This window comes from Panicum hallii, chromosome 9 (assembly GCF_002211085.1).
Source record: "Panicum hallii strain FIL2 chromosome 9, PHallii_v3.1, whole genome shotgun sequence".
In the NCBI taxonomy this organism is placed as follows: Eukaryota; Viridiplantae; Streptophyta; class Magnoliopsida; order Poales; family Poaceae; genus Panicum; species Panicum hallii.
The window spans coordinates 60536302-60653654 of NC_038050.1; the positions used below are offsets into that span (position 1 = coordinate 60536302).

General features: G+C 47.8%; 12 protein-coding genes across 13 annotated transcripts; 7 read left to right on the plus strand and 5 right to left on the minus strand.

Annotated features, from left to right (window-relative positions):
* Nucleotides 1-35459: 35459 nt before the first annotated feature.
* On the minus strand, nucleotides 35460-37108 carry LOC112873271 (patatin-like protein 1). The gene is made up of 4 exons (XM_025936265.1): nucleotides 36750-37108; nucleotides 36399-36579; nucleotides 36166-36327; nucleotides 35460-36044 (listed from the first exon to the last, which is right to left on the minus strand). The coding sequence occupies exons 1-4, from the start codon at nucleotides 37106-37108 to the stop codon at nucleotides 35460-35462; spliced, it is 1287 nt and encodes a 428-aa protein (XP_025792050.1).
* A 3903-nt stretch (nucleotides 37109-41011) lies between these two features.
* LOC112876178 (serine carboxypeptidase-like 51) lies at nucleotides 41012-44804 on the plus strand. Its single transcript, XM_025940230.1, has 12 exons — nucleotides 41012-41181; nucleotides 41262-41356; nucleotides 41468-41575; nucleotides 41686-41970; nucleotides 42046-42113; nucleotides 42194-42299; nucleotides 42727-42926; nucleotides 42994-43063; nucleotides 43166-43216; nucleotides 43985-44037; nucleotides 44135-44267; nucleotides 44360-44804. Exons 1-12 carry the CDS (start codon nucleotides 41040-41042, stop codon nucleotides 44426-44428), a joined length of 1380 nt encoding a protein of 459 aa, XP_025796015.1. The 5' UTR covers nucleotides 41012-41039; the 3' UTR covers nucleotides 44429-44804.
* Nucleotides 44805-47409: 2605 nt separating this feature from the next.
* LOC112873272 (serine carboxypeptidase-like 51) lies at nucleotides 47410-51641 on the plus strand. The gene is made up of 16 exons (XM_025936267.1): nucleotides 47410-47422; nucleotides 47720-47765; nucleotides 47829-47854; nucleotides 47905-48135; nucleotides 48228-48322; nucleotides 48452-48559; nucleotides 48665-48905; nucleotides 49001-49044; nucleotides 49124-49191; nucleotides 49285-49390; nucleotides 49647-49849; nucleotides 49947-50016; nucleotides 50112-50162; nucleotides 50927-50979; nucleotides 51080-51212; nucleotides 51331-51641. The coding sequence occupies exons 1-16, from the start codon at nucleotides 47410-47412 to the stop codon at nucleotides 51397-51399; spliced, it is 1557 nt and encodes a 518-aa protein (XP_025792052.1). The 3' UTR covers nucleotides 51400-51641.
* Nucleotides 51642-53492: 1851 nt separating this feature from the next.
* Nucleotides 53493-56668, plus strand: LOC112877589 (serine carboxypeptidase-like 51). The gene is made up of 12 exons (XM_025941931.1): nucleotides 53493-53640; nucleotides 53737-53831; nucleotides 53929-54036; nucleotides 54119-54403; nucleotides 54494-54561; nucleotides 54655-54760; nucleotides 54932-55128; nucleotides 55204-55273; nucleotides 55376-55426; nucleotides 56224-56276; nucleotides 56380-56512; nucleotides 56600-56668. The coding sequence occupies exons 1-12, from the start codon at nucleotides 53493-53495 to the stop codon at nucleotides 56666-56668; spliced, it is 1383 nt and encodes a 460-aa protein (XP_025797716.1).
* A 973-nt stretch (nucleotides 56669-57641) lies between these two features.
* Nucleotides 57642-59332, minus strand: LOC112878116 (organic cation/carnitine transporter 3-like). Its single transcript, XM_025942520.1, has one exon. The coding sequence runs from the start codon at nucleotides 59318-59320 to the stop codon at nucleotides 57695-57697; it is 1626 nt and encodes a 541-aa protein (XP_025798305.1). The 5' UTR covers nucleotides 59321-59332; the 3' UTR covers nucleotides 57642-57694.
* Nucleotides 59333-62645: 3313 nt separating this feature from the next.
* LOC112873273 (organic cation/carnitine transporter 2-like) lies at nucleotides 62646-64247 on the minus strand. The gene has a single exon (XM_025936268.1). The coding sequence runs from the start codon at nucleotides 64245-64247 to the stop codon at nucleotides 62646-62648; it is 1602 nt and encodes a 533-aa protein (XP_025792053.1).
* Nucleotides 64248-68679: 4432 nt separating this feature from the next.
* On the minus strand, nucleotides 68680-73333 carry LOC112878086 (RRP15-like protein). 2 transcript variants are annotated; one of them, XM_025942488.1, is made up of 9 exons: nucleotides 72769-73333; nucleotides 72507-72608; nucleotides 72326-72407; nucleotides 72186-72205; nucleotides 71606-71666; nucleotides 70613-70707; nucleotides 70467-70547; nucleotides 68992-69084; nucleotides 68680-68866 (listed from the first exon to the last, which is right to left on the minus strand). In XM_025942488.1, exons 1-9 carry the CDS (start codon nucleotides 73219-73221, stop codon nucleotides 68807-68809), a joined length of 1047 nt encoding a protein of 348 aa, XP_025798273.1. In that variant the 5' UTR covers nucleotides 73222-73333; the 3' UTR covers nucleotides 68680-68806. The 2 variants fall into 2 exon arrangements, with proteins under 2 accessions (XP_025798273.1, XP_025798274.1); XM_025942489.1 differs by lacking the exon at nucleotides 70467-70547.
* Nucleotides 73334-75797: 2464 nt separating this feature from the next.
* Nucleotides 75798-77516, plus strand: LOC112878290 (organic cation/carnitine transporter 2-like). The gene has a single exon (XM_025942738.1). The coding sequence runs from the start codon at nucleotides 75798-75800 to the stop codon at nucleotides 77388-77390; it is 1593 nt and encodes a 530-aa protein (XP_025798523.1). The 3' UTR covers nucleotides 77391-77516.
* A 1036-nt stretch (nucleotides 77517-78552) lies between these two features.
* On the plus strand, nucleotides 78553-81516 carry LOC112875295 (zinc finger X-linked protein ZXDB-like). The gene is made up of 2 exons (XM_025939094.1): nucleotides 78553-80230; nucleotides 81248-81516. The coding sequence occupies exon 1, from the start codon at nucleotides 78615-78617 to the stop codon at nucleotides 79845-79847; it is 1233 nt and encodes a 410-aa protein (XP_025794879.1). The 5' UTR covers nucleotides 78553-78614; the 3' UTR covers nucleotides 79848-80230; nucleotides 81248-81516.
* A 437-nt stretch (nucleotides 81517-81953) lies between these two features.
* Nucleotides 81954-85444, minus strand: LOC112875296 (ADP-ribosylation factor-related protein 1-like). Its single transcript, XM_025939095.1, has 7 exons — nucleotides 85235-85444; nucleotides 84697-84861; nucleotides 84282-84422; nucleotides 83873-83981; nucleotides 83692-83753; nucleotides 82916-83019; nucleotides 81954-82488 (listed from the first exon to the last, which is right to left on the minus strand). Exons 2-7 carry the CDS (start codon nucleotides 84787-84789, stop codon nucleotides 82386-82388), a joined length of 612 nt encoding a protein of 203 aa, XP_025794880.1. The 5' UTR covers nucleotides 84790-84861; nucleotides 85235-85444; the 3' UTR covers nucleotides 81954-82385.
* A 3497-nt stretch (nucleotides 85445-88941) lies between these two features.
* On the plus strand, nucleotides 88942-93136 carry LOC112877938 (dolichyl-diphosphooligosaccharide--protein glycosyltransferase subunit 4C-like). Its single transcript, XM_025942316.1, has 2 exons — nucleotides 88942-89115; nucleotides 92626-93136. Exon 2 carries the CDS (start codon nucleotides 92626-92628, stop codon nucleotides 92737-92739), a length of 114 nt encoding a protein of 37 aa, XP_025798101.1. The 5' UTR covers nucleotides 88942-89115; the 3' UTR covers nucleotides 92740-93136.
* Nucleotides 93137-94961: 1825 nt separating this feature from the next.
* LOC112873274 (cyclin-D2-2-like) lies at nucleotides 94962-96707 on the plus strand. The gene is made up of 6 exons (XM_025936269.1): nucleotides 94962-95249; nucleotides 95542-95628; nucleotides 95770-95868; nucleotides 95961-96162; nucleotides 96271-96395; nucleotides 96504-96707. Exons 1-6 carry the CDS (start codon nucleotides 94962-94964, stop codon nucleotides 96705-96707), a joined length of 1005 nt encoding a protein of 334 aa, XP_025792054.1.
* Nucleotides 96708-117353: the final 20646 nt, after the last annotated feature.

Below are 117353 nucleotides of genomic sequence, written 5' to 3' on the forward strand. Positions count from 1 at the left end.
CCTAATTGATTGATGAAAGCATCGATTACTTTAGCAGAGGGGTGTTTCCTAAAGCAGCTGTGTCTTAACTGATCTGTGTGAGTATCGGCGTACCTAGCCGATCGCGTGCGTCTCGGCATAGCCGATCTATGCTTTAACAAAACTAGTTGATTGTGTGAACATCGGCTGAGCTGATTGGTGTACGTGTTCTGGTCGATCTGTGAATCGGCATGTTAGTCGATTAGTGCGAGTAACAAGCCGATGGTGTATTGGTAGACTAGTCAACTATGCATCCGTATGGCCTGTGTCTTGGCGTATTCAGCCGATTGGTGGGTCGGCTGTGTAGCTGGTTTTCATTCTTAATGTTTTCCTAAATCTACTGGGGCATATCAGCCGTGTAGCTTATTGTCCTACTCTGTACTGACTGTGCCTAACTGAGATGTGCTTAAGTGTTATCCTAGGTAATTAGGTGTGGTTGCATCGGCTTGATTATGTCAGTACAACAATTGAATGACGTACAGCCAATGGGGTTATCTAAGCCGGACCTGCTACAAGAACTAGGTGGAACAGAACACTAATATCGGATTAGGCTGATGAGACCATAAGTGCGGAACTAGACTGAAGAGGATGTGGCTGATGGGCTTGTGCTGATGAGGATATGTTTTACAGATGTGCAGCCGATTGGAGTGTGGTTGAGGGTATGTGACCGATAGGTATATAGTTGATTTCCTAGCCGATAAATCGGCTGATAGAAGTGTGCGGATAAGGATGGGAAAACTAAGGATTGATCGGCCATATTTGACCGATATGGAAAACAACTAGAATCGGCTTGGATCGGCTGATAGCAAGAACCCTAAGATCGTGTGTGCATCTTCGATACATCGACTATGTGCAGCCGATGTAGGACAGAACAAAAGAATTATATCGGCAGTAGCCGATATTAGAAATATAACAACCGTATCAGCTAACCAGCCGATGGTAGAAGCATATGAATTGCATCGGTTGACAGCCGTTACAATGAAACATCATAGATTCAATTGAAACGGATGCTTAGCGGCTGAGCTAGTAGCCGATGCTGAAGCATAGCTACAGAGATGTATTAGCTAAGCAGCAGATACACAAAATAACCTATTTAACTATGTAAAATAACCAGGGTTAGTTTTATTGTATCTTCCTAATTAGGGTTTATAACTAATAACCGCTAATCTATAGCCAAAGTTGGGTATTAAAAGTTATTATGCTATACCATCTTAAATTAGTTTCCCAAAAATATTTTCACCCTTTTACATGAATAGAATCTAGCACAAATTAATTAACCTTAGAATTAAGTCATAAATTCATAATTTAAGTTAGTAAGTATTACTGACTCTGAAGATTTTTATCTTGGATTATATGCCACTAGCAAAAATTACTGTAAAAGATTTAACCATAGATTCTAACAGGATCATTCTAGAATAAATATTAGAGATTCAAGCAACGTATCACAAAAGTATTTAAAATCCTTAGCTAGGCATCAGCACTAGATCTACAATCTTTACACAAATATCTACTTGAGACACACCTCCTATGATTTAAATTTCAACTACAACACATGCATATAATATAAGGTACAAATAAAACACTCATTTCCTAATATTTAACCTAGACCACAATTCAAAGACTTTCAGCCCAAGATCACAATATAAAACTTGTAGATTTTGACCTAAGGATTCAAACAAAATTGATTTTGTATTTTTATGAATTTCTTACGCATTTCTATGGAATTTAGAAGTTCACTGATTTGAAATAAAGAAGGCTCTGGAAATTTTACAGAGAACACCCTAGAACCTTCTAAATCGAAGCAATTAAGTCCCTGGTCGGGGAAAACAGAGGATAGGAAGAAGACAACGGCGTTCCGGCGAAGGGGGTAGCCGGCACTAGGAAGATTCAGTGGGTCATGGCGAACCTTGGGGTAGCCTTGGTTGGAGAGGAGAACGGGCGGAGAGTGACTTCCCGTGGCGAGCAGGATCGGCGGCGAGAAGAGCTCGACGGTGGCGAGGTTTCGGTGCGGGAAGGGCGGCGAGGTGGGACTGGAGAGGTCCAGCGGGTGACGAAGAAGCTTGCCGGGGGGGTTGTAGTGGGTGGAGGATGGCCGGAGGGGTATTCCCCACGGTGACCCATGGCGGCGGCGGTCGGCTTGGCCATGACGGCGATGTTCCGGCATGCAGGGGGTCGAAGAGGCTCGATGAGGGGGTCTAGGAGCTTCCTCGAGGTGTTGGGGTCTTGCTTGAGCAATCGGCGAGGGCTAGAAGCTGCTGGACGTCGTGGACCCATGGGAGGAGACGATGGAGCCGGATTGGTTCGCTATGCCGACTCCTCCGCGAACCTCAGGGTCCTCCTGCTCACAGGCTGAGTCTCCTCTGCTCACGCACGTGTGCTGCTAAAGCACGGCCGGCATGCCTGCGCAGCCACCCGCAAGGCCGCCGCGCCTGGCTGCAGCCCTCGCGCGCTGCTCCCGCTCTGCTCCCGCACCACTGGCCCCTAGCCTGCTCGCGCGTGGCCTGCTGACCCGCACATGCGCGCCTGCGGAATCGAGCCGAGCCGCCCGCCGGACCTGCCGCCGCTCGGATCCACACCGGCCTCAAGCCGCGCAGAGGGAGGGAGGCAGGGAGGAAGCCCCCACGTAAAAGGCACCGCCGGTGGAACAAGAGGGACGCCGGAGAGAGGGAAAACAGAGAGGAAGTAGAAATACGATTTTCCCAAGGACTTGTGCATAAATTTAGAAAATACAGGGACCTCTCGGTAAAGTAAAATTTCTCATTAATCTAAAACCCTAATGAGGAAATGCCCAAAATGAAAGTTGGAGAGTTTTTCAAACTCTACAATATTGCTTTAGGGCTCAAGTTCAAAAACCCAAAGCTTATATCTTTACATGTTAAATTTTGAACAAAGGTTGGATTTGAATTACTTTTGTCCTTACTAAAGTATATTTCTTATAGTTTTGAACATGTTTTCAAGTTTTCATGGAAGGTCATGATGACTTGCATTCTTACATTTTGACCCTAAGTAAACTTTAGAAGTTACTTTTGTACTTCAATTATTTTGCATGAAAGAACCTATATCTTAATTTTGATCACATTTAGGTCCCTCTTTTTACATAAGGACCCATTTTTCCTATAATTTAACCTATATTTTGCAATATCTTTCCTATGGTGATACAAATTTAACACCTAGTGTCGCATTCTTCCTAGGTTTTGATGCTACCTCCCAACCTTACCCAATTAACTCTAAAGGACCTATATTTTTTAGAATTTACATAAATGCCATTTTCCCCTTTTGCATTTAACATTTAAACGTATATACACCAAAAACAAAGCATGCACATTTTACTCTAAAATTTTGCGTATTATAATCCTAATACCTGAATTTCACATCAGCATTGCCCAAGATATCAAGACGAGAGTCATCACGCTGGCCCATCAAGAAGCCACAATCGCAATCGTGGTAACTACAGTGACGCACAAGATATCATCAATGCCAAGCGTTATGGACGGCCAGCAGACGAAACCGATCATTTTCTAGCCTTTAGTCAGAACATAAATTTCGCTGAGTACCCGATCGGCTTCAACCCAGTCGACATGTATAATTTAAAGAAATATGACGCAAATAAGATCCTCGTCAGTGGCTATGCATCTACTCGACTGCTATCAAAGTGGCAGGAGGGACGAATTCCACTAAAATCATATACTTCCCGATGGCTTTGGAATCCGCTCCCCTCACATGGCTCGAGAGTTTGAGGCATGACTCGATCCACTCATGGGAAGACTTGAAAAACTCTTTATCGACAACTTTCAAGGCTCTATTCATCGTCCAGCTACTCGTCATGACCTGCGCCTGTGTAAACAGGAACGCGGCGAGGCCTTGAGATCATACATTAAGAGGTTCTTCGACACGCGTGCTACTATCACCAACATTGCAGACGACGATGTTATCGATTACTTTCACAACGGCCTCGCTACCCAGCAATTATATCGCGACTTCAGAAGAAATTGACCTCGCTCAGTCGTCGCACTTTGGGACATGATGTTGGGATGGGCCGACCAACAAGAACAGGAGCGCGATCGCTTTCTCCGTCACGACGACAACAACCAGAAGCACAACGAAGATCCACGCTCTGACAAGAATCCGCGTAACTTCGACAAGAAACGCAAGCCGGAAGACACGGTAGCAACAATGGATCGAGGCTAGCGAGGCAAAAAGGGGAATCAGCAAGATGATTTCCAAAAACTACTCGCTAGGCCTTGCCCTCTCCACCCAAAGGGAAGGCACACGATCCTCGAGTGCATAAACCTACGCAAGTCTCTCCAAGACCGCCAAACGGAAGAAGACAAGAAGAAAAAGGACAAGCAAGATGACAAAGATAATTATAAAGATGGAACCATGGGATTCCAACAACCTGCCAATATGGTCAACATGATCTACTGAGGAAACTCTTCTTTCAACAAAAGAAGTCAGAAACTAGTCTGGCGGGAAATACTAAAGATGGAACCAGCCGCTTAGAAGCCACTCAGGCACAGTGAGGTTCCGATTACCTTCTTCAGAGAAGATCAGTGGACCAGCTTCTCTGAGCTAGGAAAATTCCCACTCGTTCTGGACCCAGTGGTGGCAGGTTCCATACTTACTCGAGTGCTTATTGATCGAGGCAGTGGCCTGAATCTCATCTTCATGAATACAATCACGAAGATGGGACTCGATATTTCCAACAAATTGAAACCAAGCAAAGCTCCGTTCTACGGCATTGTGCCAGGAAATGCCTCCACCCCAATCGGCACTATGGTACTACCCGTCACTTTCGGTACTCCAGATAATTACCGAACAGAGCTCATCAAATTTGAAGTAGCAGACTGTGACACCCTAGGTGTCTGCATAATTAAACTACATTTATTTCCTGTGCTTCATGTGTGAAATTGTTTGAGCAAGGGCCTTTTTTAATTTTAAGGACCTTTGTGTAATTATGAATTGTTCTAAGGTCAACTTTATAGTTTTATTTCAATAGGAAGTGTGATTATAGCTTTTGCGGAGGGTTTATTTGCAAAATGTAGTGTAATCATTAATTGGCAGGGAATCTTTTATTTCAGCCTAGATTTAAAGTGATTTTGCATTGAAAAAGACAAAAGTCCTTTGAATTCCAATCCTTCTTATGTTTTCAAAAATAACTCTTTAACCTTTGATCAAATCAATTTTTGCACAACATCAAAGTTGTATATCTTGAAAAATTGAACGACTTTCATGTTGGGCACTTTTTCATTTGAGCCATAGATTAAAAGTTATTGCTGGTTTACAGTAACGTCCCTGAAATTTTTGAAATTGCAAATCAGTCCGTTTTCTCCTTCCTCCTGCCTACCTCCCTGCTTCTCTCTGTCGCCGCCGCTATTCAGCACTGCCGCCGCTGTGGAATGGCCGGGAGGCCACCTCCTGCCTGCTAGCTTCTCCACGCGTCGCGCCTGAGCTCCCACCGCCCTCTACTCCTCGCGCTGGAGCCTCCATCCCAGTGCCATGCACCCAGAAAACCACCGCCGGCCGCCACCTCGCCGCCGCTGTGGATGGCTCGCTGCAGCACCCTAGAGCCCTATCCTTCGCGTGCACTAGCACTACAAGAACCCCCGCAAACCGTTCCCCTAGTTCTTTTGCCGTTTCCCCAAACCCAGACCCCAGAACGCCGCTGCCGCTCCGCTCGAATGCCGGCGAGCTCGACGCCGCCATGAACCCGCCTCTCCGCAGCCTCTCTGCCCACGCTGACCCTACCATCAGCTGCGCCTCAACCTCGCGCAACTCACCCACCCCTCCTCCTCGCCCAGAACTCACCGGAGTGCCGCCTCCGCCGTTCTCCTCCACCGCCGACCCGCCTGTTCTCGTCGCGCCGCCGCTACAGGCCACCCCGATCTCAATTCCGGGCATCTACAGGTGCGCACGGACTTGGTGAAGCTCCCACGCCCCTCCACCCTCGCCGCCGGCGATCATTGTCGCCAGATTTGGCCGGTCAAACCCGCGCCCTTCCTCTGACCACAGCCAGGGATCCCGGGTTGAAAGAAACAAAAACCCAGGGGGCTGTCTGCGAAGCCCGTGACTCAAGTGAATAGTGTCTTCAGGGACTTCTTTGTTATTTTTGTTGCAAACTTTGAAATTCCATAAAAATTCAGAGAAAAATCATAAAAATGCAAATCTTCATGTTTTGGAATCCTCTTGAAGAGATCTTTGCAGTAGAATCATAATATGTTGGGTGTTAGTTGAAAGTTTTTCCTGTAAAAATAGATTTGTGTTACTAGTGTTTAAATGCTAGTTGTTATTATCTTTTCCTTAACTGATGATTGAAACCATGTCTTGCTGTGAAATTTTTATAGTGATATGTTCATGTGACCCTAGTATTGCTATAAAAATTTCGTGGTCATTCCTTTTGTTTAGCTATTTCTTTGATTTAATACTTGTTAAGTGAGCTTTAATCATGTTAAATAGTTTCCATGCTTAGGAAATCCTGGTAATTTATTTAGAGCCTTGTTTTAGTCACATTTTATTGTCTGTAGAATTTGAGCACAAGTTCATTACTATAACAGAATCTAAAAATGAATCTTATTAGTTTGATGTCAATTTTGTTTATTTTCTCAGAATCAATTCTGTGTAGAATAAATCTTGAAAAATTTACAGTAGTTAAGTTAGCTCTGTTTCAACCTCTTGTTAAATTTATAGCTTCTAGCTTGCTCTGGTCTAACCTGTATAATTCAATCTTGTTCTAGGAGTTGTCTGAATAAATGATTTGTTCTGATTAAATGGCTGAATGTTTTGGTATGAAATCTGCAGGTTAGATCACTCTATTTACCTTCTGTTTGATGTAATTTTTTATGATTTTACTACTTAATGTGTGCTGAGTTAGGTATTTATTAGCAAACCATGACTTGCATGCTATAGGAACCACTACGACTTGTTCATGAAGTTAGTAAGCTTCTTTTGTGCTGTTGATCATGATGCCTTGTGTAGTTAGAAAAGTTAGTTATCTACTCTATAAACGATTGCCCATATACATAAGTTGTGTTGCTATGTGTAGACTACAACTTTACCGTGAAATGAGCGTGTTTGTAATTTCATCTATTGCATTACATATAGATACGACTGCTCTATCGGACGGGACGTACGAGCTGATCCCGGATTCCGAAGGAGGTGATCCCGAAGCCCAAGTGCACGCTGCCGTACTAACTGAAGCCCCGAACCAAAGTTCGGAAGTGCCCAAAGCTGAAATAGTTAGCGACTACCGAGAAGGCAAGCCCCGGACATAACCTATATTTCAAATTATTACCATTTATTGTTATTACTTACTTGTGCATTTACAGTTCTTAGGATTTGAATTGAAACCCTAGATGCATGATCCTAGAAACCTATATACTGAACACTAGACCTGAGTTCAAATAATTGCTAAGCTTATAGGACCGGTAAAAGTCGAGTGATTGCCTGTCACTTGCGAGCTCTATAGGAATTGCTTGTTTACTTTCTGCTATCAATATAAGGACGACGGACGGGGTTGTGTTCAATATCATGACCTTGTGTGAGACCCCATCTGTGTTGTTGAACTTGCTAAGGTCGCGGTGTGTGGTAGTGCTGGTTAAGTTTTTGAACGTACTAGCCACATGCCGTAAATATGGTACGCGGTAAGCCTAGTAGCCGATTGAACCGGGGAGTGGATATACCTTTCACTCTCTCTTAGAGATAGGTTTTATTTTTTTATGTTGCGCAACACCACGGCTACAAGGGACGAGGTTGGTGCCCTGTAGTCGGGGAGAGTGACCCTATCCACAAGCCGGAAAGAAAGGTAAACAGTTGTTTGGGAACGACCCGACGGTGTTCCAAACGTGTGTGTTAGGTCTGCCTGGCCAGGTTAACAAATTCGATTCAAATCGTCCGCTTCTCACGGTTTGGGACTACTTGATCTCTTTGCAACACAGAGTAATAAGAGCAACATTATTATGATCAATCTTGATGTTTGCTTAAAGATCTACCATGGTTGAATAGTAGTTTCTTACATAGAATGGTTAATCAACTAGAATCTTGAAAGCTAAAATTTGCAAGTAAGGACCTACTCTTTATTGCTTTTCAGCAAAAGGAAAACTAGAGCCTCATAGAACCCTGCATAGTCTAGTTAGGTGGGCTATGTATACCCGTTGACGGTTAAGTCTTGCTGAGTATTAGAATACTCAGCCTTGTTGTTGAAACCCTTTTCAGGTATGAGTTTTGAGGATCAGGTCGCTAGTTTATCTTGGCCATGCTCTTTGCCTCCTGGCTGGTCCGTAGAGTGGGATTCGTCTTCAGCCGGCAATGACCCTGACGAGTGATACCTTGCTTGGGCTAGCTTGGTATACTTTTGCGACGTGTTGTAGCCGTCGTGTTCTATTTCCGCTACTTTTCAAACTCTAAACTTACAGTTATGGTTTGTACAACTGTTTTACTAAGTTTGGTTTGTAATAATGTTTTGAACTGGTTGTAATCACTACTGAGCTTGTGTTGTAAAACATGTGGTTGTAATATCTCTGGACTCGCCTTCGTGCGGGGTATGCTTGTTCGATCCGAGAACCGGTGGTTGTATCGGGACGTTACCCGACAGACCAAGAATTGTTCCGTTTGAAGTGCGTTTGAGCCGGTGTTGCGTTTGTGGTGATGGCCTACGCACTTGAGCCGGGATAATTCAGGTGGTTCTGCCACACAGAGTTCGAGTCCTCATATCATGCCATACTCAGACTACCGGCCTTAGCCAAATTCATGGCAGTTCTTCATTATGCCTACCTGCTACTCAAGATGCCAGGAAAGACAGGAGTCCTCACTCTCCGTGGAGATCTTCAGAAGTTGTTTGAATGTGAAAAAGAAGCTAGCACCTACGCTTCCACAAATTGACTACTAGACACAGCAGGAGAAGTACTCGCAACTGCCCAACAGTACTCTGCATCAGGGATGGAAATCCCTACGAAGAAGACAAATCGTTCTACACCAAAGCCACCCGACAATGTGGGAGTGAAAACGATCCAACTGCAAGAAGGTGACCCATCAAAAACAACGTTGATTGGAACAGAACTCATTGACAAATAGGAAAGCACGCTCGTCAACTTCCTTAGAGCCAACCTTGATGTATTTGCTTGGAAACCAGCCAATATGGCCGGTGTCCCTAAGGAGTTGATCGAGCACTCCTTAAATGTCAACCCGAACGCCACTCCTAATAAGCAACGTCTATGGAGATTCTCAGCAGAGAAGAGAGAAGCCATCAAGAAAGAACTTGCCAAACTACTCACGGTTGGATTCATCAAAGAAGTTTATCACCCCGAGTGGCTAGCAAATCCTGTACTTGTTCTCAAGAAAAACAACAACAAGTGGAGGATGTGTGTAGACTACACAGACCTCAACAAACACTGTCCGAAAGATCCTTTTGGGCTTCCTCGCATCGACCAAGTCATCGACTCGACGGCCGGCTGCGTTCTACAATCCTTCCTTGATTGCTACTCGGACTATCATCAAATAACCCTCAAAGAAGAAGATCAAATCAAGATAGCATTCATCACTCCGTTCCAGGCATACGCATACAAGACCATGTCCTTCGGATTAAAGAATGCTGGAGCAACATATCAATGTGCTATACAGCTATGTTTCATCAATCAGCTTCATCGCAACGTAGAAGCTTACGTCGATGATGTGGTCGTGAAGACAAAGGAATATGACTCCTTTATTGCTGATCTAGAAGAAACTTTCAACAGTCTACGAAGCTTCAGGTAGAAGCTGAGCCCAACCAAGTGTGTTTTCAGCGTGCCATCCGGTAAACTACTCGGCTTCATCGTCAGTCACAGAGGGATGAAGCAAATCCCGAAAAGATAAATGCAATCATGAACATGGAAGCTCCAGCCTCCATCAAAGATATCCAGAAGCTCATAGGGTGCATGGCCACCCTAAACAGATTCTTTTCGAGGCTTGGAGAAAGAGGGCTTCCCTTTTTCAAACTACTCAAGAAGCAAGATAAGTTTCGATGGTCTCAAGAAGCAGCCGATGCACTCAAAGAACTCAGGCAACACCTCCAGTCACCTCCAATCCTCACGGCCCCAATGCTCGGAGTGGAGCTACTCCTTTATATCGCGGCTACCACACACTTCGTGAGCACGACAATTGTGGTAGAACGCAAAAAAGAAGGGCACGCCTACGGCGTCCAGCACCCTGTCTACTTCATCAGCGAAGTACTCTCTGAATCGAAGGTGCGATATCCTCCGATTCAGAAACTCCTCTACGCAATACTCATCACCTCAAGGAAGCTACGGCATTACTTCAACAAATACAATATCTTAGTAATCACCGACTTCCCACTGGGTGATATCCTCCACAACCGAGATGCAACTGGATGCATCTCCAAGTGGGCAGTGGAACTAGGATCACTCGATCTGCACTTCAAGCCAAGAACAGCAATCAAGTCTCAAGCACTAGTCGATTTTCTGGCTGAATGGAGAGAGAATCAAGTCCCAACTCCAGCGTCTATCCCAGAACATTGGACCATGTACTTCGACGGTTCACTCAAGCTAGGCGGAGGAGGAGCAGGCGTACTCTTCATCTCCCCAAGAGGTGAACAACTCAAGTACGTTTTCCAAATCCTCTTCAAAGTTTCCAACAATGAAGCAGAATATGAAGCCCTTTTGCATGGCCTTCGACTGGCCATATCCCTTGGCATCAAATGATTACTTGTCTATGGAGATTCCCTACTTGTGGTCCAGCAAGTAAACAAAGAGTGGGATATCAACAAAAAAAACCATGGATGCCTACGTCGCGGAAATTAGGAAGCTCGAAAATAAGTTTTCAGGACTAGAGATCCATCACGTCATCCGTGACAACAACGTTGCAGCGATGTCCTATCAAAACTTGGTTCCAACAGAGCAGAGGTCCCTCCAGGGGTCTTCGTCCATGAGCGGTATCACCCTTCAATCAACACTTCTGTCGGTGTTTAACCGGCTGCCCACCGAGGGATATACCTAAGGTGGTAAGTTTTGGGTGAGGGGACGCCGAGATCAGGAACTCGAAGGTGCAAGGAACACAAAGCTTAGACAGGTTCGGGCCGCAAGATGCGTAACACCCTACGTCCTGTATGGTGGTTTGTATTGCCTTTGGTGTAGAATGACCTAGAGATCGTCTAATTTGAGAGGGGTCCCCGACCTCCCTTATATATCCGAGAGGCCAGGGTTACAAAGATACTAACCAATACCAGCTGAGGAATCGTACCAGAACATATCTCGAGTAGATTCCCTCTGTATCGGTTAGCTCTATCTCCTATTTAAACGGGATAAATAAGAGATAAACGAGATGAATAAGAGATAAGACGAACTTAATCTCTTAGACCTCTCTAAACTACGTTACATACCCAGCCCCGTGGCCCCGGGTCTGACAAGCCCCTGAGCTCTTTGTAGCTGAGTACTGCAGGCTTATCGAGTACTTTCGAAGTAGTCTTTGACTTCTTCTGAAGCTTCGCCTTGAAGTCCTTCTTCGAGTACTTGCTCGGCTGCATCGAAGCTATGAGGTGCTCATGCCCCGAATTTTTGTTGTGGTGTGCGATTTAAAAATCGCACTCCATATGGAGTAGCCCCTGAGCCTTAGGTTGAATCGGAGAATCAGGCTGAGGGTCCCGTTAATCTGTAATCCTTCTTATCCTTCAAAGAAATTTAAAAAATAAGTAGTCGATGCCACATATCCCGCAGCCCCCGAGCCTTGAATCCAAATCCCACAATTTTGAAGATAAGGATCCGAAAACCGTGGCATGCAGGTTAAAAAATGACAACTTGAGAAATTACCAAAATGATGATACAAATGATGGACATTAGATCATGAATCCAGAAAACCCCTTTTTTCCGGGCGAATTAGCCCTGAAAAAATGATTAATCGAATATTTAATCCAAACAGTCCACCAAATGACTCGGAATATTCCCAAAAAACATCCGTTGAACTTCAGAACAATAACTTTACCCCACTCCGCTGGTTATTTAACCCCGCGACAACAGTGGGAAAAAACTATGCTTTCAATCTGCCTTTTGCCAAGAACCGCCAAAAACCCTAATCAGAGCCAAACGCCGCCGCCATCTCCCCAAAGAAATCCTCCCGCTCCGACCTTCCGGCCCCTCTACCCGCAGCCCCCGAGCATCTCGTGGCCAGCGAATCGGAGATGGCGCCCAAGAAGACAGAGATCGAGGGGAAGAAGAAAGAGGTGCAGCCTTCGACCGCGGAATGAACACACAGTAAGTGCTCCCTCAACCATCAGAACAACCTAGTTTCCGAGGGGTTGCTGCAAGAAAAGAACCTTGTCAACTGGCGCCTCTCTTACCGTGAACCTTTCCCCATGGAAAATGTTGATGAAATCGTCACATTTCTCCATTTTGCCGAATGGGGATTGGCCCTCCCCTCTTGTTCCTTCTTCCGAGGCCTTCTGTATTACTACGGGCTTGAGCTTCATCATCTCAACCCAAATTCAATATGCCACATTTCAATTTTCATCTATTTCTGTGAGGCTTTCCTCGGAATCGAACCCCACTGGGATCTTTTCCGCTTCCTCTTCCGCATCAAACCACAGCCCACATCCAAGAATCTTTCCGTTGTGGGGGGCACCGGCATCCAACTGCGTCAGCATGCCGGCGACAAATATCTTACCTACAAATTCCCCTCCAACCTTCCTGGATGGAAGATCCATTGGTTTTATATCGAGAACCATGCTCCCCACCTCCCAACGAAGTCAAACAGACCACCTGTAGTGAGGGGAGAGTGGAATCTCGAACCCTCCGGCAGGGAGATGGATCAGGTCAAAGAGCTGCTGGACATCATAGAGGCACCGAAGAAGAAAGGGGTGACCGGTGCCTCCGTCATGTTCGCATTTTACAAACGCCGCGTCCAACCAATCCAGCAGCGCCATCGCTTGGGATTCGAGTACACCGGCCCCGCTGATCCCTCTCGCATGTGCGCAGAGGAATTGTTCGATGAAGCCGCGCTCCAGCGAGTTCAGCGGGTGCTGCTGGACGTGGATGCCGTGCCATACGTGCCAACATTATTCTCCGCACGAAATCCGCCCAAACCAGTGAGTATTCGACATCTTTTTTGTTGAAAATATCCTCGTTCACTCCATTACTTAGCCGAAGAACCTTCTGTAGGGACATACAGAGCTGTATCGCAGCTATCCACCACGCCCCGACATCCCCCGGCCAGAGCACCTCCTCCCATGGCCGCTGTAGAAGCAAAGAGGGCCCGCGTTGCTGCAGCTCAACGCCGCAGTGGGTCCACCGAGGACGTGAGCTCTCAGGTGGGGGAAGGAGCTGAAGGAGAAACACGCCGGGACAACTCCTCCGAGCAAAGCGTGGAGTTGACCGGCGCTTTGCCGCTGGTGCCACAAGGTCATTGGCTGGTGCGCAAACGAAAGGCGCAGGAACTCGAATCCACCGGGTAAGAGCCTACTGGTTTGTTGTAATGCAGTACCTTAATGTTGAGTCGTACTTATAACATCCTCTTGTAGTCCTTCCGCGTCCTCCTCCCGGGCCGAGCCCAAAGAAGAAAGGAGGAGCCCGGTGGCCACTGCAGCCGTCACCATCGCCGTGGCGGGGACCACGCCGCAAGCTGGTGAAACCCCACCGCCAGCAACGGGGACGCCGCGTCAGGCAGTGCGGATGAAGAGAGCCATTAAGAAGAAATCTGTACTGTAAGTCTGCCTCTGGTTGCGCAGCAAATATTTTGATCTTTCGACTTATGTGTTGACTAACTTCGACTTCATTAGTGCTGCAAGTGCCGCGGACCTCCAGCTGGAGCCAGCTTCGACTCCCCAGCCCCCGAGTCTTCGACCCGAGAGGAATCCTCAAACACTGGGCCAGTCGCAGCTTCATCGGCCCCCGAGCCATCGGCCCAGAGGGGTCAGCACCCGCGGAGCCAGCCCCCGGGGCCGACACCACGCTGCCCGACCTGCCGCCTCCTGAGCTCCAACAAGTCGAGGCCGGGGCCACTGGTGAGAAACAGGTCGAGGCCCCTAGCGCCACTCCAACGGATGGCGCAGGTGAGCATCTGACCGCCCCGGCTAGCTGCCGGGATCTGCATGCTGCATGCTGAGATCATTTGTGATTGCAGGTGCGCAGCACCTGACTACTGAAGCAGTCGTGGGAACCTCCGGGAGACCCGATGAGCTGCTGCTAGCCGGGTCAGGTTGTCAGGATGCCGTCGCCGCCGACCTGGCGGGTGACCAGCTGCTGACCGATGGCAATATAGAGAACCTCGAGAAGGCGCATGACTTTACCATGGTAAGACCTGAACAATTTTCTGCCAGCAACTATATTGAGTTGCCAATCTGGACATCCCCTTTTTATGCAGAGTGTGATCGCCCACTCCCGGAAGTAGGCAGAAGAATTGAAGACCCTTGCCCACGACCGCAAGGAACTCGCTGCCCTGAGGAGGCGCCTCGACGATGTGAAGACGGAGAATGTGCATCTTGAGAAGGTCAACGCCGAGCTCCAGCGACAACTCGAGGAATAGAAGAAGGAGCTCGAGGCACGTGAGCAGGAGCACCAGGAGCAGCTCAAGGAGCAAAAGAAAGCGCACCAAGGTAAACCATTGCTTCCCTCGGGTACTTGCACTGTATGACTCAACCTGGATTCTGAAAAGCTTTCCACCACAGAGCTTAGGAGAATCTTAATGGGTAAAGAAGAGCTACTTACTGACGTGAAGAACCTGCTCTATCGCCGTACAGATGACATCGAGAGGCTATAGAAGGTGATCAGCGAATCAAGACGCTGGGCGAAGAACTCGAAGACCTCAGGGGAGCCGCCCGGGAGCTGGTGGACATGGTGGATCCACCAGAAGAAAGCGAAGCAAACCCCCAACCCCTGCTAGAGCGTCTCCGCGAGGCCCCGAAGAAAGTAATGAGATTCCTGTCCGAGGCACCTGCACGTGCGTCAACAACGCCCTCGCTGTTGTGAAGTCCTTCCTGCCAAACGCGCAGCTGGAAATATTTGCTCAAGGCATGGCGGCGGACTGCACCGAGGAGCAATTTGACAGATACCTCCTGGAAGCCCAACCTGTATCAGAACGCATAGTTCAAAGCGTAATGCAGGATTAGGGTACTAAAAACAAGTATTCACTTCCTTGTATATATGGTTTCTTTTGATGTCTCTACTTGTATATATGGTTTCTTTTGATGTCTCTACTTGGGAGTGTGCCCAAGCTGAATTGGAATCCAGGCTTACAAGGCTGAAGTAGTAGACACTACCCTGGGTACAACAACCCTAAAGGTAGCCATAGCTCCATGTAGGAACTTATCTAACAAGTTGTCCACAACCCGAACTCGCGGGTCTAGAACCGTTAGATAAGAACGCGAGCAACGTCGCGCAAATGCCGGGCTTAGGGCAAAACTACCCCGAGTGCATCGACTCGGGACGTAGCCAGGGTCGCTCCTTGTATGAGCGCGCTCCGCAAGTTAGATAGGACCCGGACGGATGGATCGGACTTGCTCGGAGCGAATGCGGGCGTCGCCGCTGGTATGCCGTACTCTTGGCAGGGACGAGACTACTCTGGTGCAACCACGCAGGATGTAGTCGGGGCAGCTCTTTATACGAGCTCATCCAACAAACTGGGAATAAACCAGTTGAATGGATCGATTATGTTGGGAAAATGCAACTGCTGTCGCGTGCGACCATCCAAGGTCGCGGCGGAGATCGATATGTAGAGGTTTTGGACTTGTTCCAATCCAGTGTGCCGTAACATTCACGACAAGAAGTCTTTTTTATATAAGTGTTTGCACGTGACCGCAGCCATCGTGCGCTTATGAATGAATGTACAACCCGAATCTTGTGGCACATGGCCTCCAAATTGATTCGAGGGATAGGAATCTTCTAAGCCCCTAGGGATTCGACTATCACCGGGCATCTTCTTATGGGTAGAACTTGCGTAGGTTCTGAATGTTCCAGGAGTTCGGAACATCCTGACCCTCGGAATATTGTAGCCGATATGACCCGGGCCGTGTAACCTGCTTGACGACGAACGGGTCCTCCCACCTTGAGTTGAGCTTGTGTAGGCCGGATTCGTCCTGAATGTGACACAACATCAAATCACCAGCACTAAATGACCGCTCCCTAACGTTGCGATCATGATATCGCCAGATCCCCTGCAGGTATCGGGCTGACTGGACAAGAGCAGTGCAGCGAGCTTCTTCCACAGAACCGAGCTCTAACTGCCTCGCCTCATCCACCTCGCCCTCGTTGTACATTTCGACCCTTGGGGACTTCCACATGATATCGGCTGGTAAAATAGCTTCAGATCCGTATACGAGGAAGAAAGGCGTTTGTCCTGTGGCTTGGGACGGTTGAGTCCGAAGCCCCCAGACGACATGTGGCAGCTCATGCACCCATTTGCCTCCCTTCTTGCTGTTTTCAGCATAAAGTCTCTTCTCGAGGCTGTCAATTATCAAGCCGTTCGCCCTTTCGACTTGTCCGTTGGCCCTTGGGTGTGCGACCGAGACATATTTAACTTCGATGCAAGCATTCTCGCAGAACTCCCAGAACTGGTTGGCCGTGAAATTTGATCCCAAGTCCGTAATGATGGTGTTGGGGAAGCCGAAACGGTGCAAGATATCCGAGATGAAGTCGACAACCCGATCTGGTCTGAGCTTGGCTATCAGCTTGTATTCAATCCACTTGATAAACTTGTCGATAGCCACCAGAACATGGGTGAAACCGCCCGGCGTTGTTGTGAAGGGCCCAATCATGTCGAGGCTCCAACAAGCAAAAGGCCAAGATGGCAGTATAGTGATGAGGCTATGGGCTGGAACATGAGTCTGTTTGCCGAAGAATTGACAATTTTGGCATCTGCGCACGAGATCCTCCGCATCGGTCACTGCAGTGGGCCACCAGAATCCGGCCCTGTATGCTTTTTCCACCAGCGTTCTTGAAGTTGCATGGTTTCCGCAGACGCCCTCGTGGATCTCCCGCAGTATGTCGTAACCATCTTCCCTTGTGACGCACTTCATGAGAACTCCTGACCGAGCGCCGTGCCGGTAGAGCTTGCCGTCGACCAAGACAGAACCCTTGCTTCTACGCAGGACGCGCGCCGCCTCTGCGCTCCTGGCGTTGATTCCCGCTGGTAGCCTTTGATCTCGAATGAAGTCAATAAAAGCCTCTCGCCAGTCCTCCCCTAGCACCATAACCTCTCGATCGGGTTGTTGGGGACCCGCGTCGATGGTTACCTACGGAGAGGACTTGATGGATGGCTGTTTGAGCTCCTGGACGAAAACTCCCGGCGGGGCCTGGGCACGTGTGGACCCCAATTTGGACAGGAGATCCGTGCCAACATTGTGCTCCCGCAATACATGGTGAACCTCCAAGCCGGAGAATTTGCTCTCCAACATGCGCACTTCTTGTACATAAGCATCCATCGTCTCCTTGTTGCAGTCCCATTCTTTGTTGACCTGTTGAACGACAAGAAGAGAATCGCCATACACAAGTAGTCACTTGATCCCTAGAGATATCGCCAAACGAAGCCCGTGAAGCAAGGCTTCATACTCGGCTTCATTGTTGGATACCGCCCACAGGATTTGAAGAACATATTTCAATTGTTCACCTCATGGAGAAATAAGCAGAACACCAGCGCCGCCGCCGTCGAGCTTGAGGGACCCATCAAAGTACATGGTCCAGTGCTCTGGCTTGTCTGCTGGAGTGGGAACTTGATTCTCCCTCCATTCAGCCATGAAGTCAACTAGAGCCTGTGACTTGATTGCAGTACGTGGCTTGAAGTCGATTGACAAAGCCCCCAGTTCCACTGCCCACTTGGATATGCGCCCCGTGGCATCTTGGATTCGGAGAGGACCTCGCTGACAAAGTAGACGGGCCTCTGCACTCCGAACGCATGGCCTTTCTTGCCTCGCTCAACTATAATAGCACTGCTGACAACATGAGTTGTTGCCGCGATGTAAAGTAGTAGATCCTCCCCTGGCAACGGTGCTGTAAGGATCGGAGGTGAGTGAAGATGATGTTTCAGATCCTGCAGGGCCCGCTCGGCCTCCTCCGTCCATTGGAACTTATCTTGACGTTTCAAGAGCTTGAAAAAGGGTAGTCCTCTCTCCCCGAGTCGGGAGATGAACCTGTTTAGAGCCGCCATACAACCTGTTAACTTCTGCACATCCTTGATTGTGGCCGGAGCCTCCATATCAGTGATGGCCGTGATCTTTGTAGGGTTGGCTTCGATGCCCCGGTTGCTGATGATGAACCCGAGCAATTTCCCTGAAGGTACTCCAAAAACGCACTTGGTGGGATTGAGTTTCCACCAAAATCTACGCAGACTGCTAAATATTTCCTCCAAATCTGCAATCAAGTCGCTGGACTCCCTGGTCTTGATGACCACGTCATCCACATAAGCTTTAACATTCTGGTGCAGCTGATCCGCGAAGCACATCTGGATCGCACGCTGATAGGTCGCTCGTGCATTCTTCAACCCGAAGGACATGATTTTGTAGGCATATGTCCCATATGGGGTGATGAATGCGGTCTTGATTTGGTCCTCCTCCTTGAGCGCGATCTGACGATACCCTGAGTAACAATCAAGAAAACAAAGAAGGACACAACCAGCCGTCGAATCGACAACTTGGTCAATGCGCGGCAGCCCAAAATGGTCCTTTGGGCAGTGCTTGTTGAGATCAGTGTAGTCGACACACATCCTCCATTCATTGTTCTTTTTCTTTACAAGAATGGGATTCGCTACCCACTCTGGATGGATTACTTCTTTAATGAATCCAGCCGTGAGAAGTTTAGCAATCTCCCGCTTAATGGCCTCACGCTTATCGTGGGCAAACCTTCGCAAGCGTTGCTTTTTAGGCGTAGCCTTCGGGTGTACATTCAAGGCATGCTCGATCAACTCCCTGGGCACCCCTAGCATATCCGCTGGTTTCCACGCGAATATGTCTCGGTTAGCCTGAAGGAAGCTGACGAGCGCGAGTTCCTATTTGTCACCTAAGCCCGCGCCGATGACAGCGGTCTTAGATGAATCTCCCTCCTGAAGCTGGATCGTCTTGAGGGCCACGTCATCAGTCGACTAGATGCTTGACTTGCTGGCCTTCTTGGAGGGAATCTCCAGCCCAAACTGGGAGAGCTGCTGCGCGGCCGCGAGTACTTCTCCCGAAGCATCTGGCACGCGAGTAGTCGATGCATACTGGATCGCCTCCTGATTGCAGTCGTACGACTTTTTCAAGTCGCCACGGAGAGTGAGTACTCCACTGAGTCCTGGCATCTTAAGAAGCAGATAGACGTAATGCGGCACTGCCATGAACTTGGCGAGTGCCGGACGACCCAATATTGCATGGTAGGAAGATTCGAAGTTGGCCACTTCGAACTTGATAAACTCAGTACGATAATTCTCCCGCGTGCCGAAGGTGACTGGCAGGACTACCGTACCAAGCGGGTGTGCCGCGTTACCTGGGACGATGCCGTAAAAGGGGGACTTGCTGGGAACCAGCATGTCCTTGAAATCCAAGCCCATTTTCTTCAGAGTGCTGACGAAGATGAGATTGATCCTGCTTCCGCCATCGATGAGGACCTTGGTGAGCTTGACCTCCGCCACCACAAGATCCAGAACCAATGGGAACTTACCGGGCTCCAAAAAGCTCGTCCACTGATCGTCGTGAGAGAACGAGATGGGGACCTCCGACCAACGGAGTGGTCGTGGTACCGCCGGCTCGATGGACAAAATCTCCCGGAGAAGCAGCTTCTGGTCCCGCCAGGAACAAAAATCCTCAGCTCCCCCGAAGATGACGTTGACAACCTTCGAAGCGTCTTGAAACATCGGGTTGCGCCCGTGGTCCTCTTGATCATCGTCCTTGGGTTCTTTGTCCGTAGGCTTCTTGTTCTTCTTTCCACCACCGGAGTTGCTGAACGTCCTCCGAAGGTGGTAGCAGTCAATGGCGGCGTGGTTGGCGCCCGGATGCCATGGGCACTTTTTCTGCAGGAGTTTCTCGAACTCCTCCTGCGTCGTCGACTTCTTGCCCCGCGAAGGACAATCGATAGCCATGATGATATCATCTGGCTTTCGTTTCCGGGGTGGACCCGAAAAGTTCCGCTGGCCTTTGTCGTTGCGGTTGTCATTTGGGCGCCGCAGATTGCTATCTTGACGCCGCGGGAACCGCTCCCGCATCTTCTCCTCCTGTTCGGACCAATCGTGCATCATATCACGAAGGCCCGCAACAGTCTTCGGCCTGTTCCGCCCAAAATCCCTGTAGATGCCCGGGTCGGTGATGCCGTTGTAGAAACAATCGATGATGTCGTCCTCTGAGATGTTCGCGATGGTGGCGCGCACATCGAAGAAGTGACGCGTGTAGGACCGCAGAAGCTCGTTACGCTCTTGCTTACACTGAGCAAGATCATGACGAGTACCTGCACGAGCAATTGCTCCCTGGAAGTTGTCGATGAAGACCTTCTTGAGGCGCTCCCAGGAGTCGATTGAGTTGTTGCTGAGACTTTCCAACCAAGTAAGCGGCGCAGGGTCCAAAGCCATCAGGAAGTAGACGACTTTGGTGATATTCGAACCCCCTTGCAACCTCAATGGCCGTGGAGTAGCAACAGAGCCACTGCTGAGGGGCTTGCTTGCCGTCGTACTTGGTGATGCCGATCGGTTTGAAGCCCTCCGGGTACTTGTAGCTGCTGAAACGTGCAGAAAAAGCAGGGAATCGGTCGCTACAGTCATTACCTTCAGTTTCGACTTCTTCGCGGACCTTGCGCCTGGAGGAGATCATGGTCCGCGCGTCGCGACCTTCATTGATTTGCTGGCGCAGGTCCTCTGGAGGAAGTCAATGATTGGCCTGCCGCGGATGACCCCCTTGTGGTGGCTGCTGCCTCCCACCAGGGGCCTGGCTCCCGCGAGCGTTATCGTTGCTGAGCTGATGCCGAGGACGACCGCCAGCCGTTCGGCTATGAGCCTGGCTCCGACTCTCACCCACGCGCTCCTCCCTGATGGTGGACGCCGGGTTGTGCTGGTCCAACTGGATCCAAGCCCTCTGCGCGTAAAGGAGTGCTTGAAGCACTTCCGGATCATGGCTGCGCTCGAGGATGGCCGTTACCCTGGCGATGTTGGCCACCGGAGTTCTGAAACCCCGTTCGCTTACGGCGGCGAACTCATGATCAAGCTCGCGATGCATAGATCGCCTACGCTCGTTGGCCCTCCTCCGCCGGATTGTGCGGGCCCTGTTCCTGGCCCTCCGCGCCTCACGATCGGCGTCGTTCTTGTCGCCGGCGTTGGCTGTGATCTCATCTTCGAAGATCGCTTCAAAGTTGACGAGGGGATGATCCCCATCGTCCTCGCCTTCCTCGGCCATTAGCACCTGGCGGGAGGAAAGCTCGTGAGAGCTCTCGTCGACTAGTTCAGTCGACCCCTCCGCCGCGGTAGCCAATGGCCTGCCCTCTTGAAAGGGCAAGGGCTCGAGGTGAGCCACAAGTCGACCCTCTGCCTCGAGTAGATCGGAGAGCACCATGCCCTTCCAATGCACGATGCGCCCCTCCGGCAAAGAGATGATCACCAGATCACCGGTACCAGAACAACCCGAAGCCCCCCGACACGCGGTGGCTTCAGGCTTTTCGTCCTGGAGCAGAAAGTCCAGGTCCTTCTCCAACATGAAGAGGGACCCAGAGACGTTGGCCTCCTGAAGATCAGCGGCCGGCTTGCACGAGCCGCATTGGGACCGGCTATGCAGATCCCTAGATTGAAACAAGTCCAACCCAGGGGAAGTTGCCGCAACACTAGAAGAAGTCGAGTCTGGAGCAGACTCCATCTCGATCTGTGTTGCGGAAGCATGGAGCGGCAAGTTGTCGAGCCCGTCGACGAATTTGTCGAGGTCGCTGCGAGGATCCGCAGCGAAGGTCTTTGGCCTCATGTCGACGAGGAATCGCCGAAAATTGCCCACACCATCTGCGATGCAGACCCACGAGCCAAAAACGAATGTCGTACCCTGGGAGGGAACTGACCTGATGAATTTGAAAGATGCCATCGAGCTCGCCGGTGAATCTTCGACGTGATCCCCTACCTGGCGCGCCAGCTGTCGGTGTTTAACCGACTGCCCACCGAGGGATATACCCAAGGTGGTAAGTTTGGGGTGAGGGGACGCCGAGATCAGGAACTCGAAGGTGCAAGGAACACAAAGCTTAGATAGGTTCGGGCCGCAAGATGCGTAACACCCTACGTCCTGTATGGTGGTTTGTATTGCCTTTGGTGTAGAATGACCTAGAGATCGTCTGTTTTGAGAGGGGTCCCCGACCTCCCTTATATATCCGAGAGGCCAGGGTTACAAAGATACTAACCAATACCAGCTGAGGAATCGTACCAGAACATATCTCGAGTAGATTCCCTCTGTATCGGTTAGCTCTATCTCCTATTTAAACGGGATAAATAAGAGATAAACGAGATGAATAAGAGATAAGACGGACTTAATCTCTTAGACCTCTCTAAACTACGTTACATACCCAGTCCCGTGGCCCCGGGTCTGACAACTTCCACCCCAATGGAAGTCGACTCAGCTCCTCAAGAAACTAGTCAAGAGGTCATGATGATCGAAGTCAACTGGCGTGCTACATTCATCGACTACATCAAGAATCAAGTACTTCCTCCGGGAATTAAAAAGGACGACGCAGAAGCAATACGCATCATGCGTCATAGCAAGAACTACGTCCTCATCGACGAGAAGCTCTACAAACGAGGCGCAGGATCCGGTGTCCTCATGAAATATGTCACAGCAGAAGAAGGAAAAGAGATTCTACAAGAAGCTCATGAAGGCACATGTGGAAACCACGCAACTTCACGTACTTTGGTTGGCAAAGTCTTCAGATCTGGATTTTACTGGCCAACAGCATTATCAGATGCAGAAGCACTATCCAGACGGTGTCAAGGATGCCAGTACTTCGCCAAACAGAATCACTTGCCTGCTCACAACTTGATCACCATACCTCCGTCTTGGCAGTTCGCCTGCTGGAGCCTAGACATGATCGGACCACTACCCACAACACCAAGAGGTTTTACACACATATTGGTGGCAGTCGACAAGTTTTCTAAATGGATTGAAGTCAAGCCAATCACGAAAATTTTGTCAGATCGGGCAGTAGAGTTCATTAGTGAAATACTCCACAGATTTGGATTTCCCAATACCATTATAACCGATCTAGGATCAAATTTCACTTCGCAAGAGTTCTGGGATTATTGCGAGGACTCCTCAAATATGTATCAGTCGCGCATCCAAGAGCCAATGGTCAAGTAGAACGCATCAACAGACCGATAATTGATGGACTAAAGAACAGGATCTTCGATTCCACAAGCAAAAGGAGAGGCAAATGGCTTGCAGAACTACCAATGGTAATCCAGGGGCTGCGCACTCAACCTAGCAAGGCTACTGGACAAACTCCTTTCTTCCTAGTATATGGCTCTGAAGCAATACTGCCAGCCGACATCATGTGGAAGTCACCTCGACTAGAGATGTACGACACAATAGAAGGAGATGACAACCATCAAATAGAGCTGGACTCACTCGACGAGATGAGTTCAATGCTTTACTACGATCTACTCGATATCTCCAGAACATGCAACGATATCTCGACCACAACATCCAAACAAGGTCTTTCAACACAGGAGATATGGTCCTTCACAGAATCCAAGATGAAACAGGCCTGCACAAACTCAACTCGCGATGGGAAGGACCTTTCATCATCTCCAAGGTCACAGGACTAGGCTCCTATCGACTGATCTAACCGGACGGACTCGAAGTCCCTAACTCATGGAACATCGAGCATCTGCCAAAGTTCTATCCATAAGCTGTTAGCAAGCACTTCTCTAGATTTGAAATTTTGATAAAGAGACACAGTTTTGGAATTCAGATCAAGGACATCCATCAGCTCCGGCTCTATTAGCTACTTCGACTACCAACCTTTCTTTGTTAAGTCAAAGTCAAAGGCACAGCCTATCGAGTAGTCGGGCTAAGAGACATGCACTCCGCGGCCCTAGACAAATGTTCTCTACCCTCTCCAGGAGTCATCACTCCATCGGCTACTTCAACTACCAACCTTTCTTTGTTAAGTCAAAGTCAAAGGCACGGCCTATCGTGTAGTTGGGCTAAGAGACATGCTCTCCGTGGCCCTAGAGACAAGTTCTCTACCCTCTCCAGGAGTCATCACTCCATCGGCTACTTCGACTACCAACCTTTCTTTGTTAAGTCAAAGTCAAAGGCACGGCCTATCGAGTAGTCGGGCTAAGAGACATGCTCTCCGCGGCCCTAGAGACAAGTTCTCTACCTTCTTCAGGAGTCATTACTCCATCGGCTACTTCGACTACCAACCTTTCTTTGTTAAGTCAAAGTCAAAGTCAAAGGCACAGCCTATCGAGTAGTCGGGCTAAGAGATTATGTAGTCGGGCTAAGAAACATGCTCTCTGTGGCCCTAGAGACAAGTTCTCTACCTTCTTCAGGAGTCGTTACTCCATCAGCTATCTCGACTATGAACCTTTCTTTGATCAGTCAAAGTCAAAGGCACGGCCTATCGAGTAGTCAGGCTAAGAGACACGATCTCTGCAGCCCTAGAGACAAGTTATCTAACGTCTACACGAGGGATATACAGAACATCCACTTCCCAATTCCTTATTGCTCAGGCAAGGTTTCTCGAAAGAATTAGGATAACTCGTATAGTGACATGTCATATTTACATGGCAATCAGAAGATACAGTACATCCTACTATTCTATCATCTTTACAATCTGATCAGCCATTGACTCAGCTTCCTCAATATATTTGACGAACTGGCCATGGTCACATCTGGCACACATGCCATCCCCAAGAAGGGAGATCTTCGCCGAAGGCCAATAACACTTAACAAATCCTAGAGCCTGTGCTACACAGTTCCTAGAACTCTTGGCCAAGTAGTCAACGATCTTCTAAGGAATCTTCTGCAGCCGCTCAACCAAGCTATTGCTGGAGTCGTCGACTACATCAAACGACTCGACTACTGCTTGAGCAGCCATCTTGAGCTCCTGCAGCTCCTTCTTGTGGTTCTCGGTCCCATCTGTCGATTACAACACAGCAAAAAATCAACATCTAGGCGACCAAACAAGAGAAAGCCACAACAAGACAAAAAGGAGATTGATCCTTTGACGATCCACGGTCGTCTCCTTCAGCTTTTGTGACTTCAGATATGAGCGATTGGCCATTTGCTGCATAACAAATCCCAATTAGCCCCAAAATCAGAAGCATGTATAGAAGGAAAAGTACTCAAATACAGGACTTACCACAGAAAACCTGGTGAATTCACGAACACTAGCCTGGAATTTCTTCAAATTCCCAAGCATCAGCTGTGGATCATCTTCAAGATCTTCACCATGATAATATTCAAATGGAGGAGGGGATGTTGTGATCTCTTCCACAAAGTCACCACTCGACTCTCCCTCTCCTTCAAGATCAGTCGAAGCACCTATTGGTTTTTCTTCGTGAAGCAGTCGAGAAACCGGAAGAATTCTCAAACCATTATAAGGTGGTATGATTGGCTCACCAGTTGGGATCTCTTCCGAGGGTTGCGCTGCCGCTTCACCAGTTGGTTAACGATCCCCGCACATCAGAAAGAATGGCAGTACCAGCAACAGGACCATCCTCAGCTAATCGCCTTCGCTTAGGCAAGAATCTAGAGCTACAACATATACAAAGATATCAGGCACCAAGCTCAACCGCATCAGACAAACTGGACCAAATTACTCGATTGGTAACCTGATATGACCGCTAGCCCTCCTCTTGTGCACAGTTGTCCTCAGCTTTTTGGGACAAGTAGTGCCGGCTTCGGGCTCAGGACTCCTATCTCGGTCCAAGGACCCGACATCCCCAGCTTTACCCATCACACCTTCTGCAAGGGTAGCATCATCATCATCAGAATCAATATCTGACAATGCGGCTAGATCAGCTGGATCCGGATGAGAATCAATAGCCGGCTGCTGAGAACTCGGCATTTGATGAAGCAGACGAAAAATCTGGGGTAGCGGGGCATCACTCCGAAACACAAGCAATTCATTCAGCAAGACAAACAATATTCAGCCCACAGGCACCAAACAAGGGAAAAACCACCCGAAGATTCAGAAAATTACCAGATTTGGCGGATTCTTATGACGATACCGTTTAGGGATTTCTGGCTCAGCATCCACTCCCTCAAATATGCTATACAGAAGCGCCATAGCTTCATCCGGATGAATTTTCTCTGAAGAAAACCTAGAAGGATCTTCTAAACCAGAGTACTCGAACCCAGCATTGCAACGCTTCTGCAGGGGTTGAATCTGTCTCCCGAGCCAGGAAAAAACAACCGTCGCACCGGTTACTCCCTTATTCTTCAGAACAACAATCTTCTCAAGCAGTTCCTCTTCTTGAACCGGAATAACCCCATGGTTGAACCATTCTTGACATCGTTTGGGTGGCCTGAGAACTCTGTTAGGAAGCGCCGGCGCATGATTGTCGATGTAAAACCACTCGGCCTTCCAGCCACCAATCTGACAGCGAGGAGTCTATGTACCTCCCCACCATTTGAGGTTGAAGCTCAAGATTGTCACCCCCAACGGTGGCAACATTTCTAAAGTTTGGGTACAGATTCAGAAAGAATAGACTCTTAAAGATATCGAAGTAGGGATAAATCCCAAGGAAAGCCTCACACAAGTGAACAAAAATAGCAATGTGGAGAATTGAATTGGGGGTTAGATGGTGAAGTTGGATTCCCCAGTAAAAAAGAAGACCCCGAAAGAAATCATAGACCAGAATCGCCAATCCGCGCTCAACGAACGCCTTAAACACAACAGTCTCGGCAACCCTCTCAAAAGGCCTGGCATGCCCCTCAGCTGAATGCCACTGAACAAAAGCCCTAGGACGAAGGAGCTGACGACTGACAAGAGACGAGATCTCGGAATCCGACAACTTACTTTTCTTCCAACCATCAGCAATCGTCGCCTCCTTCTCGGATCCTTGGCGCTTGGACTTCGTCGGCACCATCCAGAAAGTAACGAGCCTCTTCTCACGCATATGCTCGAGGGATGACGATTTGAGATTAGCAGACGCAAGAGCAAGTGAAAAGACCTAGATCGGTTTGGCACAGTTACCAAGCTAGTGGCATTTCTAAAAATATCAGGAAGTTCAAAGGTTACACTCCAAAAGAACGCCTCAATTTTGGAACCTTAACCCTAAATCAAGGGATTTCAAGTCAAGACTCGGGGACTGCGGGATGCGTATCATAGATAGCAACTTTTTTCGAAAGATGATTTGAATTTCAAATGAAGATTCGAAAGACCCAGAAGACAGAGATGACCCTCAGCCTGATCCTTCAGTTCAACCTAAGGCTCGGGAGCTACTCCATATGGAGTGCGAGTACATCACGCACCACATATGAAGGAAAGGATCCGGGGCTTGAACACCTCATAGCCTCGATGCAGCCAAGGAAGTACTCGAAAGACTACTCGAAGCACTCGATGGGCTCCAAACCTGGGCAGCTGCCAGGGTGGTGGATCCCAGAAGCGCTCGATGCGCTCGATGAAATGGAGGAGACTTGGAAGTTGTTAGATGCTATGAGATTGGGAGAGCTTCGGAGCTTACGGAGTCATCTGCCAGAGGAGAGTCAGCTAGAGATTCTTGAGGACTTCCAGCTGATCCCTACGGAGCTACACTTGCACCGCTGCCCGTACGAGAGCTTGCCGCCACTAGTTGAGACCCCGAAGATTTTGGAGAGCCTGGAGACCCTCAGGGAGATGTTCCCAGCCGACTACCCAGAGAAGTTGACGTGCTCGGATAGCAGCCAACTACCAGGAGATGGAGTTCTCGCACCGATTTAGGGATGGGTTGTATCTTAGCGGAAAATAGATATGACCGGGAGTCCGTCAAGGAGTTATGGATGACTTATATATTGCTTGCTGCTTGCATAGGAAGACCTAGCCTTTCCTTTGTCCATATTTTATCCCTTATGCATCCACCTATACGCTGCATGCGGATGGTGACGTGAACCTATCCCATTCTTAGGGATAGCTTGATAAGATGCAGGATCCGACCCGGAGTTCGACAACAACGACGATGGATGGTACGATTGAAGGCGTGCTATGCTCAAGGATATGCCTGTGGTAGAGAAGACCCAAGATGAAGATTGGCCGGAGGCCTAGCTACCGTTACACTTTCTGTTTGCTTCGCAATTAGCCCAGTGGGCTTGTAATGGGAGATTCGTACTACATATCCACCGGATGATGTAATAACTAAATCCATGTATGCACCTTTTATGATGGTATGACAATGATTACTGTCTGAGATGAATTCTGTATGTGATAGCGACTGATCCAGAGACTATCACGCCGATACAAGGAGTCGGGTTATCCTTATGGAAACCCGGTTCGTTTCATACAGCGTATGAAATCATGATATCATGAAAAATCTTAAGATTTTCAGACTTCATTTGCTTTTTATAGAATTTTAAAACGATTCGGGCACACATTCGTGGTCGTGTTTTCTGGACAAGATGTTCGAAATTTCTTTTCATTTGATAGGTAAGGCCTCAAACTAGGTTACATAACATGAATATCATTTTTTCACTCATTTTGTTATGTTATATGAATCACTTGCAGTTCTAATTTATTTGACTTGATTCAAAAAAATGCTTGAAATGCAATTAATTAGTTAAATATAGCAAATAGATACAAAAATGCACTAAATTTTAATATGGAGTACCACATGTTGTATGTAAAGAGTAGAAAAAATTTCGAGATGAGAAGAGAAAAAAGATTTATTACTTTGCCGTGTGAAAACACACGAAAATTTATTACTTTGCCGTGTGCCAAAAAAAACACACAACAAAGAATGGCCATGTGTGCACATGACAAAAAGGTTGACGTGTGCCCGATAGAAAGCACACAGCAAAGAGCCGGATTCCGGTAGTGTCAAGTTATATTTCTAGTTTCCACAATTTATACTTGATATACATAGAAATATATTTGGCATATTTGTTTTTTTATCCAACCTGATTTTTTTTCCGTGATGATTTATCTTTGACATAGATTTTGTTATGTTTTCACGTTTTCATTGTATATATTTGTGTCTGCTTAGGTTATGATATAATAATGTCGTTGTTTGTTTCTTATATATTATATAAGATTTGGGTTTACCGGTCGGTGATACGTAATATTGGACCAAATAAAAATTTGTGGTGGAATTGTTACATGCTTTAGAAATAATAGGTAGGGATTAATGGAATAGAAAAGGTGAAATATAAATCAAACAAACGAGAAAAATCAACGGTGTCATGCATTTAAGAATGCGGATAGCAATAAATAAATCACGGACTAATATTAAGAAGTACTTATGTCTAATAACTAATAATCCTACGAGATACTGGCATCAGTACACAGTGGTGGCACCTGAAGCCGACCAAACTCGTCACACCCTTGTGCACCAATGCCAGTGAACGCATCAACAAGCATCGGGACAAGCTTGACGAGCGCTAGCCTGAACCCCATCGAGCATGACCGTTGCCTGCTCACCTCGGTGGCACGGGCGTCGCCGTCAAGCGTGCCGACGGGGCAAGCTTCCTGCAGGTACGACTCGCAGGCGCGGAGGGCGTGCCGCCCCCGGCGGCGGAAGTGTTCCACAACGAACGCCTCAAAGCCTGCCGGCGGCCGGCGGACGAGGTGCAGCATGGTGCGGAGGTTGACAAGGTAGGTGCTCTCGCTGTAGGGGAGCTCGTTGCGGCGGCCCTCCGGCGTGCCGACCTGCGCCGCGTAGCCTGCTTCGTTGTAGTAGGGCTGGGCTGTGAGCACGAGGCCCTGGATGGAGACGACGACCTGGAGGACGCTTGAGGATGCCGGTGACCACAGCTCGGGGCCCTCGCCGCCAAAGGTGTCGAGGAGGCTCAGGCACACGGTCCCGGACTGGTAGAGGTTGGGGTTCGCGCGGAGGCCGAATGAGTGGTACTTGACCTGCGCCGGCGCGGCCGGGTACGATGGCGGGAGCTGCAGGTCGAAGAAGAAGAGCCCGTCGTGGTCCGCTCGCGCCCACCATCACTGTCACACCCCAAAATTTCAATTTTGGATTGTGAATATCTTTTTAAATAAAACTATCCATCTTCTGCTTATTTCGAGAATTTTTCAGAATTTTCTGGCAATTATTCTCATTTTCTCTAGGGCTAAATTCATTTAATGGAAAGTTCTAGAACCTTTTTCACGAGATTCAAGTATTTTATTTGGACTCCTTCTGTCCCAAAATACCTCCAGGATTTTTCTTGGAATTTGTAGGATATATTTTTTATGGATTAAAAGATTTATCTAGACTTTTCTAGATTTGTTTTAAGCCTAAAAATATATTCCGAGCTGTCGTCCTTTTTCTTTTCTTTCCTGGCTAGATTCAGCCTGTTTTGCTCTCATCGAGTTTCCGATTCCCTAATCTCTCATGTTGGTCAAATCATGCTCGAAACGGAATCTTGTTTGGATTTCAGCATTTTCCGTTGATACTGTGTTGTCATCACCATCAGCTCAGGTGATTGGCACTATCTCTCCATATCCCTAATCCTAGTCGGATCAACCCGACCCGTGAGAAGCCGTAGATCAACTCGTCTTGGCCATTGCCCTTTTTCTAGTCCAAACAAACGTTCATCTTCCTCAGTCCGTTTCCGCTAAGTCGGCGTGCCGTCGTTTTCTTGGATCCATTTGACCACCTCTCGGTCTCTCTCTTTCTCGGCACTAGTATCAGCCTAATGCTCCTCTCCATTGTCATTTCTCTCAGTAACTTGTGTCACCCGCAGCAGTCAAAAACTCATCTCTCATTATCGACATGTCAAACACCCTTCTGTCATCTCCTTCTACCAACCAACTCAGCTGCAACGAAAGAGGGCTAGGTAGCATGCAGGCTCATCAGAGGTACTGTCGTCCTTGGCCATGAGCAGCAGCGTCCAAGAGTCTTGCACGTAAACTACTTGCACAAATCTATCTTCTTCAATCCATCTATGCCTTATCTCTTGCAAGTTCAACAGTATGGCACATGCAGTAATTAATCTTGATTTCCTACGTACTCTTCCTGTGCAAACCGTGCAGTTCTTTGCTATTTATTTTGAACATGCATATCCCGATCAACTAATCTGTACTCTCACCATCCCAACACGTACAAGGTTCTGGTTAAAGGGCTGAGCCCGTGGCACTCGTTTTGGACCTGACCCAACCGGCCGCGGGGCAACACCACGTCGCAGCCTCTTTTTGAGCGTCCTAGGGCCACACATCGTGCGCCCTCTAGTGCCGCTGCCTCGGCACCCCTTCGCTGCGCCGCGCCGCCGCCTCGTCTGTGCCGCACGCCATCGCCATCGCTCTCCGGACCGAGCGCATGCACCGGCGAGCTGATGCGGCCTCCCCGGTCGGCAGCTGAAGCCGACGTGCCCACGAGCTCCATTGCACCCAGGCGAAGCCCCTGCACCACGCGCATCTGACCTACACGGCCCGTGCTCCTCGGATCAACCCACCGCCTCCCGTCGCGCACGAACAGAGGCCTGCTACTACTCCACCGAGACAAGCAGCGTCGCCAAGCAACGTCGCGTTCGACGGCCGTCGGTCCAATTGCCACCATGACGATCCCTTCAATGAGACGCATCTCCTCGCACCCTCCTCGATGTCACCCAGCCACCGGACCCCGCCACCCTCGGACAGCAGTACCTGACGCCGCACGCCGGCCTCGATTCCGGCCAACCCCGAGCACCTCCTATGCCGGTGAGCTTTGAAAACGAGTTCCCCTCCTCTTCCTCTCTCTTTTCCCCATCTCACCATGATCTGAAATCGTGCTCTTGAACGCCAGCAAAGGAAAGCGCCAGCAGCCTCCAGGAGCACTGTCCGCCATGCATGGCCATGAGCCATCTCTGTTATTTGCAGTACTAATTAGTGCCCAACCCTGCTGCCCCCGCTCAACAACGGTGACCCGAGTTCGGAGGACAGAACCTGGACGCCCAATTTTGGCCCAAACAAACACTGCCCTTAGCCCACGAGGCGCAACGGGCCATTCAAGTCCGCTGCTGTGCGCTGTGATGCGATCAACCTCCTCAAAATATGCTAATTTGATTATTATTAGGAAAAATATTAGGAAATTAAATGAGTGATTTTATGCTTCACTAATTGAATGATAAATGACTAGAAGTGAAGGAGATAGACGGTTTAAACAAAAAAGATCCAAAATTTCAAACAAGTGTCTAGAATAATAGGAAAACTACAAATAAAAATAGTGAAAATTAGCTCGTTAGGAGCCCATCCAAAATTGTTGTAGACCCAACGAATTAGTAGTTTATTTAGCGCGCTTCCCTAATGCATTTATCTTTGAGAAGTTGGGTGGTATGGGAATATGGGATTGTCTCACATATCCTGCAACTTTGGGTCTTTGGTAGATTTAGGCGTGCAATGAAGCTAAGTTAATCGCCAATCTGCTAAAATACAAACTCCTGTTATGTTTGAATCGAAGGCCGTCAGACTCGCCGAAGGTTGTATTGTACCACTAGCCACCTCGCCAAACCGAGAACGTCTTTTATTAACCTATCTTAAAACTGTGTTACCAAGCAAACATGGTAGCATCTAAATCGGTACATGTAAACTTATTAAAAAAATATGAATAAAAAGATGAAGCTATCATCTATATGCATGTAAAATTTAAGGTTAAAAAATATTGGTGCTATGAGAAATAAAAAGAGAAATGAGCGCATGAATCCTTGAGGGTGCGACTATTCATATCTGATCCACAACTCGCAAATATTTGTATGTCGATTTCTCTTTTTCGTTTCTCCTTGCATAAATTTTGTTTAAGCTTAAATTTTAGATGCAAGTAGATGAATGTGTTCTCTGTCAATCCATATTTTTGTTACAATTTTACATACACCGTATTTAGTAACACGGTGACACCTAGCCACTAGTATTTGGTCTCTATCAAGACCGCGGCCTTCATGGATCCAGAGGCGTGTTTGGATTCTACCCTCGTCGGACCCTTCCAAAGCCTTGGTAGTGGCCAAAATTCGGCGAAGGATTCGGGCACCCCGATTGGGCCGGGCAGACCACGCAAAAATGAGCTACGACCATTGGGGCCTGCCAAACTCTCGACAGCATCCAAACACCGCCCATCTAACACAGGCCACAAATTACAAACCACCAAAACCATGCGTGTAGCGAAGCCCATCAGGATTCTGGATTCAGGCGCGTCCAATCAAAAAGAAAATAAACAGGAGGATTTGGAGCCGTCTCCCCAACCAGATCTCGAGACACAGGATGGGCAGCCACATGCCCACATCCTATCTTGAATCCCGTCAAGCAGCAGAAAATCCGAAACATCTCTGTCGTGCCTCGAGCCCTCGACACGGTAACATGGCCCCCGCCTCATGGGAGGGAGTCAGGGAGCACCGAGCATTAATCATCTTTTGTTTGCAGACGACTCTTTGCTACTCCTGAAAACAGATGATCGGAGTGCAAACCGTGTGCAACATATTCTTTCGTTGTATGAAGATTGCTCGGGGCAGATTATAAACAAAGACAAGTCCTCAATTATGTTCAGCAAAAATGCCAGAAATGTGGAGAAACAACAACTGATGACAGTCTTGGGAATTAATGTGGAGGCACGCACTGAAAAATACCTGGGGTTGCCAGTATACATGGGAAGATCAAAGGAGAAAACTTTTACATATCTGAAGGACAGGGTGTGGAAGAGACTTCAAGGATGGAAGGAGAAGTTACTATCAAAAGCTGGGAAAGAGGTCCTGATTAAAGCTGTGGTGCAAGCTTCTCTTAACACTTCGGCACAAAAATTTTGGGGTGCCTTTTCCATCCCTTTCCGAACAGCGGGTATGTGGGAGATAAAATAGGCGGGGGATTACTTTCAAGTGACAAAAATATTTGCACCTAGAATTCAAAGCTATTGAATTAAGCATTAAAAACTTCTTACATCTCTAACTTTTAAGTCATATATATCAAAACATTTTATTCCTGAATTGAAGAACTTTCAAAACATACATCAAAAACTTTATACAACTCTAACTTTCAAGTCATATATTAAATCCTTATACATGGAATTAAAAAAAATTATCAAACCATACATCCAAAAGGCATCCTACATGATTACATCTATATTGTTCAAGTTAGATATCAAAACCTTTGTACTTGAAATTAAAAAACTTTCAAATCATATATAGAACATTTTACTAATCTAGCTTTGACATCATATACTGAAATATTTGTGCTTGTAGTTGAAAAACTCTCTATATCATTTTCTTTTATGCCATACATTTAAAACTTTGCACTCTAGATTAAAATATTTTAAATTATGTATGAAGATTTTCTCCATCCAAAACTTTTAGATCACATATAACAATCTCTCTACCTGAATGTTGAAAACTCTTAAACCATGCATCAAATACTTTGTATCCAAAACTAGAAATATTTGAGATCACATACCTAAAAGGGTACTGCGTCTCTAGCTTTCAAGTGATGTAAAAGAAACATTAAATTAGGAATACAGAAACTTTGAAATTATGTGCGGAAAACTTTATACTGGGAATACAAGAAACTTTGTACTTGGGAATACAAACCTCGCTTGATTTTAGCTGCTTTTGGAAGGAATTGCACGAATTTGAGCAACCCTATGTATAAATCCATAAAACAAACTAGATATTTTTTAAACAAAAATGAACTAGATCGGTGACACGTTGTGTCGTCTCAAATTGATTAAATAATCAAGAACTATGTATACAGAATTTACCTTACATATGGATTGCGGGAGGGCACAGACCTCACCTTGCCGCCCTCATACCGCAGCCTGACGTCGCCTACGGCCATTCTCTCAAGTTGGACATCACGAATTATGACCACTTCAAATCCCAACCACCAAAATTTTAACAGCTCTGGTCAAGTCTCCTCTGACGTGGCTGCAGCACCTCATAGATAGTTGTGCTACTAATTTATTTTTGGGCGGAGAGAAGGAGATTGGAGACAGCTCAAAGTTGAGGCGATTGGAGAGAGAGGTGAAGGACGAAGGGGGCGCACGTGTCCGTTCGCTGCTATCGGCGCCCGATAAGATTTTTGGTGAGCTCTCAACCGATTCGACGTAACTAACACATCTAATAACATTGTTAACTAACCGTTAGGCTGCTAAGTGCTAAAATATATCTTGATGACCACTACCTCTAAGATAAATCCAGCAAGTCGGAGAGCCCTTCACCGGCCTCCCCCGCCGCACCATCCATGAGTTTGGTGGTGGTGTTTGTTCGTTGGCGGCCCATGAGCAACGAGATGCAAGATATCTGGGCCGGGCCCAAGGCAATCTGTAAATGAAAGCGTCTCTAGTCAAAATGCACAGCACTTCGACGATCATCAGTAGGAAACCGCAAGAACGGTGCCAAAAAATTCAAGAGAGTTGGAGAGCAAACTGCAATTTCCAGATAAATGACAGGGGAGAAGCAGACGATGCTAAGTTTTGGCAGGGGAGCAGCATCTGGAGCCGCCGGCGCAGCCGCCGGCGGCGCGGCGCGCGATCCGCGTCCGCCTCTCCTCGGAGAGCTGCCTAGCGAGCCCGGCGAGCGCGTCGGCGTTGCTCCCTTCCCCGGGTACCGGCTCGTTCCTCCCGGTCTCCACGTTCACCCTCGACACCCGCTGCGCCAGCATCCGCTCCCCGATCCCCACGAGCGTCCGCATGTTCTCCGGCGTGGCGGCGTCCACGGTCGCCGCGGCGCCGCGAAGCGAGCTGTCCTGGATGCGGAGGTAGTCGCGGTCGCTGTGGAGCGACTGGAACAGCACGGCGGAGTGGATGTCCACGAGGTCCGAGCTGGCCGCCATGAAGATGTCGATGATGGGGGCCATGCCCTTGTTGCGGAGCCACCGGACGACGCCCCACCGGGAGCACTGCCGCGCCGTGAAGAGGCCCTCGTCGGACGCCGACCCCGTCCCGATCGACAGCACCAGGAACTTGCGGCAGTCCGCCGGCTTCACGGGGAACAGCTCCTCCTTGTCCTTGCCCAGCATCTTCTTGGTGATCTGCGTCATCGCGACCATCGTCTGCACATGATTTTAATTTCGGGCCAGGTGATCAGCAGCTTGCCACTTTGAATCGCGGTCATGTATGTATGCTTCGACGACGCGATTAGACTTTTGTTGAGTTCTGACTGCGTTCGATTACCGGGTTGTTGGCGGCGACACCGCCGTCGATGAGGTTGTACTCGCGGGCCTTGCCGCCGGCGTCTTGGGTCTTGAAGTAGTGCGCCGGGAGGTAGGTCGGCGCGGCGGACGTGCTGATGCACACGTCAGAGAGCAGCGCGTTCTTCAGCGGCGTGCTCCTAGCCTGCAAATTGATCGACACGGCGGCTGAATCGTGCATGGACAAAGAATCGATCAGGGGTTCCGACGGCGTACGTCGTAGGTGGAGAAGATGATGGGCTGGAGCAGCTTGATGTCGAAGGTGGGGATGACGACGTTGGTCAGCGTGTCGGACACCCTCGTCTCGCCGAGCATGCTCCGGATCATGCTGCGCAGGTACTTGCCGCTGTACCTTGGCTTCCTCAGCGCCGACATCGCCGCCGTGAGACTGCTCCTACTGCCACAGCGCAACCACGCACCGACCGCCGGTGTCAATGCCGCATCGATGCTCGATCACACGCATGTCGTTTCTAAATTCCAATTCACTCGACGGCCATTCGATGAATCAAGCAACCCTACGCGCATGATTTGCGGAGGGCGATCGATCAAGAACAATGGCTGACTCACCTCTGAGGGAAGATGCGCGGGCAGTTGTCGAAGTAGAAGCGGTTGATGTCCCTGGCGGCGAAGAGCGGCCGCTTGTCCTCGCCAGGGGTGGTGATCATCGAAGTGATGAGGCCGCCGGTGCTCGTGCCGGCGATGCAGTCGAAGTAGTCCGCCAGCCTGGCCTCCGGCCCGTCCAGCTCCTGCAGCCTGGCCTCCAGGAAGGCGAGGATGGTGCCGGGGATGAGCCCCCGGATGCCGCCGCCGTCGATGGTCAGCACCGTCACCCTCTGCCCCGGCACCACCTGCTCGCCGACCACGCTCCCAGCCATCGCCTTCGTTCTGCAGGCGCTGCATGGCCGCCGGGACGAGTAGCTCGCCATTGCTCCACTCTCTGCACTCGATCGATCGATCAGCTACTTGTGGAAGGCCAAGAACTGAAGGGGTCAAGATCCAAAAAGATCGAGCAGTGCTTGCGCGGCGCGGTTCCAATCGATTTGCTAGTGCTGTGATCGGTGAGGAGCTGCTCTTCTCTATATTTAGAGTGACAGACAGCGGCAGGTGCGTGCAGTTGCATGCTACTGAGTACTGAAGAAACCGAGCCTGCTTCAGCCCGGAAACTGCTACTGCATGGTAACAACAGATCAAGCACAAAGGAGACATGCTATGTTACCAAAGGCTGAAACCTTTTCTAAGACCATGTCGATCACAATTCACAAACTGCATGTCAACCTGGTATCTCAGAAAAAATAATAATAATAATAATAATGTTCTATGAAAATATATTTCATTGCAAATCAGACACGTGTTGGTATGTATATATGCTCTCAATATACAGAAACTACCAAAAGCAATAGCCCTGAAACTGGATGATATTTCGTCCCAGGCAACAGGTTACGGCACAGTGTTACCTTTTTTCTAAACAAAACTAAAAGCAGATCCATGCCCAAAAATCATGTGATGGCGAAAAGAGAGCAGATCTATAGGAAGAAACTAGCGTACGCTGCAATTTTCCTCAACGAAAGGACCAAGCAAGCAGCACTGCAGCAGTGCTAGAAAGAAACCGGACCAAAAACACCCGAAAAATGCCTGGCTTTCTCCGCAGAAAGCTCAGACGAGGCAGGTTTCTGGATTGTTTAGGCCTGTATTACGTTTTGTGAAAAAAATAGACACACATGTGCACCCTTGCTTGTAATTTCTAATTGTAAGAATTGTAAGGAACATGGTCTCATTAGGCTATATTTGTAATTTTGGTGATTGTGTGATAGCATAGTCCACGTGACTTTAAGAGATCATATTTGTAGAATTTCTACGTTCCATGGATGGTGTCCAATTCATACACAAGACAATCCAAATCACAATCAAGATGTCCAAGCTATAGTGAAAAAATAGAGAGAATATTTTAGAGGTGTTCAACACAGCCGAGATGATTTGGACAAAGTGCAAGAGAAACTAGTCGACCAGATAAATCGATGGCATAGAATTACAACGGATCGGTGCAGTGCAGAACTGCAACGACGATCAAGAAGTCTTCAGCGTTGGACGAACCGGTCCTCATCGTTGAATAATCCGACAAATCGTAGTTTAATTACTTAGAGAGCATGTCAAGTGACAGAGGATTTTGGGAGAAATTTCATTAGCGCTAGGTGAACCGACGGTGTGTCGGATAAAGCGTCGGTGCAATTACGCAAGCAAAAGAAGATGCGGTAGAGAAGGGCCAACGACTATGTGGCAAAAAGGGGGTGACCGGATAAACTGACACCCATCCAGGCAGAGCGAGTGTACTTTTTCTAGCCGTTGGAACAATAGCTCTTTGGAGTTGATAGGCTATTTATACCCCTTCTATTGCCTATTCAAGTTGTTGGAGTCTAGAGGAAACTCATACACATTCAAGAGGATATCCTAGCCACTGTAATACTTAGTGATCACATCCATAGACTTTAGCACAAGCTTTGAGAGTTAGTGGTAGATTAGACCAAGAGTGAGTGAGAGAGGAAGATGTGGCTGCATTGTGTTTGGTTCTAGAGTGACCACCGCTGTAATCTTGGTGTGCCGGTCTTTTAGAGTCTCAGTGACTCGTCGGCAAGTCTTCGACCCCCGACTTGGTGTGGAGTGGCGTCGACGATCTTGTTCGGAAGACGAGGAGATCCCTGCTTCGTGGGAAGCTCCGTAGTAAAGATGATGTCAAGGTGACCGGCGCAAAAGGTGGTGAGCATTACGTTTGTGGCAAGGACTTCACCTACTTGATGTGGGTCTTAGTGGCGAGACTAAGTTCTTGACTGGAAGAGATACTTGGTGACCAGGAGCGTACCTTGGTGGAGCTCCAACGTGGATTAGGGGTGGATTTAGCCCACCGATACCGCGGGAAAAAAAATTAACGTGCCGAGTTTGCATTCTCCTAACTCACTCCTTTATATTCCGTACTTGTACTTGCAACTTGTGTGCCTTATTTATTTTTTAAGTAGTTCCAAGTTAGGATTGGTTATAGGTTGCAAAACTCTTTATTTTATAACACTTGATAAACCGTAGTTGCACATCTATATAGTATCCGGTTTAAATTTTGTGAAATTTAGATGAAGTCATATGTAAAAAATTTAAGTTTGCCTAATTTACATTTTTTTCTCTTAGACTACAAGCACCGAATTCTTTCACTGATTCACATGAGGTCACATCAATGATCCATCGCAGAGGCAGGATCATCGGACGCAGAGAATGGCCGGCGAAAGGAACAATGCCGCCGTGCCACTGTGTTCAACCATTGATCACATGGTTGATCGTACACCAGCATTTCGCCGATTCGTTTTGACTGATCATAAAAGCTCCACGCGCTCATTTGGATTTGGACGACGCACAAATGCGTACGCACGACCGCACACATGCACATCCGAAAGTTCCATCTGCTGTAAAACCACTTCTACATAAGCTTACTGTTTGTTATGGTGAGTCCACGCGATACCCATTCTAGAAAAATTGTTATGGTGAGTCCACGCGATACCCCATTCTAGAAAAAGGAAAAGAAAAAGACATTCTGGGTTTGCATCTAGTCAAGCCATTGACACCATCATTATCCAATTTCTGTACGTTCAAATTAAGTATAAAAAATGCCACTTGTGTTTATATCTATAACAATAATATGAATCTTACTATTACTAATTGAATAATAGTTTTAGAGCATACACATGAATCATCACAGACACATGATAGAAAATATAGAAATAGGTCTATTAGTACTCCACTAAGTCTATTAGTGTTTAGTGGCAACCTTGGTAAATTTTTAAAGATGACATTAAGTAGATAAATAGGTGTATACTACTACATTTTTGTTGCCTCTTTAATTTTTTTGGAAGAAGCATAATTACTCCAAATTAGGGCTGAACGAGGTAAATGATCATAAAAATAGATGAAGAGCGTCATAAGGTCTGCTTTTATTATTTCCTAGAAGACTTGATAGAATTCTACCGAAAAACCATTGGGGCTGGGAGACTTATTGTGTTCCATTTGAAAAACTTCCTTTACGAGGTGAGAAATCTCTTCTCATCCTCCGTCACGTTTGAGATGTCTTGTTCTCAACCAAACTAAAATTGTTACTCTCTAGTGGATCAAATAGTCCCTTGTAATACTTTGTAATGCACACCTTCAATTGACGTTGTCATCCTTATCACTCTATTTTCTTGTCCTAATGAATATATGTTGCTTTCTACTTCCGTCGTCGTTGGCAACCAAGTGGAAACATTGGGAATTATCATCACCTCCAAGAGATCTTTAACCTTAGCTCGCGTACCATTTTATTTCCTATTCCATCAATAGATGAACTAATTGTTCCTTGAAGTAATGTTTCGTATTAATGTCACAGACCGAGAGAGCATTGATCTAAGCTTTTGTTATAAAAAGCATCAGTCAAAGAGATCAATTTCTTCTTCTCTTTTTTATTGTGCCCCATCCTCTCAAAAATTCCCAGATGGATCTTATTTTATCCTGCCATTTCTCCATGGCCGTGTTACCTCTAATTTATGACTGCCAAACATTAGCAATCAAATCACAGAAACCCTCCCTTATTAAAAGTCGCTGATGGTTATTGTAAGAATTGAGAAGTACCTATATCCAGTAGGCAGTAACAGGGGTGTGATCTCCGTGGGAAACTTCATGGTCTCCGTGGGAATTGCAGGCATCTACCAGACTAGGACAATGTTTCAATCTCGGCAAATCCGCGGTCCTGGCAAGGGTAAGCAAGGCGCCACCTATTTAAACCGGTCTTGGCCACAGTGTGGCTAGCACTCACCCACAAACCAGAGGTGCCTCGTCCCTGGCTTGGACATGGCCGTGCCATACTACCGGCCGCTTGCTCTGCTCCTCCCGCTCGTGTGCCTCGGCTTGCTTCATGCCGATTCCGCCGCCTCTATCACCGCCGGCACCCCCGACGGTTCGGAGCTGTGGGGCTACGTCGAAGTCCGGCCAAGTACGTATGAAATCTTTCTTCATTTCTCCGTTGAAGCAATATGCGCTTAATAACATGTCGCCGTCGATGCGCTGTCGCAGAGGCTCACCTGTTCTGGTGGTACTACAAGAGCCCGCAGAGGATGTCGACGCCGGGGAAGCCATGGCCGACCGTCCTCTGGCTGCAGGGCGGCCCGGTACGAACCTGTCTCTCCTCCTCCTCACGCACACCTGCCCTACTCTGTTTCACGAGAACTTGGCCTGAGTAAGCGTTGCGATCAACCATCGTCTTCTCCGATCCCTCGCAGGGCGCGTCTGGCATCGGGCTCGGAAACTTCCAGGAGATCGGGCCGCTGGACGTCGACCTGAAGCCGCGCAACTCGACGTGGCTGCAGAAGGCGGACCTCATCTTCCTGGTCAGTCTCGGAGAGCGACAGCGACAGCTCTGCTCCGGTGCTCCCTCTTCTTCCACGCCGCCCTGCTGTCGCGATGCTTACGCGTAGCCCTCTCCGTCTCCGTGGCGCAGGACAACCCGGTCGGCACCGGGTACAGCTACGTGGAGAACGACACCCTGTTCGTCACGACCGACTGGCAGCAGGCGGCGGACGCCACCACGCTGCTCAAGGCGCTCGTCAGGGAGGTGCCCGCGCTACAGGGCAGCCCGCTGTTCCTGGTTGCCGAGTCCTACGGCGGCAAGTACGCAGCCACTCTCGGCGTCTCCGTCGCCAGGGCCGTCCGCGCCGGCGAGCTCAACATCACACTCGGAGGTGTCGCGCTCGGGGATAGCTGGATCTCGCCGGAGGATTTCACGGTGAGAAACCTTCTTTTTTTTCTTGAATCTTTCAACGCATGAACTGGGAGTCAAAATGAGCTTCGGATGGTGCAGCTCTCCTACACGCAGCTGCTCCTGAGCGTGTCGAGGCTGGACGACAATGCCGGCGACGAAGCGAACAAGTAAGCCCGCAGCTTGGGAACAGTAGGTAAACCACCATTTGCCATTCTTCATCTTTAGCTTACCGATGTTTTGATCTCAGGAGGGCGGAGACAGTGAAGCAGCAGATCGCGGCAGGGCAGTGGGCCACTTCGCAGGAGTCCTGGAACGATCTGCTGGATTTCATCTCTACCAAGAGCGGCAACGTAGTAAGTGCTGAACTGAATGTTGGCTCCCACACTTTTAAAATTTTACTCATTGGTTTCTGTTGTCTTAACGTCAAAGCCCGACGTAGTACTCAAGTCAGGTCTCCTTTTGAACAAAGGAAAAGAAATAATGGAATTTGAAAGGATTTGAATCTTATCGGAACAAAGGATTCAAATGTTGTTCTTGCAGTTTGTTTCTACTTCTTATCTTTTTCCATGCTCATTCCAAAGGGTGTTATTTCTTGCTGTTTTTCTGTGCTTTTAATTCCATAAGATTCTAGGTACTAAGGCACTTTGGTAATGGCTTTTAGTATTTTGCCCCGTAAAGATAATCCTGTGTTCTAAAGACTAAAGAGGCACTCAGTATTGGCACAGCTTTATGGGTCTCTTTGATCACAGCATAATTTTCTTCTATGTTTTCTGTCGGTAGGACGTGTACAATTTCCTTCTTGACAGAGGCATGGACCCGGTGTCTGTGGACTCATCAACGGGCTCATCGCTGAGCAACTTACAGGCGACGAGGTACTCTACATACCTCAGCAGTCAGGACTCTGGCTCCAACAACACCATCGATGGCATCATGAATGGGGTCATCAGGGAGAAGCTTAAGATCATCCCCAAGGACTTCAAGTGAGCATCGCTTTCGCATCATAGTCACTTTCGTGTCGATGTTATGATGCTAGAATTCCAACTGTAGGTGGGGGGCGCAGTCTGACTCGGTCTACTTTGCGCTGGTCAACGATTTTATGAAGCCAAGAATCAATGAGGCAAGCTAGCAAGACACTTTTCATGAATCAAAATGCATCTTCCAAATTGAGACAGTTATATAGTGGTGTTTGTTTGATAAACTCTCTGTTTTTCTGCTTCAGATTGATGAGCTGCTGTCTTATGGCATAAATGTGACGGTGTATAATGGCCAGGTCAGCATTACTCTGCCATTTCTACTATCCCCAGCTAATCAGAACTACTCCAGCGAATCAACGATAATTCCTACCTTCTGTTAGTGCTAATATGCTATTACTACATTGGCATTTCTATCTAAATATCACGTTATCACGAAACTTAAGGACAGGATGTTAGTGGTTTAGTGCATGGGTGACGATCGAGACACTAAAAGCAAACAGATGTTGCATGTTCGACATCAACTCATAGTGCTCTCGATCAAATGTAGCATTCAGGTTTAACAACGGCATCAGGACATGGAAGAACCCTAGATGATAAGCAACCGAGTAGAGTACAAGAATAAATAGCTTCGTTAAACAGTGGGAAAACAGGGATAACGTGACGCCAACTCGCATGTTCATGTTCCGGACCCTACCAAAATAATGTGAACCTTGATTGTGAAGTTTAATCAGTGATAGCACATAGGGTCATAGGGACAATCACTTCCTTGTCAATGCTAAGAAAATTCCAACAAAAGAGTATTCCAGGCAAGGATTTGTGGATGGATAGCCCATCAGGACCCCTTTGCAAGGAAGGATTTAGGGACACGAGATCTTCAGGTGGCACAAGGCATTTTCCCCAACAACCGCTAGCTCACATGGCTAGTGGCTGTGGCTCACATGGTCACCTAATTGGGACATTTGGATGATCCATATATATTATGTAGTTCGTAGTTGAAATGCTTTGAATTTATACAGCTATATTTTCAGTACTGATCTTGATGTATCTTTTTTCCCTATCTAAAGCTCGACATGATCTGCTCGACCGATGGCGCAGAAGCATGGGTTCAGAAGCTCAAGTAAGTGTTTGTCTTATTCCTCAATTCTAGCAGATTCTAGACAATGTATATCTAAATGACTGAATGTTTTCTCCATCCGGGGATGCACCGATTTCAGATGGGATGGTCTGAAGAGCTTTCTGAGCCTACCAAGGCAGCCTCTGTATTGCGGCGCCAGCAAAGGCATCAAAGCCTTCGTCAGGTCCTACAAGAACTTGCATTTTTACTGGATTCTTGGAGCTGGGCACTATGTAAGTCCGAAGTTCCCCCAATTTCTTCCCATGTGAGGTTCCTGAATTTAAGCTTATATATTCCTTGTGGGATATCTGTTCTTTGATTGCAGGTGCCTGTTGACCAGCCTTGTATCGCGTTGAGCATGATCAGCAGCATAATCAAGTCACCAGCAAGTTAATTGATTTTAAGTGATATATGCTGAGAACAAGGAGGGTCTCAACTACAAGAAGCTAGCACAAGAACATTGCAACATTCTTGAAATATATTATAGGTTGCATACTTAAAAGGCAATGGAATTGATGATGCCATTCCTTTTTATTTTTTTTCGTTAAAAACAGAGTACCTATCTGATATGAAAGTGGTGGCCTCATCAGCATATTGCAGAAGCAATAATCCATCGACCACCAAAATGCCGTGCAGAGGCTGAGCTTGTTTCTATTTTCTAAAGATTTGATTCCCAAAAGATTGGAAAAAATACATCCTTTCGATCTTTTGTCATGTGTTAGCCTATGTTTCAATTTGGGAGAAAAATATAAATAAAGGCACATTTGTTACCTTCACACATAAAAAACAATTAAAATTGGAAATTGCACCCAGACTCTAATGTTAAAATATAAGTGAATTGACCATATTTTCCCGTGAGCTTAACTTTTTAAGTTGAACTAACTTTTTAAGTTGAACTGGTTGGTACATGCAGCTCAATATGGTATTAGATCCACAAATCACGAGTTGGAATGCTAGCAGCCGCAGATAAATAAAATATTTATAGTCGAGTCCTGTTTCTACATTATAGGTCTTAATGAAAAATAGGAGTTTCCTACAACATCAAGATTAACACTATCACTATAGTAAAACATAGTCTAGGATAGGAAAACTATACCAAGCGATACATGGATATCCAATGTATATTGAATTTTTTTATCTTTCTCTTGTTCCCGCAATCAGGAATGTATTATGCCCCCACTTCTTTTTTCGCAGTTTTGTATCACCAGAACTTGTCAATTCTTTAAAACAAACTTTGATCAAGGTAAAAATATATCAAAGTAAAATATTGATCCGATGATTCTTGAGTGACATTCAGCTGTCATGATCGATCCAATTAAACTCCCATTGTATTAAGACAAAGTACATCGAATACCATGTGTTGTGTAGTCTATTCCTTATTGCACAAGGTGCAATTAAAATCTCCTTGTTATCTACTTCCTCTCGATCAACTTATTTTTAGTGACAATAATAAGGTTTTGGTAAATTAGCCACATAAAATCCTTGATCTAAGGGGATTTTTTTTCCTTAAAAAATAGACCAAATTCATATATGAAAGATGCAAATACTAGAAAATTTTGATTCCTTATTTCTCTGAAACTCATCCTAGACAATCATTTTTATTTTTTAAAATCTATAGATATTAATATCTCTTATCCTTCTTAGTTGAAACCATGTCCTTAGTGCAAGATGTAAATAGTTATTATATTTGACATACTAATAATAGAAGCATTTGGCTCACCTTGTATGCTATAAATTAATTAATATTGGAATTTATTATTAAAACAAACTTGTCCATATAAAAAATAATTCTAATTAATGAAAGTCAGTTTTGTTCCCATCTCCTATTATCAGGATTCTTACCCTACAATAGAAATTTAAAAATATAAGAAAGTCACTCTACATAAGGGAATTACTTGTATTTTAACTGCGGAACGGACAACTGCGAACTTAATATCTTTCTGTGATAATATCTGAAGCCATATCCTTTCAAAAAGTATCTTTAGCCATCAAAGTGTTTCAATTTCAAGCACAATTTACAACACTAGTTTATGTTCATTTCTAAGACCTTAAACACCCAAACTATCCTTTTCTTTTCTTCAATTTACAAATATTGCACCAGGGTTCTCTTATCTCATATATTCGTTTATTTATCAACATGCTATAGTGACCTGCAAAGCTCTGTTTTATCATCCATATTTTCTGTTAGAAGTTTTAGTTTACATCTGAAGAGCCAACAGCGGCTGAGAAGAAAAACAAACCGGACGAACTCACGAAAGTGACCTGCAAAGCTCTGAGCCTCTGACCCAACCCTGAGACGAGAGGTGGCATTGCTCTCCCTCTACGACTTGTATTTAAATAGGCAGGTAGCCAGATACATACGAATAAACACATTATTTGACACGCATATCTCCTTGCCGTTTCCAATGCACAGTATTATAAGATGAGATCACATCCATTACGCACAAGCAGACGAGAGGCAGGGGTTTCTTTTTTGGCAAGAGGCAGGGGGTTGGGACATGGAAACTGACGGTGAATGGAATAAAGCCATCGCCCGCGGTGTGTTCTAGTAAAACTACTTTGCCTTTTTGATGATATCGCTGGTCCTATATTAGCCTTTTGCCTATATGTTTGCCTTCCATTCATTTGGATTAGGGATGCAGACACAAATGGGAACATCACGCCGGCAAATATAATATACCATCTCACGGAGGCACAATAAGAAGTATCTAATTGCAGATCAAATTAGCTGACCAAATTGCCATCAAATTCTAACAGAAGGGAGTACGACATACGTTTTGGCTCCTAGGATCGAGCACAGCAAGATGATCATCTGGCATGCAACTATCCCCTTGTTTATATAGTTCCTTCCACGACCGTAAAACATGCAAGTATAGGAGTAATGTTCCTGGTAGAATTTGACGCTCAAGTTCTATTTGAAATAAAAGCCCTAATGACATACCTCTCTTGAGTCCTAGTCAAAGAAGATTTGAGTTACCATACAATAAAGAATAATAGTGTTTTGAGTTAATTTTGTTATAACAGTATAGATGTGGGCGCTTAAAATTAGTATTTAAGTCAAAAGCAAGTTGAATGATGCAAGGCAATGGCACCTTAAGTTAGTTTGTTATAGTAGCAGATGTGGGTAACTTAGAAGCAGTTTGAGATGTAATAGGAGTATTTCTTTATTTTAGGTTAATTTAAATAATACTCACTCTATTTCAAATTGTAGGTTATTTTAACTTTTCTAAGTTTATAACTATTGCTACGCACCTAGATAAATATATATAGTAAAAACTATATATGTATTGCGTACGTATGTTCATAGACGTGAGTGTGCGTGGTCTGAGTTGTACTGTATAATTTAAAAAAAATCAAAACAACCAACAATTTAGAATGGAAGAGAGTAGTAGATATGGATATTATAAATATTGGATCCAATGGCTATGGATATCAATTAAATTCAAGTCTGCCTAATACGATGTGTTCTATTTCATAATTTTTATGATTTATCCTTTTCTAACAGATCATGTCATGAGAATTAAATGATTAATGTAAAAATGCCTCCAATTAGTTACAGTAAAAATCGAACGCACGTATTTGCTCGACCTTGCGTAGAGCTGGAGCTAAGCCTGCTTGAGGTCAGCTCGTTGCCAGTCACACGCTCCGTTGAATGTTGAGCCTACACTCCAAATATAATCCCGAGGCACGCTCTTTTTCAAAAAAAACACTTTGCTGATTGCAGCATCATTGTGAGCGCCGGAGGTAAGAGGCCGTTTTGGATTTCATGTCACGGAGGCTTGCGTTCATGCCAGGAAGGATTTCCCCAGGGAAACCGCAGGCAGAGTCTCCGTGGGATAACCAGGTTAACGAAGGGCACAGGGTAACCAGGCGACACCTATTTAAACCCCAACCCCGGCCACAGTGCGACGCGCGCACTCGCTTGCCGCAGAGCAGACCACGCCCGCGTCTTCGACATGGACAGGCCCAGCCACCCGCTCGCTCTGCTTCCCTTGCTCCTCTGCCTCTGCCTCGCCTCGCTCCGTGCCGGCTCCGCCGCGTCGGTCACCGCCGGCACCCCCGACGGCTCGGAGCGGTGGGGGTACGTCGAAGTCCGGCCAAGTAACTAACGCCCCTCGTCGCGTGCCAGAGTTCTGTACATTTTCTGGTTTAGAGCCGTGCTCTGAGATGTCGCCGTTGATGCGTTGTTGCAGAGGCTCACCTGTTCTGGTGGTACTACAAGAGCCCGCAGAGGACGTCGGCGCCGGGGAAGCCATGGCCGACCGTCCTGTGGCTGCAGGGTGGCCCGGTACGCCGCCTTAAATTCAGCTCAAATCTCAGCTCCTCTGCTCTACTCTCTCTGCTTCACTGGACTTGAGCCTGAGCGGGTGAGCTTTTTGTCACTAACCAACCATCGTCTTGTTCCTCGTCCTCGCAGGGCGCGTCGGGCGTCGGCCTCGGCAACTTCCTCGAGGTCGGCCCGCTGGACGTCAACCTGAAGCCGCGCAATTCGACATGGCTGCAGAAGGCCGACCTCATCTTCGTGGTCAGTCTCGGAGAGCGACAGCGACAGCTCTGCTCTGCTCCCTCTTCCTCCACGCCTGGCTGTCGTGATGTTTACACAGTTTGCCCCGGTATTTGAATGGCGCAGGACAACCCGGTCGGCGTCGGGTACAGCTACGTGGAGGACGACAGCCTGCTGGTGACGACCGACTGGCAGCAGGCCGCCGACGCCACCACGCTGCTCAAGGCGCTGGTCAAGGAGCTGCCCGCGCTGCAGAGCGGCCCGCTGTTCCTGGTCGCCGAGTCCTACGGCGGCAAGTACGCCGCCACGCTCGGCGCCTCCGTCGCCAGGGCCGTCCGCGCCGGCGAGCTCAAGCTCACCCTCGGAGGTCAAGATCCCGACCTAGACCCACTCGACGAACCAATCAGCGTCGGGAAGCAGTTGAATTGGGCAATTGAAAATTCTCGTTTCGTTTTCCGACAGGTGTCGCGCTCGGAGATAGCTGGATCTCGCCGGAGGATTTCACGGTAAGAAACCTACCATTTTCCTGAACCTTTTCAGCACGCAAAAGAATGGAAGGTTGAAACTGAGCCTTGGATTCCGCAGCTCGCGTACACGCCGCTGCTCCTGAGCGTGTCGAGGCTGGACGACAACGCCGGCGACGAAGCGAAAAGGTAAGCGGCGGATCGGCGGGCTAACACACCCACCGTTCCTCTTTTCCAAGCACATTTTCACACGCGTGCCGCCCAAACCGTGATCTTCCTCAGGAAGGCGGAGACCGTGACACGGCAGATCGCGGCGGGGCAGCTCGCGTCGGCGCAGGGCTCGTGGACCGACCTTCTGGATCTCATCAGCACCAGGAGCGGCAACGTTGTAAGTGCTGAACGTTGATCCTCATGCTCTTCACATTTACTGGTTCATGTTATGCTGAAGTGCTGAACCCTGAAGATCCCGTAGATCATGCTCACACTTAAACTAAACAGTAGTAGCACTACTGAAGTGTAAGTAACTGTGCAAGTAGATTGGTCAGTTTGCTCAACCTTTCTGACATGACTGGTCGTTGCACGCAACTCAATAAGTCCAGCTTGGACCTTATTACACTAGAGTGTCCTCTTTCTTTTTCCTGCAGGATGTGTACAACTTCCTTCTCGACAGCGGCATGGACCCGGTGTCCGCGGACACACCGACGGGCTCGTCGGCGACGGCGAGCAGCGTGCAGGCGCTGAGGTACGCGGCGTACCTCGGTGGCCAGGACTCGGACTCCAACACCATCGACAGCATCATGAATGGGGTGGTCAAGGAGAAGCTCAAGATCGTCCCCAAGGACCTCAAGTGAGCGTCGCTTTCGCGCCACAAGAATCGCTCACCCACTCTCTCTCCTGCGTTATCTTTCCATGCCAGTGTCGTGATGCTGCAACCCCAACTGCAGGTGGGTGGAGATCTCCCAGGACGTCTACAACGCGCTGGTCAACGATTTCATGAAGCCGAGAATCGATGAGGCGAGCTACAGCACAGCTCTACGTTTATATATAAAAAAAGATGAAGGGGATAATGGAGTTTAGTTTGATTAATCCTGTGTTTTTCTTTTTGGCAGATTGATGAGCTGCTGTCTTATGGAGTCAATGTGACAGTGTACAATGGCCAGGTCAGTAATTCTCTGCATTTTTTACTGTACCCAACCCAGCAAATTAAAATTACCAGTTTCATATCAATTGATATACTCTCTAGTCTCTAGGATAGAAGGTTAGTGGCTTAGTGCTGAAGTGACGACCGAGACTGAAAACGAATCTTGGACGTTTGCTCGTAGCGCACGTTGCTTAGGCTGGTTGCGGCATAGTGGCTAGTGCTGGGTCGAGATCAGATGGAGCACCCAGGTTTACCCATACAACCTGGAGCTCTGGAGGAACCCTGGGTAAGCAACCGAGTAGAGTATAAGAATAAAGCCGTTGTTAGTCAGTGGGAGATCAGGATAGCGTGACGCCGACACGCATGTTCTTGTTCAGAAAAGACGGCATCCTTTCTGGACCATACCAAGAAAATGCGAGGCTTGGATGTGAAGCTTGATCAGAGACTGTACATAGGGACAACCGCTCCCTGGTCCATGCCAAGAAAATTTCAAGAGAAGAGTGTTCCATGCGTGGATTTGTCGATGGATCACCCATCAGAACCCCTTTCCCCAGGAAGCTGTGAGTGACACGAAATCTCCAGGCGGCACAAGGCGTTTTCTCAACAACCGCCAGCTCAGAGGGCTCATGGTTCACATGGTCCACTAATTGGGGACTGACACTCTTCTTAACCAAACATTTGGATCATCCATTTTATATACTATTCCCTGTAGAAATGCTTAGGATTAAATAAGGCTGAAATTTTCATTACTCAACTTGATACACATCTTTTCCACATTTGAAGCTCGACGTAATCTGCTCGACCAACGGCGCAGAAGCATGGGTTCAGAAGCTCAAGTGAGTGCTCCTGACCATCCCCCCTTCACATTCTAGCAGGGTTAAGAAACATATCTGAATGTCTGAATGTTTTCCCCATTTGGGGATGAACTGGTTTCAGATGGGATGGTCTGAAGAGCTTCCTGAGCCTGCCAAGGCAATCCCTATACTGTGGCCAGAGCAAAGGCACCAAGGCTTTTGTCAGGTCCTACAAGAACCTGCACTTTTACTGGATTCTTGGAGCTGGGCACTTTGTAAGTCCGAGACCCAATTGTGGCATCTTTCCTAGGATCTGCTTCCCATGTGAGGCTCTTAAATTGGGATGCCCCAGAGCTGATTTGTTTTCTCGTATGATCTACTCTTTGATTGTAGGTGCCTGCCGACCAGCCTTGCATCGCGCTGAGCATGATCAGCAGCATAACCCAATCTCCAGCCAGTTAGAGGATTCTACGTGATATGCAAAGATCAAAAGGAGGCTTCAACTTCAAGCAGCTAGGACAAGGATATTGCATCATTCTTGAAGTACAGTAAAGGTCGCTTACTTGAAAGGCAATGTAATTGATGATACTTGTGCTTTTTTTCTTATGCTTTTCAGGGAAAAACGAACACTGATGTGATATAAAAATGCCTCATATTTGATTCCCCAAACGAAAGGGGAAAATGCAACCGTTTATGATTTCTAATGTCTATTTGTTATGTTGCATTTTGGAAGAAAAGGCTAAAAGAAAACAGGCATCAAGTGGAGTGGTTGAGGGTTCATGTTGAGTCAAAAGTGGATAACAGTTTTCCATTTATAATGCATTTGTGGGTGCTCAAACTTAATACCTCGCTTTGATGTCATATTGAGTTATACACAGTAACCAGTCAACCTCAAACCTAGAGATTTCGAAATGTTAAATGTTGTGAAAATCGCAGCTTAAAGTTTACCATATCACTTTCAAAGTTCAATTTGCATCCTAAAGTTATTATTTTTAATTTTAAATCTCGCATTAGTTAAGTTGTAACATGGGTTTCATAAGAGCAGAAAGTGATTTTTCAAGCAAAATGCAACGGGCTAGATATGAATATTTTGAATTGAAACATGCATCTTTTTTCTATAAAAAAGGGAGTCTGAAAATCATGAAGCCAAGTTGAAAATGGATCTTTATGCAAGGTTGAGAATAAGGGGAATGGGAGGAAGAACATGACCTTTCTTATTGAGTTATATTGGCTAAACTCACTGAATCTAAACGACTCACCTGTCAAAACCTCCTATCAGACAGTGTGGATGATCAAAATTATAAAAGAAGAAAAATATCTTGAAGTTTGGAGAATTATAATAGAGGTGATCCGAAAGGAAGAAGAATCAATTGCAGGATGAACATGCCTCCTTGAAACTTCTGGAGCAGAAAACTATATTAGACAATTTTCAGTTTCACAGAAAGATTAATATACAAAATAAGTTGCTAGATATGTATGCAGAGGAAGAAGTGTATTAGGCAAGGTTTAACACAGAATTTTCAGCAGTTTTGCACCGAGGTAAAAAAAACCCTACAAAAGCTATCCTAGACTAAAATGTTGAAGCTCTCCTATCCAATAAATAAAACAACAAAAGTGTTGAAGCAAATTACGACAGAACTCTATTGGACTACTGCTGACAGGTTTCCTTACCTCATGTTAAAGAGCTCCTTTGCTTCCAAAAGCCCATCAGGGGCGAAAGATTTGCGAAACTCACCTTGCTTGAACTAGCTGAGAGGTCACAGCTTCCTCTGAAACCGGACATCCTGGTCCTTGTAGGGTGCAATTGAGGTCGCCGCAACAGCAGCACTATTGTTGGTGGTGCTATAAGTATGAAAAGCTGCAAGTGCAGGATCAGGCAGCACGGGGAGTGTAGAGCCATTCCCGACCAACTGCAGCTTGATGCTTATTGGCTTATTGCTACATAGGATGGATCGAAGTCAGATTGACATTGCCATACTGGGCCAACTATATCTGCAACTGCACATGCAGTAACTGAAGTGGAACAGGAAAAGAGCGCTGGTGAAGGTTGAAGACATCAGCTAAATCGTCATTGGATGACGATCCGACGGTTGGAACGAACCTGTCACCTGAAAAGTCTGAAATTTCCAGGCACCTGATAAATAGATTTCCCTATAGTTTTGACTGTTTCTTGTTGAGATCGAACCACTTATTTGAACAAGTAGCCTTTTTTCTTTCTTGCTCTGAGAAGTGAATTAACCAAAATAGGGACATCTAATATTCATCTGCCTATAACTAGTACTCCTCCAGTAAGGATGTCCAAGGTACAGCACAACCATCACCTCCTGCTCTCATTGCTTACACCACCCTGTATCAGAGATGTGTCATATGCCTCCCGTTTGGCTGCATGCTGGTCAAAAACGACGCCTGAAAAAGAAACACAGACGCCAACCAGCACCTGGCGTTTCTGCCTCGGCATGTCCGGCGGACAACGAGGCGGCGAGGCGCCGCCTATTTAAACCACAGACGGCCGCAGTGAGATTCTCACTCGCCGGCCACAGAACAGAGCCGTCAACATGGACAGGCCCTGCTCTCTGCTCGCTCTGCTTCCCGTCCTCCTCTGCTGCATCATCCTCAGCTCCGTCGGCTCCGGTTCCGCCGAACCGGTCACCGCCGGCACCCCCGACGGATCGGAGCTGTGGGGGTACGTCGAAGTCCGGCCAAGTAACGCTCCTATCTCGCCACTTTCCAAATCATCATGCACTTGCTGTTCCGAGCGTCGTCTTCCTTACCACTGCGCTCGTGTCGCCGTCGTTGCAGAGGCGCATTTGTTCTGGTGGTACTACAAGAGCCCGCAGAGGACGTCGAAGCGGGCGAAGCCATGGCCGACCGTGCTCTGGCTGCAGGGTGGCCCCGTACACGCTGCCACTCCCCTCATGCTAGAATTGCCCTTGCTCCTCTTTACAGGTGGCCTAAACTTGTCATGGAACCGTCGTCTTGTTGGCTTCGCAGGGCGCGTCGGGCGTCGGGTTCGGCAACTTCCAGGAGATCGGTCCGCTGGACGTCAACCTGCAGCCGCGCAACTCCACGTGGCTGCAGAAGGCTGACCTCATCTTTGTGGTCAGACAGCGATCCGAGACAGCTTCATTCCTCTCTTCTTCAGTTCGATGTACTGAATTGTTTGTCTCGACGGCCGGCACAGGACAACCCGGTCGGCGTCGGGTACAGCTACGTGGAGGACGACAGCTTGCTGGTGACGACGGACTGGCAGCAGGCGGCGGACGCCACCACGCTGCTCAAGGCGCTGGTCAAGGAGGTGCCAGCGCTGCAGAGCAGCCCGCTGTTCCTGGTCGCCGAGTCCTACGGCGGCAAGTACGCCGCCACGCTCGGCGCCTCCGTCGCCAGGGCCGTCCGAGCCGGCGAGCTCAACATCACGCTCGGAGGTGTCGCGCTCGGGGATAGCTGGATCTCGCCGGAGGATTTCACGGTGAGCACATGACACAGGAGTCATCGCCTTCCAGTGTGCACAAAACTGTACTCTTGACTAACCAATGCAAATGCGTTTTGGATGGCGCAGCTGTCGTACACGCCGCTGCTCCTGAGCGTGTCGAGGCTGGACGACAACGCTGGCGACGAAGCGAAAAGGTAAGCCGTAAGCGGACGAGCAAGCTGACCTCTACAGCACTCTTCGTTTCGTTCCCAGTCACATTCACACGCGCACGCCGACTGTAATCTCAGGATGGCGGAGACGGCGAAGGAGCAGATCGCGGCGGGCAATTTCACCGCCGCTGAGGGTTCGTGGAGCGACCTGATGCTGTTCATCGGCACCAGGAGCGGCGACGTCGTAAGTGCTGACAGTTGACTACGTACTCTTGACATCTATCGGGCCATGCGTTGTTCAAGAGCCTGCAGATCATGCTAAGACGACAGCGTCACCAACACCACAACAGGCACAGCTTGATGAACCTTCTTGGTCACAAAGAGTTTTCCCTCTCACTCGCTCTCTCTTTTTCAGGACGTGTACAATTTTCTTGATGGCAGCTTGGACTCCGCGTCGGCGAACGCACCAACGGACTCGTCGCCAAGCACCGTGCAGGCCATGATGAATTACTCGAGGTATCTCAGCGGCCAGGACTCCGACTCCAACACCATCGGCGGCATCATGAACGGAGTCATCAAGGAGAAGCTCAAGATCATTCCCAAGGACCTCAAGTCAGCCTCGCTTTCGCACCGCCACAATGCATTATGTATGTTGTGAATTGTGAGATGTCTGAGTACCAATTGCAGGTGGGAGGAGGAAAACCAGGCCGTTTATAACGCGCTGATCAATGATATAATGAAGCCAAGAATTGATGAGGTGAGCGAGCTAACATTGTTCTACATGAATGATCACGTTTTAAATTTTGAAAGAGTTTCAGAAACTAGCAGATGATGATTGACTTTGAGTTTTCTGTTACAGATTGATGAGCTACTATCTTATGGTGTCAATGTTACTGTGTACAATGGCCAGGTCAGTTCCGCTCTACCATCGAATCCCCCATTCTTGAATTCTCCAACCTGTGGCGGAACATGCATGTTAACATAAATAAATTTATATTTATAGGGTTAAACATTACTGGCTTATTGCATTAGTGCAGAGATTTAAAATAAACAGTTGATGTATCTTAGGTCCTGTTTGGCAGAACTCCTAGAACAGCTTCTTGGCTGAATCCAGAAGCTCTGCCAAACAGTTTTTCTGAGAGAAGTTTTTCTAAGAGAAGTGATTCTATACTGATTTTATGAAGTGGTCAATTCTTTAAAATGAACTAAGAAGCTTAGAGCTGAAAAAAAAATAACTTCTCCCGATTCACCTCACTGGATCCGTAATCTTAGGGAATTACTTTTAGCTAGAGAATCAGTTCTCTCATAGAATCAGAATTAAGTGTAGCTCTACCAAACTGGCACTTAGACATTAACTCGTAGCGCACGTAGCTTTGGGTGATTGAGGCATACTGTTGTGCCGATCAAATGGAGTGTTCATGTTGATCAATGGAAACTGGAAAAAAATCCTGTAGAAGCAACTGAGTAAAGTATGATATTAAAGGATCTGTTGGTCAGAAAAGACGCTGCCCTTTGTACATCATACGTCCATACCAAGAAAATGTGAACCTCGATTGTTAAGTTAATCTAGATATGGTGCATACGGACGCCACACCTGAATCAAAGATTGGGTACGGTGATCTTTTTATAATATTCGTAGTTAAAATGCTCAGGATTTAAATTTCTATTTTTAGTACTGAACTTGATTTATATTTTCTCAATCCGAAGCTCGACATAATTTGCTCGACCATTGGAGCAGAAGCATGGGTTCAGAAGCTCAAGTAAGTTTCAGCTCTTTTCCCCCCATAGGTAATCAATAACAGGAGTCAGAATGTATAATAACTGCATGACTAAATACCTCATTTGGGGATTCATTAATCTCAGATGGGATGGGATCAAGACCTTCCTGAGCCTGCCGAGGCAGTCTCTGTACTGTGGCCCCAGCAAAAGCACCAAGGGTTTTGTCAGGTCCTACAAGAACCTGCAGTTCTACTGGATTCTTGGAGCTGGGCACTTTGTAAGTGCGAGACCCAATTGTGGCATCTATCCTAGAACATGTGAAGCTCTTAAGACCTGATCGGTTGATCTACTCTTTTGCTTATAGGTACCTGTCGACCAGCCTTGTCTCGCGCTGAGCATGATCGGCAACATCACCCAATCTCCAGCAAGTTAGCATATTATTTGTGGTATTCAAGAACAGAAAGAGTAAGAGTTCAATAATACTTGAAAGACACTAGTCTGTTAGGAGAAGACGTCATATTTAATTCTCCAAATGATAGAGAGAGAAAAGGTGCCCTTTTACAATTTCGGGGTGTCAATTTATGTTTCATTTTAGGATAGGATGCTGAAACGTATGTATTAAGTGGGCCGAAATAGTTAAAATTATGCGGGATGTATTGAAGATTTGAAGTAGTAAAGGAGTTTCCTAGAGGAGGAGACCAGGCATGCATGCCACCCTTTCTAACGTAACATATTTTTGCACAAAGCTTGTCATTTTTCTTTTCGAAACACAGTACAGATGCAGACGTTATATACACGTACATACAGTCACCTCTATGTATACGCATGGTGCTGTAGTGTTGCACATGTATATGTATATAAGTAGATAACTAGTTGGGTTCACAACGGGAAGATCAGCTAGGATGCTCTAATGTGACATTTCCATCATACTCAATATGAAACAATAAGTAAATTTAGAAATATTTTTCAGGAAGCTGTAGAGAGATATGTTCCAACTCTTATCATGCACTGCATATCAATACCTGGCATTGAATTTTTTATGTAGTGCGCTGCTATCGATCAGTCTTGATCGACTTGGAAGTTCACTAAATGTAACAATAACCTACAAGTTCTCTAAATTACCTAGCACTCTATTATGGAAGAAACATTAACACAAAGTACCACAATAACTACTTCTAAATTACACAAATTTGCCATTATGAGAAAAATAACCAAAAGAATCTAAATATGTGCTTCTAAATTACCGACAACTACCGGTATAACAAAATTGTGCACATCAGTCACTTCTAAATTATAAATCGTAGACACTTTACAAATTTCTATGAGTTCATATATTTTACACAAAATATTGCTAGCACATATATAAGCGTAGTAGTGGATAGACTACTATATATTAATTAGTGCATCGGTAACAAGAAATTACTCTACTGTCAAACAACCACAAGCATAGTTACGTAATTTACACAAGGTCCCTATCACTATCACTATGCTTGGCCATGGGGGTTGTGCTGGTGCAAGACGCCTCGTTGCGCTCCTCCTCCTCCATGGTGTCCGACATGGTCTTCCCCCTCGTCTCCGGCAAGCACGCCGCGAAAATACCGGCGCCCCCGATGGCGAGCCCGAACACGCCAAAAGACCATATGCTCCTCTCGCGTCCGAGCGCGACGAGCATGGGCGCCGCCACTCCGCCCAGGACCATCGCCTGCCGCACCAGCCCCACCGCCGAGTTGCGCACGGACGTCGGGAACAGCTCGATGGCGTAGATCAGGATGAGGTCGTACGCCGTGCACGTCACGAAGAAGGACACCAGCTCGGCGGCCATCCGCGCCGCCCCCGCGCCCCGCGGGATGGCGGCGCACGCGAGGCTGCACGCCCCCGCCGACGCGGCGAGCGCGACCACGGAGGCGCGCCGGTCGGCCCTGGCGATGAGCAGCCACGAGAGGACAGCCGAGGGCACCTCGGCCAGCGCGTTGTAGGTGGTGCTCAGGTAGAGGTTGGGGCCCAGGCTGCCGACGCTGAGCGGCATGCCGAAGTAGACCATGCCCACGCCGAAGGCGGCGACCATGATCGCCGCTAGCCTCCGATTCGCCCATGGCCGCTCCGACATCATCCGCAGCGTGTCGAACACGCCCCCGCCGCTCGCCCCGGCTTCCTCACGCATGGAGCACGCGTCCAGCGTAGAGAAGCTCGTCGTGGTGGTGCTGCTGCTGCCGTTGAGCGAGGAGATCTGCCGCAGCGTCTCGACGGCCTCCTGCGTCCGGCCGCGCACCAGCAGCCACCGCGGCGACTCCTGAGCTAGGAAGTAGAGCAGAGCGGCGTAGCAGAGACAAGGCGCGGACATCCAGAAGTACATGCTCCGCCAGGACGCCTCGCGCAACGCGAAGGCTAGCGCCGGGAGCGACAGGAACCCGACGGCGTAGCAGAAGAACGCCGCCACGCTCACCACGTCGCGCCACCGCCTCCCGACGAGCTCCGTGGAGAGGACCAGCGTGCACGTGCCCACGACCGACCTGGCGAACCCGGACACGAACCGTAGCGCGGCGTACGCCCAGACGTTCGGCGCGAGGGCGGTGAGCACGCCGGCGGCGGACATGGACACCAGGGACGCGAGGAGCGTCTTCTTGCGCCCGAGGCGCGAGTCCGCGAGCGTCGTGAGCAGGAAGCCGCCGGCCAGGCAGCCGGCGAAGAACGACGACGCCGGGAGGGAGACGAGCGCCGGGCTGGCGCACTGGAGGGCCCACTCCGACACCACCGATGTCCTGGCCGGGCGATCCCACACCCAGGTGCCGCCGCTCGGGAGCGCGCATGGCGCGGCCGCCGCAGCAGCCGGCGTGCAGGAGGAGTTGCCGCCGGCTGAACCGGCGCAGTGCCACCGCGGCTCGGCGTCCGTGAACACGGAGATGAACACCTGCTGCGCGTCGAAGGCCCAGGCGAAGGCGACGAAGACGGCCCTGAGCAGCTGCACGACGCCGGTGTCCCCGATGCACGCCTCGATCATGTCGTCGATGGAAGGTGGCAACTTCGCCGGCTTGACCTTGTGGCTTGTCAAGAGAGGGGTGGTGGCCGTGTCGTCGTCCATGGACATTGACACGGGTGTGGGTGCGCGTGCCGCTTGAGTGCGCTGCCTTTGCTCCTGGCTGCTCGAAGGTTGCAAGTATAAAGACCATGCTGGAAATAAAGCAAAATGTGAAAAGCTTTCAGGCAGGAGGCAAAATTAATTAAAGCTTATACGCGTGTGATTAGGAAGGAAGTTGGAAAAATTCTCTGTTCATATGCACATGCACTAGGTTTTGCATTGCAAATAGCATGTCATGATTTTATTTTGGTTGGCGTTGATTCTGAATCCCATGCGCATCAGAATTTGATCGCTGACAGATACCCTCTCTTTTTTTATGACCATGACATACCCATGCGGCGTATAAAATTACAAGTGGGTGTCTCTTGATATTGGGTTTCTATAAAGTTAAACTATAGTCAGCGGTAGTGCACCTTTCAGTAATTAATAACAACTAGTCTATCAACCCGTGCTCCCGCATGGGCTAACTAGAATTAATATAAAAAATAATATTTATAGCTAATAATTATAATTATATATCTTACGTCTTCTTTCATCTATTAAATATTCTAACACATACTCTAAAATGCATACTGTCAGGGGAAATCTCCAGCCGGGTGGCGGAATGCACCCGCCTAGATCTAATCAAGGATAGGTTTGGAGGAGACTTAGGAGCGCTCGATCAATGTGCGGATGAACGTAGGAAAGACACAAGGATTTCGAGTGGTTCGGGCCGCCGGTGCGTAACACCCTACGTCCACTTAGAAATTGTATTGGTTGTAGAAGCATGTCTGAGAGCCCTGTGAACCTTGTCTTCTAACGAGTGCACCCTCCCTTTATACTCCAAGGGGTGTGCTTACACTGTGCGGGGGCCCGACAAGTGGGCCCGGCCAACAGGAGCCTGTTCTATGAGAGATACGGAGATCTTCATCTCCAGCTCCTCTCCGTAGTCTTCTCTATCGAGAAGTTGATGTACGTATCTACAGCCAGGATATGGCCGTGCGCAGCCTTGTCTTGCACAGTGACCGCTGTCAGTGTTACCCAATAGTGGAGCTGTGGTGCCACTGTTGGGTGAGAACCTGTCAGGCGAAGGAGCAGCGCTGACCTGCTGCGCCGTTGCCTTCGCGTGCACTATGGCAGCGCACGCCTCGGCTCTCCTGTTACAGGCCATCATCACGCCGTGCGCGGCGCTGTGACGGGACTGTACGCCGCCTGCGCACAGTATTCGGTGACATGACGCATCGCCTTGGAAACAGGCGGGCTTATCGTGGTGTCAGCCTACCTGCCCCGTGTGCCAGTGGCAGGCCACACTTTTTGACTTGGGCGCACCCGGCCCAACTACCGCATTAAATGCGGGTAGGTGGGTTGGAGACCCGCGGAGGGCCTCCTGCCACAGGCACGTGGCAGGGCCAGCCCCGCTACCTCTGCAGGGGCGGCACGTGGCGGCACCGGACCCCTTCCCGGGGGGAGAGGGGTCCGGGCCCCCGAGGCCGGTCGGAGCGGTCTGGCCTGTGATGGTCCGGCCATCACACGTGGCGGCCCGGACCTCCTTGGGGAGTCCGGGGCTGCGGGGGCTACCCGAGAGCTCCCCTGCCTTCCCGGGCACATGGAGACCTCGGACCTTTAAGAGCACGGGGGAGGTCCGGAGACCATGGTCCCAGCTGTCAGGCCCGGGCCGTACGCCACGTCACCCAAAAGACGAAGGGAAGATCACGGATAGTGAGACGCTAAGGGCTTGGACACCCTAGCAGGAGGTACCTCTGTCCGTGTGTACCGACACATACTTATCATTATCTAGTTGCAATAGATTTCATTTTGCATCACACCTTCGTTTGTGTTTGATATATATTTAAATGAATCATTTCTTTGTAAATTGATATTCTTATCTCTTTCATACATGAATACAAGGTGACACATATCGTGGGTAGTATTTCTATATAAACAATAACATAAATAATATATTAAGAATGATAGAAATGGTAATTTAAAATTTTATATTGGTGCACTTCAATATTTTATAATAATATAATCTATATTCAGATTTAGGGGTTACTTTAACTTTTAATAATAATATAATTGGATAATTTATATGTAAATTTAAGGAGTTATTTGTATTATTTTTATAATAGCATAGGTGGATAATTTACGTGAAGATTAGGGGGATTGCTTTAGTTTTTTTATAATGGTAGAAGTGGATATTTTAGATACATGTTTAGGGGTTATTTTAGTCTATTTTCATAATGGCAGATGTGAGTAATTTATTAGAAAAGATAACATATCCAATTATTATTATTACTAGAGTTGTCGAATTGATGGCTGGATATTTCTGAATTTTGTGAGAATTTCCTATCTTTTAGAGTGTTCATGTAGGATTCTTGGTGGTTTCATATGGAAGCTTTAGAAAAACCTCTCGAATTAGTAATAGTAAGATGGACATCACGAACCTGCATGGCTCCGTTGAATGGAACGATAGCAGGCACGCCAACTCCTCCCACACATGTAGCAGCAGGGAAGCGTTCCCCAAAGAAGTAGTAGATTTTAATTGCTTGCTCCATTTCTTGTAGGGTCTCTGTCTCTTGGCTCTGGTTCCACAAGTACAGATAAGCATCCATTTCCAACAAAGCTCGCGATATGTTGGGTTTGGATCATAGATTACAAGATGATATATGCAAGACTTCATGGGAAGTGAGCAAACTAATTAGTGTCGCTGAAGACGGTACAATTAACGAACTTGCGTCCAACAGTACTGCTTGGTTTTTGTTCCACTTTCGGAAAAAATGTGTATATACCACTCTACCATCAAGAATCCAAGTGTGTAAATACCATTCTATCATCCTAATATTATCACAAATTGTACTTTATCATACTATCATTCATTTTCCTTTCTTTTAAACGATACCATTCTTAGCTTTTTCCTAGCACCACTATGCGCTTTCTCCTTGAGAGAGAGTTTGGATACAAGGGTGTGTGTGTGTGTATATATATATAACATTGTTATTTGTCCATGATCTCTGTCGTACTTTGCTCTATTTCATATACATGATGCTCTACATGCACTTATTCTCATGTTTCTTTTCCATTTCAATCAAATAAAATTTGTTTGAATTGGGAGTTCTCCAATACAATTAATTAATTAATTAATTTGAAAATAACAAATTTATTGTCATATAGAACTTGCAATATTACACAAAACAAGGTCTAACAAAAGCTTGCCGCCAAAAACAAGTAGTTACAAAGATGATACGTACGGTATACGTGTCATTTGTCTGGCAATGTACACGCTACACGAGCGACAGGTACATATTGCATGCTTCATCACAAATACAACCAACCATTACCAGCTGAACTTACGTACTTACACGAGGTGACTATCATCACCATTCTTGGCAACGGCGGCTGATGAGCCGGCGGCCTGTTTGCGCTCCTCCTCCTCCATGGTATCGGACAGGCTCCTCCCTCTCGTCTCCGGCAGGCAGGCGGCGAAGAGCCCGGAGCACCAGATGGCGAGGCCGAACACGCCGAACGACCAGAAGCTCCGCTCGCGGCCGAGCGAGACGAGCACGGGCGCCACCACGCCGCCCAGCACCATCGCCTGCCGCACCAGCCCCAGCGCCGAGTTGCGCAGGGACGTCGGGAACAGCTCGATGGCGTAGATCAGGATGACGTTGTACGCCGTGCTCGTCGCGAAGAATGACAGCAGCTCGGCGGCCATCCGCGCCGCCCCCGCGCCGCGCGGGATGGCGACGCACGCGAGGCTGCACGCCCCCGCCGCCGTGGCGAGCGCCACGACCGAACCGCGCCGGTTGGCCCTGGCGATCACGAACCACGAGAGGACGGCCGACGGCAGCTCGGACAGCGCGTTGTACGTGACGCTCAGGTAGAGGTCGGGCCCCAGGCTGCCGACGCTGAGCGGCATGCCGAAGTAGACGATGCCCACGCCGAAGCCGGCCGCCATGACCGCGGCCAGCCTCCGGATCGCCCAACGGCGCTCCAGCATTGCCTGCAGCGTGGCGAACAAGCCGCCACCTCTGGTCCCGGAGTCCTCATACATGGAGAATGCGCATGCGTTCTGCAGCATGGACAAGCTGCTGGCGGTCGCGCCGTTGCGCGAAGCGATCTGCTGCAGAGTCTCGACGGCCTCCTGCGTCCGGCCGCGCACCAGCAGCCACCGCGGCGACTCCTGGGCGAGGAAGTAGAGCAGGACAGCGTAGAAGAGACAGGGCAGGGACGTCCAAAAGTACATGCTCCGCCACGAGGCCTCGCGAAACGCGTAGGCCACCGCCGGGAGGGACAGGAAGCCGAGGGTGAAGCAGGAGAATGCCGCAAAGCTCGCCGTGTTGCGCCACCGCTTCCCGACGAGCTCTGTGGAGAGGACCAGCGCGCACGTGCCCACCATCGACCTGGCGAACCCGGAGGCGAACCGCAGCGCGGCGTACGCCCAGACGTTCGGCGCGAAGGCAGTGAGCACACCGGCGATGGACATGGACGCCAGGGCCGCGACGAGCATCTTCTTGCGCCCGAGGAGCGAGTCCGCGAGCATCGTGAGCAGGAAGCCGCCGGCCAGGCAGCCGGCGAAGAACGACGACGCCGGGAGGGAGACGACCGCCGGGCCGGCGCAGCTGAGGGCCCACTCGGAGACCACGGACGCCTCGGCCGGCCGGTCCCACGCCCACGTGTCAGGCGGGAGCGCGCACGGCGTGGCGGCAGCAGACCGCGAGCAGGACGAGTCGCCGGCGACGCAGTGCCACCGCGGCTCGGCCTCCGTGAACACGGAGATGAACAGCAGCTGCCCGTCGAAGGCCCTCGCGAACACCACCAGGAAAGCCTTGAGCAGCTGCATGGCGCCGGTGCCGCTGACGCACGTCTCGATGATGTCATCGATAGACGGCACCTCCGCCGGCTTGGCCTTGTGGCTTATCAGGAGAGGGGCGGTGGTGGCCGTATCGTCGTCGGCCATGGACACTGCTAAGTTGTGTGTCGTGCGCTTATCTTTGTTCTTGGCTCCTCTTCGGTTGCGACTTGCAAGTCGAAGGCCATGCTGGAAGCAGTATTTATGCCCTGTTTAGTGGGGCCAGCTACTGCGCTGATTTCTGATGGTATGCAAGAGTAAAACGATTATCTGCAGATAAACAAAGGCTTATACCTACACGCATGTGATCAGCTAGGAGGGAATATTCTCTCGGATTCAGCAGCTGGACTTCCCATATGGATCGGCGGATATTTGATTCGGTAGGATCCCTGCGTCGAGGGAAGATCAAAGATCAGCGCACCAAGATCAACGGATACATGCATCTCCGTAAGATTACTCATCTTTCGTACCCTATATATTTTCTCTCTCCATCACCAATAATATTTTTGAATTTTTGGTAACCAGTGTTGTAGCAGATTTTTCAATATAATATATAGAGTAGAGGGAGGAATCCTCTGCATTTGAGTAAGAAGAAGGTGTGTTTTGGCTATCATAAAAAAATTTGGTATTGGAGATGGAATTAGTAATCTACTGAAGCACCCCACTATAAAAAAAATTATATTAGGAAGAGAAATAAGTAATCTGCTGGAGCTGCTCTGCTCCAAGATCAAGTAAATAAAAAATTTTATATTATCTCAATGGCTACCGTAGAGTTATGATTTACAAGTCTTTGTGGACTAGGTCTTGATACCCTCAACGTTAGTCTATCAACCTATACTCTGGGAAATAAATATCGCTTTTTTGGCATCCGCCTACAAAACTAACCATTAGGCACCTATATTTAAAGATAGGTGTGGTTCGGAACGACCTGGTAGTTTGTCGAACCGCTCCATAAAAGTAAACTTAATAAGTCTCTAATCCAGTGAAATGGCGCCCGTGTGATGGATCAGAACCACAGTAACCATAGGTTCAAGTGGATCGATCCATCCCCTTCTATCCCCTAGCAGTGGCGGCGCCTAGCGCAAGGCGAAGGAGCCTTGCTATTCGCTGCTATCCAAGGTGTGACCTCCGGTGGTAGGCGCTAGCGCGTTGCTCCTTGTAGTGGTTGCTACTTGCTAGCATGACTCTCTCTCTCTCTCCTCAGTAACTTCAGCAATAGTCTCTGTTTTAAGGTCCCTATTTTTTTAGTAGGGACTCTCCCCACTTTCTGAAGCTCTATATTTTTAACTCAACTTCAGCAATACACTAAACTCCAACACTCCATCCAACAAGAACCTCTACTTCTCAACCCTTAGCTTTTTTTTCTCTTGCATTTTATCATTTGTACGTGTACAAGATAGGTATATATGGGAATTTAGGACCGGACTGTAGCAGCATCCTCAGGTGTGAACATCAATGCTAGCACCTAGCAGAAGCTCTAGCACAAGTCCACCCACAACCACTAACTCTGGCAATTGAGAAAAGGAAAAAAAATCATCATTTTGGATCAGACGAAGAGGGTCATGCTGGTGACAGACTGCAGCTCGTGCTCATCGGGGCACGGGTGTGTATAGAGGGCTCGACCAGCTCTGTGCGGCAACGGAGTATGGCCATATGCTGCTCAATCTACGGCTGCGCCTCGATTTGTGGCGCAGGAAGTGGAGGTGGTGCAGGGATGCGTCGAGCAGCTCGAGCTTGCGTGGGAAAGGACACCTGCTATGGGGGCACATCGGGCAGCTCGCGGCGGTGGCGGCTTTTAGCTTCGGTTTTGGCGACGAGGAGCTCGGGCAGCTGCGGACTGGAGGGCGGCCGTCGGCCTGTTCTGCGCACCGGGGCGGTCGATGGAGCGGCGGCGCTAACGGGGGAAGGAGCAGAACAGGCGGCGGCGCTCGCGAGGGAAGGAGCGGAACATGCGGACGCGGAGAGGATAGGACCGAGTAGGGACCTCCCTACGGACCCGTGGGAGAAGGTGTTTGGGTGGGGGAAGCAAGGGCCTCCTAGAGCAAGGATGTAAGTAGGAGCTCTGTTGCAGTGGATTTTTTCACTCTCGGACTCTACTCGTAGAGTAGAGGCTTGAGTAAGAATATTGCTGCTGGAGATCTCTGAGCTTCTTGCATGACTCCCTCTCTCTCGTCCCAGAAGCAAAATGCTTTTATCTCCGTACGAAATAATTACTTATTTCAGAACAGCAGGAGGCTAACGAGTCGATGACGAACCAGCGCGGCACCCGCACAGCGTACAGTAGGGTCAACCCACGAGAACCATCGGTTCACATAGACCATAACAGCAGCAGCGGTTGGATCAATCCATCGATCCTAATTTGTTGCATGGATCGGGTGGTGCGAAGCCGGTTCGACCCAAGGCATATCTGCATTATGATTGGAAAACATCAGTCCTGTTAAAAGATTATCTGCATGCTTAGTCACAACCATCGTGCGTGTCATGAATTTCTGGTGGCGCTGAGCCGCTGATGGATGGGCAGTCAGAGCTCGATTTCTGAGATCCTCTGTTTTCTCTAAAAAAATATGAGCAGGTCGAATATGAAGCGCGGCTTAAAAAATGAGGCACGTGTAGCCGTGCAACACGTGCGACAATAAAAGTCGATGTCTCCATTTCACTTTGCAGTAGATTAACACCAATCCGGTAGTTATAGTAACTTCGTATTGTATCCCGAAACATGTGGGGGCGTTGAGATGTTCTTATGATTCCGTTTGGAAAATGGAAATGCTAATTGCGTTGACTGATGAGCATCAGTATGTGTTTGAAATGGATGTAGACATGCTCGTCACTTCCTGTGCATACATAGCAGATGCGCCGGTTTTGGTCTCATCACTGCCCCCCTTGTATTGGAGACCACAGCTACATCACCGCCGCCATATTTCTCCTGCACATCACCCGCCGCTGCAGAGTACTCCACCCCGGCCGCCGCATTCGCCTCCATCACCTGCCGTCGTCTTCTGCAGCTTTTCCCACCGGAGCGAATGATTTCACAGCGAGACATACAACCCAGCCCGCGCGCGCGAAGAGCGGCGGCGGAAAACAACTCCGATCCAGGCGTGCAAATTGACGGGCCAAAAGCTAAGGAAAACGCCGGCGCGCGCACACCTTTCTCGCCTTTCCTCCATCTCCGCGCAACGGTTGGAGCACGAGCTCGTACGCATGGCGTGATCGGTCGAGGACGGCGCGCGGCTAGTCCGACGATCCGATCGAGCAGGTAGGAGCAGGCCGGCCACCGACAGTAGTGGGCGGCACGTTCCACGCGCGGCGGCCAAGTTTTCAGGCGATGGGTGTGACGACGCGTCCTCAGCCCGGACTAGGGTGGTCGGTGGCCACGATGGACTTGGATTGGCTCTGAAACAATCTTAATTACGTTCTCCGCAGATACTGTGCTAATTATATAGTACATTACTCCTCAGTGACAGTCAGCATGAATTGCCAAGCTTCTAGGTATACTGGGACGATTGACTTGTCCATATTATGATACATCATACTCCATCAGGCTGACCCAAATTTTACTTAATTTTAAGCCAAATGTCTTCACCGAACTCTGCCTTCTGCTCTTATCAAATCCAGCCTGACGCTGCCTAGCTTTTTCCACCGAAACTTCTATCCTCCTCTCGGCACTCGCACATCATCAGGTCAGGTGCGTTGGCTGCTTGCTGCCATCACCTGCAGGTTTGCACTTCCTCAGCGGCCACTAACCTCCTTGTGCGCCATGAGGTGGCTGTTGCACTGCCCGGACTCTTGGTCGATCTCCTGCACCACTTGCTGTGGGCTCATAATAGATCACTGCCCTAATGATCACAAATCGCAAGTGTCATGTTTTTTTTCAAGAATGTTTAAAAGCTAAGAACATTAAAGCTTACTGTCAAGCGTTTCTTACTTCAAATCCATATGCATTCAAACTTCAACGGGCTAATCAAACAACATTAGACTTCAATTGCAGTTCTAGCCCTTGCTATCATCTACCTGCCTTCTACTCTCAGGATCAATGCCACTAGACTATGTTAAGGTTTTTTGGATCACACAACACTACGACATCGCTGCAAGAAATTCAGCCATCAGTGCACCACTGCCGCAACGAGATTTTTAGAAAGGAGTTTCCTCGTGCTATGCACAGAGCAAAGAAGGCATATCCCCCCGGAATTGAATCATGGACAGAGCTTTTCGGAACAGTTATCATCTTTTTTTGTTTCGAATTTTTTGAGTTTCATGTACTTTGTTACTTCTTTCTCTAAATTATACACACACACACACACACACAGTAGGGGGAGTCCCCTCCTGATTCCTCAAAAAAAAAACAATACAGAAATGATTTTCCCTCCTGCCTTTCTACTTTTCCAAACGTCTCCTGCCTTAACACAGGCGACTCAACATCAGGCATATCCGGTAGACTGGTGAATGCAACCAACCATCCCAAAGCCTACAGCCAAATGCATCTATAAGACATTATATATTTAGCGGAAATGCAATGCAATGAAAAAAAAAAGCACACAAAACAAATGAGAGGGGGTGTGAATTTGATAATTTGAATATCCAGAACACAGCTCAACTCGCTTTACAAACGAGCATGGAATACAGCAACAGAATCAATCTCTAATATGGCTTTGAGTAAACAGATTGTATTCCTATTCCTCGTCCGAAGAGTCGCCTAAGGGAACCTCTGCCTGCATCTCCGCAGCAGAATCCTACTCTCATGAAACAAAAGAAATCGGTTAGATCAACAAGGCAAAGTCAGTGGACATATTTAAATTATCAGTGTTGCACTGATGCCAAATGAAAGAATGTGTGTATATAAATCACGAGACCTTACCTTCATTTTATCCCAGTCCTTTAACTTAGAACCAAGCATGTATGTGTCTCGCAGGGGTGCCCATGCTGGCTCATGTTCGTCTTTGCCGGTACGCTAGAAAAGGCAGATCAATTATGAGACGTTCCAGGCCACATTGAGGTCCGGGAGTTAAGATTCACTTAAAACCAACCACTGCAATAGCTAGGCTTTATTCTGATGTTGACTAGACAGCTATAAGGCTACGAGTAACTAAACATCATGAGACTTTAATTTGTGAAGGCAAAAATTTCGCCTGACGTCTATAATTCTTGTTTAGATTAAGAAAACACTAGGGTGCTACTTTTCCAATTCCTGTCCAGCCGTGTCATTCTTGCCATGTAGCATTTCAACAGCAAATCATTTCCAAACAAACTAACCTACCTACGGTTTCTTAGAACCATAAATAATCTGCTAACTGAAAGTTAGTGAAATCTGAGGTTAAACCATGTGCATTACCATATTGGCTTTGGTAAATCTGAGGTCGAACCATATGTGCTTGACCATCTGAGCTTTGGTAAAGTGCAGTCATCTAAAAATCCCTAGACTGGCTGTGGGTACTGTCTACCTACAGTGGCTAGGCAGCAGATTAGCACAAGGAGAACATTAGCCATGTTAACTTTGTTAGATAGAGAGAGGGGATCGCATAAAGGAGTTGGTGCTTGTCATGGTGCTCATGGTTACTGCTGCTACAGTGGTTCCTCCTACAATGTGGTCATGGTTGTCAGATCTAGTCAGCCAGACTATCCAGTTTGCCAGTTTAGGCAAAAGCGCAACAGGTGAGCCATGCCCAGCACAAGTCACCACTTTTTCAAAAATTGATCAAGTGTGGTTACCCTTATTGCAATGAACTTTGCCCAAACAATGGACTAGCAGGTTAGCTAGCTTGAAAAAAAAATCCAGCTTAATAACTATGGGTTACGTGGCTGATATATACCTTAAAGAGAGGTTGTAATTGGTCGGTACAAATCATGCTACTCAAAATCTCCTGATCTCCATATGCCACATGGCAAAACCCCTCATCTCAACAACCCAAACTTCAACAGAAAAGGGAGTGTACAATGTCTTTTGGGCTTCAACCAAGGGCTTTGAAACTCAAGTGAATAAAGGGCAGTGGACTACAGACATTAATTGAAATTTCATGTCAAGTAACAGTATGAAATATTTTCCCAAGCATCAACCCATATATGTAACTACAGAAAGTAGTGGTGGGTTCCCAGTAATAAACGCCATGTGAATTTTTACTTCTGCAGTCACTCTGTTTGGTAAATTTTAGAAAATAATGTATCAGATTTAGCATGTAATACTGTTTGTCAAAGTAAATAAAAGTGCAGCAGATATCCCCGTGAGTTGCACTAACTTGACTTCAAGATATAAGTTTATACTATCATCAAAAACATTTAAATTTTTAAGCTAGGAAAGTGATTTTTTAAGTAAAGAGAATATCGCAAAATGCTCACTTCCAAGGGATGGATGCATGTCCTACAGTTATGACACTTGCTAAGGAATAAGGATGGCATGTGGTTCGTCCGACAAGGCATCTGAACATCAGTGGCATATTGTGAGAATAAAAGGAGCCACCCAATAAATAATTAGCAGTTGGTACCTTAGAGAAATTTGAAGGTGCCTGGCTCTTTTTATCTTGATGTGATGGCATCTCCAGTTCCGCGAGGAAGGTGTTTTTCCTTTCCTTTGCTAAAACTGCCAGGATATCAGGGTTTTTTTTCAGAATATTTGGAAATCGTAGTAGAGTGGCAGGTGTATATCAAAATGAAATGTAGAGTGGCTGGTGTATCTCAAAATGAAGTGAATAAAAATAAACATAATACACACATCATAAGTTTAATATAATATGATCTTGCGCTGCCATGGAAGGCATGCAGATGCTGCCATTGTTTGTGCCTCTTAATTTGTATGTTCTTGAGCAAAATGTCAAACAAGTGTGCATCTGCTTACAAAAATAGAATCATAAATCAAGAGGTCATATCCAGTGGACCATCAATTGTTGTGATTTTTATGTCTAGCTAACAGAATCCTACACTGCTCAAGATTGAGAGCTCCACATGAGACCTAATCAGATAAGGGCTTACACAAATGTGGACCAGCTCATTCTTCACTCAAAACCATGAAAGATATGACCCCATATGTAATTTGGATACATAGAGCAAAATAACTTGACTAGTCTAGTGATTCCACCATCAATTAATATGGCTTGACATGCTCCTGGTGATCAGTTTGGTATGATGCCTAACCAGAATTTAGAGAAAAATTGCACCAGTCCAGGCACCATTATTCTACTAGTCATACATGATGTTCTAGTAAACAAAGTCACCCTCCAGTACGTGTTTGGGCAGGAACTTTTCATGTTGGACATTAGTCTTAATTAAAATCATAACAAATAAATTAGGATATCCATAATATACCAAAATAACTAAAATCCTATAAGAAGGTAAGAAATATGCTAGCCAATGCATAATTCTGTAGATGGTCCACAAAAAATTTAGTTTTAGCAGATGTAGAATACAACAATGAACAAAGTAATTCACAAACAACAGAAGAAGAATAGCTGCATCATACTAGCATGAAGGTGAAAACATACCTTTGGCATCTTTAGTTCTTGATGGGTTCAAATCTTTCCGAGGTTTCTGTGCCTTGCTCACCTGGAAAGAAAAGGCAATTCCAATAATTATCAGCCAATCAGTGCAAACAATATTCGCATAAACATAAATTATTTTCCACTATCATTTAGTATGCAAGTGAAGCCACTTTTGGACATTAGACTAAACAATTGTATCTGTTGACCAAACATGGAGTTACAATTGTATCTGTTGACCAAACATGGAGTGGTCATAAAATGTTGTGCTTCAGAAAGAAATCGAGTGTTATCTGTCCTAGTGTCCTAAGACTTAGAATATTACTTACACACCCAAATCAATTAAGGAAGAAAGAATATAATTGAGGTGGAGTAAATGGTTTAGACAGAAACTGAGGGTTCTCTGTCCTAAGACCTAGAATATTACCTACTTTCATATAATTGATTGATGAACACCCAAAAACAATTAAGGAAGCAAAGAATGGAGTTGAGGTAGAGTTATTGGCAGCTCAACTCGTTTCAATTTAGAAAATTAACTTGCCAAGCTACATGTACTTTGATATTGAGATAAGATTGGTGGGCTTACCGCATTGAACAGCCTGACAACTGGAGTCACCAGCAGCCGGAAAATTCACGGGAAAAAAGCATAAGTGAGCAACAGAGTGATTTTTGGTGAAATTTATAGCCAGAGATAGGCAAAACATGGTATTGAAAACAGTGCATTACCCCCCTTGGTAGCAACCTTGATGAGTTCCTTCTCTTTGCTGTCCAAGTGATCTTTAGGTATTACATGGCCCTTCTCTGCTGCCTTTTTTCCCCCACCAAACCAGAGCAAATTAAATGGCTTAAAGTAAATACATTTCAATGAGAGAGCACAGCCAATGAGCAAGGGAGGTGAGAGCCATACCACTCGCTTCTCCTTTCTAGCCTCCCCTTTGGGCTTGCGCTCCTCTGCTTCTTCGGCCAACTTGGCGGCGACCAATTTCTTGTGCGCTGACAGGATTGGACCCTAGGCAGAGAGGGAGACGCGTCAGCAGAGTCTTAACATATAATTCTTCAGTTTTTCTTCTTCTCTTTCATTTTTCTTGCTCGCTCATATGCATCAGTCACTAAAGGAAGAAATGCATGAACAATATATGTTTAAGGAAGGAAGGAATGGTGGGAATTACCAGGGGGTCGTCAGGGAGCTTCTTGTTCATGATCTTGAGGAAGGCGACGCGGAACGCCCTGCAGCCTTGCTCGAACCTGGTGACGGCAGAGGTGGAGACCCCCTCTTCCTCCTCGTCCTCCTCCTGGTCGGAGTGGGAGAGGGCCTCGTCGTCGTCGTCCTCGCCGTCGTCGTCACGGCGGCGGCGGCGTGGGCTCGGCGGGTGCTCCTGCTCCTCCTCTTCCTCGTCATCGTCGGAGTTGTAGTCGCGGGCGCGCTTCCGGAGCAGCTTGAGGAACTTGGCGCTGGGCTTGTTGCGTTGGCGGCGGACGGAGTCGTCCTGCTCGGAGCGCGCGAGCTTCTTCTTCTTCGCCTTGTTCTTGCTGCCCTTGCCCTTGGGCCGCGTCTTGCGCTTGCTGGGGTTCGGGGTGGCGGCGGACGGGGGTGCCGACACGGCCTGTGGAGCGGCGGCCATGGATGGAGCCACTAGGGTTTTGGAGCTTGGGATGCGGCGGCGGTGGCGCGCTGCCTCCTCTCCTTGTTTTCTCCCCTCCCGCTGGTTTTCTCGGATGGCCAGGCCTGCTGCCCTTCCGTCGCGGCTGGGCCTGGTGGGATGACGGGCATACCATGCGTGGAGAGAGGGAGGGACAAGAGGCCCAGCCCAGTAACACGCAAACGTATCAGAACCAAGCCACAGAACAGATCACGGGCCAGGAAAACAGCACATGCACAAAAGAGATGAAGAGAAAGAAAAAATCAATTTTAATTAAAGGATAAAAAATTTACCGGATATTGAGATTACCACGCGGATGGAGTCAGGGCGTCAGGCAAACCTTTCGGTTTTTTCTTTTGAGAATGTACTCTTCCTCGAGGTCTGATCTACACGCACAGAATAAAAAAAAAGTCACGTTACAATAAAAGCCCACCTACCATGCATGTCACCGTGTCACGTGTCCTTTTATTTGTTCCAACCTGTAATTCTGGAAATGCCATATATTTCTTTCCTCAAACAACGCAGCCAAACATACCACCTTTGAAAAAGGCAACCATCTCTCCTCTTCAAGTTAAATCTAATCTATTTAGGGCAAGTACATTGGTCTAAAACAATAGACGGTCTTCTGCGTCGCCACATCATCTTAAAAACGATGTAACAAAAAATATATACAATGAGCTGTCTTATAAGTTGTCTTATAGAAAATACATAATTTCATACTTTGTGCATAGAAAAAGAAAATATTATGAGTTGTATGGCAACAACAACTTGTACAATGGTAAAAATATAATCTCATAGTTCTAAATTTTTAGCCTATAACGTGGTTGTCTTATGAAACAACCACCTTATTCTCTCTCTCCTCTCTCTCTCCGCCATCTAATAAAAAATTCTAGTAAACTTATATAAGACGACCTATAACGCTAACGTGTAGTAACGCAGGGTGTGTTCGTTTTCTGGGGTATAAAGTTTAGAGGGGTCACATCAAAGAGAATCTTATCATTTAGAAGTATTAAATAAAGTTTAATTACAAAACTAATTGCAGAACCTTAGGGCTAATTCGCGAGACGAATCTAATGAGGTATATTAGTCCATGATTAGCGGATGATTACTGTAGCATCACTGTGGCAAATTATGGATTAATTAGGCTCATTAAATTTGTCTCGCGAATTAGCACCCATCTGTGCAAAAAGTTTTGTAATTAGACTTTATTTAATACTTCTAAATGATAAGATTCTCTTTGATGTGATGAGTCTAAAATTTAAAGGGTAGGAAACGATCAGGGCCTTAGTCTGAATCAAAGGATCCCGTGAACTTGCTGTGCCGCGATCTCTTGCCAAAATATGTACATATAGTACTATGTTATTACATTATAATAGAAAAAGTCACCTACGTACGTCACCATGTCACGTTTCCTTTTTTATTCCAACGCTACTCTACCAGGGCAAGCAAGCTGTCGTGTTAGAAAATGAAATAAACATCCCGTTCTTGTTCCAGTAGATCTGATTCCAGTTGGAGGATTCGAGCAAAATCCGGGTCATTGATTGCACCATGATCTCTTACTAGTTTAATTTCCTAAGACCAGTCTCCATAGTGTATTATGAGCATCAGCAATTTTGCTGATTTGACAAACTTATTACGAGAAAAGAAAAGGAGAGGATTTCATTCCTAGCGGCCTCGGTTACCGAGTTCCATGAAACACAACAAAACTTGTACCGAGAATGTTAAGGTTTCATCGCAAGACACATTTGATCACAATACCATGGTTCCGTTTGTTTCAGCTTCTGGTCGATTTTGGAGGTTTGGTTTTAGAAAAACCAAAAGTCAGATTGACTCCCAGAATCGAGAATTCTAAGAGTCATCTGCTTTTATATTTTTTAAAATCGAACCTTTAAAATCTGCCATAAGCTGAAACAAACAGGAACTGTATAAGAACTAAATGATGCAACATGTTTATAATACAATGTTATGAAATTGCGCGCTGAGATAGAAAGTTTCATTTCGTTGTAAAGTTGACGTGACAGCTTTGGTAATAGTGTAATGAAATCATGCAAAAATCATGCACAGATATTGCTCTAAGAAAATAATTATAGGTTACCTACTACGTCTCCTATTATTTTAGCCATTGAGATCACATTAACCTAATGATTTCAATATACGAGGGTTCTATTTTAAAATTCAAAATGGATATGGGAGAATACATGACTAGCACGTACTTGCTCCGTCCCGTCCTAAATTATTAGTTATTTTATTTTTATTTTTTAAATATATAGATTTTACTATGCACTTAGATAGAAATAGGTATCCAGATGCATAAAAAAATTAAACTATGCAACTAGAAAAATCAAAATCCTGATAATTTGGAACGGACGGAGTAATTAATAAGAAAAACAAACCCAGACACTGAAGACACATACGGGTTGTTGGACGTCAGATCACGGCCACAGGCCACACTCCACAGCATCACCGAAAACCAAGTAGGTTAAATAGTGCCTCTAATTAATCCAGCATCGTCTCCGACCTACAGGTAGAGAATCGCACGAGCACACGCAACCTTGTCAATGGCCAACGCGGCCACTGCCCCACTCCTAACGAGAAGCCAGGAGGCCCCGGCGTCGAAGGAGCCATCCATCGATGACGTCATCGAGATGTACATCGGCGCCACCGGCGTCATGCAGCTGCTCAAGGCCGTCTTCGTCGCATTCGCCTGGGCCTTCGACGCGCAGCAGGTGTTCATCTCCGCGTTCACGGACGCCGAGCCGCGGTGGCATTGCCTCACCGCCGCCTCGGCCGGCAATGCTTCGTGCTCCCCGGCCGCGGTCTCGCCCTGTGATCTCCCGCCGGGCTCGTGGGCGTGGGACCGGCCAGCCGTGGCCTCGGTCGTCTCCGAGTGGGCCCTCAACTGCGCCGGCCCGGCGCTCGTCTCGCTTCCGGCGTCGTCGTTCTTCGCAGGCTGCCTCGCCGGCGGGTTCCTGCTCACGACGCTCGCGGACTCCCTCCTTGGCCGCAAGAAGATGCTCCTCGTGTCGCTGGCGTCCACGTCCATCGCCGGCGTGCTCACCGTCTTCGCGCCCAACATCTGGGCGTACGCCGCCCTGCGGTTGGTGTCCGGCTTCTTCAGGTCGATGGTGGGCACGTGCACGCTGGTCCTCTCCACGGAGCTCGTCGGGAAGCGGTGGCGCGACACGGTGAACGTGACGGGGTTCTTCTGCTTCGCCGTCGGGTTCTTGTCCCTCCCGGCACTCGCCTACGCGTTCCGCGACGCGTCCTGGCGGAACTTGTACGTCTGGACGTCCGTGCCTTGTATCTGCTACTCCGTCCTTGTCTACTTCCTTGTCCAGGAATCGCCGCGGTGGCTCCTGGTGCGCGGCCGGAAGCAGGACGCCATGGAGGGGCTGCGGCAGATCATGTCGCTCAACGGAAGCTGCGCAACGGCCACCAGCTTCTCCATGCTGGACGCGTGCGTGGTGCACGAGGACAACGCCGGGGCGAGCGGCGAGGGCGTTTTCGCCGCGCTGCAGGCCATGTCGGGGCGGCGGTGGGCGCTCCGGAGGCTGGCGGCGATCATGGCGACCAGTTTCGGCGTGGGGATGGTCTCCCTAGGCATGCCGCTCAACGTCGGCAGCCTTGGCTCCAACCTCTACCTGAGCGTCACGTACAACGCGCTGGCCGAGCTGCCGTCGGCCGTCCTCGCGTGGCTCCTCATCCGCAGGGCCAACAGGCGGAGCTCGGTGGTCGCGCTCACCACGGCGGCCGGGGCGTGCAGCCTCGCGTGCGCCGCCGTCCCGCGGGGCGCCGCGGCGGCGCGGATGGCCGCCGAGGTGCTGTCCTTCTTCGCGGCGTGCACGGCGTTCGACGTCATGCTGGTCTACTCCACCGAGCTGTTCCCGACGTCCGTGCGCAACTCGGCGGTAGGGCTGGTGCGGCAGGCGCTGGTGCTGGGCGGCGTGGCGGCGCCCGTGCTCGCCGCGCTGGGCCGCGAGAGGAGCTTCTGGTCGTTCGGCGTGTTCGGGGTCGCCATCGGGTGCTGCGGCCTGTTCGTCGCCAGCCTACCGGAGACGAGGGGGAAGAGCATGTCGGACACCATGGCGGAGGAGGAGGAGCGCAACGACGGCGCCGTCGCATCGTGCACCGGCGCGACTGCCGGCCGGTAGCACCGATAGCGACAGGTACGCCGTGTAATTGATTACGCGAGGCCATGTTGGTTTCACGGTACAGTAGTTTCTGCTTCATCAGGTCAACCACGTAGCTTAGCTGTCAGAGTGTCGCTCGTGTGATATGCAAACTTAAGGTGTGTTCCTTTTCCATTATAGGTCTCTAAAAATTTTAGAGGGTTCGGTCCCTCTAAAGAATCGCAGTCTTATTAGAGTCTGAATTAGAGGACTGTTCGGTGCCAAACGTCTAAAGTTTAGATGTTTCGGGTTTTAGAGGGGTGAAACGAACACACCCTTAGCTTGTGTTCGTTTCCTCCCTCTAAAGTTTATAGCTTGTGTTCGTTTCCTCCCTCTAAAGTTTAAAGTTTAGACCCGTTGTATGAAAGAGAATCTTACTATTTAGAAGTATTAAATAAAATCTATTTATAAAACTTTTTGCACAGATGGGTGCTAATTCGGAGACAAATTTAATAAGCCTAATTAATCCATAATTTGCCACAGTGATACTACAGTAATCATCCGCTAATCATGGACTAATATACCTCATTAGATTCGTCTCGCGAATTAGCCCTGAGGTTCTGCAATTAGTTTTGTAATTAGATTTTATTTAATACTTCTAAATGATAAGATTTTCTTTAACGAACCAAACCAGCCTTTTTAAAATCCGTACTGTTCCGTAGTACACGCTATGCAGTAGCAGATGAGCGGATCTATCGGGCTCCGTCTAGAAACTGTAGACTAGACTATCATATCTTGAGATTGACATGTAATGTACTTCTCACTGTTAAAGAGACCTCATCACAAGCACAAACGAAGCCCAAACAAATTTGAGGTTCAAGGGATATTCTTGGAAATCGAAGGTTCTTTCAACGAGTTGTCAGGCATCAGCTTTTTTTTTTTGCGTATTCAAGAACACATTTAGCTAGAAACATTCGAAATATACTCAAGCATTATTTATTTATTTATTTACCTCAGGTGATGTATTCTTAGTGGCGGGCCTAGCTGACGTGGATTGATTATCCGTCACCGTAATATCGCACTATCAACGGTCTGGTATGCGGATACAGCAGGAAGTTAACAAAACGCGCTCCCCTAGAAATGGCGAGTAATTAATTGGAATAACGCTGGGTAATCCTCCCGCACCATAAAGTCCAGGCGCCCCCTCCGCAAACCAAACCAAAAACCAGCAGCCTCCGCCCCCCACCCCCATTTCCCCCAGACGCCATGAACTTCTCCGTCGGCGGGAGCGGGGGCGGTGGCGGTGGTGGCGGCGGCGGGGGAGGCCCCGGAGACGGCCGCGAGCAGGCGGAGCGCTGGCTGGAGATCGCGGAGAAGCTCCTCGCCGCGCGCGACCTCGTCGGCTGCAAGCGCTTCGCGGAGCGGGCCGTGGAGTCCGACCCGCTCCTCGCGGGCGCCGATGAGCTCCTCGCCGTTACCGACGTCCTCCTCGCCTCCCAGTCGGCCCTCCCCTCGGGCCAGCCCGACCCGCTCGCCGTCCTGCAGCTCCCGCCCGGGGCCGCCCCCGACCAGGCCGCCGTCTCCCGCGCCTTCCGCCGCCTCGCGCTCCTCCTCAGCCCGCGCAACCCGCACCCGGGCGCCGACGTGGCGCTCCGCCTCGTCAACGACGCCTACGCCGTCCTCTCCGATCCGTCCCGCCGCCCCCCGCCTTCTGCCAATCAAGCGATGGGTACCCCCCCTCCCTCCCAGCATGCCTCCGCGGCGGCCGCCGCCGCCCCTCCGGCCCCCGATCCGCCGGAGTTCTGGACGGCGTGCCCGTTCTGCTGCTACGTGCACCAGTACCCGCGCGACCTGGTCGGGCGTGCCCTCAAGTGCCCCAACGAGGGGTGCCGCCGTGGGTTCGTGGCCGCTGAGATCCCTGCCGCGCCGACTATCGTGCCGGGCACCGAAATGTACCACTGCGCCTGGGGGTTCTTCCCCCTCGGATTTCCCAATGCGGCTGACCTGGGTGGCAACTGGAAGGCATTCTACAAGATGTTCCCGTGGAACACAGCTCCCGGTGGCGAAGGTGCTGGTGGTAGGAGCCAAGGGTACCGCGGTGGGAGCAATATTAGGCAGCCGCAGGTTGGCAGTGCTCGTGGTGGCTCCTCTAGAGGTAGGATCAAGAAGACGACCGCTCGCAAGAGGGTTGGAGCGGGGCTCAAGAGACGTTCTTTTGGTGGTGGCGTGGAGAGCGGCATTGATTCGTCCATGCTTGGACAGGAAGGGTGGGCTGGGGATGAGGACGGTGGAGATGGACGGGCTGAGGAGGTGAGGGGAATTAACATAAATGAGGCGGCGCAGGCAACAGATAGTAGTGGTAGGGTGAATGTTAGTGGTGCTGGCGGGGTTGAAGATATGGGCAACTTCCATATTGATGTTGATGCAACAGAGGATATATTGGGGAATTTGCACAACTTGCCCTTCTTGAGGGTGGACAATCTTGGGCGAATGCTTTAACTGTTATGGTTTGCTAGCGCTGGTGGGGTATTGTATAATTAACCAGGTCGAAGCAGATGTCCCAGGGGCTGATCCTTGTTGTTCAAGTGTTCATTTTGCTGTAATCATTCCATCCCCTGTTATGTCATTTAGTAGCTGTAGACTTGTAGGCTACGTTGTACCTGTAGTTACTTAGCCGGAGGTTGTGTCGGACCGGGCAACTTTGTGGTATCTCCATTAGTTGGAGATACATGCCCTTTGCCTTTGCAAACAAACTTGCGGAGTTTTCCGCTGATGCATGAGGGGGAATAATGCTTCACAGAGGTGTGGTTGGACTGGTTATGCTTCTCATGCCACTTTTGGTTTCATCCTGGCAGAGTGACAGGAAAGGTTGCTGAGAGCAAGTAAGTGAATTATGTTCTTTCTGAGTACAGAAAACTTTCTTGTCTACAAATGCACAAGCCTTAGTAGTTATGATAAGTTATTATTGATTTGTACTGATCATTACATGATTCTACTGTGTGAAGGTGGTACCTGATACTGTTATCATTTTGTTATAGACTGCTTAGGAGTTTATGTGTTAACTAATGAGCTCTATTCCTTTTTCCATTGATTTCTGTTAGACAACGTTCATCGTGCTGTTGTTAGGATACATTCATTTAGAGTTCATTTATGCCTACATGTAAGGTAAATGATCCATTATCTGTTAAATATGAGTTCTCGAATTATTGCTTGGTATGTCACAATGTAAGTGTGCACCTACATAAGATGCATGGGTTCGGAGGTGACAGGGGATGAAAGACAAGTCATGGTTGAGTCTATTAGTTAGATGAAAAGTTGTATTGAAGCAAAAGGGCCTCGAGAATAATTCAACCTGCTGCCCTTTTATGTTAATACCATTTTGTCAGTATTCAACCATGAGAAATGGGTTAATCTTATAGCAGACTTTGTGCTAAATTCAAGTGCTGAGCTTTCTTGGATCCTATAAACTTGGAAACACAGATGCAGAACTTGTTCTAGAGAATCTTAGTGATAGCATGGAAGAGAAATGGACTTGGGTGGGTTAGTGTAGCAAGAGCTTGTAGATTTCTGTTGTACCCATGTCATCATGGCAGTGTATCCATATGAATGCAGAGGGCCATGGCTCATTTCCCTGTTACAATATCTCGTAGTTCATTTCCTCGTCACTATTTTCCACTGAGAAGAAAAGAACAAAACAATGACTTCCTTCGGGGGTAGACTTATTTACCAATGTGTGCATCCTGTTATGTAGTTTAAATTGCCCTGAACTTGTTCTTGAAAAGTGTGTTGCAGAATTGAACGGAAGGTTGTTTTCCTGGGCTTGTTCTTTGCCTGCATTTTAATTATTGCCCCCAAATAAACCTCTGGAACCGGTCTAAGTCATATGTGGTTTCTTTCAGGCAGAGAAATTGTTTTCTTTGGCAACCAGCGGCAAGTTGTCCATGCCATGCCTTGAAGGAAGCAAAGCGTCTTTGGCCCAGCTTAGGGGGAAATACCAGCAGCACTAACCTGAAGACAAATTCCTTTTGCTGTTTTTATCTGTTTGTTAGGCTTGTTAGCCCCATGTCTAGGAGAGAAACCCATGCAAAACTCCGCCATAAGTTTGCCCAGAAATGTTAACTGTAGTTGTTGTCTTGTCAGCAATTTCAGACCCGTGACGTTTTCGATTGCTCTTTGCTTATGTTACATGTTCAGGTCGAAAGAAACTCGCAGGGCAGCATCGCGGACCCATACCAGTGACTCTTTAGTTCACTCTCACGTGCTGAATGGGAGCCATTGGATTGCATGATCTGAGAATGTGAGATCCCCTCGTTACAGAATGTGATGTAAGCTTCAGAGTTAAGTGTGGTTTCCTAAAACTAGGAGCTTCTCGACTGGAAGTAATAGCCCATTTTTTTATGTGAGCATTTGTAAATTGTTGACATCAAGCATAAATCATCAATTTTTGTTGTTAAGCATAAAGCATTTGAAAATAATAGCCCATTTTGATATCATCCATCAAAGTTTCTGCGATTACCTGTTACAATCTCTGGGCATGATAGTCCAATTTCCACCTCCACATTCATGAGGCAGTAATTCAAAATCTTAAACACAAAGGAAACTGAATTTACTGTAAATTCGAACATCAAAGCTATGCACTGAAATTATTTCCACACGAATGACATGGAATTCCTTCGTTGCTCGTCCTTTCCAGTTTTCTCATTTACAATGAACATAAAGTTCATGGCTCATTTGATCCTCTATACTGATGCTAGCCTAATATGAAAAGCATCATACAAACATGTATGGTCACGATCTTTAGGTACAGAAGAATGTGAAGAATGCGACTCATTAAAGACCAAACGAAATTGCCTTCGCCATCAACATCATAAGGAGTTGAGCACCCAAATATTTCTTGCAGCACTCTAAGCAGCCTGGAAGGATGATCCTTGTAATTACGATAGCCTGCAAACGGCTGCTTATACGATACAATAGAAGCCTTCGCCTCAAATGCTTTGTTGTTTAACAAAATCATTTGATGACAGCTGCATACGAATACTAAATTTTTCCAGCTACACCAGCACGAGCCCGCAATGTCTCTGTACGTTTACATTTTTCTATTTGTTCCACCAGCCAATCTATGCCAGATTTGATCCCCCTCCTGGAAAGAAAGCATCACTATCGCATTAAAACGATACAGCAGACCTTTAAAAAACTATGCACCCAGTAATCAGTGGGTCATGTCAAGGCTTCTCAGTTTGAGACTTTGAGTTGTAATTAGTAATTACTCTCAACCCTGAGAATGGCCTGTTTGGGAGGGTTTATTCCGGCTTCGGCTTCAACTAGGTACTAAGGCGTTTTGTAAGCTCAGACTAAAATGAACTAGAAGCCTGGTGGAGCCAATTTTTTTAGCTTCACCGGCTTTGACTTCACCAAACGGCCCCTAAGCTTGAGCATGGCCCTCAAAGTAGTTATTCCATGAGAGAAATGAGTAAAATTTCAACATCCATGACCAAATATAACAGTTCTTTAAAATTTCATGTATTGAGTTGAACTTCCGCAGGAATCAATGTGGTTTCTGTGCTCACCCATCATAGGCGGATACAGCCTGAAACATATACGGCCTCTCATCCAGCTCTTTAAGATTCAGAAACTCAGACAATTCTTCATCATTGATGACCCCAGGTAAATCCTGATCAAAGAAATCCAGAAGCACCTCAAAATATGAGAACAAAGGCAAATAATAAGTAAACAATTTGATAGAAGGATGTGGATCCAGTTTTACAAAAACTGACCATATAATTACTGGTCGCCATGTGATGTTTTCGGGCATTTTTTAATTGAATAGTGTTCATTGTTATATTTGTTTGATTCTAGAAACTCCAACATGCTTTGAGAATCCTTACCATTCCCTCCATTCCAGAGCAAAGGGATACAAATATTCATTTAACATGGTTGCTAAAAAAATATCACAGATTTTTTTTTATGAAACCCCAAAGCTCTCATGCATCTTTTCAGGACATGTTTATGAAATAAGTGGTCAAAGTTATATATTGGACCATGAAAACACAAGAGGGAGTATAGCTCTCTTTTTTCTAGTTTTGATGAATATGAAAATTTATTAGACTGCTCAACAACGTATTCAGCATCATCATGGCGTGTAGTCTCTTTGCAATATAAAAATTTAGGTACGTGTGCCTCACAGCTTGTACAGTTGACAAGGATGTTATTTTGACTACAGTGCCAACTTTGTTGTAAGCACTGAATATTTTAATCTTAACAATACATGTATTGTTGCACAAAATATAACATAACGAAAGTTATGCTTCAGGACATTACAGGAAAGTGGAAGTAAACACATCACCTGTTTATTTGCAACGATCAAGAGCGGTGCCCCTCTCAGATGCTCATGGCAAATAACCTTCGCTGGAGTAAGAAATTTAGGTTAGGTTCTTTACAATGAGATCTCTTCATGCTTACCAGAATAGGCAATGCATCAGCAATAAACCAGTGTTCATAACTAAAAGAAAAAGGAATTAACTTACCCAGAGCAGATTTGGCATCTTCAAATGAAGATGCAGTAGCAGCATCAATAACATACATTATGGCATGAGCCTCTTCATAGTATTTCTCCCAGATTGTACGTAGGCCAACCTGCCAAGCAGGTAAGTGTGTCAGGAATCTGAACTTGTATAATCTTGTAGTACAGCATCACTATAACTATTTTTTCTATTTGCCGGGAACAACAAACATGCTAAGTTACTAATTAAAGTTTATTAATAAAAATACATTCCCCAGATATTAAAAAACTTGAGATAAAATGTAAAATGTATATTCGTGATGCCACCTCGATTAGCTTGACAACATTCAACTATCAACTATAATAGAGGGCAGTGTGGCAACAGAGATCTTAATAAGAAAATAGAATCTGCGTGATGCCACCAGTAACCTTACCTGACCACCCAGATCCCAGAAAACAAGTTTTGCATTTGCATCTTCAATGCGGCCAATGTTAAGTCCAACAGTGGGAACGACGCGATCAGGTGGAAGTCCTTCCCCCTTGAGATATATTGATTTCAACTTCTCTAGCAAAGTCTACAACACCAGTTCTAGAAACATGTCAATATAGGTAAAGGAATCTTGGCATCGCATTCTCAATCAAAGGTAAAGTGTTTGCAATGCAATGTAGCTACATAGAACATAACGATAAGTAGAATAGGAACTGAAAGCATGGTCATAGTATGGAGCCCAATAACTTTTTCATGACTCAGTTGTATATTTTTTATAGTAAAAGTGACATCGGGAACCATGATTGCATAAAGAAGTATCAACTTCTTGTTATAGGAAATGAAAATCACGCAGAAATTACCGTCTTCCCAGCCTTATCGACACCAAGAATAAGAACGTGGAACTCGTCCTTGGTAAACACATACTTCCATAGGCCGTAGAACAAGGAGAACATCGCTCTAGCCCGGTTGTCCTTTCACAGCGAACTGGCCGCTTATCTGGTGATACCCGACCAGCACGCCGCGTCCTGAAAAACAATCACACAGTATAAGCAAAAACACCCAATTACCAGACACAAAACTAAGCCATCCGCACAGTACAGGGCAGAAGCATCATCAACATTTGCAATATGCACAGGATAATGTATCGTGGACACTCCTTCCCCGATTCTTAAGTCCCAAATTCCAACAAACCCTCGAATTTATTGTGGGGGTGAGAAGCCGCACATTGCGACACCATTCTAGTCCCAAGACGAACAAGCAATTCAGCCTACAGAGCATGGAACGCGTCGGAGTACGATCAGAATAGCGGAACCCAATCCTCAACCCACCGATCGATAAAGAGAACACCCATTGGCGGGACCAGAGAGGAGGAGCACGGTGGAGATCTGGATCGCTCACCGGAGAGCCCGGAGGACGGTCTGGCTCCGCGATCGGCCTCTCTTCCGGCGAAGTCCCCCGTCGTCCCGACTCCCGACTGGAATGGCAGGAGGCGGAGGCGGAGGCGGGCGGGTTTTGAGCCGCCACGGCGGTGGGAGCGCGCCCACCGGAGTTAGGAGTCGCGGCACTCGCCCCCCACCCCACCCCACCGCTGGGCTGGGTCCGTCGACTGAAGGAAGCTCGCTCCGCGTCACAGACAGGTGGGGCCCCGGTGGGAAAGTGCTTCTTCGCCAGCACTGCCAGTGACCGTGGGCCCGGGCGGGCGTGGTCGCCCACGTACCGACTACCGACTACGAGGTGCCGCTCGGACTTTGGAGGCGTCGCGGCGGGCAAGTGGCACCGACGCCTGTGGACCCACCGGGACATGATCGGCGGGGCCGAAGGAGCGGCGAGACGGGGAGGGCCCGCCGATCAGTGAAGGCTGAAGGGGCCGCGTCGGTAGGTGGTGGCGGCTCCCGCGTTACGGACCGTGGAGGAAGAACGGGGCCACCGTTTGAGTACTCTGGCCGTAGTACGGTTGACCCGCTCGCGCCGGAAGGCAGACACTTCGCATACGCGCACGCGCACCGAGATACGGTTTCGTGTACGGAATCTACGTGAGCTGGTCAAAGTCAGCTCCAAGCCTCCAAATCCATCAAATAAATAAGTAGAAGAGACGGGTTATGCAAATGCGAGGTGTACCCTATCAGATTGGGGAAATTGGATGGACCACTAAAAGAACCAATCAATCTTTAGTTATTTACCATCAAAAGATTTCCCTTCAGATATTTAGCATCAAAAGAACACAACGTTACAGATTTGTAGCATTTCGTTTCCTTCCGTTGCTGGCATCCTCTATTTTCCTTCCTTCCTTATGCCGATTAGCAATTTGGCAGCTTCCAATTTTACCCTCTGGCCAAAACCACTCAGGTACAGGTGCGCTCCTTGGACCACTAGCAACGACTTGCTCGCTTGCCCCAGCCCGCATCGCGGTGCTCGGTCCTCGGACAGGCTGATGCTGGCGGGCGACGATGCCGTGGAGAAGAATAAGTTAGAGCTCATGCCCGTGGAGATGGTGGAGGGAACTATGTGGCCGCCAGGGACGACGGCGCTGCTGACCGCTCTCGCCTTTTCTCGTCCTTCCCCTTCTTAACGTTGCTGCTGAAGCAGCGGAAGGGAAAGCAGCCTATCGCTTGGAGCAAAAGGAGGCAGTGGGGCTCAGCTTGCGGTGCTTTCTCGCCTTGCTTTCTCCATCACCTCCATTGACGGCTTGACAGCGTAACGAGTGAAAAACTTCGATTGTACCGACTGCCTGCTTGTTTTCGCGTGGATGAGTTCACGTTGTGTGAGTGAGCTGAAAGTGTCGGGCTACTGGCTGGACCAACGAGCACTTGCGTCCGAGTAATTTTGGCCGGAGGGCAAAATTGGAAGCTAGCAAATTGCTAATCGGCAAAAGAAAAAAAAAACAAACATGCCAGCGACGGAAGGAAATAAAGTGCTATATATCTATGACTTGTGATATTTTGATGCTAAATATCTAAAGAGAAATTTTTTGATGGTAAATAGCTAAAGGTTGATCCTTTTAATGGTATAGATCCAATTTTCCCTATCAAATTTTGATGGCAGAACGAAACGTGCTGTTCATAAGTAGACAGTAGAGTGGAGACGACGCTGTGAAAAAAAGTCAAGTTGATCGAGATAGACAAGAGATTAGATGGTTTGGATTTTGGATGCGAACATACTTATTTTGCTATTGCCCCTTTCACATGAAACAAAGATAATGAAGGAATGGTATAGCACGGTAGTGTCCTGGATGCCTAACGTATACTCCCTCCGTTCCAAAATATACTCTCTTCATTTTAAAATAAATGTTCATTTAGCTTTCAAATTTTATCCTATAAAGAGGGTTCTTTGGATTGTAGTAAAGTTCATCAAATTAAAATAATATTAAATATCAAGAAAAAATTATACAGAGAAGAGCATGAAGCCAATCAAATATTTAAGTAGATGTTACTTTTTTTATTCCAATACATTTGCATTTATTGAGGATATAGAAAATCAAATAAACAACGCGGTTTTCAATCATAATTGCTATAGTTGGATAAGGGTAATATGGTCATTTCTTGCTACTTCTGAATTTTTCTTAACGAACATTTATTTTAGGATGGAGAGAGTACTTACCGGAGCGTATGTATAATTATCTATACTCGGGCAGATATGCCTAACGCGTGGGAAGGAAGGGAACATAAAGAAAAAAAAAGAATAATTAAATTAAATAAGGTCGAAATGGTAACCTCACCTGGTCATAAGAGAGCAGACGTAACAGTGCTAGAACACGCCCATACTCCTTTTTTGAGTTACGTAGTAGGAACTTTAGAACGCACCTCCACCCTTTTTCTTCCGGGGTTACATAGTAGAAACTTTCAACCCGTGTGGCACAAGAAAAAGGAATCAGGACGAGACTGACCCATATTTTCGTCGGGGCAGTGTCTAGCTACATACTGGGTGGCTCGCATGTTGTTTATTATTCTAAGATTTCCTGATATCTATCGGCACCGGTTTCTCATGCATGCATTCAGTAGTGCCTCATGTGCACAATAGTTGCAAAGCACTTACTACGATCGCATGGATCATTGTATTTTTTTCTTTAAAAAGTATTCATCCAATATTTAGATCGAAATCAAGGGATTGGCGACGGATTGGACTAAGGTCGGTTATCTAGCATGAAAAATTTCCCCAAATATCTACACAATAGCACATATGAAACCCTAATTTAAGATTACATCGTATCTCTATCTCTACTAGTACTAAAACAAGTACTAAAGCGAGCAATAATTTCTTAGCCCGTTAATCGGAGTTATAATTGGAATCCGAGTGACCGTATATTGAATTAAGGATTCGAAACCGTTTAGAAATAGTGTTTAGCGAGTAAAATAGAAAAGGATGGAAGTCCTCGACCGACACGTTATGTATTATTATAACATGCATATCTATACCTATTTTTAAAATAAATAAGGTTTCCATCTAAATTTTTTGGTTGGTCCGCCTTGTGGGTCTTGGTCCATCCCGTATGTGAGTCGGATTAGCCCGCCGTCCACAACTCGATCACGTAGATCCTTACAAATTAAAGTACGGGTAACTATTCGTATCCGATATTTATACCAATTTTATCCGTAACAATGCACGGACATATTTGTGTAGTGGTGTATAATATATATATTTTATATGCTATTCAATATATTTATATATTTTTCTATAGTAACGCATTAGCATATTTGCTGGTCCATATACACGAGATATTATAACCAAAGGAACTTGAGCCGGACGCCTTCTAATTGTTATTTTTAGCCTATGAGAATGAAAGTTCAGCAAGTACCTCATCCAAAGTTTTGATTCAGAATACTTAATCACTCCCGTCGTCTGCACGTGATGCTTATGAATGATTGGCTTGTTCCACATCTCTTCTAGTCTACCGTGAGGCGTCGTCTAAGTTGCGGAATATTATGTATATTTTTTTAGGAAGAATACTATGTATATAGATAGGAATTCCATCAAACAAAGCTCAAACGCTCAATGGCCCATTAGTAGTCCAACAGAAAAGTTGAAAAAAGCCCAAGTGATAAGACGAGCAGAGACTCAAGGCAACTAGCGCATTCGGGCACCACACAGCCCACCGCTTCCACGTTTTCACCCACCAGATCACCCATTCACCCCTCCCCGTTCACCCAGATCACCCACCCATTCAGGGCCTCAGGTTCATCTCCTCCCTTGCTCTTCCTTCCCTGGCGGCGACGACTGGGCGAGCGGCGGCGCCATTTGTCACGTCTTTGCCCAGCCCTTTGCCGGCGACGAGCATCCTTGAGGTATGACCGCCCCTCCTCTTTCCTTCTGCTTTGCGAGACGGAGCACCCCAAACCCTAACGAAACTATTTGTATTCGGATCTGAATCCAGTTACAATATATTACCTACTAACTTCGATTTCGTTTGCAAAATTTCTCGGGTGTACATGTGTGTACACCCATGTCCTATGCTGGGTCCGCCCCTGAGTCTGTGTGTGTGGATTTTACATGGAGTGTGCTATCTGCAGGATGTGATGCCCCGACGAGTGACGCGTGCTCTGTTGGTAGAATTTTACAGCGTAGTACGAAAGAAATGTCTCTGTTGGGTACAACAGGCGATAGATGATAAACGATATATGTTCGTTGGCCCAGTTTATACAGTGCATTCGGGGGGTGATATGTGCTAATTTTGGGTTAAAACTGCGAATTTCATGCCCACCTGCACCTGAACTAAGCACTACCGAATAATGCCTAGTGCCTAAATTTGACACTGGAGAACTTGGTAAGGGGCAAAGGGGAATGATTAGGACTATCTGGGCTCTGGGGAAACCATAGTAGGAAACCAACGCTTGCCCCCCATGAAATTGTACTTATCATCTCTTGTACGAGCTATATGTCTCATTTTGTGGTTCGCTATGTGCGAAACGACCAAGTTTTTCTTTCATAAATTGTTGTTCGCTCGATCTCCATTCACTTAACTCTTTCCCTTGAAACAACTTTGCTTTGTTTTATGATAGTCCTGTTTAGTGATGCTACTGCAATTTGCTGCAATTAACATGGCATTGTGAATCAAATTAGATTATACTGGGGCGCCAAGGCCTCAAGTAATCGCTTACTCATAATTGATATTCAATGCATGATGGGTGCCACTGCAGCATTTAAAATGCCCTAGACTGTTTATAGAAATGTTAGGACATGTTTATTTTAAACAAACAAAAAATCTTTTGCATATCTCTGTATGTCTTTATGACAAATTTGGTGCTGTGAGGATTCAAGCTACTAAAGTCATGATAATCATGAATAGCTCATGAAACTCTGGTCTCTAGCTTGTGGCTGTTGAGTTTTTCCCTCTTGTCCAATGCCTTTGTTGATCTCAAGCTAGAGTGACTCCCTCTTGAATCTCCCGTACCCTCCCTCTATTCTTGCCCTTCTATCTTGCTCATTAGTCAGTACCTTCCCTCTCAGTTGGCTTCACGCTTTCTGACAGGTATGCACCTGTCATCTCCCTCTCCTTTGACTCCATTCTTTTACATGATCATGGAGAGATTGGTATTTCTATCATCGCCTGGCAACATGCTATAAACTGTATTATCAACTGCAAAAGGGGCATAAATGATATATTTTCTCTTGCTTTTTTTTAAAAATAATGCGACGAGGTGATGAATCAAATCACCCTGTACCTTGCTGCCTTCAAGTTGAGTCTTGCTGGTTTCACAGTGGTTATGGCGCATTGAAGCAAGATTCATTGCGGCGGGTCACCTGAATTTATGAATAAAACAAACCATAAAATTGCTTGTTCTGAAATATGATTAATTGTATACAACTTTTATGATGGGATTTTCATCGATTTTGTTTCTTTGGTATTATTAGGCATTTATGGTAGAAAATTTTGGACATAACTTTGTCTTACAAAGATTATTTTATAATTAACTTCATATATAATTAGGAGCAACATTCACAAGTTTATTTTGTACAGTGCCTTTGAGATGCTTGCAAGCATTATTACTTCTCTCCGAGGTGTTCTCTTTTCATCATTGCTACCTTCCGTATTAAAGACCTTTGTTAGTTGGTTTCTTTTTTTATACACCTTCATTTATGGCTGAATGAAATCCCTCATCAACCAAGTGAATTTTTTTCGTGAACATGTTAAATGGTCAGTGAAAACAAGTCTATGCTTGCTTTTATTTTGGAACAGAAACTCTGTTGTTAATATTATCCTCGTAATATGATGTGTTTTGGTATCTTATAATTGCCTATCCACCTAGTTGTTTTTTAGATGAAGGAAGCTTTATTAAAAATAAAGTTCCGGCCTCTGCAACAAGCTGATACACACAGCCATTACAAAAGAAAAGAGAGAGTGGATAAATCTTAGTATGCACAATGCGATACTGAGTCTCAAACCCACACTAGTAGCCCAAACCTCCCATCAAGCCGACACTCCGAAACAACAGAGAGCATGCTTGCTAAACTAGCACCTAGTTGTTCGAATATGTTTGGTTTTCAGTTGTTTTTCTTTTCCTCTTCCTCACTAAAACTGGAGGCATCGAGGTAGACTTATGCATGTTCATTCCTTTCACTAATCAAAGATATGAGCTTTTCCTAGCTGAAACCATTTGGGTTTCCTTCATTCTTGTCTTTCTTTCTTTCTTCATAAGAAGTGACTTGTTGCGGGTTGCTTTCACCTTTTCTGGTAGATTCCTTCACATTTCTTTGTCTGTGTCCGGCTGTGTTCCAAATCGCAAGTCTTGAGTCGGATACTCAGATCACATGTATGTCTTCTTTATAGAATACATTATGCAATTCGAATAGAATTGTGTGGGTGCGATTCCTTAAAGTGCTTTTTGTAGGGTATGATGGTCCTGCCAGTGATACATACTTTATCAGCTATTTACAGGGTTTTGTTATGTATATAGATTTTTGTAGGTGGATAGAGCATGCGATTTGCAATAGGTGGTGAGGAGATCTGTTTGTATGACTATTTTGAGTATAATCCATTTGGGATTGAAATGTAGGTAATTCTGTATTTATTTTTCGTATCATGTCCACCTGAACTAAGCTCTTGCAGATTGCACTGAGATGATTGAGGTTGACACCAGAAAACTTCCATAAGTACAAAGGAAAACCATTAGGCTATCTAGTGAACCACAGTAGAAAAATTTACTAATGCTTGCCTTATGTATTTGCGCATATTGTTGCTTGTTAAAGTTATGTCCTGTTTTGTGGTTCCTGTGTACAGAGCAAGTTTTTCGTTCATAATTTCTGTTTTGTAAAATTTAGTTCCATTCATTCTTTCCCTGATACAGCTCAGATATATTTTGTCAACTTCAGAGCTATGAAGCTTTAAACCATCAAAACCTCAAATAGTTAATGAAAACCATGTATGCAGCTGCGGAGGTTTCCGTTCTTATTCCTCGTCGCTATTAGTCTATTATCGCCCTCGTTTCTTGCTCCTTAGTTAATGCTCGTCACTGTTCCTGAGCAGTTACTTCTTGCTTTAAGATCAATACTCTCATGGGACTCTCTGCAGCATTTTGCTGCAATTACCTATATATTCTTCCCACTCTGCTTGATCCTTGAAATTTCATGTTTGGGAGGCTATTTGCAATTAGTCTTTGTTGCTCACTTTCTAAGCTAGTTTTCCCCTTCAGGCTACGTGAAGCAGTTTTATAACCTCAGTTCTTACTGTAAATTGTTTTCATTATATACTATTTCCAGCCAACTGCAAGCCATCAGTTAATTTGCGGTGACAAAAGATTTATTTGCCTGACTCTCTTGAGATCTGAAACAAAATCCACCTGTTGTCTTTGCTGCAGATGTTTGACGATCAAGACTTGGGTTTCTTCGCCAACTTCGTGGGAGTCTTCATATTTGTTTTGGTCACAGCGTATCACTACGTGATGGCAGATCCAAAGTTCGAAGGGAACTAATGTGCTTGAGGAGAATAAGGCGTGCCATAACTGGAGCCTAATAGCAGGCAGAAAACACATCAGATTATGCCTATCCAAAGTTGGAAGAAATCTGGGTATATAAGGATGTGAACTGGTTGTACTGCGAGGTCATGACGGACAATGCTACTTGTACCGTTTTGACTGCCATAATATGTAAGTGGCTGAGGGTAAAATAATTCCATGACATTTCATAAGTGATTCTGGAATAATAGTGGTTTTACCGGATGCTCAATAGCGTCGTAGCTGTGCGCTACTCAGCTAGCACATGGAATTATGTCATCCTCAACTGTCATGTAAGGAAGTTCAAGCTTTTCTTTTTCTGAAAGAACAGCAAGAGCACTGCCGATTCATCTAAGAAGTAAGCAAGTCCGGATAACATTCTGGTTGTGATTGGGAGTTCAAACTTATATAAGGCTGTGGTGAACCTGATTCATCGCTTCCCATAGCTTTTCCCCTAAGCATAACGCCAGCCTGCCACTCACACGGAAGTGGCTGCAGTGAGGCTGACGTGGAGGAGGTCCTCTCCAGCCGCGGGCGGCCACAGATCCCACAAGCTTTTGGGCATGGCCGTTTTGGCTTGGCGCCAAGGAAGTGGAGGAGCCTTAGTCAGCAAGCACGAAAACAGCAGCTATCGTCCCTGTAGCCAACTTTTAAAAGTTGAGGATGCAAGAGATCACAGATACACACACAGAACAAGAATTTGTTAGTAGTGTAAATGCAAAAAATGGCAGATTGTCAAAGAGACCAGGAATGGAAAATCGTTGGATGGAGCACAACAATTTCAGAGAGAACGAGGGATTTTCCTTTGGGTTGGATTTAACGTGGAAGTCCTCTAAAATCTTAGAAATTTCCTTGGGGTTAGATGGTCTAAAATGAGACTAAGGTGCTTTGAAATTAAAATAATGAATGTGATATTGCATTTCAAGAAGATAGTAATAGCGATAAGTAGGTGCGAAATTATTATGAGTTTAAAGGGCCCGGGAGATCATCACAAGATTTAGCATGACATTTTAGGAATATGGCTGGCAAGCAAAATACACCCTAGCTAGTCATTTTATGAATAAGTAGGTGCGAAATACAGGAGGTTGTGGCTGGAGTAGGCTGTAAATCCTAGTGATCTTTTATTGCAGCATCTCTGGAGGCTGTTCTATAAACACACCCTTCCTTCCATTCAAGATTTTTCTTTCTTGATGAGCATTTCTTCAAAAAATTCTCACATGTTTCTTTCTTTCAACGAGATATCTCTTGACATCGATGCCTCTATCTCCTGTAATTAGTAAGCTTATAGTAATGACTAATGAGTTGGGACCACCATGAAGATGCGAGCCTTTTTTGGAAGGAAATCCATGAATGCCAAGTCTGACAATTTTTCAACATGTTAATAATAATGAAAAAAATCTTTAGGAATATGGTTGGCAAGCAACTCCGATGGTCAAATACAAGCATATGCCAGCAGAAACATGCATAAGTATGTTGTAATACAGATATTGGGAGGATCAGAACACAATAATAAACTATGAGCTAAAACCAGACAAATGATCCAGAGGATAACAAGAACACCACAAAAACCATCTTTATGGATGCACTACTTGGTGGAGATAAAGATTATTCAACAGGGATGCATCTTATACTTGTAGTACAACTTTAATGGTCAATGGCTAAAATCTCATATCGAAGTTGCAAAACTAGCAGCAGTCCATAGCCAACAGCAATGGCAGTACATCAGGAAAGAATTCAATTTAATTCCAGGATATGCATACAGGATTTTATGGGCTGCCTTAGCTTGAACATTAATTTTCCGGTTCACAACCAGCAAGCGGGCGAAGCAGTGCATAAAAAATCCCCAGAAAATCTCCTACAACCAGAAACCTTAATTACCTTAAATGCTCAGCACCCTATAAAACGGCCAGAGCCCCGGCCCCCTCTCTCTCATCCTCACACCTCCATCAAGCACCGAAACCATCTTCCTCACCTGGATAGAGAGAGAAACAGAGGGAGGGGGAGAAGGGAAGAGAGAAGGAGAGATAGGTTAGCGTCGCCATCACTCATCTCCGATCCTCGCAGTCGAGGTGTGGTGATCACTCCATCTTTTTCCCAACAATGCCATAGCCAACAAGTTGAAATCTTCACCCCTTAGCTACCAGTTCATTCCCAGACCGAGAATTGCCAGGAAGCCACCATTTCCTTGGAGCAACCTCGCCATGGGGTTCCTCTCCGCCGGTGGCGCCTCCCCGTCGTCCCTGCTGCTGTGTGAAGAGAACATGGACGACGTTTTTGGGTGCAGTGACGGCGAGGGGGAGCTGGCGGAGTTGGGGGCGGGCCTTGATTTCCCGGCCTTCCCGTTGGAGAGCGACGAGGTTGTAGCGTCTCTGATGGAGAAGGAGAAGGAGCAACTGATTCATGTCGCGGCGGGGCATTACCTCCAGAGGTTGAACAGCGGAGGAGTGGTGTCCTCTTGGAGGATTGCTTCCATTGATTGGATCAACAAGGTTAGGAAAATACTATCAAACAATCGACCGAAGAATTTCTCTTTATTTAGTCTTTAGGATTGATTAACCCGTTGAGGGGTTACTAGTTTGCCATTCTAAGATTTCTAGAATTTCTAAGATTATGCCTTCATGATTCATTTTACCTGTTCCATCCCAGTACTTATGTTTCTGTCTACAGAATGCGCCTTTATTTCTTCTATTGGCTCCAAGTTTGCCCTTACATGACTAAGTTTTTGTCTTGCATAGCAACTGAACTGTACTACTTATCTTGTCTCTTCCATGTGTACTGCAGGCCCAGGCTCATCATAATTTTGGACCCCTATGCTTTTACCTTTCTATTAATTATCTTGATAGGATCCTCTCCATAAAGGAACCCCAGGTAAGTTCTACAGATGTATGGTCATTCCTTTATCTATTAAGTTAATGGCCAATCAGCATGCGATTTTCTGACATCCTTGTCTCTCCTCCGACCTTAGATTTTGACGCGACACAAATCTTATGCAAGTTTCTTGTTCTGTAGGCTGGGCAGCCCTGGGTGCAGCAGCTACTCTCAGTTGGCTGCCTATCCATTGCAGCCAAGATGGAGGAGACTCTAGTTCCTCGGTATCAAGACTTCCAGGTGGGCAAAACATACGATTATGTTACGTAAAGTTGCTTTCATGTTTGAGGAATATAATGGAGTTTGTAAAGTTTTTTGTATCGTTGTCTCAGGTTTGCAGTGAGAAGTACAAGTTCGATGCAGAATCTATTAAGAATATGGAGATTTTTGTTATGGGCTCTCTGAATTGGAGGATGCAAGCTGTGACCCCATTCTCATACATCAACTATTTCATGGACAAGTTCACCCAGGGGAAGCCGTTAAGTTGCGGATTTGCTTCTCGGTGCTCTGAGCTCATCCTCGGCACTCTGGAAGGTAGACTACATATATGCTTCATGAATAAATTTGAATTTTGGCACCTTTTCAACTCCATGAATGAACAGTATACGATTAGAACATCTGTGTGCGTTTGAAATTTTGCAGCAACTAAGTTCCTCCAATTCAGACCTTCTGAGATTGCAGCAGCCGCAGTTCTCTTAGCAGCTGCTGAAAGTCACGCTCTTGACTTCACCAGCGCTCTTATAGCTTCTAACATCCCTATCGATAAGGTGTGCAGCCTCAATCTCTCTTTGAAGGTCTAGCTACTTTTGAATGTTCAATGGTGTATTGCATTTGTTACATTATTGTCTCTAAAATACACGAATTTACATTTGTAGCAAACTGTGAAGAGATGCTATGAAGCAATGCAAGAGGTCGGATTAGTGAAGAAGAATGAAGGCAATGCGAGTCGTCCTTCGGTTCCAAAGAGCCCATATGGTGTGCTGGGTGCCTCATGCTTCAGCTTCAAGACTGATGATAGCCAGACACCAGGGTCATCGCAAGCGAACCATGTTTACAATCCAGCTAACAAGAGGACATAGCTAGACGCCTAGACCCATAACAAATGGCATAAGATCATAGACATGTAGAGACATACATACAAAAGAGTTCAAGAAAGAACAGCATACATACAAAAGAGTTCAAGAAAGAACAGCAGACATTATAGCAAGCCTATTTCGTCATCTATTCCCTGTTTTCTTTTTTTCCCTTCTGGTTTATTTCTTCTTCTTCTGATCCCGGACTGGGCAGATACATGTATGCGTGTATGAGATCGGTGATGTGAAGACATAGCATGAATGAGGACTAGAAAAAACTGTATTAGTTTCTTTGATCTTAAACCAAGGAGAAACTTTCTTGTGGGAATATCTGTGGCTTGATTTATTTGTTCCTCAATTTCGTGTTTGATTATTCGTGATGCATACCTTTTCATTTTATTTATTAGCTGACCATGTCAGGCTTTATAGTGGGTATGATAAGTAATTATAGTAACAGAGAAGATTCAAATAGTCAATCATAGGTAGTACTTAAAATTAGAGCCCTTAGAATTGGTCAAATCATTCATATCCTATTTATTATTGTCATCGATCTCTACTTTGGTGCTTGCTACGCTCGTTTCATCAATTAACAGCGAATAGTTTTCAGTTCTAAGCCATATCGAAAACTGGACCGTACCTTTACATGTTCCCAGTACAAATGATGTATTTTCTCCCAAAACATACATTGTGAATTAAAATAGAGCTTATAGTTATAAAACCACATATATATTTTTTTCTTCAAAAGAAAACCCCATGTAGTAGATGAATCTTGTCAGATTAGCGCAACACTTGTACTAATTGTTAAACCAACTTTTTTAGTCTATTGTTGTTCTATGTAAAAAAATCATAAACAGTATGTGGGATCCACCTATTAATGGTTATTTTTGGCTCTTTGTCAGTGTTTTAAAACATATTAAACTGATTTTTGGCTCTAAGCTATTATTGTAGGTGATCATGTGGGATCCACCTGTACTAGAAACAATTGTGTCAGTGGATTTTGTGGGGCTTACCTGTCAGGCTTTGTTCGGTTAATCCCCTCCAGAGGGGATCGGGAGGGATCGGAGGGGACTAATGTGGATTTTGATTTGTTGGGGATTTAATCCCTTTCATCAATCCCCCTCAACCTCCTCCAATCCCCTTCAAACTGAACAAACCCTTGGGTCTCGTGAATAGTTGAGCATGCATGGAACCCATCAACAGTATCAGGATCCCTAGAATTGCTCCAAAACTTGATACTTTAGTATATAGGTATTGTATTATTGATACAGAGCTAATCGCAAAAATTTTTACCACGATAGAAATATATGGAAGATAACATATCCAATCTTATACTGAAAATTTATTGTGCTGTCATTTACAAGCACACATGCAGTGATGATAAGTTTGCTGCTGTGCAGTAGTTCCTTTGCTACAGTAAGACAGAAAGCCATTGGCAATTTCTGTTGCCGTCGATGTTGCAAATCAAAGTACATGCGGTCTTGAATCTGCATGCACTGCCGGATCTTGGATGCAATGAGCGATATATGTGACCAAAGTGCTAGCTAGTAGATCATGCATGCATCCGATTCTTGGGACAAGTTAAATAGTGCTGAACTGTACTCGCGCACCTGTATATATATTAGCACAAGTACAAAGATATATGACTACCAATTTGTACTTGAGTATGAACCTGTGGACGTGTGATTAGCTAGTGCAGTCTGCATCTACGCTGAGTGTCCATACATGCGATTCTCTTGATCTCGTTGGTGTATAGCTAGTGTTTAAAAAAGGACCCTAGGACACACACGCGTCCTTAGCTATGGAGCACACATCTGTGTCGGCAAATTCTATTATTTAAACTGTTGGCACAAGCTGATATAACCGTCATGATTCCCTTGATGTGCCGGCCCTGGCCTTCTGTGAGCATAATTTGTTTTTAAAATGGTCAGAAACGCAGCTATGCCATGAATGATCTACTTAGGATCTTTAGATCATAGCTTAGCTAGTAATGTCCGGGTTGCCGTGTCTTGGAAACATCTAAGATCCTTCACTTAATTAGCAATCTCTGTGTTCAAGTACTACAAATCATACTTTGCTGAAGTGCAAGTGATCCTCTCCTAATTACAAAAGGATATGTACAGTTTTGGGACCTGTTTTATTTATTTCTTGTACTATTCAAACATACAAGTGAAGTGTTATAAACAAAAGCTGACTACACTCGAGGCTGTCTATATATACGTACTACTATGAAGTAAAAATTTCTTTTCTAACCAATGCAAGCATGAGAAGTTACCATGGAAAATGCCCTCTCAGTGAATAAACAATAATAAATACGCGTTGCATAGTCGATCGACAAACGGAATCCCCATTCCAATTAATAACGATCGCGGCAGATCGATCGACGACGTCCATAAACTAGCATATAGGCGTAATAAGCTAGATTCATGCCCACTGTTTCACGACCAAGTATATGCATCACCAAACAGATCATTCAATCGCATTATTCAAGCCGTGCATGGAGCACGTGATCAACGTCTATGGAAGAACTGTTGACATTGCTTGCCGTGATGTAAACAAAATAATGCGTCAAACTGGTCGTCATCGGTTTATTTTTACTGGGCGTGACGTAGTTGACGTGACCGCAATCAACAGCATGGCTACTATATGCATGCGCCATCTTGACTTGGGATTGGGGCCTGTCATCTGTTCTATTTCACTTAGCATAACCTGGCATATTTTACTTCCTGTCATGTCCTGATAGAAATTATTTCCCCGTTGTGGCTGCAGGCTCATCTCATATTCAGGTACTTACGGTAAAATAAAGCTCATAAGCAGTATCAGGCACAAGCAGAAAATACTGTTGTTAGCTTCACTATGAAAGCAGCATTTCAGCTCCCATTCCTTCCTTTACATACTTGTAGTTCTAAAATTACTGAATACAGTTTCAAAATTATTATTGAGTCACCGATAAAATATACTAGAATTTATCATATTTCAATGCTGTTATATCGTTTGGTAAAGAATTTTACTGAATTCATTTAGTATAGAAATGCAATAATCAGGTATGTTTACTGCAGACCGAACAGAGCACTATAATTAATGTCGTTGATCCATGCATTGTTAAGACTGCTCATCGTTGGTTGCACAGAAACACAAAGAATGACAAAGGACTGGAGGAGACCGCATGTCGATATCGAATTCGAGGTTCAGGAGAACTAACAAATGAACTGGTTTTCTTATAGGGTAATAAGTAATGAGCTAATTGGAACAGCGAAAGATGTAATTAGCTAATTAACATTATATCTGTGTAATGATTCTACTCTTAGGCAATAGCAGCCAGTTTGTTATCTCATCAAATATCCCAAAAAGGGAAATCATAACCAGTATTATGATTTATCTGTCTAAACCTATAACTTTAGTAAAGCAGGGATTCATTCAGTAACCAATTTTATGGATACATAGGCGGCAGCTACATAAATCACCCAACTCCTAGAGTACAAGCATGTATTACTAAGTTTTTGGCAGTTTTATATATTATTACTTCTAATTATTTTCATGGCACAAGGCAACGGATGATTGATTACCCCTTGCATTTTGTGCACTGCTCGGTCCTAGGGCGCCTGGAGTGGTTGGCAAAACCCACAGCATTGCCAGCATCTTGCAGCGTGTCTTTTCTTAATTACCTTGGGGGACAAAGGGTGTAAGGGTAGTTGATGGGCGGGAGGATTGCATTGATATTCATAGAAAGGTAGTAGCAAAAGGTAAATAATGCACCTCTAAACCCAAAGTTATAGCAAAGATCACAATGAGTTTCTTATGATTTAATCACAGCACCCAACAGTGTTATCTTTCAGAGTAAATGTATTAAAACAATGGAGTTATAAAGATGCTTGCAACTTCATCCTACTTTTATAGGCCCATATTGACATATTGAAATGTGCAGAATCAATCATGTAACTGACAGTAACACCCTACATGCAGGAAAACAGTTACACAACACCATATTTTATCCCCAACATTTGAAGATTTGTACAAAAATTCAGACAAATTTGAGTCGTGTATGAATGTTTTGGACCCGTAAATTCAAAAAATTTGTACGCTGATCACTGAAATTTTGGACTCATAAATTCAAATCATGCGTGATAAAAACTTTTTTCTACCAGAATTTCGAAATATTGAACCAAGAAGTGTGTATTCCTTGTCATATACAAAATCCATTATGCAAACCTTTAGTAAACATGTACAAAACTTTTGACACCGCTATTGAAAACTATATTAAAAAAAACTAGACAGTTTCAAACCATGTACAAAAAATTCGAAGCTAAAGTTTTAAAATTTCAACTTAGGATTAGAAACTTTTGACTTATATGGCAAATAAATTTGAACTCAGTAATTGGAAAACTCTAACTAGAAATTCGGAATGGGAAATTAGATTGTATATTTGTGGTCGAGGGAGTAAATTAGTTGATAGTGTTGGCTAATGTTGGTATTGTTATAACAAAATTATGAATTGGACAAATGTTTACTTTCCTTGATGCCACGTTGGATGTTGTATCGTATCAAAACAAAGCACAATTCCTCAACAAAACAAAACAAAGCACATCACGAAATGAACATGGGCCAAAACTGACCGCTCAGCACAGCAGGAGCTTTCGGCCCAATAACACGAAATGGAGGACTAAAAAGGAAGCTGGTTTTGGCCCAATGACACGGAACCGGGAACAGTATACTGAATAAAAGAAATGATGAAACTTAATACTGGCAAAGTACGTCGTGAGGGCATGAGGAAAGAGTGAAGGCACTAAAAGTATTTTCGGCAAGAAGGTGACATTTAGATTTTTTTTTTCTCCCCTCTGGGAGGGCGTGTGGTGTGGATGGAGCTTCTAGAGTAATAGTACTTGGCAGAAAACAGAAAGCGTGGAAGACTAGTGATGGGCCGTATGGTATGGAAGCCAACCCACCCACCAACTTGTTGAGTACGTTTACGGGCCGGTATCGGGTTTTCAATTTTTCGTCGAGGTCCATGGCATTTTGGCCTTTCTCCTAAGTCCTAACAGAATCCCAAATCTCCTCTGTTCCGCGACGACGACGCCTTCTCTCCGAGCTCCCAAACCTTTATCAAACCTCTGTGGTTAGAACAATAAGCATGCGGTACTAGACCACACGTACGCGTAAACAAATCATGAGAGGCTACGCGCGCGCACGAGATCGTGAGTGGGCTACGGAGGTAGCCACAATAATTGACGTGTTCCTTCCAAGGCTTCTTTGCGACGAGCGATCGAAAAGATGCCGGCGGGCACCGTCCGCCGGCTGCTAGCCCGTCCCCACCGGCGGACCGGCCCTAGAACGCGCGCTGATCGATCTACTCATCTACTGGAATCCATGGCAGCGCGCGAGCGACCTGCAGCCGACCTGAGCCACGAGAGGTGGTGGTGGCTGGCAGGCAATAATCGAGCGCGCGGCGGACACGAGCGCGGCCGCGGCCGCCGGCGTCACGGGCGATCGATGGCCGCGCCGGACGCGCACGTGCGCGCCGCTTCCGCCGTGCTCCCATCCCGTCATGAACAACGCCGTCCGCTCTCTCGCCTTCCTCGGCACAGGACGGCAAGGCACCGCACCCGGTCCCGGTTAGCTATACCTTAGCTCGCCGGGCCGGCCGGCCAGACACATGGCGACACGTAACACTAGCACAGACAATTACAGGAGATCGGACGACGAGCAAGAGCAGCTGGCCACTGCCACATGGACATGGCCACACGAACAAACGGCGACCTCACAGCAATCGCCTTCGCCAAATCTCCATTGGCCAGGCAAAGCAAGCGGCGGCCGGCAACGGGGCCGCATGATGGGAAACCAAACAAAAGGCCGGGGCCGGGCGTCGGGAGCGCATGCCCACGCAAAAGGTGGGCGCCGCAAGCATTATTCATCCATCCCGATGCTACGCTAATGACTAGCAAGCAAGCAAGGCTTAGCGCCTGCTTTGTTAAGGGTCTCCGATCTCCCCCTCCGCCTCCGGCCATGGCTACCTTTACTTGCTTTGCAGCGTGCTGGTGGGGTTGCCGCAATACATTGCGCGTGCATGGGGGGAGCACGGATTCCCTCCCCTCCGCCCGCCCGCCTTTGGTCACCTATCAAAATAATCCTCCGCCTTTTGCTCCGGCCTTTTCCGGAGTGATGTTCGGGGTGGATGGATGGATGGATGGATGGATGGGGGGATAGCTAGCCATGGCCGCATGCACGCACGCAGGCAGATAAATCTCTAGCACATCCCCATCCATCAGTGTCTCTCCTTTTTTTCCTCTTTTTCTCCGGATGTTCACCTGTCGTGTCCGACGGACCCTTTTCTTTTCTTTTCTTATTGGAGTGGATTAAGTTTGATAGTAGTAGGCTGTTTTTCCTTTATGATTTTCAGAATGCACGCATCGAAAACAGTTGTGTGTTCATGGAGTCGTTTACAGCAGAACGGATTGTTTTATATATAGTTTTCGTAAAGTGAGTTCTAGAGACCTGGGTGAAACAATAACCAAAATCATACAAATTTCTCCCGTTGCCTACTTTCATATTTTGGTCTTCCCTAGTTGCGACGAAGTCAGGATCAGGACCATTTACCACTATTACAGTTTATTAACATTTTGCGAGTGTTTTTTTTCCCAAGATGACTGAAGGTTATTCTTCTTCTTTCTTAAGTGGCTGAGGTTTCTTAGTTTACTCCCTCCATCATGAAATATAAGGTATTAAGGGTTCAAAATTTGTACCTAAATATAAGACAACTAATTATTCCTAACCGGTCATGAAATTAGCAAAATAATAACCAAATAAGGCAATAAATAGGGGTACATGCGTCATTTACTTATCTCCTAAATCTGTAATGAAAATGTTAGGATGCCCTATATTACAAGACGGAGGGAGTATGTTTAAACAGTCCCTGGAGAGGAAAACAAATTAATAGCCAATAATCCTCAATCAATATTTTTCAACTAAAAAGCCATCATCCACTTACTAAACAACCCTAAGAAAAATAAAGAAAACTCTTCAACCTAAGTTCAGATGAAATCGATTGGAGATAACATTATAAATAATGCTTTTAAAAAGTAGATTTTTTGTAGGAGGAAACAAGTTCTTGATGATACTTAACTAAGATGGTTATTGTTTCTTTGTAATTTCCTCAACTAGCCATGCATGACTTTCTTTTATCATAATTGAGGCAATCCCCAAGGTTTATAGGTTCTTTATCAATTAACCGTTAGTTTTTTTGGCTGAAAATTGTTGAATAGTCACTCTAGATCACTATTATTTTTTGGTTGAAAGTAACAATTAGTTATTTCCCCAAGGAAATGGAAATGCATAATAATAAAATTCCGTATATGTACAGAAAAACGTAAAGCATGAAAATGTAGCAATATTGCTTGGTGATTCGATGTATTCGTTGAACGGTCGGTGTGAAGGCAGTACGTGACACAGTATTGCTTAGTAAGTTGCATCCAAAGGTCTGTGACACAGTATTTTTGGTCAAATGTCAAACAAAGATCCCATCCCCGATCCATCCATACACACTGGAACCCCGGCCTAAAGCATGCATGCGTTTGCGCAGGTCCAGCCGTGGATCGATCGTGTGAAAAGCGGAAGCTGGAATGGAACGTTGTGGGGCTGAGCACGAATCACGACGCGCCTTTTCCCAGCCCCGACAGGTGCAGTGGAGCAAGTGGTTCTTTTCTTCTACCGCCGTAACTCGCGAGCGCCGAAGAAAGTGTGAGCAACTCCTAGCTGAGTGCGATCCAACCACTCTCAGTCTCAGACTCGAGTGCCTCGGCTTCTCATATCCAAAGTGTGGTAGCCCAAAATTATCCAAAAAAAAAGAAGTTAAGGTAGCCGACGTACGTCATACGCGTGAATCCGGCGCGCTGCTGCTGATTCGATAGAATGCACTCCGAAGTCCGATCAAACAAGACGGCTGATGAAACGATCAAGCTAAGGACATTTATTATATGCTGGTGGTAATAATCTTCAGATGAGTTTATTATGGTTGTTGCCGCATTGGTCTTTTATTTGCTGCAAAAGGAGGAGAAACGGGAGGCGACAATCATTGCATGCCACTCTTTATTTCTATCGGGCTTCTTTATCTATTATATTAATAAAGGAACGTTAAAATAAGTCACCACGTTCGTCGAGTGGGTCTAAAAATTCCCACGTTAATCTAAAAAAGAGAAAGATTTACACCATTGGATTTTACGAAGATCTAACGGTCTAAACTAAGGGAGTGTTAAAAGAAACTACCACGTTCGCCGAGAGGGTCTAGAAATTCCCGCGTTAACAAAAAAGATAAAAATCTACACCGTTGAATTTTATGAAGAGTCCACATTAGATATGATTAATTAATAGCTTATTAGGAATTATAATCGGATCTACTCAGCAAAGCATCGATTTTGGCAGCTAACAATCTATTCTAACCGGCCGATGTTGACTATAATGAATTTTATGAAGATCTAATGTCTAAACTAACCTAAAGAGTCTATATTAAATATAATTAATAAATAGCTTACGGAATTATAATCGCATCTGCTCAGCCAAGCATTGATTTCGGCAGCTAGCAATCTATTTTGACCGCCCGATGTTGACTATAATCGGCATCCATCAACCGGCCGTTGAATCCCGCCGCTGGTTGCCATGGGCCTGCGCGTCAAATACCGCCGCCACCAAGTACCGTGTTACCAGCATGTATCGGTTCTTATCAATTCATTCCAACAGCCAATGATTCATGTAATCAGGCTTCAATTTCAAACATACGAGAGTCAATTTGCTAGGCATTTGATTTCGGTCACTATATTTGATTTTCCATCAATGGGCGTCGACTCCCACGAGGCCGACACGGCGGGTGGCGAGCTTGGCGAGCTCTGCACGAGCGAGGCCACGACGGCAAGCTTGAGCACGAGCCAGGCCTCGGCAGCGAGTTGCGCACGGGCGGCACACGAACAAGCACGAAGGCGACGAGGCCACGAGCGCACACGTGAAAGGTGGCAGCGAGGTTCGGACAACCGGCGATTGCACGGGTGTGTTAAAAAAGCATATTTGTCAAGTTGTCGAAAGAGTTTAGAAGTTTCCAAGTTAAAAAGAGAGTGTTAAAAGTAACACCACATTTGTCGAGAGAATCTAGAAACTCCCATATCAATAAAAAATGTTAAAGAGTCCATATCAAATACGATTAATAAATAGTCTTTTACCGAATTAAATTTATTATATTAATAAAGAAAGGTTAAAAGAAGTCACTATATTCACCGAGAGGCCTAGAATTTTTCATGTTAATTGAAGAAAGATAATAATATACACTGTTAAATTTTACGAAGATCTAACGGTTTAAACTAACTAAAAGAGTTCATATCAAATACGATAAATAAATAGCTTTTTATAGAATTAAAAATAATAAAATTATGATATGATCAAGAAAAAATTAGGACATGACAGAAAAGTTATTAGCAAATACAATTAGTAATAGCTAAATTTGAAATTAAAAAAACTAGAACTTGACCAGAGAGTCCATGACAAACACGATTGGTAAGTATCTAAATTCTGAAATAAAAAATAAGAAATTAACACTTGACAAAAAAATATTGTTGAACACTATAGCCAATAGCTAAATTCGAAATTAAAGTAAATAGCAATGGCTCAAGAGTTCATATCGAGTAAGACTAACAAATAGATAAATTTAGAATTCCAAAATAAAAAAATTAGTAGTTGATTTGTATAGATATTAGGAAGCAAATTAGGAAAAAATAGCTTGATAAATAGCATATATCAAAGTCCAACTAATAAATATCCAAATTCTAAGTTAAAAAAGATTACATTTCACTAGATATTTCAGGTAAAATAATGATTAATAAATAGCTAAATTTAGAATTAAAAATAAGAAAATGAGTAATTAATTTGTATATTATTTTAAAAAATAGCTAAATAAAAGTATATGTCAAAATAATTAATGAAAATAGATATTTTGATTTCTACTGAGTTGGGAAGCAAATTATATATGTAATAGTCTGTCGGAGGAATTCTCCAGCCGGGTGGCGGAAAGCACCCGCCTAATCCTAGTTAAGGATGGGTTTGGAGGGGATTAAGGAACGCTCGATCGGTATGCGAATGAACACAGGAAAGACGCAAGGGTTTTAGAGTGGTTCGGGCCGCCGTGGCGTAATACCCTACGTCCACTTTTGTGTCGTATTGGCCGCGTGAGCCTGAATGGAAGGCAGCATAAGCTTGTGTGTTTCTGATTGCTGAGCCCTTTTTTCTAACGAGTGCACTCTCACTTTTATAGTTCAAGGGGAGTGCTTACACTGTGCGGGACCCCGACAGGTGGGCCCGGCCAACAGGGGCCGTTCTACGAGAGATAAGGAGGTCTTCTCCTCGAGCTCCTCTCCGTAGTCCTCTCGATCGAGAAGTTGATGTGCGTATCCATAGCCAGGATATGGCCGTGTACAGCCTTGTCTTGCACAGTGTCCGGTGTCAGCGCCGCATAATAGTGTAGCCGTGCTGTCACTGTTGAGATGGAACCTCCCGTCAGGCGGTGAAGCAGCGCTGACCCGTCGCGCATGCACTGTTACAGCGCACGCCGTGGCTCGCCTATTACAGGCCATCATCACCCGTGCAGCGCCGTGACGGGACTGTACACAGTCCGCGCACTGTGCATGGTGATATGACGCGCCGCCTTCAGAACGGGCGGGCTTACCGTGGTGTCAGCCTACCTGCCCCGTGTGTCAGTGGCAGGCCGCACCTTTTGACTTTGGCGCGCCCGACTCAGCTACCGCATTAAATGCTGGTAGGTGGGGAGGCGACCCGCAAGGGGCCTCGGGCCGCAGGCACGCGGCGGGGCCAGCCCCGCTCCTCCCGCTGGGCAACACATGGCGGCACCGGACCCCTTCCCGGGGGAAGGGGGGCCCGGAGCCCCCGAGGCCGGTCGGAGTGGGCTGGCCTGTGATGGTACGGTCATCACACGTGGCGGCCCTGGACCTCCCAGGGGAGGCCGGGTGCGCAAGGGCTACCCGAGAGCTCTCCCGCCCACCTGGGTGTGCAGAGACCCCGGGCCTTATGGAGCTCGGGGGAGGGTCCGGAGACCGCGGTCCCAGCTGTCAGGCCCGGAGGCCGTATGCCACGTGGCCCAGGGGCGAGGAGAAGTATGGATTATGGGAAGCTGAAGGCCTGGACACCCTAGCGGGAGGTACCCCTATCTGTATGTACCGACAGAGGCCCCCGGGCCCACCTTGGGAGAGGGATGAACCCGCAGGTGGGGCCAAATCCCAGCACCGCGCCGGGTGGACAGCTCGTTCCCGCCTGGCAAGGGCATGGATGTCCTTTCGCCCGTAGCGGGATCCCCGAGGGGCCCGTCCTCCGCGCGCACCGTGCGCGTCAGACGGTTCAGATTCTTGTCTTATTCGAGCTCGTCGCGCGGCTCGGGCGGTTCGGATTCTGCCCTTCCCACGACCCTCCAGCACCCACGCCAATGACTGGTGGGCCCGAGCCCACTGGTCATAGAGTGTGAGGGAAGGGGAAGGCGGCGCTGGCGACCGCTCATCTTCTCCTCGGTCGCCGCAGGACGCTAAGGCGGGAGCAGCCTTTTGCATAAAAGGTATGCGCCGAAGGGAACGGCTACCTTTTCGCTCTTGCCAACAACAGACGTCGTAGCGCCCCTTCGTCTCCGCATCCCTTCTCGCGATCGGCTTCCTTGCGCCCGGCTCTTCCCTCTTCCTTGCTCCTCCGCAATCCACCCCAAAAATCATCATGGCCTCGCTTCCTTTCCCGCGCCGCTTCCAGAGCCAGGAACAGTTGGACGCGGTGCGGCGCCTTCTGGGGTGGACCGCGCCGGCGAACGCCGGGAAGGTCAGGGCCGGCGAGATTCCCCTCCGCGACCTTGCCGCGGGGGAGTTCGTCCTCTTCAATTCGTACATTATGTGCGGGTTGGTTCCTCCGATCTCCTCCTTCTTCCTCCTGCTCCTGGAGGAGTTTGGCCTCCAACTTCACCATCTCACCCCCCACTCCGTTCTCCTCGCGGTGGTCTTCGCCCACTTCATGGAGATGTTCGTGGGGTGCGCCCCTGCACCACCATCTTCAAACACTTCTACTCCCTGGTTGGGACCGGGAAGAAGCGCGGCGAGATTGGCGCGTATTACTTCCAGCTCCGGCACGGGATGGCGGGCGCCTACATCGCCGCCTTCCCCATCTCCAAGTGGGAGGACTGGCGTGAAGGCTGGGTCATCGCGGTGACCGACCCCCACGACCGCCTGGAACTGCCGGCAGAGGGTCCCCAGAGCGATAGGGGCACGTGGAAGGCCAGGCCAACGATACCGGTGGAGCTCGACCCGGTACTGAGCCGGATCAAGAAGCTGGCTAGGAGTGGCCTGACTTCCATGATGGTGCTGGGCGATTTCCAGAAGCGGCAAATCGCCCCCCTACAGCAGCGGTCCCGGATGGCCTACGTGTACACGGGGCTAAACGACTGCTGCAGAATCGCGCGCGGGCCCGGCGGCGACTTCACCAGGGTGGAGCTGGAGGCGGCGATCCGGGCGATGACCGGCGAGGCGTTCGTTCCAGAGTCCCTGGTCCTCCCGAGCGGAGTGAAGGCCCTGTGCGAGGACCAGGCACTGCGGTCATCGGTCCTGGCATCGATGACGACCCTGGACGAGGGCGGCCTGGCGGTCCGGCAACTGGGAGGCGATCCCAACCGCGGGCTCCAGATCCCTGACACCACGCCGGACCGCCAGCAACGTTCCAGCGACAGTCCCGGGGGGCCGGGACCCAGAGGTCCGGCCCCCAGCGGTAAAGGGAAAGAGAAGGCGCCGGTGCCAGAGCACCGGCAGAAGGGCCACGCCGGGGCTGCCCCGGCAGAAGGACGCGGTGAGGCCCAGGAGCCAGCACCGGTCCGGAGCTGCCAACCCGAAGGGAGCAAATCCCGGAGGCTCCAGCGAGGTGATGGCTCCTTGGTCGGGGAGCCGGCGCCCAAGCGCCAGAAGACCGCGGGAGCGGAGGAGCAGAACAGGGCTGCACCTCCTCCACCGCAACACCGGCCTGCCCCGAGACAACAGACTCCTCCGCCTCCACCGCCAGAACGGCGGGAAGAGACACCACCACCACCGTCCGAGATCAGGCCACAGTCCCTGTCGCCGCCGCCCGAAGCTTCGAAGGGCGGGGACCCCCACCAAGGGTCCGGGGGTCCTCGACAGGGAGGAAACTCTCCCGAGCGGCACGGTGCAGGTGGGAGTGGTACGACTACGCGTAAGCATCCTCCCCAGAGTTTTTTCACTATCCCTCTTGGATTCTGGTCCTTAACTATACCGGTGATTCGGCAGGCCGCAATCCCCAGACGTACCAACTAGGGGAGCCGGCCCCCAGCCAGCGCCGGGAGGCCCGACGCCGACCCCAGCAGGGCCCCCGCCTGAGACAGCTCCAGAAGCCTCTGGACCCGTGGGCCGGAGCCAGAGGCCGCCTCACCGCCACAACCCGAAGCCGCCCCCCAGGAGGAGGACACCAGGTCCGCTGCAACGACCGAGGCGCCGGCGACAGCGCCGGGAGTCGAGGTCGGGCCCTCTCCTGCTGAGCTAGCAGCAGAGGGGGCTGCTGCCACGGTGGAGGCTGCAGCGCCAGAGGCAGCGGAGGCGGTGGAGGTCGCAGCTCCGGAGGTGGCTGTACCGGAGGCGACAGAGGCGGCGTCACCGGGGCCAGCAGAGAGAGCGGCACCGGAAGTCGCTGAAGTTGCCAGCAGCGTCGCCCCTCCGGCAGAGGAGGAGGAACCGGAGGTGGTGCTGGGAAGGCGCCTCCTCCCGAGCACAGCGGAGGTCCCTCTCCCCCGGCTCATAGCCAAATGCCAGCAAGCTCAACAGGAGCTAGAGGCTGGCATGCGCCGGGAGTGGGAGAAGCTGGAGGCGGAGCGCCAGCGGCTCTCCGACTGGGAGGTCCGCCTGGGGGACCGCATCAACACCGTCTCCGCCCGCTATGCCGAGGAGCGCGCCAAACTCGTGGCGGAGCGCGAGCTCCTGCGGGAGGAGCTGGAGCAGGTGCGCGACCGAGAGGTAGCAGCGCACCAGCGGGAGATGAAGGCCACACGGCGGGAAGCAGAGGCTCTCCAGGGGCTGATCGCCGTGGAGAGGCTGAAGGAGGCGGCGGCGAACAGGGAGCGGGCCGCCCGGGAGCTGGCAGACGCGGCGAGGGAGGCGTTTGCCACGACCGAGGCGCAACAGGCCACCCTCGCGGATCAGGCGGCGGCGGCAGCAAAGAAAGAAGAAGAGCTGGCCGCCCGAGAAGCAGAGGAGGTGGCCCGGCTGCAGGAGCTCCAGAAGCGGGAAGAGGCCGTGGAGGAGGAGCTGGCAGCCGGGAACCGAAGGCTCCAGGAACGCGAGGCAGCGCTCCAGGAGAGGGAGGCCAAGGTGGAGGGACTCTTGGCAGAGCAGCGAGCCGCACCGGCCGGTTAACGAGATGGGTCAGCGCGGTGAACCCTCTACTAGAGGAGCTCGGAGCCAACCCCATCCGAGTGCCGGAGGCCCCTTCTCCGTTTGGTGCCGCACTCCAACTGCTGGACACCACTGCCAGGCGGCTTCAGGACGTGGAGGCCGGGATGCAGGACCTCCTGGAGACGGAGGGGCGAATAGTTGCTCGGGAAGTGGCTGAATATATCCTCACCAGCTTCCGGAGCCATGACCCCTCCATCCAGATGACTCCAGTTTTGGTCGGACCCATCCGGGCAACGGCGGCCGCCGCGCGGGAAGGAGTCCTGGAGGCAGCGGGGATGGTTGCATCACGCCTCCGGCGCCGTCCTGAACCAGCAGAAGGTGGGAGCGCCTCCGGACCGCCAGGGCAGTAGTGCCAGTATCTTTTTAGTTATCTCTTTTGTAATATAACTTCTGTTATTGTAAGATAACTTTATATTGTTGTGCACATTTTCAGTAATGCGTTTAAGTATTCCATTTGCGAAAAACTTAGCTGTTTTCTTGATTGTCGATCTGCAAAGTGCTGTTGGGCACACCGAGGTCCCGTGGCCCGTGGGAGGTAGTCGCAATAGGATGGGACTAGCTGCCATAAAATCGAGGTCCTGCACACGACTTAGGATCGACGTTTAGTAGACGTCCCCACGGGTTCTCAGTCTGGCCAGCGAAGGCCGCCTAAGTTGCGTAGCAAGCCAGAGCACTAGGACCTACATTCGAGGATTAAAAGGGGTCCCGTCCTCTGGGTCCATGGTCAAGGTACGACGACACCCACCCTTGGGGGGCAGGGTGTGTAGGCTTAGGGTACGAAACCAGGCTAAGCAGCTAGACAACCCTGGACCCCAGCAAAGGGCGAGCTCGTCCCCCTGAAGCCTGTTCCCAGGAGTCCGGCCCTTTCTCTCCTGCGAAACATAGGTCCGAGGCAGAGACGTTGCGTAGCAACTTAGAGGAGGCTTTAGGCACAGCACAGACGTGAAGGACACGCGGGGGGTTAGCGTAATAAGAAGCGAAAAAATACAGGGTCACATAGACTTCAAGGACGTATTTGAGAACAAATTTTTCCTTAACGAATTGGTACAGAAGAGTTGTGCGATGTACGCCAGGGACCGGGTTTATGAGGGCGGACCTCTACCGCCCTGATCCGCACGGCAATGCTACCAATTACAAAGGAAAAATTTCCTCTCAACCGGGTCCTAGGGATAAAACTTACGGAGGTGTTCAATGTTCCATGGATTGGGTAGTTGCATTCCATCCTCCGCTGCCAGTCGAACAGATCCGGGCCGGCACACCTTTGTCACCTTGAAGGGCCCCTCCCAGCTGGGGGAGAGCTTGTGCATACCCTCCCGGTTCAAGATTCGCCTTAGGACTAGGTCCCGACCCGGAGCTCCCTTCCTCGCACGAACCGTTGGTGGTAGCGCCAGAGCGCTTGGTTGTACCGTGCGTTGCGGACTGCTGCTTGCCATCTACGCTCGTCTACGAGGTCCACGTCTTGGCGACGCTCCTGTTCCTGCATTTCCTCATCAAAAGACTGGACTCGCAGAGAGCCCATGGTGATCTCCGGGGGAAGGCACGCTTCAGCCCCGTAGACCAGGAAGAAAGGGGTTTCCCCTGTTGCGCGGCTGGGTGTGGTCCGATTCCCCCATAACACACTCGGAAGCTCTTCTATCCACCTTGCGCCATGCTTCTCAAGGTCACAGTAGGTTCGGATCTTGAGCCCTCTGAGGATTTCGGCGTTGGCCCGCTCAACTTGGCCATTGCTCCTGGGATGTGCCACTGAGGCGAAACAGAGCTGGATGCCCATATCCTCACAGTACTCCTGGAAGTACTGGCTCGTGAACTGGGTCCTATTGTCGGTGATGACTCGGTTCGGGACCCCGAACCGGCACACAATTGACCTGAGGAAAGCAGTTGCCGACGCCTTGGTAATGTTGACCACCGGGGTTGCCTCTGGCCACTTGGTGAACTTGTCAATGGCGACATAGAGGTACCGGTACCCGCCGACGGCCCTAGGGAAAGGTCCCAAGATATCCAACCCCCATACCGCAAAGGGCCAAGAGGGAGGAATCATCTGCAGTGCCTGAGCTGGAGTGTGTATCTGCTTTGCGTGGAACTGACACGCTTTGCAGGATCTTACCAAGTCAGCTGCATCCTGGAGTGCTGTCGGCCAGTAAAAACCATGCCGGAAAGCTTTACCAACCAGCGTGCGGGATGAAGAATGACTTCCGCACTCGCCTCCATGGATCTCCGCGAGCAAGTCACGGCCCTCTTCCTGGGTGATGCACCGCATGAGGACGCCGTTGGCGCCACGGCGATAGAGATCCCCTTCTACCACCGTGTATCGCTTAGCCATCCAGACAATGCGCTCAGCAGATGCTTGATCTTCAGGAAGGTAATTATCCTTTAGGTAGTCCCGGACCTTAGAGATCCATGCATCGGGACCCTCCTGAGAAACTGGGCGTGGCTCCCTGAGGTCTTCGGGACCCTCAAGGGAGCACATGACCCTTGGCGGGCACTATGGATGGAGCGCCGCCGGGACCGCTAGCTTCGAGGTGCTAGTCCGACCCCCCTCGCCCAGATCGGCAGGCTGGGCGGAAGGCTTCAGCAGACGCCTCTGGAAGACGCCCTCAGGCACGGGTGCCTAAGTCGATGCGCTCGCGGAGAGGGCATCAGCTGCTGAATTGCCTTCGCGTTGAACGTGTTGCAGTTCCAGCACATCGAAGTCCTTCTCCAGCCTCTTCAGATGGATGAGGTAGGCTGCGAGCTGGGGGTTGTTGCAGCAACACTCCCCCCGGACCTATCTGATGATGAGTTGGGAGTCTCCTTTGACCAGGAGCTCCCGGACCCCCAGGGACTGAGCCGCCGTGAGCCCAAAGATTAAGGCCTCATACTCCGCCATGTTGTTGGTGGCCTCAAAATCGAGGTGCATCATGTACTTCAATTGCTCGCCTCGTGGGTCGATGAGGACCACGCCAGCCCCGGCCCTCTTGCCGCGGGCGGACCCGTCAAAGAAGAGGGTCCAGTGGGGTCCGGTGAACACCGGGGCGCTGGCTTCCGGACGTGGGGGGTCCGTCCCATGGTCCGGACCCCCGGAGGCGCTTGGCGCTGGTGTCCATTCTGCCACGAAGTCAGCTAGGACCTGACTCTTGACGGCGTGGCGCGACTGAAAACCGAGTTGGAATCCTGCGAGCTCAGCTGCCCACTTGGCGACATTGCCTGTGACGTTGGAGTTTTGGAGGATGGCTCTCAAAGGGTAGGAGGTTACCACCACAATCTTGTGGGCCTGAAAATAATGACGGAGTTTCCTGGACGCAACGAGTATGGCATAAAGAAGCTTATGCGTCTCAGGATACCTGGCCTTTGCCTCGTGAAAGACCTCACTGACATAGTAGACGGGCTTTTGGACGGTCCTGAGTCTGCCAGGTGGATTAGACCCTTCGGCTTCAGCTGGGTACCCGTCGTCCCCCAGGCTGCTTAGCGTTTGTCCGGGTCGGGACCCGGCCGGACCCTCCGAAGTAGGGCCGGTTTCCGGAGTGGTGGAGGCCGGACCTCCTTCTCTTGCAGGGGGTACGCGGGGGCCCCCTGCGAGAGAGGCTCGGACCTCTCGGTGACCAGCACCATGCTGATCACTTCGGTCGTTGCTGCAAGATAAAGAAACAGTGTCTCACCTGGGTCTGGTGCGACCAGGACAGGCAGGGAGGTAAGGTACTGCTTCATCTCTTGGAAGGCACACTCTGCCTCTTCGGTCCATGTGAATGGGCCGGACCCCCTCATCAACTTGAAGAAGGGGAGCGCCCTCTCCGCCAGCCTCGAAATGAAACGGCTGAGAGCTGCCAGGGACCCCGTCAACCTTTGTACATCCTTGAGGCGCGCAGGGGGTCTCATTGCCTCGATTGCCCGGACCTTGTCCGGGTTGGCTTCGATTCCCCGGTGGGAGACCAGGAATCCAAGGAGCTTCCCCGCCGATACGCCAAAGACACACTTCTCGGGGTTAAGCTTGGTGGAGGTCGCCCGCAACTTGTCAAAAACTCGAGCTAGATTTTCTAATAGAGAACACGACTCTCTAGTCTTGACAACGATGTCATCGACATACACCTCTACTATATCTCTAACCAAATCACCTAAAATGATATTCATTGCACGAGCAAAGGTGGGTAGAGCGTTAAGCAATCCATAAGGCATCACTATATAACAATAAAGCCCATCCACTGTTACAAAAGCTGTATGCTTCCTATCATCTCTAGCCATTTTGATTTGATGAAAACCAGAATAGGCGTCTATGAAGGACAGCAATTCACACCCGGAGGTGGAGTCTACAATCTGATCTATACGCGGGAGTGGATAAGGGTCTTTTGGACATGCCTTATTAAGATTGGTGTAGTCGATGCACATCCGAAGCTTCCCGTTGGCCTTTGGGACCACCACCGGGTTGGCCAACCATACAGGATGGTAGACCTTCTTGATGAAACCAGCCTGCAGCAGCTTGCGGACCTCTTCACGGATGAAGTTTTGCCGCTCAATGGACTGCTTGCGTGGCTTCTGCCGGACCGGCCTGGCGTCGGGGTGCATCTTCAGATGATGCTCAATCACCTCCCTGTGGATCCCGGGCATTTGTGATGGCTCCCAGGCGAACACATCAACATTTGCCCGGAGGAAGGCGATGAGCGCGCTTTCCTATTTCTCTCCCAGGTTGCCACCGATGCGGGTGGTCTGGGAGGTCTCCGCTCCGACCTGGATGGTCTTCACAGGAACGTTGTCCGTGTCAGACGGACAGACCCTCGGTGCCTTGGCCGGAACCTTGGCTCGCGAGGTTGAGGGGTCGGACCCCTGGGCGCCAGTCACAGGGGCATGCCCGGTGGCCAGCGCATGAAGCTTTTCGGCCGCCACAACAGCAGCGGCACGATCGCTCTGGACGGTGAGGACGCCTGCCGGAGAAGGCATCTTCAGGACCAGGTACCCGTAGTGGGTAACGGCCATGAACCGGTACAGAGCCGGTCTGCCGATGATGGCGTTAAAGGGGAGGTTAACTTCCGCAACCTCGAACTGCACGTTCTCGGTACGGAAGTTGTCCTCTGTCCCGAATGTAACCGGTAGGGTGATGGTCCCTACCGGGTATACTGGATCCGGGCCCCCTCCTGAGAATGGGCGTGATGGAGCCAACTTGGACTCCGGAATCTGCAGGTGCTTGAACGCTGCATAGCTGATGACGCTGAGGCCGGCACCTCCGTCGATCAGCACATGGTGAAGGCGAACATTGGCGATGGTGGGTGCCGTGATGAGCGGCAGCACTCCCGCGCCCGCCATGTTCTCTGGGCAATCGGATGGCCCGAAGGAGACGGTGGTGCCTTTCCACCGCTGATGGGGCGCCGCCCTCGGCACCCCTGGCTTCACCGAGAGGACCTCCCGGCGAAGGGCTTTGACGTCCCGCCGGGAGACGAGCTCCGAACTGTCACCGTACATAACGTACAGCTTCTTGCGGCGCTCGTCCCCGCCGGACTCAGAATCGGACTGCTGGAAAAGTCCCTTGAGGTCTTTGTTGGGGGCTTGATACCCCAACTCTCTCTCCGTCGCAGCTGCGTCGGCATCGGAGGCTTTCTCCTTACCGGACCGGTGCGGTGGGGAGGAGCCCTCCTTGGAGGCTTGATCTCGCCTCTTGCTGAGGCGCTCCGCGAGCTTCTGGATCTCGCGGCACTCGGTGGCGCTGTGGCGAGCCCCCGGATGAACAGGACATGACCCGGGGTCGGTGCGCTGCTGTCGCGGGCGCTTGCCACGGGAGTTCTGGCCCCCGGTCGTCGCAGCTGCAACGGCCGGACCCCCAATCCGTGACTTGTCGAAGCCACGGACCTTCTTGTTCTTCTTCTTGCCGCTGCCAGGGGCAGCGACACTGGGTCCGCTCGTCTGAGCGGGACCTGCCTGGGTTGCAGAGTGCCATGCACGGCCTTCTGCAGCCCGGGCGCATTTGTCCGCCAGAGCGGACAGGGTGGTGACGGCTTCCACTTGGTGGATCGCCAGCTTCTCTAGCATCTTCTCGTCTCGGACCCCCTGTCAGAAAGCCGTGATAATAGACGCATCGGAGATACGTGGGATAGTTCCACGTACCTTGGTGAAGCGGGAGATGAAGGCCCGGAGGGTTTCCCCGGGTTGTTGCCTCACGGCGTGGAGGTGGGCCTCCACGCCATGCTGCTGGTACGCGCTGGCGAAGTTCGCAGTGAACTGTGCG

Bases quoted from the DNA above. Each gene is read 5' to 3' on its own strand.
- LOC112873271 (XM_025936265.1), bottom strand. From the start codon at position 37,108: ATGGCGAGCTACTCGTCCCGGCGGCCATGCAGCGCCTGCAGAACGAAG. The intron at 36,328-36,398 runs GTACGCCGTCGG...ATCAATTTGCAG, and splicing joins TCATCTTCTCCACCTACGAC to GCTAGGAGCACGCCGCTGAA. The intron at 36,045-36,165 runs GTAATCGAACGC...AATCATGTGCAG, and splicing joins GTGTCGCCGCCAACAACCCG to ACGATGGTCGCGATGACGCA.
- LOC112876178 (XM_025940230.1), top strand. From the start codon at position 41,040: ATGGCCGTGCCATACTACCGGCCGCTTGCTCTGCTCCTCCCGCTCGTG. The intron at 41,182-41,261 runs GTACGTATGAAA...GCGCTGTCGCAG, and splicing joins CTACGTCGAAGTCCGGCCAA to AGGCTCACCTGTTCTGGTGG. The intron at 41,357-41,467 runs GTACGAACCTGT...GATCCCTCGCAG, and splicing joins TCTGGCTGCAGGGCGGCCCG to GGCGCGTCTGGCATCGGGCT.
- LOC112873272 (XM_025936267.1), top strand. The intron at 47,766-47,828 runs GTGAGCGCCGGA...CGTTCATGCCAG, and splicing joins TTGCTGATTGCAGCATCATT to GAAGGATTTCCCCAGGGAAA. The intron at 50,163-50,926 runs GTCAGTAATTCT...CCACATTTGAAG, and splicing joins TGACAGTGTACAATGGCCAG to CTCGACGTAATCTGCTCGAC.
- LOC112877589 (XM_025941931.1), top strand. From the start codon at position 53,493: ATGGACAGGCCCTGCTCTCTGCTCGCTCTGCTTCCCGTCCTCCTCTGC. The intron at 55,427-56,223 runs GTCAGTTCCGCT...CTCAATCCGAAG, and splicing joins TTACTGTGTACAATGGCCAG to CTCGACATAATTTGCTCGAC. The intron at 56,513-56,599 runs GTAAGTGCGAGA...TTTTGCTTATAG, and splicing joins TTCTTGGAGCTGGGCACTTT to GTACCTGTCGACCAGCCTTG.
- LOC112878116 (XM_025942520.1), bottom strand. From the start codon at position 59,320: ATGTCCATGGACGACGACACGGCCACCACCCCTCTCTTGACAAGCCAC.
- LOC112873273 (XM_025936268.1), bottom strand. From the start codon at position 64,247: ATGGCCGACGACGATACGGCCACCACCGCCCCTCTCCTGATAAGCCAC.
- LOC112878086 (XM_025942488.1), bottom strand. From the start codon at position 73,221: ATGGCCGCCGCTCCACAGGCCGTGTCGGCACCCCCGTCCGCCGCCACC. The intron at 72,609-72,768 runs GTAATTCCCACC...CTCTCTGCCTAG, and splicing joins AGCTCCCTGACGACCCCCTG to GGTCCAATCCTGTCAGCGCA. The intron at 69,085-70,466 runs GTGAGCATTTTG...TGCCTTTTCTAG, and splicing joins CATGCATCCATCCCTTGGAA to CGTACCGGCAAAGACGAACA.
- LOC112878290 (XM_025942738.1), top strand. From the start codon at position 75,798: ATGGCCAACGCGGCCACTGCCCCACTCCTAACGAGAAGCCAGGAGGCC.
- LOC112875295 (XM_025939094.1), top strand. From the start codon at position 78,615: ATGAACTTCTCCGTCGGCGGGAGCGGGGGCGGTGGCGGTGGTGGCGGC.
- LOC112875296 (XM_025939095.1), bottom strand. From the start codon at position 84,789: ATGTTCTCCTTGTTCTACGGCCTATGGAAGTATGTGTTTACCAAGGAC. The intron at 83,982-84,281 runs GTAAGGTTACTG...CCTGCTTGGCAG, and splicing joins TCTGGGATCTGGGTGGTCAG to GTTGGCCTACGTACAATCTG. The intron at 83,020-83,691 runs GTGATGTGTTTA...TTCTTTGATCAG, and splicing joins TGATCGTTGCAAATAAACAG to GATTTACCTGGGGTCATCAA.
- LOC112877938 (XM_025942316.1), top strand. From the start codon at position 92,626: ATGTTTGACGATCAAGACTTGGGTTTCTTCGCCAACTTCGTGGGAGTC.
- LOC112873274 (XM_025936269.1), top strand. From the start codon at position 94,962: ATGGGGTTCCTCTCCGCCGGTGGCGCCTCCCCGTCGTCCCTGCTGCTG. The intron at 95,250-95,541 runs GTTAGGAAAATA...TGTGTACTGCAG, and splicing joins CCATTGATTGGATCAACAAG to GCCCAGGCTCATCATAATTT. The intron at 96,163-96,270 runs GTAGACTACATA...GAAATTTTGCAG, and splicing joins CATCCTCGGCACTCTGGAAG to CAACTAAGTTCCTCCAATTC.